Genomic DNA, 120914 nt, shown 5'->3' on the forward strand with positions numbered 1-120914 from the left:
ATGCTGAGGGACACAAGTCTCATCACAAAACTGTGAGTACAAAACAGCCACCAGACAGATTGGACTTCATAACATCAAGTGAAATTGATTTTTTTTTTTTTGTAAGAGTCTGTGATGAAAAGCCAGTTGTGTCACTTCAGTTCCTTAGAACACAAGAACTATTACAATTAAGAAAAATACCATTTCATTTTAAATAACATTAAAAAAGTGAGCTGTTACACTAACAGTTGGATTTCTCTTACCATTTAAAGTAGTTAACACTTTTATCACGATCTAAATCTTTCATTTAATATAATTCTCAGTGCAAAATGACACGTTGGTTCATTTGAAGAGAAAAGTTTCTGGTGTCTCCTTCAAAAAACTGCTTTCCTGCTGTGTGTGAAATATACCCAGATGCCTTTGTCAGCACTTGTCGTCTTGTCTTTCTTAAGCTGTCCTGTCAATGCTTAAGATAATGGATCAGTTTGTGTCTTTTACATCCTTCAAATAGAATATTTCCTTGGGGAGATGGTCCTACATTAGCGCTCTGAGATGCTTCATTTGCTTTGTCTCCACTTCCATTCCCAGATGTTCCCAGAGTGAGCTTCTCCCCAGCGTCTCCTGATCAGTCTAGAAGACACTATTTTCACAGATGGTCTGCAGACATTGTGATGTCATTCTGAAATATGATGTCACTCGATACCATGGCAACACAAGTTTACAGACATGTCACATTGGCAGCTGAAAGAAGATTTACACATTAATATTCCCTTGACTCTTGGAACGTCATATGAACTGTTGTTTTACAATATATAGAGTGAGGATGGACCAAATAAAGCAGAAGAATCTCTTTCTAGCGGCTTAACATTGAGAAAGACATCATGCGTATTAGATGTATAACATATTTAAACCCTTTGACCTGTATCATGAACCAGAAGTAGGACTGTAATTTTATAGTTTAGCCATCATTATAATAAATATTTGATTGCAGAATGCCAGGCGCATTTTAAAAATAAAATAAAATATTATATTCATGAGTACTTTCGAATTGTCACCAGCAAAATATCTGAACATCCTTAAAATGATATACTTAATTGAGAAGCAAAATGTATAAAAAATATTACAATTTAAGAGAGAATATCTTTAAGTACTGAGTTAAATATTTTTCCTATAATCCGTTTCTAAGTCTTTCTTGTTTTGAATATATATCAGTAAAACTAATTTTATGATATCTTTAAAACAAGAAAAACTATATGACGTTGGGTTTAATATCTTATACAATATCTTATCTTATAATATCTTATACAATTCTGCTTGTCAACTGCTTGTCTGCTGAAAATAGATTTTTAGCAGAGAGCCTTGTAATAAATCAATAAATCGTGAAATTCGATCATACAGTGATTCCAAAATATTTTCTGACCTGTTGTTTTACAATATAGCATGAAGATTAACAAAATAAAATGATACCTAATCTAGATGACATGTCTTGTGAATGTTCTGTTGAGATATATTAGATGTAATATGAGGTACTGACCTCTGACCTGTATTAGCCTGCATCTCAGGAGCATTAATGTGTGTGTAAGGAGGAACCCATGTGTACAAAGGCAACAAAAACATGTTTAAAGGCACCATTGGAATGAAGTGCGAGTTACCAACTGAACAAACACGTCTCCAAGCATAAATGAGCACAATAACACTAGAACCGAGTTGTGTACAGCTCTGAAAAAGGGGCTTGTAGAAGAAAATGATCCAACTGCGTGAGAGGATACATCATTTTGTCTTGGTCTCATCACCAGCAACAAATGCACACACAAACAAGTAGACAATCAACGTCTATACAGTCTATACACGGTGCCCTCTAGACGCAGGTCCCTCTTCCTTCACGTCCTGAGAATAACGCTCAGTCTCGACCTTGAGAAACATCACAACGTTCTAAAAACGTGCCTCCAGCAAACGTTTCCTGGGTTCATCCAGCATTCCTCATGCTTCTGAGTAAGATTTCTGTGCACTGAGCTTTTCTTTCTTCAGTTTGACTCCGTCCACCAGCTCAAAGTTGTAGTTCTCCAGAGCAGAGAGGTTCCTGTTTGTATTGTGAGTGCACGCGCAGTAAAACAGCACCCCGCACACGGCACCCAGCAGGACTCCCACGGCGCTCATCACGATGATGGTGATCAGGATGGGGTCTAAACTCTTCAGCATGGAGCCACGTCCAAAACTCCACAAGGTGTTGCCAGCCCCCTCACAGCTCACTATTGAGAGTCAAGAGACAGAAACAGAAAATACAGATTAAGAAAATACATATGTTTTTTTAGTATAGAGTAGTGCAATAAATAATAAAATTTGGTCTTATTATAAAACTTTCCCAATAAAAATGTGGGTCTTACCGATCTCATAGACTTCATCTTCATCACCTTCTGTATTATCTGGGTCTGAAACATAAACACAATCAAACAAGGAGATGAACATTCTTCAAAATATCTTCTTCCACAGAAGAAAGAAATACTCAGAGATTTGGATCAGCATGAACAACAGCTTTTGTTTTTGGATAGACTATCTCTTTAAGATCACTGAGAAGTGGGTAGTCACTGTTGTGCTTGATTATTATTATCATTCAGTTATTAATATAAGGGATGGGGGTGTTTGATGATGTGCAAAATACCCCAGAGGCATATTAATGAAAGTTACGGATTGGTGAGAGAATCTGCCAATAAAAGTACTAAAATAGGAAAGAGGAAGAGCTTAAAGGGGGTGTGGCTAAACATACCCTTGCACTCTTCAGGATCCACTTCATCCAGGATCTTTATATCATCCAGTGAGATGTAACCAGATCCTGTATGATTCACTTGAGCCTCGATGATCACCTACCATGCACACACAGAAAAAGAGTTAGTATCATGTTGTAAAGGGATGTTCTGTCCATAAATTGGGCAACAGTACCTGATAAGGAGTTTTGGCACTGGGAATCAGAACTCTTCCTTCCCTCCATCTGCTTTTCATCTGGCCGTTCACAGAGTGGATCAGAACCTCACTGTCCTCTCTCTCCTCCTCCTTCACCTCTATCTTTTGCTTGATGTTCAGAGTTCCTGTGTGTTTCTCAGTGAAATGGTACCAGAAAGACATGCACAGGTTTGAATCCGGGGCCGAGACCGGCAAACTGGTCAGTCTTGCCACCCTTCCTTGTCTCGCCAGTTCTTCATCCGGCTCCGTTTCAGTTTCTCTCTCCATCTCTATCTGTGTGTTCGTGTTAGAAGCTGCGTAAATGAAGTTGTGAGGCAACCCTGAAACAGAAGAGAACAGCCATCAGGTTGTGAATGCATAAATGCATCTGTTGGACTTCCTCTTCTTGCAATCATTTTATCGCAATAATCTTTAACCTCAAATTAGTTCTGATCTATTAAAAGTGCATTTAGGAATTTATTAATCTATATTTAATTTTAGTGTGATGGACAAGCCAATTATACGTACCTGTGTGGTCCAGATTAGGCAGTTTGTGATCAGCGTATTTGCTGTTGTTATTTATATGCCATTCGGCTCCTTCACCTCCATCTTGGCTCCATCCACAGTAGGAGGGGTTATCAGCCCAGCCAAAGTCACAGGAAAACCAGATATATGCTAAACAGGAACACAAACAACTTCCATTCAACCCCACTAAAGATGCTTAAGTAAGCTACAGTTAATGCAGTATGGTACTGAACACCCTCTGTGCTTCCTGGACTGCCGGTAGCTTATTAGTCAAAGCTTTGGGCAGGTGTTCAAAAGATTGTAGGTTTAAACCCATAAGGGGAGTGAAGTGCATTGAGCAAGCCTGTATCTGCAAATAGTTACTGCAGCGAAATCTGCTAAATCACCAATAACCAGTGTCCAACAGCACAGCACTGTATCTAGATATCACATTCTCCAGTAAATCATGATCTAGGTAGTTTTTAGGAAATGTGAACTTTTTACATCCGATGTGTTTCTGTGGTGTTATAAACAGCTAAGCATCCTTAAAACAAGACACATTTAACAGAGAAGTAAAATTCAGAGATTTCAGAAAATATCTCTTGAACTGAGAAGAGAATTGAATTAAATATTTTTCTCTTGATTTTCTCTTATTGGCAATTTATTTATTTTACTACAATAAGTAGAAATCTGTATAACAAAATCTATTGTTATAAGTTTATGCTTACAAAAGAAACCAAGTAAACCTTGTGATCTTATAGAGAAAGGCAGATTTTAGAAACCATGATCCTTTCACAACTGACATTTTTCTGTGGTGTTGATGTTTTACATTTTTTTTTTTTGTGGGAATTTTCTTTTTAGGCATGCATTTATGCTGTTTTGCAAGTTACAAAGTGTCCTTAGTCATGTTGAAGGTGACAGTCAGAAGTAACAGACTATGTGCAGTGTTTGAATCTTTGAGTAAGGCTTCTGTAAAGTTCAACAGCAGGAGATTTCATCATGCAATTATGCAGCATAACACTTGGTGGCAGTGGTGGCAAATTGTTATTTCCACTAATTGGCTATTTTGTGTGTATGTAGCTTCTCACCAGGTACTAGGCCTGCTTCCAATTCCAGAATCGGCTCTGCAACTGCAGTTTCTATGGAAATCAAAATGCAGAATGTGCTATTAAAGCTAAAGAGTTAATGAAATACAGAGTAGTTGAATTCCATTCGCATGTTCTATATGTTTATTTGGTTCATGTTGAGTCACTCTGTGTCATTCACTAAATGTAGGAACTGAAACTACGTGCAAAAATTACATACCGTGGATGGCCTTATAATCATGTTAATCTTGCACAAAGACATTTCATCTTAAACATCTTAAACATATTTCATCATGTACAGTAAGAAGCTGCATTACAGCTTGAACTCCGAGGTTTCTCTGTATAACAACAAAGATGTGGATTTGTGTAGCTGGCTAATGAGCTCTCTGATCATGCTGTGAATTAGCTGGACAATTTTTATGAGAAGTTCCCCTGTGCATTTAAATATGAAATAATCTAAACAATAATTAGTGAATGAGGCCCATTGTCTTCATTCTACAATGTGTTTGAAATGATAAACATGTATTTGTGTTCTTGTGTAAACTGATAGGTCACAGTCTATGTCTTTGTTTGTGTGTAACCTACAGGTCGTAGAATGTTGCTGTTTTGCTAAGCGTATACGTAACCTGCTGGGTCGTAGTTAGTCTGTATCTGCCATCTGGGTGTTTGTATTTGTAACCTTTTGGGTCATAGTCTGTCTCTGTGTGGATGTATGTGAGATTTTGCTTTCCTTGTGGGGACTTAAATGTCCCGCAGAGATAGTTAAACCTGAAATTACCAACATTATTGGGACCTCCCAACAGTCCCTATTATGTAAACATCATAATAAAGAGAGTAAATAATGTCTTAATTAAAATCTAAAAATACAATAAGGTTTCTCTAAGGAGCTGAGATAGTGTTATGGTTTAGCCAACATAATTATCTCATAGATGTTGTGTGTGTGTGTGTGTGTGTGTGTCTAACCTGTTGTGTCATAGTCTGTCATTGCTTCACTATGGCAGTTGCCATGATCATCACAACTCTCTACTGTCATTGGAATAAAGGTGGTTGTTGGTATACTGCCTGGAGCACTAGTGACACTAGCTACTGTAGTTTCCATGGAGGTGGTGAGGGGAAGAGGCGTTGTGGGCACTGAAAAGAGATGTTTAGACAATTATTTAAGGTAAAGGAAGCTTTCACAAATTATACACCATTTAAACATGTTAAAACCATTTAAACATGTCATGTTAATTTGGAATAGATAGCCTGAGGATGAGATTCCTCTGATCTCTGTGATTGGTTGGTTTGGTTGTCACTCACCTTGCAGGTCACATCCTAAAACCTCCAGCCTTAACCCCATGCCCTCAGGAGTGCTACGCTCAGGGTAGATACGCAGGAAACGCATCAGCACTGGATCAAAGGTACATACTTCTGGTGTGTCATGGTTCTGATTACCCATAAACACCTGAATGTGTGAAAAAATAACATTTTGTGTCTGTCTGCTTAAACAAATGAAACAAATTGCATTTCATACACATCAAGAATAATAACTATGAAGATAACTATGACGATAACTATAATGTTTACTATTATTAGTGTCCACACAAATAGACGATTATGTTAAATATGCAATGCAGGCATGTTCTCCCGCTGCTTTAAAAGCTAGAGGTGGATTCTGACCGGCTCTTAATGTTTTTATTCTTCATAAGCTGGAAAAATCTGTGCTGAAAGTGATTCCAGTGATATGATTTTTCTGTGTTATTATTGTTACAGCTGTCTGGATTTCCCAATTCTTGTACATTATTGTTATGGTTTTCTTTATAGTTATCATTGTGGGTGTGAACAACCCTTAACTATAACAATAACTAGTAGTTTCAGCATTTTACTAATCATTCCAATTCTACAAAAATAGTGAAGTCCAGATCAAAGCAATAAGGTTAATGACAGAAAAACAATATCGTTGGAATCACTTTCAGAACAATTTTTCCCAGCTGATGAATAGTAAAAACACTGACAATCAGTCAGAATCCACCAGACTTTAAAGAGCTTGAGCATTTAAAGGGGTCATATGACATTGCTAAAAAGAACATTATTTTGTGTGTTTGGGGTAATGCAATGTGTTTATGTGGTTTAAGGTAAAAAAAAACATTATTTTCCACACACTGTACATACTGGTTCTCTATGCCCTGCCTTTCTAAAATGCGTTGATTTTTACAAGGCTCATCTTTCTGAAAAGTGAGGTGTGCTCTGATTGGCCAGCTATCCAGGTTGTTGTGATTGGCTGAATGCCTCAAGCGTGTGACTGAAATGTTACGCCCCTTAACATACTGTGTGTCCAGGCGCGAAGAGACAAAATCAATAAAACCCATTATAAACGAGGCATTTGTTGCATCCAGTGGGGACATAATTAATGATTATAATGACTTATACTTTATTTTTACATGTTGCGTTTCGCGCTGCGTAAACATAAAACCATGTCTCCATTTGTGATCGGAGTATTGACAAACAATAAGCTCCAACAGTTACTCTATTCTGTAACTTCTCCTTTGAAAGGCCAAACAAAGTATCTTCGCTTCCACAATGAAACACACAGCATCTCCACAACATGGTGCTGGCAGCAACAGTGAGAATAAAAGTTATTTTGGATGGGTTAAATGCAGAGCACGAATTCAGAGTATGGGTCACTATACTTGGCTGTATGTAACGTTGCTTTCGAACATTTGGGCGACATTATCCAAATCTTCCCACATCGTGATGTAGACATGTGAGGACATGTTAGAATGAGCTGTTTTAGGTAGGAGTGGTTAACTCTTAACTTTTATAAAGAATATCTCTTTGGATTTGAGACTTTAGTCTTTGCAACTTTACAGATCTTCTTCATGCACCAAGAGCTTGTAACACTCCAAAGAGAAAGGAAAATTTTTAATCGTATCATATGACACCTTTACAGTGGGGTACAACATAAATGCAGTGAGTGGTTGTAATAAACAGAATGTTATTGTCCATTGGTGTGGGTGTTAATATAATTACAGTTATCATTCTCTGGCTTTTACTCATGCAATACCTTCACTTTGTTGCTGTTCTTCTCTAGTATGTGGCTCCAGTCCGTTCCATTCGTGCTATATGTAACTCTGAAGCGTTTGATGAAAATATTCACATCTCTGTATTTCCCTCCCTGCAGGATGAGACCCGTTACCATCCTTCGGGACCCCAGATCCAGCTCCAGTGACTGGTTCTTCCCGAGATTCTGCGGGTGAGCAACAACCCAGCCCGTTCGGCCGGTTAGGAGCCGGGCCTGTTCTGGGAGCCAGCCCCTCTCTGCCGATGGCCACACTGTGATCTGAGAGTCCGAAATCTGACCCGAAATCATCCCTAGCATACTGGAGCATGCAGCGTCTGAGAGAAGAAGAGAGCATATGAGCATATGAACTATTTTAATGAAAGGAGCACCAATATTCTGAGCCACAGGAAACAGACATACAGGCAACTTCTACCTGTTAGAAATGGTGAGAATTTATTAAAAAACACACACACATGCGGATGGGACCTCTTGATGTCAGTATTACTGCAGGTGTCAGTGAATAGAGAGGGGAGTCATTCTCTAATGATCTCACACAGAGTGAGCGAATCTGGGGAAATTGAAAGTGACTATAAGTCCTGCTGGGATTTCATAGTGACTTCATGGCTGAATCTCACCACAGAAACCCTCTGCTGTAAGTGTGTGTGTGATGAGATACCTGATATTTTACATCCGTACACCTCGAAACGCATGCAGATACCCTGTTCCCAGCTCTGAGGTCGTATCCGTAGATAACGGGTGAGGGTGGGTTTGGGCAGCCTGGCACGGACCTCATCTGTGGGATTTTGATTTCCTTGAAACACCTGAGAAAAAGAGAGGTGACACATGTAACACTTTTCCCTCTCCTTTTACTTTCCAGTGTTCAACTTAAATTTTTTCGGCATGACTATTTTACACACAGTTGCCAAACCATCTACATAAATAACAAAACAAAACAGGAAAATGTAGGAAATAGTAATCGAAGTGATAATAATAAATATAAAAAAAAATAAAATAAAAAAAAAAGCATAAATAAAAATGCAATCAAAAACAAAGCAAAACAAAAAAGAATAAGAAGTATCCTATGCTCACGAAAGCTGCATTAAATTAAATTTTAATATATCTTAACGTGTAATTTATTTGTGTGATGCAAAACTACATGTTTAACATCGTCACATGATCCTTCCGAAATCATTCTATTATGCTGATTTGATGTTCAAGAAATGTATTCCTTTTATTATTGATGTTGAACTCAGTTGTGCCGTGTAATATTTTTGTGCAAACCACATTTATATATTAATTCAGATTTATTTGAAATAAAATCTTGTTACATTATAATGTCTGTACTTCGATTTTAATCAGTTTAATGCATTCTTGCTGAATTAAAAGTATTAAAAGACTGACACCAAAATGTTTTACATAAGAGTATATAAAATAAAATAAAAAAATCGTATCAAATCAAAGACATTAAAAATACATTATATTAATATTACAATAATGATAAAAATGTAAATACTCGCCATCTGTTTTGTTTTGTCTTTCAGGGTAATCCAGTCCTCTCCGTTTGAGCTCACACTGATCTTGTATGTTCTGACATAGTAAGCTTTTTTTGTTTCCTTTGAAATGGCACCTTGTGTTCCTATGGCCGTCACATATCGCAGGAAACCCAAGTCCACCTGTGAGAGACAGACAGAGATTGTTAAAATAGGGCTGTTACTCTCTGGTGAGTGTTTTTGTGCGGACTCTTCACTTTGTGTGTTGGGGCATTTGTCATGTAACTGCTAGTTAATCACACTGCACTGATTCACTGTTAGTATGATCTATGATGTGTTCACTGCATAGCAGCAGTGCACTGCAGTGTCTGGACAGGAGGGGATAAAAGCTTAACATCATATACCATAGTAAAACATGTTCCTGGATCAACGTCCTTGTTCCTCATGGAACAACATTCCTAAAATCCCAACCAAGCAGCATTTTAGGTTTAAGACTGGGACTCTCTCTGCTTTTGGAGGGTATGTTAAGGGTTAAAGCTATGACAGAGTGATATGACAGACAAATGAATTTTGATCCAGGAACATGTGCTACTTGGAATAATAAATATTGCACAAATACACACACTAAGCAAAACACAGCACAATCTATGTGAATATGGTTTAGTTACAGCAAATAAATTGCTGGAAGAAAAATACGAACCAGTAATAAAAAATGAGCTTCCCATTGTAAAACTATGACTTCAGCTTCACATCTTGAACAAATTAACACAATTATCAAATGTATACAATTTGACTAGACTTGGCAGCCATTTGTTCATAATATTAACCACTTCATTACTTAATCTCTTTTTAATTTATTTCAAAAAGTTTAGGTCAGTATTTCTAATCTCATTCCAAGTGTGTGAAACGTAACCTTCTGCCTTTATGTATATATTGACAATCAATTTCCTCTGTCGTAATCTGAATAATTTACAACAATAACTGGCCATTGGAGCTATACACATACTTAAAATATTCAAAGCATCATCTATCATGGTCTTATATTGTGTTTCAACTTCCGAGAATCTTCATTTCCTTCCTTCTTCAAGTATTACATGAAGTCTGTTCTAAGGGTCTAGAGACCTCCAATAACCTTATAGTAACAATGACCACATCAAATTAAAACATGGTCAAAGATCCATGTCAGAATGACAAATTATATAGTCATGGATCAATTCCTGCATTAAATCTAGCATGACAGTTATTGTCTGTATCTCAAGTGTGTGCGTGGCTCTCGAGATAAAATAAACTCAATTGACGCAACAGAAGTGTGCATAAATAGCCTATTGAGAGAGAGTGTTTGGCTCAATGAAGCATTCTTGGCACAAAAGTTCACATCTCTCTCCCACTGGTTTCCACCCAAGTCTCAGTGAGCAGATGTACCAAAACCACACTGCTCCCCTTCCCTTTCTCTCTCTCTCTCTGGACAGGAAGGTATTATGAGGCTAATTGCTTTTCAATATTGTGCCGTTTCAGAAGTGGCTGAGCTGCCAACTGGAGCCAGCCACAGCTAACAAGATCAACAAGTGTTAACAATGAAGGAACAATGGCAGGACAGAAGAAGAGCCACTCAAATGCCAGGATCTAAAGACAAACATGGACACTTTTTGTAGAAAACAGGATATTGGTGGGTGTGTGAGAGAAAGAGAAATAGCGAACTGGGAAGAGGCATAAGGAAAGATGAAGACGGTATTCTACTGACCCTCATGCCGCTTTGCTTTCTTGGGATAGTCTCCAGACTGAGGCAAAAAGACAAGACATGGTGTGATTCAAAAGTGCCCCGGGACATGGATCACTTGTTCAAAGGCAGGAATATGAAGAATTTAGACCGGGAAGACAGATGGTATGAGAGAGGAAAGAAGAAGGCCATCTAAGTGGAAATGGAGCAGTCATCTCAAAAAGCTTTGACATTGCTTTCCAGACAGTTTTGCTCAGTTTACACATTCGTTCTGCTTCTCACCAAAGGGGGAATAACCCCAAAAACAATTCACCATTCTTATGAGATCTGGCTGAGTGGTAAGGTTAAAAGTACAGTTTACCCAAACATTCATATTCTGCCATTTCATTCATTCAAAACTTTTTCAGTTAAATGCCAATGTCTAGGTTTCCTTTCCTTACAATGAAAGTGTGCTATAAGGTACTAAAACGTATTATAAATGTAGTTTATATTCATTATATGTGCTAGTACCAGTATCAGTATATTCATCTCACTTCTGCTACTAAAAAGAAATCTGTGCTAGAACCTCACAATCTGTTTTGAAGGAATCGCTCTGTCTGTGTCAGAATGAAATGTGTTGTCCAGATGTGTGTCTGGATTGTCAGAAACTGTCTACAGTCACTGCTCTTTCAGAGAGGAAACCCTTCCTGCATGTACTGCTGTGAAAATGACAACATGCCAGTCACATTCTTTGTAGAAACAAAGAGCCAGGAAAAACCCTTTCCTTCTGTGTGTGTATGAGTGTGTCTGACTAAAGTGGTTTTGCAGATTTTAAATCCATCCCATAAATGTCTACAAATTGGACATCAAATCATAGCAAGATATGTGATATTAAATCATACTTTTATTATTTTATAAATATAATTGAATACATTTTTTATTATTTATACCTGGTCAGTAAGAATTAGTTTAGAAAGAAATTACTCCTAAAACTTTTTATTCAGGAAGGACACATTAAATGGATCAAAAGTGACAATAAAGATGTTCCTATTTGAAATAAACGCTATTCTTTTGAACATTCAGCAAATAACAGAATTGTATTTCTTTTTTTTTTTTTTATCACGGTTTCCATAAAAATAGTGTTTTCAACATTGATGATAAATAAAAAATCAGCATATTAGAATGATTTCTGAAGGAACATGTGACTCTGAATACTGGAGTAATGATGCTGAAAATGCAGCTTTGCCATCACAGGAGTAAATTACATCTTGAATATGTTACAATAAAAAAAAAAGTCATTTTAAATTGTTATAAAATTTGTTTAAAAAAAATCATACCAATGCCACACTGAAGTGAAGTGACATACAGCCAAGTATGGTGACCCATACTCAGAATTCGTGCTCTGCATTTAACCCATCCAAAGTGTCACACACACAGCAGTGAACACACACACACTGTGAACACACACTCGAAGCAGTGGGCAGCCATTTATGCTGCGGCCCCCGGGGAGCAGTTGGGGGTCCGGTGCCTTGCTCAAGAGCACTTCAGTCGTGGTATTGCCGGCCCATACTCAAACCCACAAGCTTAGGGTTAGGAGTCAATCTCTCAAACCATGAGGCCACGACCCATTATCCAATTTGTACATGTAGTGGACATGGAAGTTTGAGTCTGACCTGTGATGTTCTATCCCATCTCTCCATCTCTCTTTCATAATTCTATGATACAACTGTGTACTGTCCAAGTCCAAAATAAATAGCAGGGGCGTACTATCATTTTCAGGTTATAATGACTTTACAAGTGTAAAGGTCATGTCTTTTCTGGTAAGTTGTTCCCAATTAAATCTTTCCCAATTAAATTAGAGAATGTGTGTGTGTGTTTGTACCTGTATCCACTCCCGAGCAGAATCCTCTGACGGCGTCCAACCGTTTTCAGGGAAATTCAGTCTGGAGCGCAGTGGAGACCAGCTGGGATTATACTGTGATGATGCAGATATTCTGTCTTCTGTGATCTCACCACTTTCCATCCCTAAAGGAGACATGCACTCACCTACACACACACACACACACACACACACACACACACACACACACACACACACACACACACACACACACACACACAAATAAACTGTAATGTCATGTTTTTTGAAGTAATATCTGTCAGACCCATAAATCATCCTTTGGTGAATCTGATACTGTCAGAAGTTTTAGGTTTGGTAAATATAATTTCTTTATGTCTGTCTAAGTGCGTTTGAGTGTGTATGTGTGAGAAAGAAATAGAGTCTGATCTGCTCTCTTCTCACCACATGATTTTAATATAAGTCTTTCATGTTTGGCCACAGATGTAGTGACCCATGTGACCCTTCTGCCCTGTGTAGCAGGGCGATGAAGATGAATTATAAACAGACAGCCTCACTGCACTTTATTACACTGTACTGAAAGCACACACATACACAGTTTTGTGAAGTGAATCTGAGCTGGGATCATGGGTGTTCCTTCGGTGCCATCAAGCACATTATTGCTAACAATCTTAGTTAGTGTGTGATTCTCTGAAAACTTGATAGATGGTTTTAATAAAAGTCCCAGATTGGTTGAGCTGAGAGTGCAGAAATATCAACAGCATCATTTTCATTCTCACCTTCACATATATAAATCATCATAAAATTTGAAAAAACTTGTCACTTGATTTTTTTAAATGAATATTACTTAATTCTATCCTGCCATGAAAAATGTAAATTATTATTATAATTTTTTTTTAAACAAAAAAGAGTTTTACACAACATGGCAACATTACTGAACTGTTATTTAAACTTCTGGCTCCATTTCTCACAGAGCTAAAGACGATTTTCCTTTTAACTGAGATCTTGCACTCCCAAACCTGGAGGACGATCAAGTGCTTGAGTTTAAAGATGAAGATAAATCTGGTCTATGTTTCCCAAAAGCATTGTAAGCAGCAAATTCACAATGCATATGCTTTATTATTTTACTAGTAAATAAGTCATAACAGAGGTCACTTATAGAAGCCTTAAAAAAAATATGTCTTGACAAACATAATGGATTGACAAGTTATAAAGTCTCACACTAACCTTGGTGTGGCTGAGATGAGTCTGAGCTGGTTCGGATGCTGTAATTGGCTGAAAAGCCCTCTTTGGTGATGGCGTTGTCTGTGTGGATGCTGAGAGAGAGAATACCGGTGTACGAGATCACACGACCTGGATGTCTGGAACCACAGTATCGACCGATATGAGGACCCACTGAAAGAGAGAGAAATGAGATTTGAGCAATTTAGTTCACAATTCAATCAAAAACACAATATTTCATCATGCAGAGCAATCCTAATAATTATAAGAGTCGTAATGTTTGAGATTTGTGTGTGTGTCTTGGGTTGTTCTGTTCTTTAAAAAAAAAAAGCCTTTCCTCCAGATCTAAGACTTTTCAAACTTCCTGCTTCTCTCAGCATGAAGTCTGAAAGTCAGCACTGTTTTTATCCTTAAGTTCCTCTATTTTGTTTCGTCTCTACCTGTAGGATATCCGTCCCATATCTCCAGATAGTCAAATCTGCAGACAGCCCCCACAGGTGCGGTTGTGTCCGGTTCCATATCAAAGCTCTGGAAGTCCAAAACGATCTCTGCCATCTTGGGTGCAACGATGATGAAGGTGCACTCCAGGTTGTTTGGATACTTATCAGGGAAACCAGGGGTTTGAATCACTCCGTGTGGTTCTGTGAAGTTTCTGGAACATTCAGTACCTGCACAGAATGCAAAAGAACGAGTTGCATAAAAGCATGTTTTTAAAGCATCTATGAACAGTATATATCAAAGAATTACAAAGTAACGTGCACGCTCGAATAGTATTTTGAGAGAATGAAAAGAGATTAAAACATTAAAATAGAATTAATATCTTGATTAAAAGACATTAATTTTGTTAGTGTGTGTGCATGTGCAATATAAGATCTTTGACTGTGTCTGTGTGTTTTCTGGTACCTGTGCGGTGTATTTCATAGCGGATGCTGAATCCCGCTCCACTGCTTTCATAGTCGGTGGTGAATTTGATGAGTAAAGAGTTTCCACTAGAGATAATCGGAGATGGAGCGATTTTGCCACAGAACCTCCCAGGAGAGAAAGCGTTCTCATCCACACCATCAAACACCTGTACAAAATCATACCTACACACACACACACACACACACACAAACATCATTGAAATGACTGTGTTTATGTGTATTGTAATACATTTATCAGTGAGTTATTTTAAAAAGTGTTGTTTTCAGTTCAGTTATGGATAATATAATATAATATAATATAATATAATATAATATAATATAATATAATATAATATAATATAATATAATATAATATAATATAATATAATATAATATAATATAATATAATATAATATAATATAATATAATATGAAAAATACTTTGAAAAATATTTGTTACAGTGTTTAATGCATTCATAATGCCTTATAATAAACCTTATAATCAGTTGTATGTTCTTATCAGTAAATGTAATCCACTGTTTTAATGTGCATAAATCTAAATATACATAAATAATACACTATTCTATCTATGTTAATGCATTTAAAGACTATAATGTAATCATTGTTGTTATTTTTATTTAATTATTTTATAATCCGGATGTTCTTAATGTCACCATGAATACATATTATAATAATGTATTATGAATACCTTTGAAATACTTTTAAAATGCATTAAATTGACATGTTTCATAGAAAGTATAACTGGAAACTTTGAAACCTCCTCCCCCTGGTTTCATCCTAGAGTAACTTTTGCGTGACTCATTTAGATTTATTTTTATGACTCCTACAGCATCAGCTCCAACAAAACCCCCCGAGACATGAGGCATTTCTGGCTGACCTGACACGGGTTTTACACACAACAGCCCCTCTGAGTACACTCGTGCTCTCTTGCTCTCCTGTAACCCAAGACACTGACGGTCAGTGTGACCTCTGACCTCTCACCATGACGCGACTCTCTGTTGGAGCCGAAGCGTGCTTCCTGCCATTCACGTAGATCGCTTCCAACCTGGACTCGACTTAAACTGATGATCTGGGTAATTTAATGAATCATAAACTATATAACAGGAAACCTGGCAGAAAAAGATGTCCCAACTTGTAATTCATTTAAATTCTTCTAATCTTAAAGGGATAATTCACCCAACAATTACATCTTGTCATCTTTTACTCACCCTCAATCTGTTCCAAATCTGTATAGGTTTCTTTCTTAAGTTAAGCACATAAAATATATATTTTGAAGAATTTGGGCAACCGATCAGTTGCTGGTAGCCACTGACTTCCATAGACTTCCATAGTCCATTTGGGTTTAAAACAAAGTAAGTTTATGCATGTTTCTAATGAACTGAATGAGAGTTCTGTGCTGCAGTGTGTTTTTTATGCAGTGATTACAACAGACTCTTTCAACAGAGAGAGAAACTCAGAAACACAATGTCTGTGATTTTGGATTGAAAAATATACTGCTATTGAGCAAGACACACAGGAGGATGTGAAAGCTGCTGATATAGTGACTTATTGAGAGTAAAATAAGCCAACAATGAAACTGTCAGGGTTCTGTTCTGGAGGTTTGCAGCTGATTCAGTCCCTACAGAAATGAGAATGTATCAAAGAGAAAGGAAAATGATAACGTGTGAGTGTCTGATTATGTTTTACAATAAATCCCTGAAAGATAGAGGCAGAAAATAATAAGAAATAAATCATAACTCATAACAATAGTTCATAACACTAAACTATTAAAATCATGACAATAGAATGGTGACTGCTGCTTGGGTGTTGTGGCTGATAAATTGGTGGTTTCTATGCAGTTGCTAGAATATTCTGAGTATTTTTTTTAGCATGTTGCTAAACAGTTGAACAGTGTTCTGTGTGGTTTTAGCTCGTTGCTACAATTTTTGGTGTTCCGAGTGTTTTTAACACATTGCCATGTGGTAGCTGGAGGTTTTTAACATGCGTTTACTAGGATGGCATCGTTCATATCCATTAATTAGTGCAAAGTTAGGAAAAAATGTAATACTTAAGAGTTAGTAGTTTGTTCAAATCTCTAACACTATGTATGAGTAATAGTAATAGTGATGCTTGCCTTAGCAATAATAATATGTGTGTGTGTGTGTGTGTGTAAGAGAGTGTGTTCGGGAAGGCTGTTAAGAAGGCGCAGAGAGAGAAACAGAGTGTCATTAATGATTTATATGCAGAGAATTATTAAAGCATTCCCACACAACAAAGCCACTGATGATGAACATTATTTCTACTCTGTAAGTTTGTGTGTAGAGGGACTGAGAGGAATCAATCCTCATGAATCCTGCAGCAAACTACTTGTGTTTTCTCTCCTGGAACACACATCACAAAACTGAAATGGAAAACTGCATTTCTGTCTCTACATGATATATGAAGGTTAGAGATTATGTGTGTGTATGTGTGTGTGTGTGTGTGTTGTGGCACAGGAACACATGTGACTGATTTCACACTAATTACATTACTGACTGGGGCCAGAGGCATTTGCTGGACCGACAATTCAGATAAGACAAAGAATGTATTAGAAACACACACACTGACCTTCTAAGTTACTAAATAAAACTAGAATACAACTACTACTGTAAACAAACCAGGCAGGCTGAGCTAAATAAATGCTTACATTAGAAAAAAAAATAAAAAGTATAACAGCAACACACTCCTGAACTCAATACTAAAATATCTGATCTCTTTGCATGTCTATTGTGTCCTTTTTAATTAACATGATACTATATTGTTCAGCTTTTGTGTCCAGAGAGAACCTATGAAGCTTTTTCAACGAGAACTTGGATGCAATATTCTGTAGTTTAATGCTGCATTCATGCCATGTTGGAATTACCATAATTACAAGATGACAACTTGGAGATTCTACTTGGAGCTGTTCACATCCTCAGACTCAGACATAATTTGTTTCCATGGCAACGCTCATAACACCAAAATTGATCCATGTGCAGGTTTGTTGTTGAATGACAGCAAAATAATTAAACACCACTTTTATTCACCATTATAAGAATAAAGAAAGCGTACCAGGTAACACTGGCTATAATAAAATGGTATATCAAATATGAATATGTAGTGTTATCTATCTACATTTAACAGCAGAAGCCGCTAGCGTTTTTGTTATCACAACCATCATGTCTGAATTACAGCTTGTAATTAAAAGTTCAATGAAGACGTGAATGGTTTTCATTACACAAAAACTCACGCAGCATCTGAAAGCTGTTACCAGCTCTGCTCTGTTATATAATATGTTGAAATAAAAGGCTGTTAGATTGTCTGATATGTTTGTTCTCTGCAGTGCAGCACAGGAAGGAATGAATACAGTGTTTGTGGTGGTCTCCTGGGCTTTTCCGCAGGGTTTGTTTAATAATGTTCTCTATAAACTCTGCAAGTTTTGCCACAGCTAAAAAACTGATGTCCAGTCCAAGAACAATACAGCAGGATCTGGTCCATGTTAAAGTGAAGTTCTGATTAACCTTCCTGTTCTTCGATGCACATTCATGGGTGTCTGTCCAAAACACACCAAACATTCCACAGTATTTCAAACAGTCACACACTTCTGTTGGCATCTGGCTTCAGCATTTTGAGACGGAACATTTAAGCCCAGTGAATGAATGGATGGGAAAGGAATGGAAACTCCTTGGAATTCTGGGAGAAAATAAATTAATACCATTGCTGCCTCTGAGTTACTGTTTCACACCCAGCTCAGTGTGAGAATGGATGTTTTGAATAGTTTTGACTAATTATACATCAGTATATCCGTCCAAATTGCAGTCAGAGATGAGTGTCTGTCTCTATGGTAGTTTTTGTATTTGTATTTAAGCTTTTCAAAGACCTCTGTTACAAGCTTGATAAACATCTGCAGCTGGAATCCTAATTTAAATCCAAAGCAAACACATCAAATGTGATTGAAAATGTGGTTTATTTCTGACGTGCTACACAATTAGTCGTTTAAACCCAACACCAAACTCAATGAACTTCAGAGTTTATGTTACGGTTGATTCGACAGATGATTCAGACTGACTCATCATTACAGAATTCTTAGGTTCTTGTCTTTTAGTTTTTTTTTTTTGGAGGGGGGGGGGGTCTTTTCTTAAATAAGAAATTACTGTTTATATATTATTTACCATATACTGTATACTTAATGTTAATTGTGATCTCATTACATATTTAGATTTGCAGTAAGCTTTCAATGAGCATCTTTGAAATAAAACATGGTTATTTTTAATTTATTAAAAATTAAAATTAAATGTAATTTAAATTACAATTGTTAAAAAAAAATGTCTAAAGGAGATTTTATTTACTCACCCTCATGTTGTTCCAAACCTGGCTGTGTGACTTTCTTGTGTGCAACACAAAAGAAGATATTTTGAAATATGTCTCAATATTTTTTGTCCCAACACTGAAATTCAGTGGTCCAAATATGTTTTAGATGCCAATGACTTTATTTGTGTAAACAAAAAAAGTTAAAACATTCCTCAAAATATATTCTTTCCACAAAAGAAAGTCATACAGGTTTGAAATGACATGGGGGCAAACACTCTTTAAAATCTTGCAGCCTGATCAAATAAGTGACGAAGGCAGTTCTGGTTCATTTGTCACACTGGATACAGAAATTTTTTTGAGTGGATATAAAAGAAGTTGAGTGCATTGCACTGTAGGATACAGTATTCACACCATTGTGCTCTGATTGTATTGTACAGTTCAGAAAAAAGATGTACTGTGTCAGTCTGATACAGTGACTAGTCACACAAAAATATCCATACAGGTTTCATATATATGTATAGTCTACTGCACACTTCAGAAATAGTATGTGTAGCATGGTAGCATGCCATTCTAAACAATAGCCTTCTTTTACATCTCTATCTCCCTCACACATACACAGACTATAGAAGATGGATTGAAAGAGAAAATGGATATAAAAGGATGGTCATGGTCTGTCTGTTGCTCTTTCAACCCCCCTCATGGGTCCACAGCAGGACATTCAGCATAACGGACCTTTCATTGGTCCCCAGGCACTGAAATCCAACCCAATACACATCTGTGTGACTGACAGCTGCTGATTTACACCCCTATTTACGAGCTGTTTAAAATGACAGAGAGACTCGTCAAATCCATCTCATTTATGAGATTTAGTCCACACAAAGCCTGGTGAGTGTTCGCGTGCTGATGCTGTTAACTAAACCACTGAAATGAGCCGCAAGGCAATAACAAGCTCTGCCTCAAACCTCACTATCATTTAATGTCAGTGTCTCCCAGCCTCCTCATTAACAAAGCAATCAGCTTGATTACTCGTGTGATACTGGAAGCCTCACCAAACTGATGAAGATTAAACCATACACAGTGTTCTATGCACCTTTCACACTTTTTCTATTTTGACCCCTTACATTCTTGAGATTTCCCTATTGGGAAAACCATCCCCCTTGTTTTTTCCTCAGGAAAAACATCTCTCTCAGTGATAAAGGCAGATCCATTATCATTGCCCGGGACGTTTGTTATTAAACAGATCTAGTTCAACACATAAATCTAAAGCCATAAATATTAAATATTTCATTTTCAACCAACAGGTGGCACACCTCAAGATCTGAGCGCCAAATTAATCATATCTGAAACCAGGTAGGTTTTCTGTGATACCAGAGACAGTATTAATACAAAAGAAACCTTGGAGAATATGGCGACACTAGGAAAAGATTGGTTTTCTTAATGAAAATCAATTGCCCAATCCGGTCTTTCCCAATTCAAGTTAACAGAAGCTGTACATACAAACAGACTCGTTCCAGTGCGGACTTTGGTGATATCAGTCGTTTCTGATGCCCTGGTTTCCTACATGACAGTAATGTTGGTTAGACTTACTTGCATTCCCGGCTTTCTAGATCAAAATGCGGGTTAAAGTTGATGAGGATCTTCTGCTGTGGATCAGGTGCCTGGATCAGCCAGCTGCACTGCTGGTTCACCGGGTATGCAGACGGGTAACCGGGAGAGGTCACATAGCCGGCGCTGGAAATCGTGATTTTCCCACCGCAGGGAATTTCTAAAAACCAGAGTGGCACAGTTACCATTTTAACAACTGAAACTCGGGGTGTTATACTTAGATATTAGTCATAGTTTCCTCAAATTACATACTAGTAGATAACTACAGATAACTGGTGACATATTGCACAAATGTAACTTGACACACAGCGCGCTCTGATCTCACACGCTGTTCAAACAAATCAGAGGATCGATTATGCAACTGGAAATCGATCAATGTATCTGAGCTGAACACAACATGCCGTGGACTAAGAGGGGTCACTGTATGGGTGTGGAGACGTGGTGGGCAGATGCCACTGTGTCTGGGTGTTTGAGTCTGATAACACACACGCAGCTCTCGCGAACACACACACACACACACGCACACACACAAGGTGCATCTATGGTCATTCGATGCCACAAAATGAATACTCTTATCTACTTGTTTTACACAAATTATCTAATTTATAAAAATTATAAGATGTATACGCTACACAAATAACTAAAGTAATGAAAATAAAAACACAAATTAAGTTAAAATTCAAAATCAAATAAATGAATAAATAAGAAATACAAAAAATGCCTAGGCTAATGTCTAAATTAATTGCTTTTATTCAAATAAATAGTATTATTAATATTACTTAATCAACCTGACCAAGTTTAAGCCAACAAAATGTTAAGGACCAGATCAAATAGGTCCTTATGTTAACAAAATTTTAACTTTTTGCCTTGTGGAAACAGTGGTGTAAACTTATTTACAGCATTAAATGATAACGAATGATCTCTATCAGACACGGTTTCTGTTTACCTCCTGAAACAGCAGCCACGCAGGTGAGCATCGATAACAAACGACAGTAATAACCACGACAGCTCTCGGGTGCGCAGAGAAACCGTGCCGAAACAACACAACGCGCCACAATAACCAACTCACCCGTTAGAGCGCGAGCCACGGACAATCCCGTCAGAGTCACACAGAGCAAACACCAGTACATCCTCAAAGAAATCTGTTCCGTTATATCCTCAGGATTTCGTGTATGAATAATTTTTGAATCCACGCGGTTGTTTGGAAGCTGGAGAGAGATCCTGTCACGCAGATCTGGGAACCGCTGTCTCCTGTTCCATATCGCGAAAAAGAAAACTCACAGGTTTGAAAAGAGGGAGATTCTTGCACAGTCAGTCAGCGCTTTAAAATTTCATAATCCAATTTTGGAGCAGCTTGACAGCGCGTCCAAGGCTCGTTGACAGCGGGCTGTGGGCGCTTCAGCGGGCGCGCCGTCGGGCACTCCCTTCAAAGACTGATTTCCGTCCTCTCTGTCGTGCGTTAACGGGCACCGTTGGGTATATGTAGCAGGTTCTCTCTGGTGTGAAAGTGTCAGCATCCGATCTGAAGACTGGGGGTGTCAAAACTCTCGCAGCACTGTTTGCTCTCGTTCCTCCTCCTTGAGTGAGAATGGGCAGGACTGGAAACGAGCAAACCCTCTAACCCCTTCCAGGCTGAGACGCGCGGTCTCTCCGCCAACCAGACACGGAGACAGTGAGCCAAACCAAAGGGACTGTGCGCTCCTCTGCGTGGGAGCGCAGTACTCAAACAAGATCCTCAAAGCAGGGCGCGAATTAAGAGGGGTTTTGGAGGGGGAGGGGGTTGGCACCCCCTAACTATCGCTTGAAGCCCTACAAATAAATAAAAAAGATTGAAAACATTCCTAACACTTATGTACTTATTAAACGTGTTCATAATATGGATATAGCCTATATAATAATGTTTTATTTCTTTATTAATTTCTTTTGTATTTTTGTTGTAAGACTCGTTGCGCATAAATGTGTTTCTGCACATGTCAATAAGAGCGCGCCAACTCCAGGAATCTGTTTCTCTGGCTGAGACACAGTGACATAAAAATGTGTAGCACGTAGTCAGATTCAAGCTCAGAGCGCACCGGAGCAGCCAGCGCTGCAATGATCATCCACTGGGACAGAGAGAAGAGAGAGAGAAGGAGAAAGAGGGAGGGGGACAAACTTTGTTCAGTGCAGTCTGCTCACAGAGGTATATTAAAGAGTTCAGAGTGACACTGACCATCATCTCCAGTAGCATTCAAAGGAATAATTAATTCAATAATGAAAGTTTGGTCTCTGTGAAGTGAATTTCTAATGCCATTCCAAACTCATTTGACTTTTTTATTATGTGTAACGCAAAAATGAAATGTAGCTATAGAAGAATTTTTGCTCTTTTCAAAAATAGTGTTATATTCCAGTCATGTTGTGACACATCAGTGATGCCACCGTTCTTGCAACTCGCATGAGTTGTGAAGTTTTGCCAAACATCTGCTTTTGTGCTCCTCAGAAAAAGATAATGGGCTGGGTTTGGAACAGGGACGTAAATTTCAAAATGTCTAATTGTTGGAGTGGGGTGGGGTGTGGAGGGTATTGGGCAATAAAAATAAAATGTCTCAAGAGCAATTTTTGAAGGGGACACAAATAACACATCTCAAATTTTACTTGTAAGGATATGTATACACAGAGGAAAGCCTTACTACTATTAGTGCAGCAGGGAGACAGTGCCATATTAGACGATGTCAAGCTGTGGTGGTCGCGCCGTGACAGTGCTCGTGTCCGTTGTAGTAATTTATTATCCGTCACAGTGGTGCCAAGTCCGTGGTTTTCCCGTGGAATTGGGCTACTTTATCACTGTTGATCAATGTATCTTACAACAATTGGGCGGGTTTTGTTGTGTGAAACCTGGCAACCCTTTCCGTCAAGCAGGTAACATTATTATTGCCAACATAGCGGACTCATCGAAAAATACATTGGCATCATCAGTATTAAAGAGAAAATACCCACTTCCTCCGATGTTTAAGTGAATGAAATAGGCTTGCCAGGTTTACTTTTTTGGAGTTTCACAGCTATTGACTTTGTTCTCTCTCACCGGATTTGTGTGTGCAGGTGTGAAGCTGGCATTTGGACCAAAGCACTGTGAGGCAAGGGAGGGGGAGACTCAAAATGCTTCTTAACTTAAAACGCATTTTTGTCCCGTTTGCTTTGCTTTACTACTTACACAATTATTTTAAGTATAAATCATTGTTATTTACAATACACAGCACGGTTTTTAATAATATTTTTATGGGGGCAACTATAAGTTTGGGGGGAAGGTTCTGTCCCCACCGTCCCCCCGAGATTTCCGCCTGCTCTGGAATAACATTTTGGGTGAGAAAATGATGACAGAATTTTCTTTCACTTATTACACAGTGGTAGACACTGATTGCTAGCTATAGGTGATAATTAATCAAATAATTTTCTGTGCACTTAATAAAAGACATGCTTCCGAAGTAAAGGTGCAAATGCAATTAATCAAGTTAAGAAATGTTCAATTTCTACAAATCTAAAGAAGCATCTACATCTTGGGTGGCCAGAGGGTTAAAACTGAAATATATTTATCTTTGCATTGGGTGAACTACTCTTTAAATATAAAGGTTCCAAAAAGTGATTTCCATTTTGGTTGCCTCCAAAATCTTTTAGTGAATAGTTCTTAAAAGAACCAAATAATCCTTTGTGCTATAAAAGTTTCATAGAGGTTAAAGGCTCTTCATGGAACCAGAGATGCCAAAAAGATCCTTTATTTTAAGAGTGTAAAAGTAAAAGTAGCTGGTATTTTAAATGCTCATGCTTCTATTTTACATAGACACATTTCCATGCATGCTGTGCATCTGTCATGGTGATAAACATTTACTGATAACACAGAGCTGGTCAGATAACACCAACAATGCTTACTGATTCAAATAAGCTTTTGACAAAGAGATAAACAGTTGTCACACACAACACACACACACACACACACACACACACACACACACACACACACACACACACACACACACACACACACACACACACACACACACACACACACACACACACACACACACACACACACACACACACACACACACACACAATATTGTTACATTTTCCAGGACAATTTCCAGCAGCTGGTGAGGCTTTAGCATAAGGCTAAAGACTGTTGACATGAATCTGCAGCTTACAGTGCTCTCTGACTTCGTCCGTATGCTTCGGATGGGCTTCTCAATCAGACATTGAGTGAGTGTTAGCCAGAAGAGTTGAAATCCTCCAACACACAGTGTGTTAATCTGCTCACAAACACTCACTCTCTGTCTGTCTCTCTCTTCTCCAGTCTGTTTTGTGATGCCACTCTCAACAGCGCAGAGATGTCTGCTATCCTGAGTGAGAAAGACAGAATGAAAGAGGGAGAAAGACATAGAGATTTAGAGTTAGCCTGCCCAGATATGAGTTTCTGACAAACCTGATATATTAAAGTCACGCTGCTGAAAAAACAAAGCACAGTTTAATATCCTGACAGTTTTTTCATGCATGGCTGAATCTGATGAGAACACGTCTGGGTCACATTTGACCCCATAATAAAGCAAGAATCATATTTTGCATAATGAAAGAAGCCTATTAATTAATTTATTTAGCATTGTGACATTTCACGACAAGAAATTCTCATTATTCTCTATGTTGATTCAAATGACTACAATACAAATGATTTATCATTTAGATCAAAGACAATACTAGAAATACTAAGGTGTTTAAATAGTACAGAATAAAATATTAAAGAATGTATTAGTATTTTTGCAGAAAAGCAATGAATATGAGGAGACAGGTAAATAATGTCACAATGCAAACAATTGTAATAATACTTTTTATTTATTCATTTTGATTTTTGGCTGAAATACACTGTAAAGGGTGTGTGTCACATAATCTCAAATGGTAACATCTAAATGAACTGGTTTTGTTAAAAAAGAAAAAAAAAAGAAAAAGAAAAGATTAAATCAACCCAAATGCAGTGAGTAACACTCGGGCTTCCCAAACTGGGATTCCTGTGTTGATAAAATTATTAATTCAATAATAAAATGAAATAAATTAATAAATAATACATTTAAAATAAAACAATCAAGATATGACACTTACTAAAACAATCTGAAAAATTGTATTGGTTTACCTTTAAATCATGTGACCATTAACCAACATCAGAGAACCATAACCATGCAAATATGTTGTTTAATAAATTTAAAATTCAGAGGATACATCAAGTAAATATTTAAGGTAAAAGGGGCTTGGCTGATGAAAAAGTTTGGGAATCCCTAATATAGTACAGTGCTATAAACAATACAAGTTCTTCAAAGCATCTTCACTGTAATAAGAAAATAAGAGAATTAATGTTGCAATGTTCCTTAATTATGAAATAAATATAATTTCAGCTGTAAAGTAGCTCTAAAAAGACAATAGTGTCATTATTCAGCTCAATTTAGTTCAATGTTGATTCATTCTCACTTTTGCAAAGTTCATTAGTTATGAACAAATTAATTTCAACTATAAAGCTTTACAAAAGACAAAGTCAGTTCAGATGCACAAGCCACTTTTTAAAAGGAGATTCACTTGCATAACTGGCAAACCATTTAGAACTAAACCAGCAGTTATGCATATACTTTCTGCCTTTCTTTCAATACCTTTCTCACTCTATCTGGCTTTCTCCCCATTGTCTCATTCCTTTCCCATTTTACATCCCCTCCCCAATCATTCATACATGCTTAGAGGCTGTTCTGTTATTCTTTCCTATAGTCTGTCATTATACAAGAAAGCTCTCCACAGCTACAGGAAGTCTGCTCAGCGGACGGAGCTGATTGGCTATCGGTCAGAATCACAGAGCGGACCCGACATCTACTGGGACCAAAATCCAAAACTAGATCATTTACATACAGTTTGACCTTCCACACAGTCCTGTGTGTGTATGAGTGAGTGTTACACACTGGTTTCATGAAGCTATTTATCATTCTTTCATGCAGAAAGAGGGAGACTAGGGCGGAGGGGGTTGGACATGTTGCCGCTCTGTTGCTTCAGGCCATTGTGCATGTGGAGAAATTTCTGAAATTACATCATATATCACACAGCGAGCACACATAGTCATACACACATAGAGCACGCGCACAGACACTTTTGATAGATGGCAGATACGGAAAGATACTGCACAGTTCTCTGAAGAGAAAAACATTCATTTTCTATTTAGAACTTTTATTTGAGTGACTCTTTGTGCTTTGAAAAACCCCCACAGATATTCCATATGCTGAATCTAACATCTGTGGCTCAAACTGCTCTAGAATCATAAAAATGACTTGAGATAAAAGCTTGACCCTGGACCCATTTAATTCATTATTGAGTAGCTATAGCTTTAACGTTATAAAGCCTACTGAATTATATTTGATGCTTGATACAGGTCTCTGAATTACCAACTTGTTCAAAAGATTGCTGAACAAACTGTGGTACACAATATACTACATGCCTTCTGCCATCAGATTGATAGCTTATACTTTTTAGCTATTAAAATGCCTTTTAGTATTATTCTAAAATGTTCACCTTTAGGTCGTGGTCCACATGTCTTTTCGCAGTGAAATCTTTAATGACTTTTTATATTGTTATTTATTTAAAAAATCATATTAAAATGTAAGTTTGAAATATGAATCAACAGGATTTTGAAGAACAATTGTATTGCATTGCATTTGTCCTCCATAATAAAGACTGCAGAGATTTCATCATGAAGCTAAGCATATAAATGTAATCTTACTAAGACATATAATTGAACTATAAATTGTGACAACTGATATTTATATTCATTTTATGTAAGTAGAATTTTTTAATGAAAACAGAATTTTATGCATGTTCATCTTACCAAATAGCATATTTTTGTACAGTTTGGGTCTCTGAATAAAAGTGTTGTTTTTTTCCCTCAAATATGAGTTCCATATTCTCACTATATAATACTACAGTATATGAAACATTAAATTCCGATTTATCAAATATAATGCAAAATTTAAAACACATGCAAACTTTTTTTTTTTAATTCATCAAAATTTCAATCAACTGTTCCATTAGGAAAAAATATATATTTCATGTCAGGAATAAGAGTATCTTCATCTGTTGTTTAGAAATAACCATATTTAAACATTATTTGTTCACATCATATAACAGTTTGTTAATGACTGCAAAACCCTGAAGATTTCTGAATGACAACTTTTGGGAAACCACGATTTTGCCAAACAGGATGTGTCTGACCCAAAATTCCTAACTTCCCGTAAAATCTGAAGGAAATAATAGGTTGATGAGTTGTTCAAGACCCACTTCTAGTGCTAACCCTAAAATCTGATTGACATTCAAGCACATGAATATATCTAAATACTACATAAAAACTTTCATTTTCAAAGGATCAAGAAAAACTAATTTATTTTAATTATAATATGATCCCATTATGTTTCTTAATCATCAATCTCCATCACCAAACATTTTTTTGAATAGGTAACAATTTAGAATAGTGAACACTTGTTCACTATTAACTACGATTTTTCCCTCAATAAATTCCTAATTTGCCATTTATTAATAGTTAGTAGAGTAGTTGTTAAGTAGTTTAGGTATTGGGTAGGATTAGGGGTGTAGAAGAAGGTCATGTAGAACAAGTTTATTATTTAATATAATTTGTTCATTAATATGTGCTTAATTAATACTAATGAATGGCTAAAATTCTAGTAATATGCATGCTAATAAGCAACTAGTTAAGAGACCCTGAAATAAAGTGTTACCAAAACATTTAGATCCTCCAACAACCTGATAATTTTTTTACATCAAGCTTTTTTTATAATTTTTTTTAAATGTAGTTTCAATGTCAGAAATATAAAAATGTCATGAGAGAATATCATCAATATTTCTCAGAGGATATGAAGCATGCGGAGTGACCATCCCCCACAGCACTTTCACCAGAGTTATCTCCACTCTACTGCAGTAATATCACCTCAATCCACACAGAAATCTCTTCAAATGTCAAATAAATGCCACAATTTAAAACTTATGTGTCACCCAACTGATGTGCATGATCTGGATTTATATCTGGATGCCTTTAAATGCTCTACCTCAGAAAAAAAGAAAAATCAGGTCATTCAGTAAAGCAAAGAGAAATGCACAGGGACATAATGTGCGAGAGAGATCTAGTCTTCTATGATCTATGTGACAGCTATCATAGCATGTCAATATATCAATGAAGATGTGAATGCGGATGTCCCCAAACGGTCTGAAAAAGAATGATGAACACATTTACATATACACTTTCCAGTTTTTTTTCTCTCTTTCTATGTTTTACACTCACACATTCACACACAAACAATGCTGCAACAGCATTAAATAAGCTGAGCATGCTGGGATTTTTTTTGTTCACCACATTCATGGAAGAATGCATGAGAAGACTTTCATTAAAGGCTTTTATACATCAAGGGTTTTTAGCTGAAGGGTTGTTTTCTGAACACACACACACACACACACACACACACAGGTGACATCTATGCATGCCTTCTGCGCTAAAGCTAACATTTACACATTTTTATAATCTTATCACATATCACATGTCTTTGCATTCATCAAACAAACAAAGTCTTGATAAACAACCAAATACATCCATCAATTTATCCGTCCTATCTTTCTTGGAAGCAATATCAAACAAAAGCCAGTGTAACCACGGAAACCTCAGGGTTTCACTCTGTGCCCTGAGAAAACTGCCTCTGCTCTCCAAACATCTGCTGGTGCAGACACTGATACAGATACTGATGAAGTGAGGGATTCTTTACATGGGGTTTGTTCTGTGTGACGTATTTTTGTAGAACACAAAATAGATTGTTACATGTTCTGAAGAAAAAAAACATTTTTATTTATATATATATATATATACATACAATATAAAAAGGCCAAACGTTGGCATAGATATTAAATATATATTAAGGTAATGGCACTATTTACAACATATTTTTAGCATGTTTTAGAATTAATGCATCATTTTTGAATGAATAGTTTTTAAAATGAATGAATGACTGCATAATTTTGAGTGAGTGAATGAATGAATATTTTTTGAATGAATGAATGAATGAATGAATGAATGAATGAATGAATCAATCAATCAATCAATCAATCAATCAATCAATCAATCAATCAATCAATCAATCAATCAATGACATTTGTGCAGCCATTTGCTATGTACAGTATTTACCATAACAATGCTAGAGTGATAAATGTGGTTGTCAATGCATACTTTGTGGTTGCTAATGTGTTCTGAGCAATTGCTAGGGCAAAGGTGGTTGCCTACTGGTCCAATAGTGCCCTAGTATACCTAGATATGACCTGGGTCCCTCTTTCAATGTAAATGAATGGCATTTCATTCATGTCTAAAGCTGACACAGTGTGTGACTAGTTACGCACCAAAGTTTTTAGAATTACATGTTTGATCAAATCTCAAACCTTAGTGTAAGCCATAGTGCAAGTGGAGCTTGTTAGTAACTTAAAAATACTGTAATTGTTGCTAAATCTCTCACTGGAGAGGCTGTCAAGGAGTTTTTCTGTCCCAGTATCCCAATTCACCACATAAATAAATTATCACACTGAGTTGAGTTTCATTTGTCTCCATTAAACAATGACTCACAAACCTGGAGACAAATATAATGCATTGCACAACCCTGCTAGCAAAAAACAGCCCTGGATATTGCGTCACATCTGAAGCAACTCATAGGGGTTGTGCTTGCATGCTAATGGAGGATGTTTCTATGATTTGCACACACATCAAACACCTTGAACTGTTTGGTTTCGTCATTTGGTTACAGCGATAGATTTGGATGGGGGGGTCAGCTGTTCCACTAGTCAGGCATCTCATCAATAATAATGTGATTAACATCCTTGAAGACTTTATAGCAATCTGGTGTTCAAGATTGGCTGCACCCACATTACTTGCCAATGTCCAAATTAAACCTACTGTACGTCAGAAGGTTAAAATGATCAATTTATCCTGTCAATGAATGGCTGAAACATACTTAACGAAAGCTAATATGAAGAATGCTCTCATAATCTTGATGATTTCATTTCCTTTGTTGACGTGATTATATGGTAATCACAGTGATTTCTTAATTGTTTATGGTATACTGGGACAATGAACAATAAGCAAAGTCCAAATCAACATGCATAAATTGTGTATGAGAAAATCAGAGTGAATGATCAAGATGTCATGGTTCCAGCGAACAAAAGGCTTATTAGCATGGTCATGTCCTCTGGAGAGAGGCAGAAAGAGAGAGAAAGAGAGAGACAGAGAGAGGGAGGGAGGAACCTGTGGGAATACTGTCTTTTCTCAGAGGGCTCTGTCTTGATGCAACATCCTGACATACCCACCGTCCCAAAACCCCAACCCCCCAGCTGCCAAACAGTGGACTTCAAACCAGCACAGCAACTCTTCTAAAAAATAAAGCTTTACACTAACAGACTTCTAATCATCATTAATCAATATATTCATGGTGTTCAGTGTTCATTAAATCCTCAAAGATCTGGTAATTATTTACCATTTACTTTTTGTCTTTTATTCTTTTAGTAATTAACACTTGACTGTAATTGCAATTAAACTACATTGGACTCACTCAATTTTCACTAAATCCTTTAAGCTGCTAATATCAGTCTAACTCAAATAGCATCTTTGAATGTTCTTAATGCTAGCAGCTTGTTGTGTTTATGCATTGCACTAGCAAATCTTTATACAGTTATGCACTCAGCTCACTAAGACACTGTATAAAACAAAAGAGAGAGAGAAAGAGAGAGTAAGTGAGAATGAGAGAGAGAGAGCTATCTGTGATCTTTGCAGCTTACTTTAGTAATTACCGTGAATTTCTGGTATAAAGTTTCACACATTGCTTATTAATGTACAGAGGTCAAATCTGTGTGCGTGAAAGTGAGGGAGAGAGTGATATTATATATGTGTGTGTGTGCACTGTGTTTTATGCTAATGCAAGAGATGGATGTGCAGTGCAGGTAGCAACCTCCCTTGGGTACTACCCTTAAAACTGTGTGTGTTTGAGAAAGGTAGAGTAGAGTATGTTATCTCTGCATATATTCAAGGAAGAGTGTGGGAAAATGGTGTTAGTGTGTTGTCTTTGCTGACTTTGTGCTTCTGTTCCTCACCATACACAATTAAGGACACACTGAGCCTCGCCATACACAAAACTCTGCAAAAAAACAAAAAACAAAAAAAAAATCTATATATTAAATAGCAGAATACTGTGAACACAAATTCACAAAAAATACCAAAAAGTACAATAGTCTTACTAATAGAGTTTATTTTAGAAATGTACTATGGTATTACAAAACACTAAAAGTCAAGTACTATGGTATTTATATGGTACTCCAGTGTACTACACAGTGAACCTAAATAAGAAATAAATAAGAATGAACTTCAGAGCCGCAGAATCATTAGTATTCGAATAATATAACACCTTCATTAATGTATAATATTATTTTGTTTCCAGTCATGCAGAGAAATCTGGTTATAGCATTAATTGTTAATCCATTTAGCTCGTTAAAATGCAGTTTAATTAACGATATAATCAGTGGAGCAGGGCACCAAAGTCTGATGTTATTAAGCTTCTTAATTCTGTCGTCTCATTAAGATAACGTGTTGTTTTTAATCTAATTACAAAGCAGACTGAAGTCATCATTAAAAACAGGCACACACTAGAGTGAGAGAACCTGTTCTTGAGTCTGTCATTTGGCCGACTTCAGTTGTTGTTGCACGCAAAGCTCTCAACAAATGTTTGTGCGTTCAGGCTGATAAGGTAATTGTCACATACCTGGACTCATTTTGTGTGTTTTTGCCCCTGTGACCCAGTTTCTGTCTTCCGTGTTCGGTTTGATTAGTTCCCAGGTGTGTCTATTCTATTTCCCCATGTGTTCCATGTCCTGGTTAATTTAGTCATGCCATCCACCTGTGTTTTCCCAATTATCGTTTGTACTTAAGCCTTGTCCTTTCTGTTCTTTTTTGTCGGGTCTACTCGTTACTAGTTGCTTGTCCACTTGTCACTTGTCACTTGTTACCTGTTACTTGCCACTTGCCACTTGCCACCTGTTATTTGCTTCTTACCTTGCCTAAGTTTGATTTAATAAATCCTTGTTTCGTTTATCCCTCGGCTCCGTGTTCCTTCCAGCAGCGTAAGCCGTGACAGAAGACCCGACCTAAAAAGTTAAAAACTGCGTGTTTTCCCTCCAATTTGTTTTCCGTTTTTTCACTGTCTTTTTCTTTCCGTAGTGTGTCATGGATCCCCTCTATCGCCCCGAATACCTCCTCCTCCTGCTGGAGCAGGAGGGACTGTCTCTCGAGGACCATACCAGACGGTTTCTCTTCCTAGCTAATGCCACCAGCTACCCAGACCACGCGCTCTGCACCTTTTATCACGCCAGCCTGAACTCCAGGTGCAGAGCGTTGTCGCCCGAAGATGGTCCTCGGGAGGATTTCGCCGCCTTCATAGAGTGGAATCTGGTGAGAAATGGGTCACCTCTCACGGTCGGCCCAATGGAGGATCTCGCCAGGTCCACTCTGGACCCAGAGCCCAGCCTACAATCTCCCCACGGTACGAGGCATAAGCCTGAGCCCACCGATGACGGAGAGCCAGAGAGCAACCCGTCAGACCAGGTGCGAGAGCCGGCGACACTGTCCACCACGAGGGAGCAAAATGTGGAGCGCCAAATGGGTCAAAATGAGGGGGTTTCCATTTCACCTATGCCAGACCCTCTGTTAAGCCCAGGAAGGGCTCCTGTTCCCCCGTTAAGCCCAAGACGGGCTCCTGATCCTCCTGTAAGCCCAGGACGGGCTCCTGATCCTCTGTTAAGCCCAGGAAGGGCTCCTGTTCCCCCGTTAAGCCCAGGACGGGCTCCTGTTCCCCCGTTAAGCCCAGGACGGGCTCCTGATCCTCCTTTAAGCCCAGGACGGGCTCCTGATCCTCCTGTAAGCCCAGGACGGGCTCCTGATCCTCCTGTAAGCCCAGGATGGGCTCCTGATCCTCTGTTAAGCCCAGGACGGGCTACTGGTCTTCCGTTAAGCCCAGGACGGGCTCCTGTCAGGCTCCTTCATCCCCTCGGCTACACCTCAGTCCTCGGTCACTCTGGCCTCACCGCGGCCTTCCGGATCCACATCGCCGCGTCAGTCACCAGAGCCATCAGTTCCGCCTAGGACCTCCGGCTCCTCCCCGTCACCCTGGCTCTTCGGCTCTCCGTCTCCGCCTCGGGCTCCTCCTCCACTTGCTCCGTTGCCGTGGGTCGAGTCCCTGGAGTCGGTGACCATTCCTCCTCCATGGCTCCTTCCACCGTCGGCCCCACCTTGGGCCGTTATGGCTGTGGCCTGGGTCCTGCTGGGTACCTCCTGCTTCAGATCCTTCCTGTCTCCTCCCTGGCTCCTCCCTCCGTCATCTCCTCCCTGGCTCCTTCCTCTGTGGTCCCTGTCTGCTGGCCTCCCTTTGTTGTTTCTACGGTGCGAGGACGCACCTACCGGGAGGGGGGAGTACTGTCACATACCTGGACTCATTTTGTGTGTTTTTGCCCCTGTGACCCAGTTTCTGTCTTCCGTGTTCGGTTTGATTAGTTCCCAGGTGTGTCTATTCTATTTCCCCATGTGTTCCATGTCCCGGTTAATTTAGTCATGCCATCCACCTGTTTTTTCCCAATTATCGTTTGTACTTAAGCCTTGTCCTTTCTGTTCTGTTTTGTCGGGTCTACTCGTTACTAGTTGCTTGTCCATTTGTTACTTGTCACTTGTTACCTGTTACTTGCCACTTGCCACCTGTTATTTGCTTCTTACCTTGCCTAAGTTTGATTTAATAAATCATTGTTTCGTTTATCCCTTGGCTCCGTGTTCCTTCCAGCAGCGTAAGCCGTGACAGTAATTGAGACATCAGTGTGTTTTGCAGCTTAAAAAAAAGATGGTCACTGTGATTTTAATGCTGAACACAAAATGATTTCAGCAGCACAGATTTTCTTACCACCTCGTCAGCAAGCGAGTGATGTCATGCAACAAAAAGCCCATTATAATTCATGAAGTGGACTACACGGTATTTCTCATTCCATTTTGTTCTATTTTTACAACATTTGCATTGGCTGTGTTCATTATGAAAATTATCAAACACACATTTTTACTGCTAGGAAATATACATTCATCATTAACTATACACCAACATGTGATGCCTAACTCAATATGAGTGACTCAATTTTGTATTTTTTTTTGAAAGTAGATCCTTTTTTTTTGGGGAGGATTTCCTTGTAATTACCATATTTAGTAAATAGTTTACTGCTAAAAATAATAATGACAGCACAAGTTTTGTTATTTACTAAAACTGAAACTAAAACTAGCAAAAAGTAAATAAATTTGCCTAAAATACCTAAAAAATTTAAATATAAATATTAGACATATAATTCAACGAACAAACAAAACCGAAATAAAATATGTTCAATATGAATAACTAAAATTGAAAATGAATTAAAGATGGATGGATGGATGGATGGATGGATGGATGGATAGATAGATATAAAAATAGTATGCTAGCATATAACAGACAAGGACTTTTAGCCTGAAGTAAAGCCACAAAACTTTAAAGCCACAAAAAGTTTTGATTTCATGGGTTTTTTAAAGAGTTTCAAATCCTATTTGGGCTCCATTTGTGGAAAGTGCCAACCGCAGATGCACTAGAGAGAAAGGCAGGAAAGAAAGAGAGGCAAGAGAGAAATCGCTCATTTGTCCCATCATTCATTTCAGTTCGATGACTGGATGCCGTACAGAGCTGATGTTTCTCTCAGGTAACTAAGACCAGCTGCTTCTTCTCAATTTAGCCTCAAGCTTTCTGTGACAAAGGGACACCATACCTGCCAAACAAGCTTTTAATTCAGTTCCCTTCTGGAGGCAGAAGAAATGTCAGGAAAAGAGAGAGAGAGAGAAAGAAAGATTCCTCTCTGTATGAGGGGGAATCATTTCATTTACCACATCCAGACACCCTGCAGAGACCGGAAGCCGTCGGGCAGTTTCGTGTTATTTGTGTGTAATGTGTATGTGTGGTGAGTATGTAGGTGGCGAGTTCTATATTGGACACTTCTGAGCCTCAAATCCAGAAGTTCTCACAGGCTGTGCTAAATCTGTCTGCTAAATAACACTGAACACAATCAGCCCAAGAACCAGAAGCAGGATCATCCCCACAAGTGAAGATACATGACTGTCCCAGGATCTGTTCCTCTTAACACCAAAAAAAGAACAACATTATAGCAGAGAGCATAATGCTGTTCTGGAATCAATAGTTAGCACATAAATAATTACTGAGTGGCTTGCTGGTGATTTGTGCAGGTTTTGATACACTGGAAGGGTGGAAGATGGTGCCATTATGTTGCAGTTATGTTGTGGGAAGGTTATAGAGGAGATTGGGGCTAGTGTTGAAACCGACTGGAAATATTTATGTTAAATTAAAAAAAGTGAAGAAAACTGAACTTAGATTAATATAATTGTTTGAGCTCCAAACTAACTGAAATAGAATTAAAAAAAGATATATGGTATATTATAGGTAAGACTTAGTTAGTTAATGGATTAGCTATGGCAAATTACTAAACATAAAATAAATACCAAATAAAACAAAACTAGAAAGCCAAAAAACTTAAATTACTGTGTTTATAATTGGGGGAACACTTATAACCACAATAAACACAGACCACAATGAGCAATTATAGAGTTAAGATTAACTAAACTGAAAATACTAAAAAAATAAAAAATAAAACAAAAAACCTTGAAAATGATATTTAGAACTTGATTTTGTTTTTACAAATATATTCATATAGCTAATGCTTTAATTTTAGTAGCCCTAAAATAGCATAAATAAAAACAAAATATAATGAAACTATAAAAAAATTAAATAAAAATTAACTTAAACTAAAAATGATAACTGAATATGAAACAAAAATATATATATAAAAAAAACTAAAAACTAAATAGCAAACACTTTTTTGAAATATGATACAATAATATGCTAACAGAATAGTTTGGAGGATATAATTTACTAAATAATAATAATAATAATCACATAATGATGTTAACCAACATATATTATCACAACTAAAAAAAGCTCTTCTGATTCAAAGCTCCTGTGACATCCTCCTTGTAAAATAGCCATTTAGACCCAAACCAGTGTCTTAACAAAGCTCCTAGTCTACAGGAAGTGATTGGACCCCATTTCCTGTCCTGTTACTGAGATAACATTGTATCCAGCAAAGCACTTCCTGTCTCTCTCCCTCTATGTGTGTCCCCGAAGCGCCATCTTAAGAACAAACTAAAAATAATCCACAGATGCTTTGTTCATCGGCTGTGCTTCTCGAAGAGGTGATGTCAGACCAGCAATTAGTTCAGCACAATGGGATAAATATAGCTGGGTGTCGAAGGCAAAACTCTCATGAACAGCAGTGGTCCTGCTGTGGAGGGCTTCCCCTTCTGTCCGAGCATGAAAAATCCATAAGACAAATGAAGGAACGGGAGAAAGATTAAAAGGACTTTAGAGAGAGAGGTAAATGCTCTTTCTCTCTTTCATGCGACATCCTAGCCTTGCTGGAATCGTCTTTAAGTGGACGTGAAGGCCTCTTAATGAGCCGTGCCGACCGTTTACCATCGTTAACCTAGTTAAAGCACGTCACACAGATGTGTTAGAGAAAACTTCAGGAAACAAATCAACTGTGGTCTGATTGGTTGAGTGGATCAAATACAGTGGGGTCAAACATCAAAGTGCTTTTTTTCTTGTTATTACAAATTCAATTGGGAAAAGTGAATCTAAAAATTAACAGAAATTTCAGAATGTTTTATTATTGAGCAGTTCTCCCTTTAACATACATACAGTCATCTTTTCAATGTGGCCTCAGACTTTGGAGTGCTCTGTACCTCTCAGAGCTAAATGATCATATAGAGATAACATTTTGATGTGTGAGCATGTGAAAGGTTTGTATTTGGCTCATGCATCTTGTCTGTCTATATTAAGCATCGTTTTCTTCCACCCAAGCATCATTTATCCTCTGCCACAGCAATATAACCGCATATATGTGGAGAAACTAGTCTGTCATTTTTCATGGTACAAGGCACAATAATCACTCACACTAATGTTTTTGTATGTACACACAGTCACGCACAAAATAGGCTGTGCTGCGTCGAATCGATTTTAGTCAGAAATGTGGTTTTACGATTTGCGTGTGTCCTTAAATAGCTCAGTGGGAAATAAGTGACAAGACAAATAAAGAAGTTGCATATTGCTGTTTTTAAATCAAATTAGAAGAGCACATGCCTTTGGTCTGTGACCGCACAGAATATTATTTTTGATGTTTCACATATTCTGACATTACTGACTGGATGGAAAAAAAGAGTGACTATGAAGGTCAAAAGGAAAGTTTAAGATGGATTCCTATTCTTATTCGAGACACACAGAAAATTCTCTGAGGATATGACATTGAAAAGAAAGAGGGACACAAGAAGGGAGGGAGAGAGGCAGAGAAAGAAAGACGAACTGATTGACTGACTCACTGTGTGGTTTGGTATTGCTTTGACTTGCTTCTGAGTTCTGACTGCACTTAAATACAGCCTAAAGCTAAAGAAACACAAGGGAGCGTGTGTCTGCGTGTGTCTTTATCTAATTTTCTTTGGTTTTCTCTACATTGTCATGTGGCAAAAGACACAAGCTATCATTTATCCTCTGAAACAATGCAACAGATGGTTTATTGAAGCATCTGATGTGTCAGCCTGCTTCAGTAGAATACTACTTTAATTTCCCATCTGATTCCCGTTTTGGAGGTCAGAGATAATGAACCTGGAGATTTGTGCAGTCTGTGGTTATCATTAACAAGGTGTAAGTCACAGCAATTAACCCAGCCTGCAATGTCTCTAAACAAGCAGCTAATTTTAAACGACAACTAAAGTGAAAATCCTTCGGCTAGATCGTTCTTGCAAAGCAAATGTCATTTCAGCCAGAATCGATGTGTTTCCTGCTAGTTGCCATAGAAACCTCCTTCTGCCAGACTGGAGCTTGGTCATTTGGAAAAGTCGGAGTGAAATAACTGAAGGTGAATAATTAAAGTGGATGAGTGTGTTGACAGTGCAAATGAGCAAAAGGGCTCTATGTAAAAATGAGCTTTAAAAAATTAAGGAAATTATATTTTAACATTTACGAAAATAATATGGAAATGCTCCCTTTGTCTCCTCTTTTTTCCTCTTCCTTAAACTGAATTACAAACTAAATAAATACATCTATCTATCTATCTATCTATCTATCTATCTATCTATCTATCTATCTATCTATCTATCTATCTATCAATCTTTCTATCTATCTATCTATCTATCTATCTATCTATCTATCTATCTATCTATCTATCTATCTATCTATCTATCTATCTATCTATCTATCGCATATTCATTCCAACAATAAAAGTCATGATAAAATGGAAGTGGCAATAGATCTTTTCTTCTGCACTGATGCATGTCTAAGTTAAATATTGGGTTTATGATATTTTGATAAAAAAATTACTGGGTATTTTTTTTTGTTTTTTTTTTTACATGTAACATGAAACATGCATTTTTCACAAAAATATAATTAACATTTCGAAAATAGATGAGGTAAATTGTAATTTCTTGACAAACAAGACATACTTTAGGTGTTTAGTAGTTATATAAATTGTGTATGAATTCAGTTTAATTAAATTATTCTTTCTTTAGTCTCATTGCACTGAAAGGAAGGATAATCAAATGTTAATTTTTTTATTATTACTGTTCATTTGTTTTTACAAGAGTCATATGATGCGATTTTTTAATCTTCAAATTAAAAGCTGTTTGTGAAAAGATAAGATCTATAAAGTTGCAAAGACTAAAGTCTCGAACCCAAAGAGATATTCTTTATAGAAGTTAAGACTCAACAACGCTCATTTAAACACGCCCCACATGTCTACATCACTGTGTGGGAAGATTTGCATAACACCGCCCAAATGTTCACGCAAAGAAAGAAGCGTAACTTTTATTCTTGCTTTAGTATTGTTGCTGCCGGCGACATGCTGTGAAGACGCTGTGTGTTTCATTGTGAAAGTGAAGCTACTTTGTTTAGCCTTCTAAAAGAGGATACAACTAGAAATCAGTGGTTAAGTTGTATTTAAAACACTGTTCCAGAACACTTCAACCCAAATATTCTACACATAAAAAGACAGTATAAGTCATTATAATCAGTAATTATGTCCCCACTGGATGCAACAAATGTCTCGTTTGTAATGGGTTTTATTGGTTTTGTCTCATCGCGGCAGGACATGGCATCACAGTACGGTAAGAAGCATAATATTTTAGACACACACTTGAGGTATTTGGGTCATAGAGGAGCAACAATAATGTACAGTATGTGGAAAATAATGTGTTTTTTTAACCTTAAATTTCATTACACCAAATAATGTTATTTTTTAGCAACGTCATATGACCCCTTTAATGTTACTATATTACTGACAGTTCACTTGTTTTCAAAAACGTACATTTGTTAGGTTTTTACTGTGATATTCACTCAAATATGAATTTAGACAGTCACAAAAATGCCTCAAACCTAAAAACTTTAAAGAGCCATAAATCCAAAAACACCAACCCATAAGCACAACGCTTTTAAAACAAAAAGACCTCTGACTCCCATAATAATCTATAAATGTCCAAACATGTTCCTGTCAGTTCCAAACAGAGGACATAAGAGCTCTCCTTTAGTGTTGAACAAGGTTCAGCTGTTAATTTATCTACTTGTGAGCTGGTAGCATGTTTACGAACTCTCTCGCACTCTTTCTATCATACAATGACCTCTTTGCTCACAGCAGTGGGAAATAAAATGTTTACAGCATGTGGAGAGCTTCATCTAACAGCTGATAAACAGCACTACACATGCACACACACAACACCTTTCAGACAGATCATCAGCTCTAGGCAGCAATAAACACGGTTGAGAGTCTCTCAGTCGAGTGTTTAAATAATGATGAGGATGAAGGAAAGAAAAGCCAGGACTCAGGGTGTTGCAATATGCTGGCATGTCCGTTAGAATTAACATGAACTTTTTATTTCTTTTCTGTGGGTCACAAGTTAACTGACAATAGACAGGCATTTAAATCATTGGATCACGTGATACACTATGAAGATAAAATTATGCCATAATGAATTGCAAGCGCAAGGTAAAATTTGTGAAAGTGTAAATAAGATTGCAAGCGTAAATCAAATTTGCATGCGCAAGATAAGATTTGTAAAGGTGTAAGTCGACTTTCAAGTGTAAGAAAAAAATATTTGCAGCATTTTAGTGTTATTCGTAAGTGTAATTCATGTATTGTGAAACTGCAGCTTCATGCTAACGCAAAATAATAAGGATCTGCATTCTTCTGACTTCCATTTTTCCGCGTGTACACTTTTGGCACTGTTTCAGCGCACAGATGCGGCCAAAAGTACTGCAGGTCTGTGAACATCAATTTGCAAGCGAAAGCAACAGAGTCAAGAACTGCAAAACAGATTAATTGCGTAAAATCAAACTTTGTTTAAAAAATAAACTGCTGCAAACGTCTAAATTACTTGTTGGGTGCGTAGGATAAACGCTCCCGAAATAACCTGGTTTGCACAGTTCGTCTTTCTGCGCTTACAGTTTTGGCACGATTCTATCACTGACTTAGCTTTGCAAGCGTGAAAGAGGAGGGCGGGTCCACCTTCTTCATGTAGCCAATCAAATGAGCTTCTTGCTGACTCTCGATTTACTCTTATCTGATTGGTTCAATTATCGCGCCAGTCACCAGAAGAGAAACAAACTCCTTCGTGAGTGACTTTCTGACTTGGCTCAGCATCTTCCTCGCCGCCGTTATGGTACTTTTAACGCACACACAAATATATAATAATAAACAATTGTTGTAGGCCTATATTAAAATAATTTATAAGTTGTGTAGGCTACTATTAAGCCGACTCCCGCCTCCCGTGTGTTAATACTGCATACTATGACATTCTCGGTGTTAAGAAAAACAGATTCGGCTGGTTTGGCATTTTCATTGAAAGGATGTATATGTTAAGCATCAGCTCAAAGGTCTAAGCATATTATATGGTGTATATCATATAATCTGCTTAGAGCTTTGAGCTGATATCCAAATCTATAATTTAAACACAGTGTGTGTCCATTGCTCATTTATTCTCAATACGGTCCTCTGACAAAACTATTCTTGGTCGCCCAAGCTTGCCAGATTCAAAATCTAGAATGTTGTACACGTGATTGTCGTTGATCTCACCAATCACCTGCACAACCTCTCTAAGTCCATTCATTACAGCATGTAGAAATCCTGCATCCTCCTGGCTTGAAACTGCACTTAAAAAAACTAGCTCCTGTGAACAGGTAAACTCCAAAAAATCTAAATCAACTGGTGGCCGATTAAGCAGATGGGTCAGTCGTGTGTGAAGTCTATCCATCACAGCATTCATTAGTAGTTCCTACGATTTAGACAGCAGTATAACAATTAGCAACATGCACATTATAGATTTGCTATAAAATGTATTAATTATATAGTTTAGCATCAGCTCAAAGCAGATACCATTTAATATGCTTAGACCTTTGAGCTGATGCCTAACATATACATAATTTTGAGCTGATGCTTAACATATAGACCTACATCCTTTCAATGAAAATGCCAAACCAGCCGAATCTGTTTTTCTTAACACCGAGAATGTCATAGTATGCAGTATTAACACACGGGAGGCGGGAGTCGGCTTAATAGTAGCCTACACAACTTATAAATTATTTTAATATAGGCCTACAACAATTGTTTATTATTATATATTTGTGTGTGCGTTAAAAGTACCATAACGGCGGCGAGGAAGATGCTGAGCCAAGTCAGAAAGTCACTCACGAAGGAGTTTGTTTCTCTTCTGGTGACTGGCGCGATAATTGAACCAATCAGATAAGAGTAAATCGAGAGTCAGCAAGAAGCTCATTTGATTGGCTACATGAAGAAGGTGGACCCGCCCTCCTCTTTCACGCTTGCAAAGCTAAGTCAGTGATAGAATCGTGCCAAAACTGTAAGCGCAGAAAGACGAACTGTGCAAACCAGGTTATTTCGGGAGCGTTTATCCTACGCACCCAACAAGTAATTTAGACGTTTGCAGCAGTTTATTTTTTAAACAAAGTTTGATTTTACGCAATTAATCTGTTTTGCAGTTCTTGACTCTGTTGCTTTCGCTTGCAAATTGATGTTCACAGACCTGCAGTACTTTTGGCCGCATCTGTGCGCTGAAACAGTGCCAAAAGTGTACACGCGGAAAAATGGAAGTCAGAAGAATGCAGATCCTTATTATTTTGCGTTAGCATGAAGCTGCAGTTTCACAATACATGAATTACACTTACGAATAACACTAAAATGCTGCAAATATTTTTTTCTTACACTTGAAAGTCGACTTACACCTTTACAAATCTTATCTTGCGCATGCAAATTTGATTTACGCTTGCAATCTTATTTACACTTTCACAAATTTTACCTTGCGCTTGCAATTCATTATGGCATAATTTTATCTTCATAATACACCCAATCACATCCAAACCACCAGAGAATTGTTCTTAAAGACAGATCTGATTGCAGCAGCTGGTTCATATGAGAAAAACAGTAGTTACTAACCTACTAAAAAAGTATTTTCCATGCTGATTCTTGCTGGTTTGGGCTGGGATGTTGGGATGTTGATCCAGGAATATGTTGTACTTGGTGAAATCACGCTCGCCTAGGTTTAGGGGTAGGGATTGGGTTAAGTCAATATTTTTGGACAATAATGTTGATCCGACTTGGCAAAATTATGGTGAATCCAGTATTTGGTAATAATATAGCATAATAAGGAATTTATAAGCACTTTTTGTAGGCTGGTCATTTTTGACTGATAAACTCCACAAATTTTACATTTTTGGGAAGCTGTTATATCCTATGTGAGTAATGTCAAAATGACTGGAAAACACTTTTTATTTTTTTTATGGCAAACCAGCATCCATAACACAACATGTGGTCATTTCAACAGGGTTTACATTTTGTCACTTACCCAGAGCACACATTCGTTTACAAGCATGTTTCCCCCTGGAGCAACGTGAGGTTAAGTTTCTTGATCTAGAGAGCAACGCTAATATGTTTAATCTCTAATTCATGAATCACTCCTCAACTCATTTCTAATCATCATTAGCCCAGACCAGTATTTCTTCCCAACAATGATCTAAAAAAAGCCTTTCTAATCCAATTTAAATTGGCCAAAGCACGGTCCAAAGTACCTTTCACCAACTGCCAAAATTTAGTAAAAGTTGGCTTTTGCGAGTAAAAAATATGCCAGTTGGCCAGTTACTTTATTAGAAACTGCAACATAATACATAGTTTATGCTGAACTGTAAGAATAATAGTCAGAATCTTGCTGATGTAAGTAACATGAGCAATAAAAAAAAAAAAACGACATACAGTACTATAGAAAACACCTGCTATAAATTGTCTTATAATTACTTTAACCTCAAAGATTTATCAGAAGTCTATCAGTGGCATGTTTCCCCCAGTGAAAGTGACAAATCTCCATGACTAACACTTTTTTATTTCACCCCCAAATTTGAGAACTCTTGTTTACTCACTCATGTCTTTTCAAACCATATGACTTGCTTTCTTCCAGAAAATACAAAAAGAGAAACTTTAAAGACTATTTTCCATGCTCTTATTTGCCATGCACTTTAAATAAAAGGTCACAAGCTTCCAAATGTACCATATAAGCGTCATTAACAGAATTACATTTAAGTTAGTTTGGAACTAAATTCATTACATCTTCCCTAGTCTGGTGTGTTTATGAAAAAAGTGAGTAGTACAAATAATAGTACAAATAATTTATTTTAGTCTTATCTTTTAAATGAATCATTGATTTGGTTCACAAAACAAATTAGACTCATCTAGTTTTTGAGTTCAAGGCTTCAACTCAATGTAAATACTGTAACAGATGTAACAGAATAATCTAATGACAAATACACAATCCATTTTTAGTGGATGTAAACCCCACAATAGACACCACAAAATAATTTTACATCATTATTCAGGACTGTAACCCTGACTATTCACAGTTTAGTGGCCTGCTGCTGACTTCTTTTGTTAGCGCTGATGCTAGCACAGATGTTAATCAACCTGACAGGTTTCATCACTAGTCTGCATGCTTATCAGTCAAAAACATATCCATCCTTTGAGTATGCGAGACAGAGAGCGAGAGACATGGACATCCAGTGAGATAGTGTGTCAAAGTTAGTTTGAATATTAGCATTCAGCGTGCGACAATGTGTTTGTATCTGTGTGCCACTGGAGAAGCTCAGTCTAACAGCCTTTTTCCCTAAGGCAGGACTCTTACAACATGGATAATAATAGAATTATTCACAAAGATGTAATTTAAAATGTTTTATCACCTCACAGCCAAACAGGCTCCTTTCCCTGCAAGCTTAAAGAAACATTCTAGTTTTGTGCTACCAAATGTGTCGTATCAAGTCCTGAATATTGATAGACAGAAATAAGAAAAAGCCCTTGAGATATACCAGATTAAATCGGCGACATTCTTCATGCTGTGCACATTTGCATGCGTTTTCAAACCTCAAGTGCGTCTCTTGGGCAAAATCAGCTATTTGTGAGAATATGCTATGTTCTCTGTAACTGCTTGAGAGACGTAAACCTGTCATTCCTGGCCCCTAAGTGTCTCTTGTGTGAAAAGAAAAATAACTGTGCAGTCAAGTGGTTAATGTGGGCAACACTTTGCTCTCCTTTTTCAGTGTTTTTTCTTTCTTATAGCCTGCACTACCATTTAGAAGTTTGGGGTTGATATTAAGATTTGTTGGTTTTAATACTCACCAAGAATGCATCTATTTGCTCAAAAATACAAAAACTGTAATATTGTAAAATGTAAATAAATTTAAATGTAAAATAACCATTTTCTACATTGTTATATTTTACAATGTAATTTATTCCTGCAATGACAAAAATAAATTTTCTGCATCATTAATCCAGGTCTTTCTTTGACTTGTATAACTAGCATAAATATAAAAAAAAATTTAAAACAAGATTTACTTGAAAAGCAGCACTGCCCAAGATATATTTCGAATATTTTGTCTTAGTGCACTGGCAGTTTAATTTATATTTACAAAACATGAAAAATCCTGCCAGAGCAATACATGGATTAAAAAAAACTCATTCACTCAAAAAATTACAAAACTCATGTAATTAAAGATACTGTACATTTTATGTAGCGTTGCTCCTCACGTAAATGTATTTTGTATGTATTTTCAGGCCTGTCCTGGTATAAACACATCTACTAAATGCACTGCATGTGGTCATTGATTGTAGAGAAACAGATTTACTGAAATTAGCAAAGTTTGCTAAACAGACCAACGTGACAGCAGCTGGTAGTGCATGAGTGTGTGAGTTATGACTCTTGTCTTGTGTCTCTGTCCGTGGTCACGATCAAAGCCACTTTCATTACTCCTCTCAGGCAGAGTGAAGCAGTCCCATTGCTAACATGATGTAATTCCAGTTAAGACTGACATTTGAATGTGACCTTTTAGTTTAAGCACAGGGACTGACCTTTGGATCCACATGCAAAGAACTGTGTGGCCTCCGACATATTTCGGAGTTTATAGAGGTAATACATCACGTTAGAGAAACCTCTTACGACAGCTACACACATGTGAACACATACCACATACAAAAAGATGTAGTCTCCGTTTAGGCTGAACCTGTTCCAATACAATAGTGAGAAAGAGGGGAAAAAGTGAAAAGGAAAGAGAAAGGAAGCTTTATGTATATGATATATCTCCGGAGATTGTAACAGGTGCTAACTTCACAGCAGAAAAGTGCCAGATGATTTCTGTCTGATGTGTCCGTATGTAGGCAGGATGGTCACTTAAGCTCAGGGATTTTCTTTCTTCTGAGGCAGATGTTCAGATTATAGTTTTCATGGTCTGAATGTATGTGTGTGAAACTACTGTGCAATATATTACAGCCAGTTAGCATGTTTATTTGGTACGTAGTGCTGAAGAAACAGAAGCCAACAAATGGACAAAATATGCTGCTCTTTGCGGTCTAGACCTTGCCATGTTATCATAACATATGACATGGTCTATGTTCCTGATACTAATGTTGGGACCAAATATTCATAAAGAAATCGGAAATCATTTGGTGTTCAAGAAACATTTCTTATTATCAGCCATGTTGAAACATTTGTGCTGTTTAATATTTTTGTGAAATCAATGATAAATTTCAGCATTCTCTGATAAACAGAAAATTCAAAAGAACAGCATTTATTTGAAATTAAAATCTTTTGTAACATTATAAATGTCTTTACTGTCACTTTTAGTCAGTTTAATACATCCTTGCTGAATAAAAGTATTATTATTATTATTATTATTTATGCTATCGACCTTTAAGCTTTGAATGGTAGTGTATATAATAGGATGAGAAATTTTTCGCCTTTTTACCTTCACTAATTCAATTCTAATTGTCCCTGTGGTGTGAAAATACTGCATAAAAATTGAAAATGCTGCTTAAAATAATTTTGAATGGAACAAAGCATGTCTCACTGCAGGACACTTCAACCTTTGACCTGAATTACAGCTTTACTTGCAGGTTACCGTGTAAGAGTTTAGACAAATTTCACTGATTGAAACAGTGAAGCAGATTTCTGAGTTCTTCGTGTGAACACACATAACTAAAGATCCAAAGTTTGTGTTTTTAACAGTCTATGAAGAATATCCGTGTCATGATCTGGCCAGCTGGCAGGTCTCTCCTCCAGACTGTTAGTGACACACAAAGCTGTCATGTGTAACTGGTGACACAGTTCTCCAGGCATGAACAATGACAGGTCATCTGTGTAAAACACAGCAGTCGGCACTCAGCATAAACAAACCTGTTATCAGCAGCCTGGGCTTTTAGCATAGCAAAAGATTTAAAAAAATCTATTGCCATTTGCTATTCATACATTTACCCTGAGGTGGAATATTCTCTATGCTCCGATCCTGGATTCGTTTTCCATCACTCCATGGACAGAAAAACTGATCCCTGATCAGAGACAAAACAAGACTTAAACCCAACAAAATCTATGTCATGATCCTAAAGCATTTCCTGCATCATATGATTTACTCTGACAGACATCTGCAATTAGGACAAATCCCTGCTGGTGGGGAGAAAGAGATGGTGTCCCTAAAATGGGTTGTTCATTTGTTCTGAAAAACATAAAGCTGAATACAAATACTAAAAAGTAAATAACCACAAGATTGTGCATTAAAAGGATTGTAAAATAAATAGGCGTATAAACTTTTAAAAAAGGGGAGACAATGCTTACCACATATTTTGTTGCAGATGTCTTAGACATCATGTTTTATTGGCACAAAATCATCTGGTCACATTGCAGAAGCGTGCCAAACTACACAGACACCAACATAAACAGGTTGCATGACATCCCCTGATGACCATGAAGAAAATAACCAAGGAAAAAAAATTACAATACAGACTACATTAAATGATATATATATATATATATATATATATATATATAGAGAGAGAGAGAGAGAGAGAGAGAGAGAGAGAGAGAGATCCTGGATATATATGGACAGCTTTTTTTTTTACACTTTAGCGGTCAGTCATCGTATACAAATATCTGAATGCCACAGTTGTCCAATCAGAATCATGTATTCTAGCTAGTGGCATATTAAAATTATGTATTAAGAGTCTGGATTTTAGAGATTTGTACTTCTTATGTGCACCTCCATGTGTCTGCCCCCTTCCCCCATCTCATAAATGGTTTTCTGAGCAAAGCTGAAATTGGAAATCTAATAAGAGCACTTTTCATTGACAACTGCTGACTGAGGACTGAAGCAATTGGCTGCGTTACAGCTGTGAGAGTCAATCTCTTCAAGTGGACTGAATGGCCACTGAGAGTCTTCGACAATACCACGCTGACAGAGAGACTATTTTAGCGTGGAGCGAGAGAGTGAGGCGTGCAGTAGTGAGATGATTGTCTCTGAGATGATGTGGACGTGTTCATTAACCTCGAAAATCTCTCTTTGCTTCCCACAATAGCAGGACCATTCTTTCACCGGCTGTGGCATGAGAAGGATGGCGTGATAAATGAAGGGCAGAGATAAACAGAAGGACTGCGCTGCTCTGACACGATGAATGAAGCTGCAATGTGTCCAGTCGGGAGCTGAAAACAAGATGCATCTTCATTAAATCTGTAGTATGACAAACACAGGGACAAAAGGGGAATAAATGTCAATGAATGTTGATTTGAGAATGTAGGTCACTCGTTCTCTCTTTTCTCTCACTGCATTGTCCTCTGAACTATACAATTTCTTTGCTTCTTTCTCCCTTTTGATCCGCTCACATGATAAACACACACCCCTCAGATCTCCGGAGGAAATGACAGGAGTTGAATACTGAGTTAATCTTCAATGTCACGTTACAAAAGAATAGATAGATGTTCAAATTTAAAGGATCTAAATGGACTCTATGTACGTACTATAAATAAAAGTCTGACATTTTTATATGGCTGTTGGGTAAATCCAGTTTGCCCCTCTACAAACTGATGCCAATGTCAAAGCTCAGAAAGAAGCATGTGACAAGTGAGGAAACAAAGAGCCACAGTTTTGAATGTGTAACTGATTATTTCAATACAAAATTGCAGATTTCAAAGTTGTTATAACATTAAGGGGGAAAAAAGAAACCAAGGAATTAGATAAAAAGCTTTAACTTAATGTTAAATGAAATGTTGCATTTCATTTAAGTGCTGCAAATAAAATACAGTAAGTGTAAATTTAAGTACTAAAAATGGCTAAAACTGAAAAAAAAAATAATATATATATATATATATATATATATATATATATATATATTGTAACAGTCATTTAAAAAATACAAAAAAGACATGAACGCACACACTAAAAATATAAAAGAATATATATATATATATATATATATAATACTACTGAATAATACTGTTTAATATTGACAATCTTTACCTCCATTAATCTGTGTTTCTGTATGTGAACTAACCATCAAGCCACTGATCCAGGGACTGCTAAATGTGAACCCACTGGCAGAACAGTTGCCTTTGCATCTCTTGAAATTGCTCTCTAAACTGCATTTGCTCCTGTGCACACTACTTTGTCTCCGAGATGAGCCTGTCAGCCTCTCTTGCAGTGAGTGTGTGCATGATCTGCCCCAGGGTCAGAGTAAGCCCTTTTTCTTTTATGAATTTTAAACCTCAAAATCATCTCAAAAACATATTTTATGCTGAAACGCACACTAAACCTCTCTGCCCCCTCTCAAAATCTCATAAATACTTAAAAGAACTGGAAAAAAAATGAAAGTCAGGAACGTCTGAATATTGCTTTTGGGTGCCAGCGAGAAATATTCACTGTGTATTATGTTATTGTTTGTGTGAAAGAGAAAGCACAAGAAGAAGAAAATAAAAAATGTGAGAAAAAAAGAATGTGTGTGTTCGTGTGTGTAATTAGCACATCTGTTGCTAGGGTCCAGGTGAGTGGCACCTTCAAACATCTGGAAGGACTGCATCCATCTGCTCCAGTCCAGCGCTCTCTGCCTCTTTCTTTCAATCTCCATCTTTATCTTTTCATTATTATCCTTCTAGCTCCTAAAAATCTGAATTAACCAACACATTTTTAAAAATGAAAAAGTAGTCATTTCAGTAGCTATAGAAATTTTATGGAATTGTCTGGGAAATGCACACTGGACAGATCAGTAAGTTTTTTCAAAACATCCAAAGCACTTTATTCATAGAACTGAATGAAATCACAGGCAGCGGAGCAGAGGATATTACAGAGATGGGAGATGAATGGTGAGATACTGGCTCCAGGAGTTCTGGTGGTTATGGCAGAAGATTCTGAGAAAGCATCAGATTTCTTGCACCTTCCGTTCCATCTGCTTGTTAGACTGAGGGTGGTATCCAGAAGTCAAGTCAAATTATTTGTATGGCATTTTATACAGTATTGATTTGTCAAACAGCAAAATATATTGTCAACAATGAATGAAGACAATAGTAAAGACTAATATTTTCCAGCTTAAGTCACTTCATTGCTGATTCAGTGATGTAATCATCCAGTTCAGGTCTCTTCTAATAGTGTCTGTGCAAAGTGCCCTCAACTAAGCAAGCCAAAGGCAACAGTGGCCAGATGAAACCAGCATGGCGTGGAACCCAGAAGACAGACTTATGGTCACATCTAGGAGCTTCATGAGAGCTTTCCACACCCTGGAGACAAACTGAAAGACATGATGTCTTCGGGATGACTACATTGGTAACCGAGAACTGTTAGCCATTAAATTACTGGCACATTAAGGCACTGATTTGAGGGAGATTGTCGTTTATTCACAGTATGGACTGCAGTAAGAACCTTCAATACCTCCGTGATGCCAAACACCTCAACCCTCGGCATAGGGCTTTATTTTTTTTTACGATTCGATTTCAAGATCGCATACCATCCAGGTTGTGTAATAGCTTGTCTTTGGAGGAGGAACCAGTCTAAAGATATCAGACCCCAGAGGAAGGCAGATGATTAATGGACAGTGTAGACGTAGCTCTCACACACACGTAAACACAAAGTGTACGGCAAACAGTAGAGCATCCCCTTTCTTTATTTTACAAGAGTTTTGTACAGTCCAAACCGCTGCTGTGTTTCTAAACAACACTAATTTCTGAACAGCGTATAAACAACACACAAAGACAGACACAAAGGCAGAAACAAAAATCGAAAAACCCTGTACAGAGTCCTGTAAACAAACTAACACAATAAAGAAAGAAAGTCGGACATGAATCCACTGGAAACTCCATATCTCTACCCGCTCATGGCCTCGGACCTTTTAGAACAGCATAATGAGACGCTTGCTAGGATTCACACATAAATAAAAGAATCTGTCAAAGGCGCCACATATTTAACGCTTCTTCATTAAATTTGTTCCAATCTGGAAATCTGACATTTAAAAAGGTGCAAAAGAGGTTTTGTTCATTTGAAAAGGTTAAAAAAAAAGAGGCAAATGTACAAAAACAGGGCAAGATCACACGCTAATTTCCATATGGAGGAACAAAGACGACAATACAATCTGAAATGTCTTGATTGTTTAGTCGTGTCGTACTGAGGCTCTTTTCATGTTATCATCTTGATATCCTCTTTTTCTCTCTCTCTCTCACACACACACACCAAATGCACCCAACCATCTGTGCCTGGGCAGTAGAGTGTGTTGCGCACCATGTGTCCCACTGTTATGTGTCAAACGAGCATCGACTGGCTCATATGGCACAACCCCAGCGCACGTACACACACGCACACACAGAGCAGTGGCCTAGCCTCTAATACTCCAGTCTCTGAGTGTCTCAGCTCAACGGGAGCTCTTGATTCAAAGCCCAGAACTTTCAGAGACTCAAAGTTTGAGATCTCAAAACGCATCAGTGTCGGGCAGATTCTCTATCTTGGCAGCTGTTAGGGGCGGGGCTTCAGTGACACTTCCAGTAATGGCTACAAGAGAATGTGAGTAGCTGAAGACTTTCTACAATAATGATCAATAAAGTCCATCAATCTATCCATCTATTTAAAGAACGGTGTTTCCAATGGAATTCTAACATACTGTGTATACTATTCTAATATATATATATATATATATATATATATATATATATATATATATATATATATATATATATATATATATATATATATATAGTACAGACCAAAAGTTTGGAAACATTACTATTCTTTGTTTTTGAAAGAAGTTTCTTCTGTTCATCAAGCCTGCATTTATTCGATCAAAAATACAGAAAAAAATGTAATAATGTGATATATTATTGCAATTTAAAATAATTGTTTTTAAATTTATTATAGTTTAAATTATCATTTATTTCTGTGATGCAAAGCTGAATTTTTAGGATCATTAACACATGAACCTTTAGAAATCATTCTAATATGATGATTCATTATCAAAGTTGGAAACAGTTCTGCTGCTTAATATTTTTTCAGAACATGTGATACTTTTTTTAGGATACTTTGATGAATAAAAAAAAATAAAAAAAGAAGCTATGTTTTTAAAATATAAATATTTTGTAATAACAATATAGACTACTGGTCAGTAATTTGGGGTAATTGTTTTTAAATAAAATCAATACTTTTATTCAGCAAGGATGTGTTAAATTGATAAAGTGATAGTTAAGAAAATATATTATTAGAATATATATTATTAGAAATGTTTTTTTATTTTGAATAAATGCAGTTCTTTTTAACCTTTTATTCATCAAATATATTAGACAGCAGAACTGTTTCCAACACTCATAATAAATCAGAATATTAGAATGATTTCTAAATGATCATGTGATAGACTGGATGTTACATGTGACACTGAAGGCTGGAGTAATGATGCTGAAAATTCAGCTTTGCATCACAGGAAAAAATTATTTTTTTATTATAAGTACATTCAAGTAGAAAACTATTATTTTAAGTTGTAATAATATTTCACAATATTACAGTTTTTTCTGTATTTTTGATCAAATAAATGCAGCCTTGATGAGCAGAAGAAACTTCTTTCAAAAACAATAAAAATAGTAATGTTTCCAAATTTTTGGTCTGTACTGTATATGCATGCGTGGGTGTGTGTGTATCGATCTATCTATATACATACAATACTTATTTTTTTAAATTAATGTCACTATTTCAAGTTCATACTCTCTTTCTTTCTCTTTTATTATATACATTTACTAATTATTTTTAAGCTCAAACCCTACATGTGTACAATCACACATGGGGGAAAAATAATGATATACTTAAAAGTTATTTTATATATTTTTACATATTTCATGGATGAAGACAGATGAAGTGGCGGTAGTATGGTATTCCAGACACAGCCTCTCTCTGTGTGTGTGTGCGCATTTATGTATGTTTAAGGGAGAAGGCAAGACAATCTTTTTGTGTGAACTTTCACATTGCTGTGGTCTGTCAATACAGGGGCAGCTGGTGTGTGTGATGAAAAATTCAGTGCGGGTCATCTGGGAGACAGGAAGTCACACACACACACACACCAGACACCTGGCAGGCAGCAGTGGGTCGTGGGTTGTGTCTGTGTGTGAAAAAGCTCTAAAAATTTAATGAGGAGCATCAATTAATGACCTGTTATCTGTTACCCCATTTCCTGTCTCTCTTCTATTCCCATGAGTCCTTCACTCTGACTGTGTGTTTTGTACCTAGATTTGTTGAGTTCTTTAAACATCCTTTCTTTGACAACATCCAGTGGTATCGCTAGGTATGCTGGGCCACCTGTACTCAGTCCCACCTTTTCCTCTACTAACAAAATCAAATACGAGTTTAACTGATACATTTTACCTGTTTAAGAATTCATCTGATAAATCTTAGTAAAAAAAAAAAAAGCTCTGTTTCACAAAACTTCATCAAAACATGTGCAAAGCAGGAAAACTGCTCATTTAGATCAAGTTCTACATTGTTTTTACAGAGGAACAGGCCAGCGTCAGGCTGATTGTCAGAGCTTGAAGGTCCTTACAGCCAATCAAGATACTTCTTGCCTCTGGACACACCAATGAGCTGTCAGATGGGGCCGGACCAATGTGACCTCATAAAGAAAAGGCACTTGAAGAGTGTCTGCACTAATGGCACACAAACAATTGTTAGTATTTGTGAGCAATTCGACTTTCAAAAATTGAAGAAAGTGTCATCCTTTTTTCTTATGACAAAAATGGGCGCATTTTCTCAGGTGTGTGTATGCGGCTGAGTCGGGCAACCTGGGAAGGGGAAAGTGGGACGTCCTGTCTGTGGCGCCCTTTGGAATCCTGGGATTCGTAGTCCAACCGCATTGATGGGCCTCTTCCTTTCATTTCCTGCTCCCTGCGTCTCTGTTCTTGTCGCAGGAGCTCCTGGGCCTCCAGGAGGACACGTGCATTGTAGCCGCCACCCACAGAGGAACCACCAGCTCCTGGGGGAGCAGAGAGGCCATTCCTGCAGCCAGGACGAGGAACGGTCCGCGGGACGGAACGAGATCCCTGGTAGCTGGAGTAACGGCCACTGTCTTTGGCTGCCTGGAAACCATCTCCACCTGGACACATTCTCTCCCACTCCCTCTCTGAGGCTGGGGTGGGTGTCTTACGAGGGTGGCTACACACAGGGAGAAATTAGCAAGTGAGATGTTGTGTATGCACATGAAATTAATACTTTAGACACTATGACTTTTTATTTCAGTTATTGTAGTTATTGTAGTACTTCATCACGTACCGTGGCAGAGAGCTGTACTGTCTCTGAGCATGTGTGAAAGCATCTCTGGCTTCCTGTCTCTGTAACTGCACCTCCACAGACACGGAGTGTCGGCCAGATGATGTCTGTGAGCTGCAGTTGGACTGTAACACAAGCGGGAGTTATCAACATGTCCATTTAAAACAAACAGGTAAAAGTTCAGTAGAGATTGAGTTGTGGAAAGATTATTAAGAAGGAATAGAAACAAACACTCAAGCTAAGCACTTACCAGGTTTTAGAGGTGATTTTGTGTACAGGTCTGTGACATTTGTGCAGAAATGTGCGTTTGAATGGGACATTATTACCAGTCCTATGACCTTTGGCGCATTACTGCTGTTAATGAAACCATTAGAGTGGATTATAACTGATAAAATATTCATGGAGTTATTTATTACTCTTCATAAAATTACTGCTACATTATGGCCCTCAATAATTATGATAAAAATTAGTACTCATTATTTAAATGACCACATCATTAAAAAGCTAAGCAGTTATTTCAGCAACTATTTATCTTTAAAAAATTAAATGACAATAATTTCCAAAAGCACAATGTGCAAATGAAAACAAAAATTTAAGTATAGGTAAATATCTGAATAACTAAGTAAGTAAATATATATTTTTAATCTCCTGTGGTTCTGGTTTTATTCCTCTAAGATCCAGTGTTTTTCTGTGCATTCAAGGTTTATGTTCATCAATTTATATGATTCTTGGGAATCAAGCCCATGACCTTGGCATTGCTAGTGGCATGCTTTACCAGTTCTCTAACATACATTATGGACACAAAGGTGAGACTGGAATGAGGACACACACATAGCAGATGAGATAAGTGTTAGATAAATGTTAGCTGGATGTTAGGTGAATGCTAGATAAACATTAAGTGAATATTAGTTCATTTATGGTGAGTGGGATTTGTGGTGATAATGTAATGAAGCACTTCTCCATGTAATTCATTAAGAAATCACACACATTCACACTTGGTTGGCACAGAACATAAGGGTGTAATTATAAACAATAAAAGACTTAATTTAAATTTAACGCCACCTCTCACTCTCTCTCTCTCTCTCTCTCTCACACACACACACACACACACACACACACACAGACACACACACACACGCTGACTGCTTTGTTCTGTACTGCAGTAAATTGCTCATGACCCATAAGAATCCATTTCTTTTATGGCAACATCTACATTGAGTTCCCTGCTCTCGTCACACTCAGTCAAACAGATGAATATTGTCCCAGGCATGCTCAATCAAGAGCCGATTCACACAGAGATTTCCATTAACTCTAATGAAGGAGAACAGCATGCTGGGTTTGATTGACAGAGCTTGCCTGCCATGTTGCCGTGGAGACAGAGGAGTTGAAGGTTGAAGGATGTGTGGAGCTGGGTCATTTAGCCCAGTTCATTAACACATACGCACACTTCACTGCCTAAAACAACATCAGTGTCACAGGAATGTACCATTTGTTTGCTAAACAGATTATGGCATTAAAGGTCTGATATGAATTCATTAACTGTATGAGATTTATAACAGCTGATGATGTTAACACTGGCACACATGCACTCTGGAAATTTTTCCATTTATTCTCACCTGTCATTTCTCTGTAAGAAACATTCCATGAAGAAATGATGGACGTGTTTGAAACACACCTGAATTGGATTTAATTCAGCTACAGGAACATAACTGACTCATTAAAGCATACCACCCATTTCTATTCCATTGGCTGTTGTTTTACAAAAAAGGTTTTTAGGCATATTTAAAAAAAAAAAAGGCTTATGTAATCATGGGGGTTTTTAAAAACTGGGAAAAAAATAGGGGATGAAAAGGGGGAAGGAAAAGGACATTTAAGATGTTATTTAATACAGTTACATAATCACTACCATTACAAAGAGAAGCAGCAAAAATAATTCCATACATTAAAGTTGAGTAAATGAAAAATGTTAAAAGCGAAATTTACATTAAGGAAAATACACATAATACTGCGTGTAACAGTTCAAAGAAACTCTCTTCAAGGAAAGGTTATTGCAAATCAATAACGTAAAAAAAATCCACACAGAAGTGTTTCTGAAATGATCTTTAGATGCAACTCATTCCTGACTTAAAGGGATAGTTTACCCAAAAATTAATATTCCACCATCATTTACTCAATTGTTTCAAACCTGTATTACTTTATTTCTTCTGTGGAACAAAAGAGAAATTATCTTAGGAATGCTTGAACTAGGATAGGGGAACTTGAATATGGTCCACAACAAATTATTTTTGTTGTACAGAGAAAAAAAAAGCTAAGTCATACATGTTGGAAACAACATGAGTAACTCATGAAAGAATTTTTGGAACTATCCCTTTATTATGACTTTCTGCTCCATTTTATAGGCATAGAGGTTTAAATTTAGCTAAATCCAGATCATCACGTTAAGTTCACACTCAATCCAGATTCTATTGATCTGGATTTTTATTTGTTATGTTAATAATAAACAATTTCAGTCTAAAAACATAGATTTTTATTCTCAGACACACACACACACACACACACTCTTCCATCTTGCAGACATACATTTAGCCAGTCACAGTTCTTGCCTTAATTCATGATCTGCTGAAGTCATGACAGCGGTGATATGGCTGAACAGATGAATGGATGGGTGAACAGTCCGGATGGATGAACACATGGTGATGTTAGCATTGTTAGCTCATAATGTCAGTGTCAGAGGTGACATGCTCCTGCATGCAGTGATCTCAGGTTAGCAGTTAGTATTAGCCCAGGCCTGGAGGTCGTATATCTAACCGTTCCAGTCCTTGGACTTAGTCTTATTCTTCCTGGAAGCTCCCAGACACCATGGGGTGTACGTCCAGTGATCATGGGTGCACATACTCAGCTCACACACTCACCCAGTGCTGCTCCAAGCTGTAGGCACGGTGGCGATCATCTGGCTCCGTCTCTTCCTGTCTGACGTGCTGGAACTCCTGGCGTAAGCGCTGGATTCGGTCGTGGTTGCTGAGTGTCAGCCTGTCAGGAACAGGAGGAAGAGGGCACATGATGACACATTAGAACATTACATCATAATCCCTTTTATCCTATGCTCCCTGGAACAGGTGTTGGAAGTGTGACCCGGTCTAAAAGGTCATCTAGTTACGCTCCACTACCTTTAAGAGAACAAAGGTCAAGGTGTCACACACGGTGCACAGATGGTCCAGATGCCTACATGGACAACAAACATGGTCTCTCTAGGCTACTATGCTCCACAAGATCAGATCAGGAAAGCCTGCAGCGGAATTTACCAGACACGGACAAGTGGCAGCTTACATTACAGTATAGATGTGTGTGCGTATGTTTGGATGTGAGAACAAGACCGATTTCCAATTATGAAAATTTAATATTAACATGTTATTGAAATTTTGAAGTAGAAAGGCTAAAATAACATTTTCTTATTAAATGTACAGCAATAGTTTTTGTTTTATTTACAACTCCATGTTTTATCTTCTATATTGGTATATCTTCTATATACTGTATATATATGAGAAATATCACGAGCAGCAGTGGGATATGGCTGTATGTCGGCATGGCTCTGATTCGTCCATAGGCATGTGGCCGTGAGTGCCGTAGTTAATCACAGCATGCCAATATACAGCCCTATCGCACTGCTACAAGTGTGATATTGCATTTATACAACAGTTATAAATAACAACAGTGTGTCTTTAAAAACCCTCTTTTGTGCAAACTACTACTGTCCACCACAGATTCAAATCTCAGTATAAGTTTAACAACTGAGTCCAAGTCTCCGTTACTAATTCAAAAATGTAACTTTAGAGCTACAACCCGAATTCCGGAAAAGTTGGGACGTTTTTTAAATTTTAATAAAATGAAAACTAAAGGAATTTCAAATCACATGAGCCAATATTTTATTCACAATAGAACATAGATAACGTAGCAAATGTTTAAACTGAGAAATTTTACACTTTTATCCACTTAATTAGCTCATTTAAAATTTAATGCCTGCTACAGGTCTCAAAAAAGTTGGCAAGGGGGCAACAAATGGCTAAAAAAGCAAGCAGTTTTGAAAAGATTCAGCTGGGAGAACATCTAGTGATTAATTAAGTTAATTGATATCAGCTCTGTAACATGATTAGCTATAAAAGCTTTGTCTTAGAGAAGCAGTCTCTCAGAAGTAAAGATTGGCAGAGGCTCTCCAATCTTTGAATGACTGCGTAAAAAAATTGTGGAAAACTTTAAAAACAATGTTCCTCAACGTCAAATTGCAAAGGCTTTGCAAATCTCATCATCTACAGTGCATAACATCATCAAAAGATTCAGAGAAACTGGAGAAATCTCTGTGCGTAAGGGACAAGGCCGGAGACCTTTATTGGATGCCCGTGGTCTTCGGGCTCTCAGACGACACTGCATCACTCATCGGCATGATTGTGTCAATGACATTACTAAATGGGCCCAGGAATATTTTCAGAAACCACTGTCGGTAAACACAATCCGCCGTGCCATCAGCAGATGCCAACTAAAGCTCTATCATGCAAAAAGGAAGCCATATGTGAACATGGTCCAGAAGCGCCGTCGTGTCCTGTGGGCCAAGGCTCATTTAAAATGGACTATTTCAAAGTGGAATAGTGTTTTATGGTCAGACGAGTCCAAATTTGACATTCTTGTTGGAAATCTCGGACGCCGTGTCCTCCGGGCTAAAGAGGAGGGAGACCTTCCAGCATGTTATCAGTGTTCAGTTCAAAAGCCAGCATCTCTGATGGTATGGGGGTGCATAAGTGCATACGGTATGGGCAGCTTGCATGTTTTGGAAGGCTCTGTGAATGCTGAAAGGTATATAAAGGTTTTAGAGCAACATATGCTTCCCTCCAAACAACGTCTATTTCAGGGAAGGCCTTGTTTATTTCAGCAGGACAATGCAAAACCACATACTGCAGCTATAACAACAGCATGGCTTCGTCGTAGAAGAGTCCGGGTGCTAACCTGGCCTGACTGCAGTCCAGATCTTTCACCTATAGAGAACATTTGGCGCATCATTAAACCAAAAATACGTCAAAGACGACCACGAACTCTTCAGCAGCTGGAAATCTATATAAGGCAAGAATGGGACCAAATTCCAACAGCAAAACTCCAGCAACTCATAGCCTCAATGCCCAGACGTCTTCAAACTGTTTTGAAAAGAAAAGGAGATGCTACACCATGGTAAACATGCCCCGTCCCAACTATTTTGAGACCTGTAGCAGAAATCAAAATTGAAATGAGCTCATTTTGTGCATAAAATTGTAAACTTTCTCAGTTTAAACATTTGCTATGTTATCTATGTTCTATTGTGAATAAAATATTGGCTCATGTGATTTACTGTATCGCTACATGATACTGTATCATGTAGCGTATTATAAGAGAGACAGGCTGAGCTAGTGTGATTACCTGCATCTGATACAGCATTCATTTTTCAGCTCGATCTCATATTCACAATAAAACATTAGTTTGAATGTCCACTGAGGAAAGCGATAGCTTTAATCTGTTAAGGGTGTTAACTTTAACTTAACAAATCTATTAACTTTGGAACAAATAATAAATTAATGAGATCAAAGACTGCCTGTTAGATTTACCCAAAACAAATTATATCTCATTTTTAATCCCCATAGAGACATCAGAGCCAGCTGCAAGTTCCAGAAGATCTGGCTGAGATGAGGCTGTTCTCAGCAGGTTCATGAGCGCTGAACGTCTGCTAACGTCCTGGAGCTCAGATCTCCGAAAACGTGGAAGCAAATGCTAAAACGATTGGAGTTCTGTTATCACTAGAATATCACACTCCTCTTAGCAATCAGATTTAAGTACCAGAAAGAACTGTTGCATAATATGTATAAACATGTGTATGTATACACACACACACACACACACACACACACACACACACACACACACGTAGATGGATACACAGACAGATAAATCTTTAACTACGCTGTCGAAGTAACAATCAGTCCATGTCACTTTTTTTAATGAATGATACTTTTCGTACATGTAGTATTTCCTTAATTTCAAAAAAGAACAAGACTTGCCGTTCAATGCATGAGGTTGATTTAGTGTTTGCTTTGACAGATATTTTGGACAAATTAATCATTTTAGTGAAGGATTCATTTGACTGATACAAACAAGTTGTAACCTGAGTGCCTTTTAGTCCAATTTCTTACAACTGGTTTGTAAGAGTCAGACTATACTAGTCACGTTATATAGTTGTTTTTGAATCCAGCAATGCTATTGCTTAACATTATTTCACAGCACCCAGGTCTTTGTATCACATTTCAGACTGCAAACTCCCAACAGAAATATAATTTCTCACATTTGCCATGGCGGTGCAGATTCAGCAGCAGCGCCACTGACACATACACATAAAAATACATAGGTCAAACATTCGCTCTAAAACCACAAATAAACTTTTTCACTTGGCATTGAAGCACTTAGACCTTATCTAAAACATACAGCAATCAATACATACTCATCAAAAATACACAAATACATCAACACCATGGAGCCATTTAATCCAATAAGAGAATCAATGAAGAACTGCTGTAATGTTTCCGGAAAGGCTATAAAGAATAACCTTGCAACATCTAAATGCATTACAATGCCCAGATGAACAAAGAAAGCCAGTGTGAGTGTGCGTCTACATGCTGACACGGCTGTAAGATTACCTGTGTGAAATTACATTTCCATTGTCAGCTGCATTGACTTAAACACATTTGTTCTGTTTTTTCATTTCTTTTACCAGGGCGAGTGCACACATATATATGGTATAAGCCGGACAGGATGTCCCTCTGACCCCACTATGAGATTACTTTTTTCATTGCCAACAGCTGGAGCCATTTAAAACTCCGTTACTCACAGATCAGACTGAGAGACTCACTGGAATTACACAGACATTCACTCATGACACAGAGGAGCTTATTTAGCAGTCATCTTTGAATAGAAAAGTTTGTGTGTGACCTGTTAAGGACGTTACTCTACAAACCTAAAAGACAACACTCAACAGTCCATTCAATACTTTAAATCTGGCAGATGACTATAAAATAATTATAAAAGCTAGGCACAAAGCCAGAAAATCGAATCAATTATAAAAAATGCAACATTCCTCATGTGTGTCTGAACATATAACTAGTTTCTTTACTTCTGTGCGAGACGTAAATATTACCATAATACATGATCTATTTCTGAACTCGAGGGCAAACAGCTTTTATAGTAGAAATAGTATGTGTGTTCTGAATGATTGCAGTGTATATCTGTGTGAACGCATGATGAAATGCTTAAAATTTTTAGAAATGTATAAAAAGTCGACAAAATTAAAGCCAGAAATAACTTTGGCGACGCTTTCAAAAGGTAAAGAATTATTCATATATTATTTATGCAGAAAATGCATAAAGCTCTCTTTTTAGGAGCTCTTATGATTTGAGTTAGTCGATGTTCATCATGATTAGCTTATATTTAAAGGCATTTTAGATGTTAAGGTAAAGGTGTATGAGATTCTAAAGTAGAATAACAAAATGGACCCTCTTAAAGGGATATTCGACCCAAAACTCATGTCATTCCAAACCTGTATGACTTTGTCTCCTGCAGAACACAAAAGAAGATATTTTGAAGAACGCTGGGAACCAAACGACACTGGATCTATTGTATGGACAAAAACAGAGACATTTCTCAACTATCTTCTTTTGTGTTCTACTGAAGAAAGTCATGCAGGTGTGGAACAACATTAGGGTGAGCAAATGATAAAATTTTCATTTAGGATGGAGAATCCCTTTAAAGATAAGCACTTTCAACAGCGTTCCACATTCTCCTGGCATTTTCATCTAACAGCTGTGAGCTCAAAGCACCAGAATCAGGTCAAAATAATCAATACACAACCAACCATGGATGAAAATGACAACACAATAATAACTTGTCTCTTTTATTACTTTAAATGATCAGAAAAAAGAGAGTTGGGAGTGAGAAGGGATGAAACCAGATCCATTTAAAATGACTTTTCACAGGTACACACACATGCTTTTGAAAAACACACAGTTAAAGTGGGCACTTCACCCTATTATTTTTCTCCAGCCTCATTTAGAGTTCTTCCTCTCACAGCCTCATCTAGCTTTCACTTTCTCTCACGGCCTTATTTAGAAATCACCCTCTCACAGTCTCATACTGCATTCATCCTTTCTCAGCCTCATTCAACATTCATCCTCTCACAGCCTCATTTATAAGTCACCCTCTCACAGCCTCATACTGCATTCATCCTTTCTCAGCCTCATTCAACATTAATCCCCTCACAGCCTCATTAAGAATCACCCTCTCACAGCCTCATACTGCATTCATCCTTTCTCAGCCTCATTCAACATTCATCCTCTCACAGCCTCATTTATAAGTCACCCTCTCACAGCCTCATACTGCATTCATCCTTTCTCAGCCTCATTCAACATTCATCCTCTCACAGCCTCATTTATAAGTCACCCTCTCACAGCCTCATACTGCATTCATCCTTTCTCAGCCTCATTCAACATTCATCCCCTCACAGCCTCATTAAGAATCACCCTCTCACAGCCTCATACTGCATTCATCCTTTCTCAGCCTCATTCAACATTCATCCCCTCACAGCCTCATTAAGAATCACCCTCTCACAGCCTCATACTGCATTCATCCTTTCTCAGCCTCATTCAACATTCATCCCCTCACAGCCTCATTAAGAATCACCCTCTCACAGCCTCATACTGCATTCATCCTTTCTCAGCCTCATTCAACATTCATCCTCTCACAGCCTCATTTATAAGTCACCCTCTCACAGCCTCATACTGCATTCATCCTTTCTCAGCCTCATTCAACATTCATCCCCTCACAGCCTCATTAAGAATCACCCGCTCACAGCCTCATACTGCATTCATCCTTTCTCAGCCTCATTCAACATTCATCCTCTCACAGCCTCATTAAGAATCACCCGCTCACAGCCTCATACTGCATTCATCCTTTCTCAGCCTCATTCAACATTCATCCTCACAGCCTCATTAAGAATCACCTTCCCACAGCCTCATACTGCATTCATCCTTTCTCAGCCTCATTCAACATTCATCCTCTCACAGCCTCATTAAGGTGGGAAGTCGTGGCCTAATGGTTAGAGAGTCGGACTCCCAATCGAAAGGTTGTGGGTTCGAGTCCCGGGCCGGCAGGAATTGTGGGTGGGGGGAGTGCATGTACAGTTCTCTCTCCACCTTCAATTCCACGACTTAGGTGCCCTTGAGCAAGGCATCGAACCCCCAACTGCTCCCCGGGCGCCGCAGCATAAATGGCTGCCCACTGCTCCGGGTGTGTGCTCACAGTGTGTGTGTGTGTGTGTTCACTGCTCTGTGTGTGTGCATTTCGGATGGGTTAAATGCAGAGCACAAATTTTGAGTATGGGTCACCATACTTGGCTGAATGTCACTTCACTCACTCACTCACTCACTCATTAAGAATCACCCGCTCACAGCCTCATACTGCATTCATCCTTTCTCAGCCTCATTCAACATTCATCCTCTCACAGCCTCATTAAGAAACACCCGCTCACAGCCTCATACTGCATTCATCCTTTCTCAGCCTCATTCAACATTCATCCTCTCACAGCTTCATTAAGAATCACCCTCTCACAGCCTCATACTGCATTCATCCTTTCTCAGCCTCATCCAACATTCATCCTCTCACAGCCTCATTAAGAATCACCTTCTCACAGCCTCATTAAGAATCACCTTCTCACAGCCTCATACTGCATTCATCCTTTCACAGCCTCATCTAGCATTCGCCCGGTGCATAGAGGGAGAAGTCTGATTATAATGACTGTTATGATCTGCAGGAGTCATTACTGAAATGGCTCAACTACGGGATGCAAAGTCTCTGCATACAGTCACACAGCAAAGCTTTTAAAACCACTGATACACAAAAATATAGATACAAGCAGAAAAATCCTTTCTCTTTGACAGATCTCTTTATAAAAGGAATGAATGTTCGGCCCGATAATGCAGCATCTAATATCAATATGTAAACAGCTTCTAGCTTGTGAAAGGAGATTTGGAAACATATGGTCTCATCACGGGTCATAATTTGTTCTGAGAGCAGTGTGCATGTGATGTCAGGAATTGTGATAAAATTGGTTTTAATGTACTTTAAAAGACCTCAAATCGCCATTAGAGCATATAAGAATCACTATCACCGTGGTAACCATGTCTTCCTGTTGGACAGACCACATTATTTTGGGCAGTTCAGTGCTTGCTATAAGTGCACAAATGGAAAGATTTCACAAATGCTGCTGTGCACTCAACACCTTGTGAGGAAGATAAACATGAAAGTATAAAAACTAAAATAACCATATCAGTAATGATCTATATCATCATTGTTTGATTAGGCTGATATTTGAAGATTAAACGTCTTGTTTTTTCCTAATTTGTAACAGTACACTTTTTTATACCAGGTTAAAGGTTATTGGCTATATCATAAATATTACATGAAAATATGTCAAATTTGGTCAATATTCAGGGTCATTTTAAAATGTGGATATAGGTAACAACAAAGCATATTATAAAATCCTACCACAAATTAATTTCAATATAAAAAAATATTTAAAAAATCAGCACAAATGACTCAAATATAAAAACTGTATTGTGACATATATACACATGCATACATACATACATACATACGCATATAAACATATATACACATACATACACATAAATATACATATATACACATAAATATACACACACACACACACAGACACACACACACACACACACACACACACACACACACCCAGTTACCCTGATATTAAAATTTGATATTCTTACACAAACATATATTGGTACTGTCATGTGTGTCACATTGTATGCTGTCCACTTCTAAACCCTTGTTAAGGTTTTCTGCAATTAACAGCTGGCAGGTCTCTCTAAAAACTCTGACATGAGTTAAACAATATATGCAAACAAATACTGTATGGGAATAATGCAACTGATACACACTTAAAGAAGAAAGTCGTGACACTTGCCAAGTATGGTAATCCATACTCAGAATTGGTGCTCTGCATTTAACCCATCCAAGTGCACACACAAAGCAGTGAGAAGTGAACACACACCCAGAGCAGTGGGCAGCTATAGATCCAGCACCCAGGTAGCACCTGGGGGTTCAGTGCCTTGCTCAAGGGCACTTCAGCCATGGGTATTGAGGGTGGAAGAGAGCGCTGTTCATTCACTCCCTCCCACCTACAACTCCTGCCAGCGCAGAGACTCAAACCTGCAACCTTCGGGTTACCAAGTCCAAGTCTCTAACCATTAGGCCACAGCTGCACAAACACAAACTGATACACATCTCAGTGAAACCTGATGTATTTTTGCTCACTGGAAATTGAGAACAGGCATAAAGTCCTGCCAGCTAACAGTTCTCCTGAGTGATGTGTCCGAGGAAAAAAAATAAAATAAATTTGCCGCCAAGCCTGTGGTAAAAAAAATTCTACAATGCGCGCTCACACACACACACACAGACACACACACGGTGTGATACTTTAACATTTAACATGGACTGTTTGATTCAAGCAGCTTTTACATTATAAAATAAATATACAAGACATGTATACTGTTACAAAACATTTTTTTAAAAAGAAAAAAGCTTCTTACTTGGCCTCCCTTACATTTAAACATGCAAGTTGTATTTCAGTACAGACAGCTTCCATTAACCATTGTTAAGTCATTAACTCTTGGTAACGTCAGAGATGTCAATGCTTTAATTGTGGTTCTACACAGTACTGCACTCTGAAATCCCACCACTTCTTTTTAATAAGGAATTTAACTCGGCATTTGCCTTTCAGAGAGACGAGTTACCCCACCTAAAGGGGATCCATGTTCGTTGACACAGTAGGAAAACATCTTTAAAGGGGTTCGAAGGTTATAATGAGTATCTGTTTAAATGATGGTTTTGTTGTTATGTCAGATGTGCAGGTAATTTGAAACATACGGGAGCATAAACTCTTCAGGCAGTGTGTGAGGAAAGGCTCTTGTGGCCCACTGAGCCTTGAGTTTAAGTCACATCAAAGAATGACCTCACATAAATACACACACACACAGAGGTGCAGTTTAGGCTTGTGTGGGATCGGTCTTGTAAACGGCTCAAAAGGTCTTTGCACACTCACACACAGCGTCACAGGGACCTGTATGTGTGCGGATAAAGTTATGATTGATTTCAGCCCTGTCAGAGGCAGTGGGGTTCAGCTCCCATGAGACACTGGGAGGCAAAGTGGCAGTCAGACTTCACCTTTGAAGACAGAAGAATGTTTACGTGTGTGTTTCTGATCTGTGTATTGCTGGAACACTTGCAGGAATCGCTCACTTTAAGTCCAACCAGTAAGTAAATCAAAAACAGGTTCAGGATGAGTATGCATCTTCGAGCATGTCTGTTTATTAAAACCACAGACAGCAAAAAAAAAAATGTAAATATGCAGACTCTAGACTGTTGGAAACAATCAAAGAAACAATAAACCACAGGACATTCACCACAACAAACAGCATGAAACCCACAAACCCACAGATACCATTTTTTTATCCACACATAAACCTAGAAAATGCTAATGGTCAAAAGTTAGTAATAATTAAGATGTTTTTCTATGTTTTTGAAAGAAGTCCCTTATGCTCACTAAGGCTGCATTCATTTGATAATAATGTTTAAAGAATACAGCAATATTGTGAATTATGTTTACAATTCAAATAAATTCTATTTTAATAGGTTTTATAATGTAATATATTCTTGCAATGGCAAAGCTGAATTTCCATTGGCCATTACTCTTGTCTTCAGTGTCACATGATCCTTTAGAAATCATTCTAATATGATTTGCATTTTAAAAACGTACAAAGGCATACTGCCGTAGTGTGTTTCTGTAAGTGTAATATCCTTTGAGCCATGCTGTTTTGTATGTGTTAGACCCCCAAGTGACATAAATCAGTGCATCTTTCCTCAACAAGCTGCACAATTTGAAGAATCATTCATGTTTGTAGTACAAACGTCGTGGTTGCCTTAAAATGTAATAATTACTATGAGAAATAATGATGCCAATGGCAGTAAAAAGGAGGACTGCTTCTAAAAAAAAAAACCCTGACTAGAAAATGTTATTTTATTTGAAAGAATTTAATGATTATAACCGAAAATTCCCTGCACTGAAATACTCTCACATTAGTATAAATACTTTTATGTCCTCTGGGTGACAATACAAGCTATAGGAGCAAGAGAGGTGAAATTTCAGCAAATACGTCCATCAACGCTTCTTCCTGAAGTGTCTGAGAGACTGAGAGAAAGCAGAGAAAATATAGCTGCCCTGTTCTCACCCTGACTGGCCAAAAGTCAGCAGGAAACCCCCAGACCATGGAACTATCAAGTATACAATGCTCAATCGACACACACACGTATATACAAACAGAAGGGAATTCTCAACTGCCTGATCATTTCCTATTGACATGCTCTCCAAAGGCCTCATATTTTGTGTATTAGCATGGCTTTGACTGCTCTTCGTAGATACCACCTTCTCGCACAGCACAACTGTTTGATTAAGTACAATGCCTGCACATTACTGGTCATAACTAAATTAAGCACTTTAAGGGTTGTTAATGCATTAGGAATCAACAACTAACAACAGCCTACTTTTTTTATAAATTAATTAATGAAAGTTTATGTTAATTCCTACATACAGTACAAGACATTTTTTACATTTAAAAAGTTTTTGAAACTATAATATTGTAAAGTACTAGTAAATAGTATATTGCTACCTAGATTAATGATACCTAATTCATTAAATGACTCATTAGCTGCTAACAAATTTATTTCAGTTTTACCAAGTAACAACCCCTTTTTTTTCCGAAAAGCACAATATGGCAACCCTAAAACACAGAAACAAAAACTTTTACCCACAGAAAGTCATACATACAAATTGACAATGTAGCATATTCCATTCCATTTCCATGGTTACAGTCAGGCATAAGTGGGCAGATGTGTGTGGTGTAGTTGCCAGGGTTACACCACTGTGCATTGTGGGTAAGAGCTTTCATTAATGTGACCAAAAGATAAGGCTAATGGACTGGCGGTTTACGGGCAAGGAGTGTGTGTGCATACTGCTGTGTACTGACTTCTAATAGTATTAATCCTGTGCATTTAAGGGAGTCAGTATTTATTGATTTCTCATTACTTCGGCTAACACAATCATGTGTGAGGTGTGTGTGTGTGTGTGTGTGTGTGTGTGTGTCAGATCGATAGCACCAGAGTGATTCCCCATTCCGATCATTAGACCTGCTTTGCCAATCAGTGTCTTGATATTTTAAGTGAGTTTTAAATACAGAAACATTTATATGTCTGATTCATCAAAGTAAACTTCAATTTCGTCAACATAAGGCCAATTTAAGAAGTCTAAACTCTAAGCGAGACAAACAAAGAGGCAAAGTGAATACAGGAATAAAAAAAGTATTATTGAAGCTTTGTTGTAAACATCTATAATTTTGAATAAGGACTGGTCGACTTCAACAGAGCTTGGAGTTAGTATGTTGCTAAATTAATGGCACTGTAGTCTAAATGAGTGTTCACACTGACAGCAATTTGAATTTGGATATGAGATTTACAGAAATCCAAGAAAGTTCAAAAGTTAAATTTGAAATAAACTGAATTGGCAACTGAATTTATCTTCTTTATTATAGCATAAAGACAAGTGTAACAGATTATAGGGAAAAAATGATTCTATGTAGTAACTTAATTTTACAATGTTGGTCTTTTACGTGTTTAAATTGACTAAAAAATTGGAGAAGTACAGAGAGAAGTCTATTTTGCACTGGATAATTCATGAGGTGAATCATTTGCATTAAAACCAACAAGTGGATTTGCAAAATAAATACATCTTATTTTTCACTATGACTTTAATGGCATCTCTGGGTAATAAAGTTCTTCCCACAATGATCTATAAATCGGCAAGGCCCATAAAATTTGCAACTTTAACGTTTCTCTTGACAAGAGTTCATTTTTCTTGGTAATGACTTAATAGGGCTACATTAATTTATTAGATTTTTTCCTAATCATTTTAATTTCACTTCCTTGAAGTTAAATTCAAATGAAGTGTAGTTCCTGTTTACCAAATTATCTCAAATTCAGAAATCAGACTGAAGTTTAAAAAAAGCACTCTCAATTCACCTCTAAAAGGGACATTAAGTTCCTGAAACATTAAACCATGGTTCTAATCTGGTTGATGCAGGTTTGAGTCCAATCTGCAAAATGTACTGATCCTAAACTATCGTTCACCAATAACCATTCTCTAGTTTCTAATAAAGAGATAAAAGTCATCAAACCTTCTCTTACTAACTCGGCAAAACTCGCAAACATGGCACGCAGAAACATTAACATTGTGAATTAGATTTTGATCCATATTTTTCAGAACTGAATGATTTTACTGAGCATTCTGGGATTGTCTTCCACTTTAAGTATATACCTGTATGCAACGCTGCTTTAAATTTAGGCCAAAATTAGACATATTGGAAAGCAGCATAATACCTAAAAGAAGGTAGCTTTACAGGGTTTGGAACAGGGCTAATGTCTTCACAGGAAAGACTGAGAAGGTATGTTGGTATGAATACTCTAATTGGCTCTCTGTGCTTCCTGTAACTACAGCAGTCGGCCTGGTAGTAACACCTCGCACACGTCTCTGTACCTTTCCACAGGTCAGTCAGGTCATGTGCTGTGAACAGACCTACAGAAAACACAGTTAACGATCACACACAGGCTGAAGAAACTCCTACCAAGTGTTTATGATAAAATCAGCTCATATTTATATTCAAGTCATGATTATGAGTTACAACATTCGAATATAAACTCCCAATGACTCATTCATCTGAGTGACATGTTCTACAGCAGCCATTAACAACACAGACAGTGAGATAATAATTCCAAGCTAATGCACAAGCACATGCAGAGCTCACAGAATGACTGAGCGCAAGCGTCGGCAACAGAACCTATTAAATCTAACATGTAGTTGTGCGCGCAGGGGACAGTTTTAATGTCACACTGGAGTCACTCCTTCTCTCTGAAATATGTAGTCGCCTACTACCAGTGAAACTGCAGCTGAACGTGGTTTAACAAAAAGCGAATACTGCAAAAAAAAAAAGGTTACCTTACTGCATTTTGTAATGAAATAAGAAATAAGACTATCTTTAACTACACACTGTTAACTGAATCAGTCCATATGATTTCTGTGATCATCAAAATGCACATGATAGCTAGAGTGAGCTGCCTGCATTCCCACATCAATAAATACTATAATAATTTATAGTAAATACTAGTATTTTTGAATCATAGTAAAGTGTATTATACTGTATATATTGTATTTACAACACTCTGTTAATGAATGCTACAGCATACTGAACTGATAAACTGTAATACATACTGTAGTATACTTTAGTCAGTGTTTACTAAAGTAAACTGTAGTGTATTGTAGTGTAAACTGTATAATATACCCTACAGTTGTAAAAAAAAAAAAATTGAATGCTGTGGTTATATTACCACAGCAAGTATAGAATTTCCACAGCAAATTAATACAAGTACTTTACTATAGTATGGTTCAAAAACACTATAATATTTACTATAAATTACCATAGTATTTTTTAATGTGGGTTGTGACAAAGTCAATGAAAAAAAAGATCAAAGATGGTGGACAAAGTCGCAGAAATACCAATTTTAAATATTCTAATTTCATTCAACACCAAAGGCAGAGATGAAAGGCTAAATTCAATTAGAAAAGTACTATTTTAACAGACATCTACAAGATGTCTGATAAAGATCGTTTCATCTGGAAAACATCTTCTGATAGACATATTTAAGAATCTTAATTTTCAGACATTTTCTAAAGGTCCATTTGACATCTAATAGGAAAACGTCTTATAGACTTATTGCAGATGACCAAACACTCTAAAAAAAAAATTTGTCTCGCAGATGTAAATGCAGATGTCAAATAGACAAATCCTTGATGTAAGTGTGCTATGTTGGATGCTTTTAGCATGCTAACGCAAAACTCACCTAGAATCTTTTGTGAACAATATGTGGAGTGCTATTTCTATGATTTCTAATCTAACTTCCCAAATCGGAGATGTGCTATTTCCGTTAACTACAACTAAAACTATGAAAAAGTTTTCACTAATTGAAATAAATAAATCATACTTTTTACATTTGAAATGACTGAAAAGAGTTTAAAATGGAGTACTACAACAACTGAAACAGAAATACAAATAAATTGAATATAAATAGAACCATTACGATCACAACATTAATAAATACTATAATAGCATATAAATAACAATGCTTAGTAGGCAGCTGCCTGGATAGACAGCAGACATCTAGGCAACTCACTAGGTTTTGGTCGCTACTAATTCTTCCACACGTTCAAACCAGGTGTGTTTCATAAATTTGCAAATGGTCGAACCTGACACCATAGAATAAGGAAGAGGAGAAGAAACTACACACTTGATTCTTATTTTTAGAATGCATACATACAGTACACAGAGAAAGCAGCCTACTTAAAGGGAAACTGTCTCCTGAAAGAAAAAGAGGAAAAAAAGACAGGGAGAGGAGAGGCGCGTCCCCAACAGAAGAACAATGTTCTGTCAGAAAAGTAGGTCATCTTGTTGAGGGGTCAGAGAAAGGGCATCCACTCAATTCAGCAGAACTCTTCAATTCACACACACATATAAACAGTTAGCGAAACATCATTCATTGCACATGCAGCAGACACGCAGGTGAATTCACTCATAGATAAACAGCAAACTGTATCGAGAGCATTGCACTCTAGAGAAGAAAAACTCCAAACCCTGTCAGAGCTGTGGCACGGTGATTCACGTACCAAATAATTCATTAAGTCATGGTACAAAAGTGGCTGTACCGATCACACCTTTCTCCAATAATCTTTTTTTTAATTTCTAATAAAATGATTTAAGTCAACAAACCCAATCCTATTCCAGAAACACTGCAAAGTATCTCTCTTTGGCCATGTCTACACCTGGCATTAACATCCATTTGAACCTTTAAAAAAAACACTCCTCAGCTGATGTTTATATGCTGATATATTGCTGATTAAATTTATATTTGTGAGAAATAATTTGGAGATAGTAACCAGGAAGACAAAAAATAGCACTTTGCTACCAGGTGTAAACAGGGCCACAGACGTCCTTTAGCAATTGCTTTCTAATAAAAGCCACAAAGACAGCCACAGAAGCAATTAGAGGCACAGTGGTGATCGAGGAGGTCTGGGAATGTGATAACTTTTTTGGGTCACCATGACTCAGTTCTGAACTTTTGACTTCTATTTGACATCACTTCTCCAGCGAGTAAAAGTTAAGCATACGAAGCAGAGAAGATCTGAAACCATATGTCACATTACACAAAATACACAATCTGATGTCTCAGTGGAACATTCAGCTTTTAACAGATGGTTATTATCCACTAATGTCTGTTTATCGCTATACTCAGTTTGTCGTGTGCATGTGTGGCCTCATTATTAATAATCAGAAGCTGTGACCGATTAAATCGATTAGATAATATTGCAAATACTCGATTTAGTTACAATAAGAGAGGCCCTGAGAGAAAGATTTCTTCTGTTTGTGTCAATTGTCACTGTTAATCTACACAATATTTTAATTAATAACAGACACACAAGCACACAGATGGAGTTTTGCAAGAGAGATGATTCTTTCTTTTGTGTTCCACAGAAGAATACAAGTTTGGAGGGTAATAAATGATGACAGCATATTCATTTTTGGCTGAAGTATTCCTTTAAATGAGCATTCATTGAATAGCCAGAACAAGAAAGAAAGGGAGAGAGGAAGACATTAGAGTAATTCTCTAAACATAAAAAAGGGTTATGGAGCTCTATATTGGGTTGATTGTATTTTGATCCATTCATCATTAGAGAATAACTAGGCCCAAATGACAGATTGTTCAACCACCAGCACTGCAGGGCTTCATTAACGTCACCCCACTGCTGTTCATTTATAAACATTAGACCACAATCAGACACAAACTCTCAGTTGCTGAAACCACAGACCACCAGCTAACACAAAAACTCTGACCCCTCAGTGGATCTTTCCAAAACAAACCATGTGTGCAGTGTGTGGATGAGCCACAGGGTCTGAAAATCAGATGTGTTATGATAATGGATAAATAACTTCTAATATAAATCTGAAAGACGTGTATAGCATCAAAAGTTTTTGTTGTTGTCGTTGCTCTTTTGACCTAAGATTTTAATGTACTATAACATTCGCAATACAAGCTCCACCCAGAGCAATATTCAAACTTAGGCCTGCTTCACAGTAGAGTTTCAGTCTATGTTTGCCCCAGAAACACACTGAAAGTGCATGATAAACCAATTTAGCTAACACTTTCTGTTCTCTATTCTGTAATGTTATTCAGAACCTTAGAATTAATTTTGGCACATGCTCAATTATAGAAATATTTTTACTAGTGCTGGGCAACAATAAAAAAAATTCTTTTACGTGATTAATCACATTGATTATTCACAATAAAAACATTTTTTTTAATCAAGACAACACTTGATGGGCGGGGAGAGACTGGTGTGTGCGGGATGCGGGAGAATAATTAGGGTTAAAACAATATATTGTGAGAGGGCCATGTGTTACCGCGTCCCATTCGACTCAAAATAATAAACCACAAAGTTAACAAAACAATGAACTCCACTGTGTTGAGCGAGAACACTTCTCTGCTGTTTTCACATGCTATCGGAAACTTCATATTTCCAACTTAAAAGTCATGATTGTGGACAGTAGTTTGTGAATGTTGATGCTAAATAATTTGATAGGGAGCATCCCCACCTGTGATGCATGATTTGTCTGTATGTGTATTCAGAGCCAGTGAGCAATGGATAATAATAAAAAACTGCATTAACGTGCAGTAAAATAATTGTTGGCTTTAATCAGTTAATGCATTAACGCGATAACAACATGTTAGCTTGCCCAGCCCTAATTTTTAATCAAAAAGGTCTGCGAGTTTATTTCTGACACTTTGTTTTTTCTTAATCCATGCTTTTTTTCCATGCAGCGTGCCAGGGAATGCTGATAATGAGCTTAAACTTGTGTGTGTATGCATGTGTGTGTGAGCTCTCAGCATGAATGCTGTGGGATTAGTCAGATGTTTACCCTCTGCGTGCATTTGGCTGCTTTAATTGGCCTTTGCAATGTTCATTCTTTAAAAATTTCCTACAGGGCTCATAGTCAACTCAGCAAGAGTGTGCACACACACACACACACACACACACACACACACACACACACACACACACACACACACACACACACACACACACACACACACACACACACACACAGACACACACACACACACACACACACACAGACACAACTAAAGTTTGTCAGGAGGAAGGAGGAATGTTGATGACACAGGGGCTCCATCGCTGCAGTGGGAGACCAAAGACACGGACAGCAATCTGATAGTCATCAGATCCGATGTGAACAGGAAGGGCTCAGATATCTCTCATAACGACAAAGAAAAAAAACATGCAGAAACGGTGCGTGTGTGCACGTTGTTGCTCTCTGACTCAAATCTAAGCAGTCAATTTAATAAAACCTGAGAGAATCAAATCCCAGCTCAGAGAGGAGGGGTCATGAGTGGAAATGAATAAGAGAGATTGAGTTTAATTCATTTAAACTACCTGTCTCTCTTTCTCTTGCTCTCTCACACACGCACACACACACATCTCTTTTTTTCTCTCTGATCTACTACATTTCTCTGATCCTTCCATTAACAAAGAAATACTCTGAGTAATTCAAGAAAAAAAAACATATCAACAGACCACAAGAACACCGATTAAACAGATTACAGGCTCAAAGATCACAAACACACACACATTCTAACAAAGCCACAGCTAGCCTGGTGGGTGGACAGAGACCCCGGAGAGAGAGATATTTATAACTGAACTCACAACCTCAGACATCAGCCACACTCACGGTTTTATTAACCGTTTTTAGATTTATTTAATTCTACTATGTTTTATTGCACATTATTATTATTTTGTATCTTTTTGTCACTATGCATATACTGACACTTTTAAACATATGCATATATTCCTAAATAAATATAAATTTTTGTGCATAATGAAGCATTGGGAATTTTGTATGTGTGTGCATGCATGGTGTATAAATAAATAAATAAATATATATATATATATATATATATATATATATATATATATATATATGCACACACATATATAAAGAGAGAGAGAGAAACCATTCCTGTGCACAATCATCTCTCCCAAGACTCCTTACTTCACATCTTAATATCATCATTATACCTCAGCTCGCCTTGAACTGGGTTTGTGTTTGTTTGTGTGTGTGTATAAGCCCTTTTTATCAGGCTTCAAAAAGTAGTTCTGCTGACTGAACAGATATATTATACAGATATATACTTAGACGTTCTGCACTGAAGGATTTTAACCATACTGCAGCTGACAGCCAGAATGCTAGAACACTCTGATTTCTAGGTCAGATACTGTGTGTGTCTGTGTGTATAAGTGTGTGCCCTGCTAAAGCAGTGACATTGTAAAAATGACTCTATTATTGTTGGATTTCCACTATAACCTCTTTCACAACTGATGTCAGGAATTGTTCTGAGCGTTCAGAGTCTAACTGATGCCTCTAGATTGCTCATGTTCTGGACCCAACGGTGCATTTCAAGTGTTTACACAATACAAGTTTAGACAAGAAAAAGGACTTGGACTTCAACTTGCCAAAATATGTTTTGTGAATGTGTCCACTTTAATTTGGGGACAAGTAAAAATGAGAATAAGAAAAAAACTTGACTAGTAAAAAATCTTTTAAAGTGGTCATATGATGCTTTTTTAAAGATGATCAATTTGTGTATTTGGTGTAACAGAATATGTTGACATGCTTTGTTTAAAAAAAATATTATTTTTCAAATACTGTACATCATTGTAGGTCCTCTATGCCCCGTGTCTCTCAAACGTGTAGTTTTCTTCAAAATCCCTCCTTCCCACAAGCGCAGTCTGCTCTGATTGGCCAACTGACACCCATTTCCTTTTCCCTGAGGATTCTTGCAGGAAGTGGCCTTCCGGTCTCTCTCTGCCCGTGTTTGTTTCAGTCTCAAGAAAATATGCAACTCTGACACAGCCCAAACAAAACATTCTCACAAACTGGGTTTTATGAAATACCACGAGAATGCTTTCAATACTTCATACAACTCAAGGAGAGTGTTTAGAAGACCATTTTGACTTCAAAATTGAAGGTTAACTCATTAATAGCTCAGAAGGTGGAAGGACTATGGTATTTAGAAACAATTGCGGTTACATTAAATACCTGTCTGATGTAGAGGGGTGTCCGTTGTGGGCGTTCTGTTTATGTGTGTATGGTGAGTCTGGAGGCGTGTGGATCCGATGGTACCCGCTGTGTTCCAGCGAGCCGATGCCAGCGTACGAGGGCTCCTCAGGAGGAAGTGAGGTCAGGGTGGACCGACTGAAGTCCTGGATCTCAGCATAGTCTCTCTCTCTGGCCTGGCGCTGACGAATCTCTCGCGTTTTAGCCTGGATCCTACATAGACACAAGTATAAAAAAAAAAGAATGACAAAGCACACAAAGATGAAGAAAAAGATACACAAGTTAAAAAACCTCAGAAAAACAAATAATAATGGACAGATCAGGATGAACAAAATATTAAAATTAAGAAAAGTCTTGATGTCTGGCATGGAAAACATGATTCATTCCAGGATAATTTATTGAAGATCAGTTTAGTTTAATTTGGTACTTAATTCCGGAGCTTATTCACAAAGGACCTAAAAAACATACTCAAACACCTTTCTAACCCCCATCAAAAGCAAGATGATAAATGAGTGTATACGAGAGAGAGAGAGAGAGAGAGAGAGAGAGAGAGAGAGAGAGAGAGAGAAATAGAGATTAAGAAAGAGTGGGGATTTCTCAGCAGGGTCTCACAGGAAAGAAGGGAAAATGGGAAGGGGTTTACATGGCATTATTAATAAAACAACATGAACAAACACACACCTGCAGGTGAACATTCACATGATGAACTTAAATTGACTTAAACATATTAGGATTTAGTTAAATGATTAGCATGCAAACACGCACAAAATATAAAAGGATCGTTATGCTTTAACAAAACAATGATGACACAAACAACAGGACTGAAACGATCACTTAAGAAGAAGGGTTAAGGAAGTGCGTACGGCTGGCAGGTAAAGTGTCAGGAAATGCCTCTGATTAGAGGCTGATGACAGTTAAGATTAGCTATGACTCTGTATGTGTGTGTGTACCTCTCTTGTTCTTGTCTCATTCTGCGCGTCTCTTCCTCTGATGCATGAGTTTCCTCTGCCTTCCACTTTGGACCATCCATACGCTCGTCCTTACGGTACTTCCCAAACCTTCAACACACACACGTCACAAGATGATGTTGTGTGTGACAACACATTCTTCCCAATGAACTGTTTCAACAATGGTAGAAAAACTCAAAAACAATAAAAAAATTAATATTTTTTGGGGGAAATTGCACTCAAAAGCTACTTGGTTCAAAACACAAGTCACGTGTCCCTTTCATTTGGATGGGCATCATGCTTCTGAAAAAAACTCTTAAACCTGTCGCCTCTAATTAAACCAACATTAAAGATCTTAATCCATCTATTCTAATTCATTTAACAAACTAATCAATGTTTTGCAACTCTGCAAAGCGGTGAGCGTGAAAAGTCTTCTTTTATTTGCAAATCTTTGTTTTATCAAGCATATAAATTAATTTATATTCCGCTGACGTGCGAGGATTGAAGTTTACTGTGCAAGAAAGCTGAATGGAGTTTCAATACCTTTGTATGCCTATGAGTTCTGATTTTCGGCGGAGCTCATTAATATGTAGCAGGTATCTTTGGTTCAGTGAGGCAGATGACAGCCATTAAAACACTCCACTGCCCCAGAAGTGGACTAAAATATTTGACGTTTTCAAAAATGACTTATCTATTGCTGACAGATTTAAAAACATTCAAATGAGCTGCGTTCTTGCTTTCTCTCCCCTCCAGTCTTCTCGTATTTCTCTAAACTTCATGGAAACTCGAACTTTTCCTCCGTGTCTTGGATGTGATTGTCCATTCTGCCTAGAGCTCAGGAACATTCTGTCACTCCACAGAGCACACAACCTCACAGCCTATCAATATTAATGATTCGATTTCAATCCCATTCGTTTTTTATATTAGTACAGGAAGTCCAAAAACTAGTGAGATGCACTGTTGTCTACTGTTTATATACCTGTACACTACACTAATTCAAAAGATTGGGAACAGAACACAAAAAAAAAAAACAATATACCGGTAATATAATTTTTTCAAAGTTTTGGCTTAAAGCATTAAGCTTGTCAAGGAAACTACAGTCCATATCTAGAAACCAGAATAATAAAGAAACTCGGTGCAACACACCCTAGCAACACACCAGAAAACACCCAGAACACCTTTGCAACAGCACAGCACCAGCCCTGCAACCAACCACCTTAGCAATGCATTAGCAAGATTTGCATATGCAAAGACCACTCAATTTTCTTCACTCACATCTTTCGTCTATTTTGTGTTCTGCCTATTGCTGGCAAGTCTTTGAGTCGGGAACATGCCTATGATGCGTCGGTGGGCAGCTCACTTGGCCCTTTTATTCCTTTGTTGGATTTTGAGGTAATTAAGGACATGAAGAAAAAGTGCTCTGGGCTCATCTGCGCTCTTATCTTCATTATTCTTAGTCTCTTTAATCTGACACAAAAAGCTGTTCAGATCTGCTTTTAATTACCTGAACATCTCTCCAAGACCCTTGAGCATTCCTTTCTTTGTTTTACCCTTCTCTTTATCTGGCTTCTTTTTGTCCTTCCCCCCTTTTTCTTTCTTCTTGTCGTTTTGAGGCTGACTGCCATTGATAAGCTGTTGCTCGGTGACGGGAAGCGGAGTGAGATCAGCTACCGTGGAAACGGAATCCCGCCCTGATCGAGAGCTTCCTTCAGTGTCCTCCTCCACTACAGGAAGAAAAGAAAAACAAGGGGAATGCTGTTATTATCAGTCATAATCAACAAAATTAATACCAATTAATCAAATTGAGTCAATATCTCAACATTTGCCAAATTTGAGTTTAAATTGATTAAACCAGGAGCGGCCATACATGTGTCCATGCACTCCTCTTCATCCTCATTTGCTGCTGGCCTGTCGTACGATTTGTCAATCGCTGCTCGGAAGCTCTCGTTGCAGCCCCGCCCCCGTATGATGCGTGGGCGTGGCCGGTGAAAAGGCATGTCGCCGTTGAGAGTCACCTCAGCGACGGCAGTCTGTAAACTTTCCAGAGAGCTGGACTTCTTTAGGCCGAGAGACGGGCCAACATCATGTGAGGAAGAGCCTGAAGAAGAGTTCGCTAGTTAAACCACAATCAACTAGTTATGCGTGCAGTCTGTCAGCCACAAATCTCAACCGTAACCCTGATAAAAGCTGCTATATTTATCTGAACATTATGTGTGTGTGTGTGTGTGTGTGTGTGCACGCACATGAGCTGCTATCGTATGCAGTCAGCCATGAAGGCGTGAAGATGCGTTTCTGTATTATGTGATGAAGATAAATGAATGTAAGTGGAAGCCAGGAAAGATTGCATTTATTTATCTTAATCAAAAGTAAAGTACTGCCTTATTGAAACCCGTCTAACCTCCCATGCTATTTTTAAATATAATAAAGTTGTGTGCTTATAATAACGCAATATTACAATAAAATGGATTTTCAGAACAAAATGCTTTACAAATACCTGTTCAACCTCATTGGCAATAATATACAAAAATAGAAAAATAAATGTAAAGAAAATATGTATATATGTAAAGGTGAAAATAAAGTATGGGGTCAGTAAGATTTTTTTTAAATAAATGAATACTTCATTAATCAAGGATGCATTTAATTGATTAAAAGTGACAGTATAGACATTTCTAATGTTACAAAAGTTTCTATTTCAAATAAAATGCTATTCTTTGAACTTTTTATTCATTGAAGAATCCTGAAAGCAAAGACATCAAGACATTGATAATAATAAGAAAAGTTTCTCAAGCACCATTAGAATGCTTTCAAAGCATATTAGAATGACTACAGAAGAATCACGTGACACTAAAAACTGGAGTTATGGCTGCTGAAAACTTCAATTGCCGCCACAGGAATACATTATATTTTAAAACAGAAAAAAAAGTTATTTTAAAATGTAATGACATTTCATATTATAAATTTTTTGGTTAACAAAAATGAAGCCTTTATGAGCAAAATAGACTTCCTTCAAAAACATCTATATTTATTTACATAAATATCAATAAAATACAAGTGATTTCTGGATCACTACATTGGCTAAACTGCAGAGTATGAATGCTGTAATCTGTTTTTATAGGTGCTGAAATGTGCTGTTTATCAGAGTGGTGATAAACAGGCCTAGGAAAATAAACAACGGTGATACGGTAGGGAAAAAATTATCTCAACATAGAAGAAAACAGGCAATTATTAATAATCCTGCAGTGTGGAATAGAAGTGAGTGTGTGTGCAGGAACAGAAGTGCAGGAGTTGTCATGCTTACCTGGGTGGTTTTCTGTGTAGTGTGTGAGGTTAATCTCATCAGCCACTGTGTGAAGGGCACACAGACATACACATACATTGACAGGACGGTTAGTATGGACATTCAACATGCAGCAAGCAACCAGGCATGATTCACCATCAACAACCAGACGACAGAAACAATCATTCAGTGCTCATTAACAAAACGGTGTGTTTCCACAGTGATTCTGCTGATTCAGAGTTCTCACTTTTCCACTGAGACCATGCAGGAGCCCAAACCTTCATACCCTCTAACTTGCTGACTCAAAAGCAGGAATCACTCACATCAGAAATCAAAATTTTAAAAATTTAATTGAAACAAAGTTTTTAAAACAACAATTCAAGCTAGATATCTAGATAGTGTTAACTATATCTAGAAAAATTACCTACAAAAAACAATCAGCAGTGATCTAGAAACCTAAATTTTAAACTGAAGTCAAATTAGAAAACTGTCAAATTAAATAATATACAAAGAAGTGGTGAAGGCCCACGAGAAAAAAAAAAACTCAAAAACAAACACATTGTTGTTTGAGTCAGTGGAAAGATGGAAGGTTCTGCAGGATCCCTTGTCTGCACTCTGGCACCATTTCAGTGGTAAAGCAATAAGTGAGGAACATCCAGCAGAATTGCATGAGTGGAAACAGTGTTCAGATTAGAAAGCACATGCACAAGGGAGACCAGTGCAGACTTAGTGACGGTGGAGTGGTGAATGCTGATAACCAGAATGAGAGGCATTCTGAGAAGTGCTCTTATAAAGAGAGGAAAGTAACTTGAGCAATGAATTTGATTTCGAGGTGGGAATTTATTTTTTGCGACTGACCTTTACAGCATCTAGGCCCAAGTACTGTGTTTGGGACTGATCTTTAGAGTATTTAGGTCCAATTACTTTGTTTGAGATAGACCTTTAGAGTATCCGAGTCATATGCTTCGACTTTATATTTAGAGTAATTAAACCAATTTAAGGGATTTTAAGATTGACCTTTGGAGTATTTAGGTCAAATTAATGTGTTTGGGACTGATCTTTAGAGTGATTTGGTCCAAGCACAGTGTTTGGAACTGATGTTTACAGCATCTTAGTCCAAGCACTGTAATAAAGGCTGGCCTTTAAAGTATTATAGATTCAGCCACAGTGAATGGGACTGACCTTAAGAGTATCTAGGTCCAACTATTGTGTTTACTCTGCTCTTAATTTTTAAGACTGACCTTTAGAGTAACTAGGTCTAACTAAGTGTTTTGGGTCGATGTTTACAATATTTAAGACCAAGCACTGTGCTTCAAGTTGATCTTTAGAGTATACAGGTTTAAGTACTGTGTTTCAAATTGATCTTTAGAGTGTAAAGGACCAAGCAAGTGTATCTTTAGACTATCTATGTCTAAGTACTGTAAATTGAATGGATGTTCACAGTATCCAAGACCAAGCACTGTGTTTCCGTTGATCTTTAGAGTATCTAGGACCAATCACTGCATTTAGGATTAATCTTTAGAGTACCTAGGTCCATGCTCTTGGACTTGCGGGTCTTGATGATATCGAGTTGGCTTGCGTCTCCATACTGCTTGGTGCGTTTTTCAGACATGCTTTGCCTGCCAAAGCCTTCCCTCTGAAACGCCCCCTCATCATTAGCAATGGAAGAGCTGAGGGAAGGACAGAGAAAGAGAGAGAGATTAAATCACAGCACAGTGTCCAGCCCCTGGCCCTGTTCTAATAACTGAAGCTCCTTTGACAAACAAATAAAAGGCCATGGACTCAATAACAGCAGGAAGATCGTCAGAAGAGTCTGAGAGTTGAAGTTTGAAATAGAAACAAAGACAATAGATACTACAACAAATGAATTACAAAACTTTCTAAACTGTCCACTTTTATTTACCTGTCGGGAAGTTCTTGGTCCCAGGGTGGCGGCGGCGGAGTCTCCACAGCAAAACCCATGTCTTCGTGAGAACTGGATGACGATTGGTCAGACAGCTGGGCGGGGAGAACATGTGGCCCGTCGTCTTCAATAATGACTGTGTCATCCTGAGGCATGTTGACCGTCGGAGAGAGCTGATAATGATCTACAATGAGATAAGAGCAGGAAGGGGTGTTGCTTTTTCTATATCATCTTGTGCAAACAAATTTGGCCCTTTTTAAAGTAAATACTGAGAGACATTATGTGGTTTATAGATAAATAGTGCAGTTAGCTTGTTTGTGTTTTTCTCAGTTCAAAAAATTCCCACCCTAGACTAAAATAAAGCCCATGAGAAACACTTTTGTTTTTTCCAGTACATACTTCAATAAGTGAAATCGCGTGGGATGTAAATGATCACAAAATGCACTATGGTTGGGAACAAAGTGCTTTTCAAAGAAATACTGGTACCAAATGATTCTCTTCACGCTCTTTAGCTCATTAATGGTTCGTGAGTATCTTTTTCCATTAAACACTGTAATCTTATTCATTTTCCCAATAGAGATTTTAAGAAGGTTTCATTAATAAGCCATGATACAATCCATAACATTACAAATTTGGATTTGAAGGGAAAAAGACAAAGATACAAGAGTGTGTACTTTACGGATTTAATAAGGGAAAGAGCTATATTTTTGTATGGAAAATTATGAAAAAATTAAAAAAACAATATGGGCACTATAAAGTTCTTTTGGCACAATTTGAGTGTAACTGATAGGTGGAGATTTCTTTACAGAATCATGGGTAATGTAGTTTTCCCATTAGGAATTCCATTGTTAAATGTGATTGTTTAAATGTGATGTGTTTAATGTGGGCTGATAGCTTTAACAAAAGAATATACCATTGATTAACAAACTCATAGCTTACCTATGGAGAAAATTAATTTTATTTCTACTTCCAGACAGACTAATGCATTCTAGGTCTCTCTACCACGCAAATACCTAAAAAGCTAATTTCTTAATAAACAATTCAATTCCTCAAAGCATCTGAAGATGAGACATTAGCCTGCTGTATGTTCATAGAGAACCTCACTCAAGCAAATCCAAATCCAATCAGCACACAACAAACAACATTACCCCACTAGTAACACATTTGCTGAGGCGAGTTTGAAAACAGGTCTTTAAATTTATGGACACAGTCACATTCTGATCAGAGCAAGTTTGTATCTCTCTACAAGAGTGAGAGCGAGCAACTGAAAGCCTGTCTGTGTTAGTGTAAATGGATGGCATGGTATGAGGATGACTCTACATATATTGAGTAAATGGAAAAGCATATGCACGTCTGTGTATGACACCCTGCTACTGTCATACCCCATGAGTGGATTCGGTTGTTGACAGGGAGGATAACAGCTCCGGCTGGGCTCTCTCTCTCACACAGAGAGCTCTCAGTGAACCTCCACGGCTCTGCATCTGTTTGTCCAGGGTAACGCTCATATGTTTTGTGTTAGACCACATGTTTCTTACACACCGCAGCCCAGAGATGCCAATTCTACTTCTGAAACCTGATGCTGCATTCAAAAGTGATTGTAGAGAGCACCTGGTGATGGTTAACTTGCAAAATAATGCAAATAATTACCTGCTTAAAAAAAAAAAACACTCCGAAACCCAATGTGTTTTAGCTGATCTGAAGGACATATACATGCCTACATATGTCATTTTAAAGAAATGATACATTTATCTATAAACATTACATAAAAACATTAATTTATTTTAATATATTCTTATATAACAAATATATATTGAAATAGAAATATAAAATATGCAAAAATACTTTGATTTATTAAGCACAACATTTAATATTTATATATACTTCTCTAAATTTAGCTATGCATATGATCTATCAAAAAGAAAAGAGGATTTGGGGCTTGTTTCATCCGGTCAAGCTGGAAGACCAGCTTTAACTGGCTAAAACCAGCAAACCAGCTAAGGCTATCACAGAGATTACAAATGTAGACCTTTAAGTATGTTGCTGACTCACTCATTTTATGATGACTTGTGTTGGCATGTGGCCTCAGGTTGTCATCAAGCCCCTCGATTCCGTACAGCGAGTGTGAGATCCGTCGCTCGTGGTCATCAGGAGACGGGCTCAGGGTCCGCTCTAACCCTCGGGGACTGCATCGGCTCTCCCCCTGAAAGAAACCAGAACAACAAGAGGAACATCATCATTCAAATCACACACATCTAAATTTACCTTCCAAGATTTAACTGGCTATTATTTCAACTCTGGTTTCAGTGGGCTCTGTCTCGTTCAAATGAAGACACTGAACACGAAGTATAATGGGAAAATCTTGGGCAGTTATGATCCTTGTGCAGCTTTTAAATTGTGTCTGTTTTTAAAATCAAGGCAAGACTAGAGGTACTAAAATGATTCATGACAAAATATGACCATGATGTAGCAAGTTCTATATTCTGAAGCACATCAAGTTAAAAAAATATACACATATTTAGATGTTTTTTTAATGCAACCGCCCATTTCTTTTCAACCCAAAATACTAATGAGCTATTACTCACTTACATAACTAATACATGAAGCACTATTTAGACTTTCACATCAACAATGATCAAAGCTTTCAGACTCTCCTCAGCTTGATTCTTCTCTCTTTACCTCAAGGCGTTTGTTGATTCGTCTTGCCACGATCAGCTGAATCATCCCTCGCTTGTTGCCCTCCGTTGACATGGACTTGCGCAGTGTTTCCATGGCGTCCTGGTTTGTCTTCCCTAACAACGACTCCCCGTTGACTGCGATTAGCTGATCGTTGACTCGCAGCCTTCCATCCTACGCCAGAGAATGAGGTTATTAAGAAGATTCAAGACATTCAATATGTACACTATGCTACTAATAACAAAACTATAAGACAATGACCGCTAACAAGTCAATCATTCATATAATAATGTTATAAATATGAATCATTACAAAGACTACCATTCACATTTTGGGGTAAGATTTTTCTTTTAAAGAATACAAAATGTTTGTGTGTATACATTTCTAACCTTGCATGCTGCTCCTCCATTGATAATAGACTTGACGAAGATGCCCAGGTCAGCATGGCTCTCCTTTGACCTATTACCCTTGACACTGACTCCTAAACCCGCCGAGCCAGAATCACTCAGAGGCACTTCCAATGTCAGGAACTCACGTGTCCCGTCTGGTGTTAAGACCAACTCCTCATCTTCTACCTTCTACAGAGACAGAGACATAGAGAGACATTACAACTGCATAGAAATTAAGAAAACTCGGTCATCTTTGCATTTACATTTTTCATCTTCTTAATCAAACTGAGACAGAAAATTGGGGAACAATGACAGCTAGGAGAGAGAGATTTATGGAAAAAAATAAATATCTTCTTGTTAATACACTATCATGGTTTGTGCACACTACAAATCAGCCATTCAGAGTCTATTTAAAGATATTTACTCACCCTTAAGTCATTCCAAACCCATATGACTTTCTATCCTTCATGGAACACAAAAGGAGCAATTCTCAGAAAGCCTCAACTGAAAAGAGTCACCAGTGCAATTCTTCAAAATCATCTTTATGTGTTCAACAAAAGAAACAAAGTCATACAGGTTCGGAATGACAAGAGGGTAAGTAAATCAAAATTCACTTTTAAGTGAGTTTTCTCTTTAAAAGATGACAGAATAGCTCATTTCTCATATCTTGCAGTCAGTAATAGACTCTAAACACTATGAATCTCTGCCATAGAAGTTTAAAATTCAAGTCACTCTCTCGTCCATTACTATTTCCCTGACACACAAAGCTGCCATTTTCACCTGCTTTTGAAGGAACTTCCGCACATGTAAATGAGGCGGGGAGGTTAGCTTTCATGAGAAATGATGCCCGCCAAACCTCTGCTCTCCGATTCAGACACACAGATAATAAACCCATTACATCTGCAGCTCTTCTGACCTCTCCAGTGGCTCCCTCGTGTTAGTGCGTGAGTGTTTGTGTGGGAAAGAGAGACTAAGAGAGATGAGACAGCTTTAACAACCATCTACTGAGTGACTGCTCTATAAAGTCTATCTTTATTGAGCTTTAATCACCTTCACTTTATGTAACAACTTCCGAAACACACACAAACACACACTTGTGTTCAGAAGGAAATGGGTGGCTTTCATTTAGTTCTCTCCTGCACTCTGCACTGCCACTGTTGGAGCAGATCTTATCAGACTTGAGAGGTTTTAATGCACAAACAGCGGCGAGAGACAAAGCGGGAAACAGACAAAAAGAAGAGAGAGACGGGATTGGCTCACAATGACCTTTCACACTCTCAGTGTTTCTAAAGCGCAACAGCTGCTGCTCTATACAGACCAAATGTTCGAAGACAAGACCTGCAAGTCGCATCAAGTCAAAACAACTACATAACTCAAATCACAGTGATTAGATTTACAGTAATAATCACAAACAGATGATTATGAAATAATAATGACTAATTTACTGGGAAAATCACAGCAACATAAAGCTTATACAGCACAAAGACAGAAAAAGATACGGATTGTGATACAGAGAGAGTGAGTCAGATAAATTAATCATTTATAATCCATAAATGACTGAAAATGAAATCATTTACTCAACCACATCATCTCAAAGTACTGGATCAGGATCATTAAAGAACTTCAGAGACTCATGCGCATATTTTGCATGACAACAATGGTTAACAGTTCTTCTCATGAACAGATGTAGAGAAAGTATGAGCGGCTCTGAGGGTGTGTGTGCAGTTCTTACCCATTCTCGTGTGTTCTGCATTGCTGGTTCTGTGTTCTAAAGAGAGTGAGGAAGGAGAGGACTAATGGTAATACTGCGAATGGAAACAAACATGCACACAGTGCAACCAAAGATGGTTCTTATGATCACTCAAACTGGGTTTAATATATTAGTTCAATTATTTTTTTGCCCTTAATATGAATTTGAAAATTGACCCAATTTACCTGAATTGACCCTTCTCAAACTAAGGTAAAACAATGATGTTTTTAAAACACCAGTAAAAATAAATACAATGAAAATGGTTTTAAAAAAAGCTAGCTGAAATAAACAAATAAATATAGTCCTCTTTATGGAGCTCTCAGTGAAATGCAAATAGTGTGAAGTGCGAACCTTGACTCAAATACACCAGATGATGAGACTTTAAGTGTCAGAGAGGCTGTGCGATATAGGGACAGTTTTATGAAGACATTAGCAGGAGGACTTCACACCTCAACACTCTCTCACATATATATACACACACACACACACACACACACACACACACACACACACACACACACACACACACACACACACACACACAGTTCCTTACCATCTCTCTGGGTAGAAAGGACTCTTCCTGTCTCATTACCAGAAGACTCACAGTCCCACCCATAGGCGTCGCCCTCAGCAGAGAAACCACCTCCTCCTGACCATGCCCATTAAGATCCACCCCATTGACCTGTGCCAACCACAAAATCACTCATTGTGTCTATATTTAGATTTTATTAATTTATAATGGTTTCATCATTAAAAAATATAATAAAAATGTATTTATTTCCTTTTTACCTCTAGCAATCTATCCCCTGCTTTCAGTCTCCCATCCTGTATGGCAGCTCCTCTTGGCAGAATGTTCTTCACATAAATAGGGGCGGAGCCTCCAAGAGGGACGTCCCTTGATGTGATGCTGAACCCCAGACCTTCAGGCCCTGACAGACACAGAGAGAACACAGTAAAAGACAGAGCTAAGGATATATACACCTATCCATTTCAACCTGAGAAACAAGTTGTTGTATGATTAAAACCCTGTGTAGCTCTTTTTGGCAATTCCCTGATTTAATGCCGCATTACACGTGCCTGCTGGTATGATGCTGGTAATGCCACGATGGGGAAAAAACATAATATAAAATAAAAAATGTTAATACATTAAATTAATAATTACATGTAAAATAACTAGGTGTCTACTTTCATATGTCAATTGCTTGTTAAATGATCAATGATTCACATCGTGTAACCCAAACAACACATTGAGGTCACAATTTAAAACTAAATAAAAAACTGATTTCTGATTTCTAAAAAAAAAAGAAAGAAATTAATTTAACAATTAAATTCCTTCATTTGTAAAGTGGTTGACAGAGCGAGAACAATTTAGATGCAAAAATGCTAAATAATTTTTTAAAAACGTATTACATTATATTGTCAAAATATTATGTTTGGAGAACATTAAACGCAGCTTTTGTTATTAAAGTATCACCTCTATTATATTATATTATATTAAGTGCCTCTTTGAATCTGTACTGTTCTACAACATAATATTCACAGTCAGATACATAATGAAATTAAAGTACATTTGAAAGGACTGCAGTTTAAACGCATTGATTTAGCTCTCTAGTTTTTATCCCACACAGTTTTGAGTCTGCTTTCTGTGTCAGATCTCTCTCTGTTTGCATGTGAGTAACATCGGAAGCTTGCAGCTTAGAGAACCATCAGGCTACAGCTTGTTGATGGAGACTACAGGACTGGAACAGAAGTCACCTGGACTACAGGGGTCTGAAAGGCAACACAAGGTCATGACCTATCAACCCAAAAGGCTGGGCTTAAACCTTCTGAGGTACAGAAATTGGAGACTGTGTGAGAAGACATAAGAGATAAGAGATAAGAGCCCCTGAGCGTGTGAGAGAGACAGACAGTGAGAAAGAGAAAGTGTCTCCACAGGTTGAGTCCAATCACACTTTATAAAAAAAACACTGCAAGCTCTCCTGTGTGTGTTTGTGACTTGGGTCCAATGAAACACTGAGAGAATCAGACAGCCATATGGAAACACATCACACTGACACACAGCACTGCCTAGCAACGCTTCCTGCACCGCTGTTCCGTAACCCAGCTGCCACCCCGTGCACCCGCTGGGCCACCTGTCCACACACAGGTGCCAAGACTTGTGCCAACGGTTGTCAATCATTTCACATCTCACACCTTTACAGCAGGGAAACACACACACGCACACACACACACACACACACACAGAGAAAGGAGATGATGGCAGATAACAGAGCAACATTCTCCCAGTTGAATCAGCGTACAGCAGACTCTGCAGGATGGGAAATATGCTCAGAAATAGGCATCTGGACTCATTAGCACAGCCTTAATCATAAACACATTTTAACATAGCCACAACAAATATTAAATCATTTTAATAAAAACAACAAACAAACATAATTTAGTTATCAGGAGAGGAAGACTACAATAAAATTATATTCATAGTTTTAGTACAATGAATTACATTTAATTGTGTTAAAATTGTAATTCCCATTCAATCATTTTATTGTCAACAAAAATAATAAAATGTTTCAAATTCATCTTCATGAGCTTTTCTCAGCAAATATTAATATATGCGGTAATCAACCAGCATAACGAGAAGTTTATCATCAAGTGACAGCCACTTATTAATAATTTACAAAAAGCATTGGGACATTTTTACTGATACCTTTTCTAAGCTGGATTCCAAGTCTCCGCCCAACCTTCTTGGTAAAGCCAGTTGTGGGGGCGGGGCTTAATCCTCTTTGGGGAGAGGAGGTGTGACCTGATGGAGGTTTCCCTGATGAGCCAACAGGATGACGGATGGGAGAGCTGGTATCCAAATGGTTATTTGGTGGGTGTGGCATGTGCTGGGCCAATCGGTGAGCAGCGTGATCCAGGCCGACCGGGTCATTTGTGAGGGAGTCAGGGCTGAAACGTCCAGAAAGGTCGATGTTCACTCTGGGGTTGTGTTCATTATGGGATATCTGCTCATACTGGGATGTCATGGTGGTCGGTACCACATGAAACAAGATGACGGGAGAATGCATTGCCTGACGAAACATGTTCTGAGCTCTGAGAACATACAAAAACATACAAACATTTAGGTTTATGGATTAATACAATTACAATAAATTTTCTGCATTAAAACATTACATTTATTTTTTAAAATGGGGGGGGGGGGGTGGGGGGTTATCGCACTATCAGACACAAAGCAAAATAGAAAATATTAGAGGCTCACTTAATGTCAGAGAATATTTACATTTATGCATTTAGCAGACGCTTTTATCCAAAACGACTTACACTGCATTCAGGATAGTATGTGTGTTCCCTGGGAATCGAACCCATGACCTTTTGTGCTGCTAACGCAATGCTCTACCACTGAGCCACAGGAAAAGGAGATAAATGATAGGTGGAAGGATGAACAAATGGAAGGATGCACGCATGAATGAATTAATGGATGGACAGATGGATGAAAAGATAAACAAATGGATGACAACTGGATGAACGAATGGAAGAACAAATGGATGAAGGGATTAACAGCTTAATGAATGTATGGATGGACATCTGGATGTATGGATAAATGGGACTGATAGATGCACATTGATGGATGGATGAATATGGATTGACGGATGAATAAAAGGATGAAAGAATGGATGGGTAGATGGATGGAGAGATGGGTGGACAGATAGATGAACGAATGGATGGCTGAATGGATGTGTGGATGAACGTTAATGGATGGATGGATGAGGATTTATAGATGAAAGTAAATAATGGATAGATGGATGGATGGATGGATGAACATAAATGGGTGGCTGGATGAACGGATGGATGAACAAATGTTGATGGGACAGAATGGAAGGATGAACATATGGAAGAACAAATGAATGAGTGGAGTGACTGAATAGATGAGATGAAGAGTAAGGAGTTAATGGGACAACAAGCACTCTGTACACATCAGAGGTCAGAGGTCAAGTCTTACTGGTCAAATCGGACATTCCGCAGATCTCCATTGTTGATCCGAATGATGCAGTCATTTTCCTGAAACAAACCCTGGACGTCAGCCTTCCCTCCATGCTCCAAACGCTTCACCAGCAGACCCAATGTCCTGCAGCACACACATCTTGAGCAAAGTTTATGTTCAGTGGTTGAGTTTCCCAGGTTAAAAACTATATATTTTATTTAAATTTTGGTCCATTTATTGATTTGATAATGGAGTTTGGTGGATGTTACCTGCGGTCTCGTCCGCTGAAAGGCACAACATGGATACCGAGTGGACCTCCGTCATTGGACACTTCCACCAATTTCACAATATCACTGGAGGACAGAGGCAAAAAAAAAAGAGGAGAAACCATCAGAGAGAGTAAAGAAGCATGTAGTTCTGTGTAACTCCATCGCGGTGAAATCAAACAAAGCAGGATGGATTCAGAACATGCAAAGAGTCAGAATGTTGTGATGCTGTCACACAAAATACACCTTATGCATACATAGTTAAATGCTGTTCATGCATATATATAGACTCAAGTTACAAAATATGTCCTAAAATGTGAGCTTGCATTTTAGTCATGTTTGTCAAAGACTCACACTATAACACTCTAATTTTGGCATCAATCCCGATGCATCTCAAAAGTGTCAGACAGAACTGTGAAAGACTCGACCAAGATTATAGATGAAAGTTTATGGGAGATTATTCCTAAACATTTCAATCTGATCTCAGTGTTTAAGAAAAGAAAAGTAATTTTACAATAAAACTCAAAGTCAAAACGTTTCATTACCTGCAAATCAAACTGACAGCATGAAGGAGAGAATCGCATAAAATAAAAGATAATATCACCGCTGCTGCCAGTCAGAGCGTGTGTGTGTGTGTGTGTGTGTGTGTTTGTGTGTGTGTGTGAGAGAAAGAGAGAGAGCGACACTTACTAGAGCGATCTCACTCCCATGTGCTCTAAACATATATCCGCACGTCCCACTGGCTCTATCCTACCGTTCTCCTCCTCATCCTGCAACAAGAAGAAAACCGCTTAACTCACAATGCATTGCACTCCAACAAACCCTTCCAGAAATACTTTTGACATTGATTTAACATCACTAAATAACAAAAGAAACAATGCATACATGACATGAAAGGACCTGGGTGAGGACTTCTGCAGGGAGATCGGAGTTCTTTTTCTAAACAGTATGAAGGAATTCATTCTCCATTTGTACAGGAGATGTTTCACCTGATACACCACAGATCAGGTGAGATGTACACAAGAGCTCACGCTCACTACTGTGTCACTTGATTATTTGAGTAGCACCACAATGCCAGTGACACACACACATATATCTGGTTTACTATCCTTGTGGGGATTCTCCATGTACAAACCTTATTTATTGCCCTACACTGCCATGACACCACTTATATGTTCTCACATACACACTCTGTATGACTTTGAAAGTAGTTTTTATCTTATGTCACTATTTTGTTTCTAATACTGTTCTAATACTGTCATTGCATTAATCTGCAATTAAAAAAAGATACACACACACAACTCTAGGTCCATGCACCTGATGCATTATTCAGCTCAACGGAGCAGTGGTTGGAACAAAAAGGAAGAAAAATAAATAAATAAAAAGAAAATGATAAGAAAAAAAAGAAAGAAAAAGAAAGAGAAATGGCTTAAGAAAAAAAGCAGACCTAAAAAAGGAAAATCCAATACAAAAAGAATGAAGAAATAATTGAATAAAGAGAACTAGAAAAAAGAAAAAGAAAAATAAGAGTACAAGAAAAAGGGAAAAATACAAAAACAAAAAAAGAACTGAAAACAGAACTAAAAGAAAAAGGAACTATAAGGAAAGCATAACAGAAAAGGAAACAAAAAATGAACAGAAAAAGCTCTTTCTCTCAGTGTTTTTAGTTTTAAGTCTCTCCATCTCTCTCTATCTAGGGCAGTTGGTCAATCACTCTTTTCCTCTGTGACCAAGGGTTTTCAAAAGTGTAATACAGAGGAAAAACACAAAGGAAGGAAGTGAAGAAAATAGCTGTGATACACAACATACCCTTTACGGCAGACATAACCACCCCATCTTATATAACAGCTGTCTAATATGACAAAAGAGTGTGTGTTTGACAGCATAACTGTACGAGTCCAACACCGCTTGCCTTCTGACAACATCCAACACGCTTCGACTGATCAGAGACTGTTGCCAAGCCATTGTCCTGCTCGGATCTGATCCAAACCTTTCTCCCGGCAAAATGCATATTGCAGACAGTGATTGTTTTCCACGGTGACTGAGTAGCCAAGTATTTCTCTGGGATTCTCCTAAACTGAAATGACTAATAGCATAAGAACACAGATCCAAAACATTTTATTTTATTTTTTTAGTACCGTCTCCCTCACTGAAGCTGCACATTTATTTATGCTTTCATCAGCAAAGCCCGATGGGACAAATACATATTCACAGGTTAAAGACCTCGTCCTAATTCTGTCAACTATAAGTTTATGTTTGAGAGTTACTCCTGCTCTTATATCAGCGAGCCTCACTTCAATTTGCTGAGGTGTTGCTATGCATTACAAGAAATGGGGACAGAAGTAACAGAGAAAGCTTTAGTCTGTCAGCCACTTCCATTATTAATTGATGAAAGACAAACAGAACAACCTCTGAAAGAAGAGTGTGAGAATTACAGGAAAAAAATTGTATATTCATCTATCATTACTGAAGAGAAAAACTGATTACTGAGATACAACTGACCTACAGCAGCACCTACTGGAGAGAGACAGAGATAGAGAGAAAAAGAGAGAGAGATCTATATATAGTCTTATCTCATTAGCAGTCTAAAGCTGAGAGTGATTTATAATCGCTGTTTTACCTTTATGATTAATTACAGACACACACTCCCCTCCTCCACACAGACCCTGTCTCCCTGGATCCACTCTCTGATACACCACACATCTCTTCTCTCTACATACTGAATGCAACAGTGCTTGCACTATACTTCAGATAAAGAGAACACAATAACACAAATGCACATTTCTTTTAAACGGTACAATATTACAAGTCATGACATGTTTCTTTAATAAAGATTTTTTAAGTATGTGTATATATCCTGTTTTTTTTTGTTTTTTGTTTGTTTTGTTCTTATGCAAGATTTCTGTTAAAACAAACAGAAACAGACAGTCAAATGAAACTGTACATTTGTGATAAAAACACACTTGTGATCATCTCTGATTAACATGTGGAAATATTACCAATTTAAATAAAGTGGGGCGTGTGTTGTCCTGTCTCATGAATCAGTGTGCTGTTCCTTTAAGAAACATCCCTTTTACATTTCAAGTAAACAGCAACGCTTTGATCTGCTAAGACTGTGGTTTTGCTGTCAAGTCCAATATAGTTTTGTCTTTTAATAACAGCCTTTTTACAAAGATTGCATTACATCATGACATATTCATGAAGCAATCTGTGCTGAAATGTGTGCATTAACTTTTCAAAGAATTGGACATGATTAAGCTGTTCTTTCCTAACGCTGGGATCTTTCTGAAGGATATGGAGAGCAGCAGGCAGCAAACGCAGCCAGAAACTGCAGATTTTGATGCACTTTCACACATTTTACTGCTATTTTCGCTGGTGTTTAGCAATAATAGGATTTATCCAGCTTTCCACTGATTACCCAACCGTGATTGGCCTAGCCAAGTATCTTATGTCCGAGTGGGCATCGCATCACTGACATTAATTTTTTACTTATCCATCTAAAATCAAAAAAGTGTGGACATTCATTGATTAATTTTTACAGCCTGGTTTCAATGAAAGCTCTTTCTGTACTTGGCAGAAAGTTTTAAACCTGTTGATTTCTTAAGAAACATGACCCTTAACATTGGGGTTGCACAATTAATAGAAATAAAACCCAAATGGCTTAGTGGGAGTATCAAATGTTACAATATGGCTGCAATTTATTCATACTGACTTATAAATGATAAAAATGCTATGACTAGATCATTACAGTACAAACCTGTTCCTGTCGCTCCAGCCAGCGGTCCACCATGGGATGAGTGGCACTGAGTGAGGAACGGGCCTTCTCACGTTGAAACTCTTTCTGATTGGACCACTGCCCTGCATCACGAGGAAGACTACGATATGTGTCGACACCTCGGCCCTGAGGAGAGAAAAATTATATTCTTACAGCATTAACTTTCTGTTTATTGCCTACTTAGTACACTGTAAAATAATAATAATGATTCACATGTACATGGATGGTCAGATTACAATTTAATATACCATTAAAAAAAAGATTTTTGGTCTATGAGGACACTGTACTGATGGATAAGAAAAAGCTGTAAATCAAAGCCTCACACTACAAAGGAATAACCCAAGATGAAAGAGAGTGTGAGCGAGCGTGAAAGAGCGAGCAAAATCCATAACTCATTGTCTGGAGAGTTTTATGACTAGCATTGACATAAGCATTACCCTGCTAGAAGGAGAACAGATAAAGAAATGATGGTCACATAAGCAAACGCATTAAAAGAACTCACAGACGCACAGTAAATTTAACACAAACAGCAGCTTAACATTTTTTTGCCATCACAGGGTTTGTTTATAGAGCTCTTTCTCTCTGTGAGATGCTGGGTTGTGAACCCTGCAGAAAATGACAGTAAATATTCATAGAGATGTCATGAAGGGTGATGTGACCTCTTTCTCTAAAGATGACAGATTTATCGGATATGACATGAGAAATGGCACCAGCAGGAAGCCGATTGCCTCAAAACAGCAATACAGCATACAGCCACATTAATAGAGTGCAATAGTGTCAGCCCACTTTTACCATGGCATTGGTTTCGGAAGTATTTTTTCCATTCATTTTCCAAAGTCTTTGTCTAAAGAGTTATTAGACATGAATCAAACCAACTATAATGAGAATTACACCATTAACAAACTTTTATCTGAAGCAAATGAGTTTTTGAAAATCAGACAAGACTCCGTACTTAATGGCTTTAATGAGGGAAAATTACAATCCCATAAAATATACAAATGTTTTAAATTTAAAATAAAAAACAATGGAGAATAGTAAAAGTTATTAGTTTCAAGTTGATATATAGAAAGAACATTTTAAGTTTATTGGAAATATGCATATATATGCAAAAAAGAAGTGTATTGATACAGACTCAATTAAGAGATCTTTTGTTGCGATTTGTCATTGATTAATATAATGCAAATTGGTGTCTTTAACAAAAGCATAGCCATTGATTAACAACCCTGAACTCACAACAGGTCTGTCTAACATAGGTTTAAAAATGAATTCTGCCATTATTTACTAACCCTCATGTCCCTACAAACCTGCATGAATTTCTTCTCTGGAACATAAAAGAAGATAATTTGAAGAATGTTTCAAAACTGTTCGGTCAATAAGGTCCAAAATATGTACAATTAAGCACTTTCCCCCCCAAAATATCCTCATTTTAAGAATGAAAGTCATCGAGGTGAGTAAATGATGACAGAATTGTAATGTTACAGAGTGGTCAGTTATGTTCCTCCCCAATAAAGCTTTGGAGCTTCACAGCTGCTTCATACCTTCCTCTCCAGACTGTTGGTGCCGGAAGAGAAACGTGGTTTCAGGAAGCCAGCGGTTGTAGACCAGCGTGTGGGATTTTTTCTGGAAGGTTCTTCGGGTTGCGAACCAGGCTCAGAGAATGACATCGCTGTCAGGTTCAACAATGCCGGATCGCTACTGCGACGGACATGCAAAGGCATGTCTGTGAGAAATAGAGAGACCAGTGAGTGACACAAAAGGCCATTTCAACTTTTAAGGTCCTATACTACATTATGAGAGTTTCTTACTGGTTCGAAGCGTGGATGTGGTGACCTCTATCTCGCTGTGGGGCAGGTACGGCTGGAAGGCAGACAGTGGGGTGGATGTGGACGGCTCTCCAGAGAAGAGCTCCGGCGACTGTGTGCCTGTGGAGCTCGCGCTGGTGCCGTCACCTCCAACATGAGGCTCCTGTTCATCATACACTGCCACCAACTGCAAAGAGAAAACACAGAGAAAAAAGTCAGTAAGAAGGAGGGTGAAACAACTGTAGGATGGCCCTTCTGCTGATTTGTCACCAAAATAATTCTGTCTAGCTGGCTAACATGGATGAAGTTCGGTCAATATTGCAAAAATGGCATGTGAAATGTCATTGTTTTCCAGCCTGTCATAGGTATATCATTTCTAGTTTGTAGCAAAGTTCCTTTTTGTAAAGAAAAATATATAATTATAACAAACAAAAAATCAGGTTCAGTTTGGTACCAATAGTTAATAAATTCCTTATCACAATGAAGAACATTTTTTATTGTCTTAAACCGTTTAATCATATATGAATCAAATTTCATTTTTGTTAATGATATATATATCTATATAATAAGATATGAAAAAAAATTAATATATGCAGTGGAGGGGGGCATTTATAATATAAAACAGATTTCAAGTAATTTCTATTCATCAAATAATCTTGAAAAAAAAAACTTTCCACAAAAACATTAAGCAACACAACATTGATGAGAAGAAGAAATGTTTAATAATGACCAAATCCGCATATCAGAATGATTTCTGAAGGATCATGTGACACTGACAGCTGGAGTAATGATGCTGAAATTTCAACTTTGGCATCACGGCAATAAATGACATTTTAAAATGTATTACAATAGATATTAAAATTGAGAACTTTATCACTAGCCAAAATGCATATTGTAAGATCTGATTTGAAACGATTATTTGGGGACTCTTTGGTGTCATGAAGTTCAAACTGACCAATGCCAACAACCATAAAAGACAACAAAAATCATATACTTAAAGATTTTCACTTGATTACTCCTTAGAAAGACAGAAATTTGGTTATTTCGGAGTACGAGGAGTCATCTGAGTGAACATCTGGTCTCAATTATGTGTGTGTGTGTGTGTCAACATGAATGATAACGCTTGAGGCACAGGTTCAGTGGAAGGGTTAAAATGGTTGGACACACCCAGTGCATTTAAGGCTTGGACTTGACTGATGGAGGTCTGGACCAATCACAGGAGTGCTGCTGAAGGGTACATTACCCAGAATACGCAGGGATGAGTCTTTTTATGAGTGTGTTTTGCAATCCACAATCTTGAATGTGGGAAATCAGATACTGAAATGTGTGTGTGACCCTTCTGCATTTATTGAAGATGATTGCTAATGTCTGTAAGAAAATGAGTGGTGATGTCTGTTTTGTACATACTTTTTTAAGAAGAGTCGTCTGGATTATCTCAAACATGACTCTTCTGGAAACACACTCATGGGAATGGACATTTGCGCAACTATTTGAGGGTGTTTGTACATTACACGTTTAAAACTTTGCATTGTTAGAAATACATGAGTGAGGCTTTCAGCGTTTCACAGAAGATCTTCAGAGTCGCAGCCAGAGCTTCAGCTCTAATTGTTCAGAAAACACACACACACACACACACACACACACACACAGAAACCTATTAAGCGGTGACACATTTTCCCATGAGACAGATCTGCTCTTTGCATGTTTGAGGCTTAAACACTAAATCTGCTCTCTCACTCTTACACACACACACACACACACACACTTACACAATAAGCAGCACAGCTGTTTTCGTTGATTGTAAATAATTGATGATGATAATAATAATAAGAAATGTTTCTTGAGCACCAAATCAGCATATAAGAAAGATTTCTGAAAAATCACGTGACACTGAAGACAGGAATAATAATGTGGAAAAAGTAATTCGGCTTTAGAGTTATTTTAAACAGTAATAATATTCCACAATATTATGGTTTTACTGTATGTGATTAAATAAATGCACTACTTGTTGAGCAAAACACAAAAAACTAATTTGAACAGTAGTATATGTACACAAACATATTCACCTCTATGGGCTGAAATAGCCATCTTGGTAAACGCATTTTTATTGGTCACAAGAAATAGTTCACCTAACAAGAAATCATTTCATATGAGAACACTTACATGAGTATATGACTTTTTCCCCCACTACAGAAACAAAAGGAGACGAAGAAGAAATGTGTATGAAGATGAGAGGAATGTCTTTAGCTGGAGTGTATGCATGTGTGTGTTTCTTGCTGCTTCAAATAATCCAAACCTCAATGAACTTTAGCATTACAAATAACACTGCAGTGCTGTTATTCATAGGGTTGAGTAATTCTTTACTGGTTAACTAAACAAACATGACACCTCATGTATTACTGAAAATACACACACACACACACTATAGCATTACAGCTGAACGAGCACCAGCGCTCTTGAGAAATCCCTTCATGTGTTTCACAAAAACAAGAACTCACTGACCCAACAACAACAAATCACATCTTACAAACACACCTTCAGACACACTGGAGGTCAACAGAGGTTTGTGTGCTGACAGGAAGCTCCCAGGAGAACATTTGTATACTTCCTGTTAGCATATTAATTTCCTCTCTTTAAAAGGATATGATCTTTGAGCTTCACAAACTGTTGAACCCATCTTACTCAGAGACACACACACACACACACACACACGCTCTCTGCCCTATAGCCTCGTTTACACAAAACTGATCATATGAGCCTGAACCCGACCAAAGGAGACCACGGTTCATCTTCAAAAAGTTTCCACTGCTCCAGAGTCTGGTGGTGGGGTGACACTTGGCATTATACTTGCTGATGTGAGGCTTGCATGCAGCTGCTTGGCCATGAAGCTCCCGTTGCACAGTCTTTGTGTTGATATTATTGCCAGTGGAAGTTATGGAACTTCAGCTATGGAAACAGCAAAGCGTTGGCGGTTTTTTTGCACCATGCTCTGTGAATTTACATGGTCTTTCACTTTGTGGCTGTGTTGCTTCGGTTCCCCACCAAGACCCCATCCTTAAAGGTTTCATTGTTGAAGAATGGGCCTAACATCACCACTTAACCCACATAAAACCATTGTCACTGAAAGCAAACAGCCTCTCGTGACTCATTGCTTCAATCTCTCATGAGTCCTGCGCTGCTAATGGAAACGAGTTTGTGGTTGAGACGGCCACAGCAGTTTACAGCACTTCAATTATAACACATCTATGCAATGATTAACTGGTCACTGGCGACAGGGGAATCCTTGGTCACACGCTGCATGTTTTTACACGCAGGCTCAGATCATGAGGTCAGAACTGAACAGAACACTGCCTGCAGGACCAATTCACAGACGCCACAACTCACATACTTCCTCAAGCCGTGAGGAAATCATCCACACGTACACCGGCTGACCAGAAGCAGCACGTTTAGATGCTTTAACTGCTTCCTGTCCAGTAGAGGATGAAGGAAGTTATCACAGAAGGGGGTAGAGAGAAAAAAACAAAACATAAAAGAGCTTTGTGTTGCTCAATACCTGACAGAGGGCCAAAAACAAACAGTTTTGTGGTTCATTAAGACAAGCCATGGTGATAACAAAAAAGGGGTAGGAGAGAGAGAAAGAGAGAAGAGGTGATGCACGTCTTAAAAAAAAGAAAAGAAAAGAAAAAAATAAATAATCACAGCTGAGTCTCTGGCGCCCTCTACTGACCTCTAGCAGAACTGCAAAGTTTTTTTTTATTATTATTGTTGTTGTTTTTTTTTTTTTTTTTTTTTTTTTTTGTGGTGACCTAAAAGTTGGATTCTTACAAAAAAAAAATGTAGACTTGTTCTTCAATTTCACACAACACTGTTCAAAAGTTTGAGGTCGGTCAACTAACTTTTTTTGTTTTTTTTTGTTTTGTTTTTGAAAGAAGTCTCTCAAACTAACCAAAACTGCATTTATGATCAAAAACAGTATTTAAAATAATTGTAATATTTTAAAATGTAATTTATTCAAATTCCTTAGAAATTATTATTATTATTATTATTATTATCAAATATGAAAATGGTTGTGCTGTTAATATTTTTGTGTTTCTTTTTCAGGATTCTTTGAAGATTCTTGAGTTCTTTTCTGTCACTTTTGATCAATTTATGCATCAATGCTGAACAAGTATTGATAATAAAAAAAAGTAACTTCTGTGGGTAGTGAAATAAAAAAAACTTAAACTAATATAAGTTTTAATGACTCCAAAACATAAAGACATGAAGGAAAATAAAACGGAAATGATTGCAACTAGCTTGGGTTAAGTTTTGAATATATATATACACACACACACACACACATATACACATACATACATATATACCGGTTAACACATTAACTTACTAAGATACCTTAAAATACTAAAACTAAAATATAGAATGCAGAAGAAAAACTACATATAAAATACTAAAGCTAAAACATGTAAAACATATTTGAATTATATGGATTACATATTTAAATTAACACAAAACATATTTATATTATATGCATTAATTTACTAAAATACCATACAATACTTCAACTAAAATATAGAATATACACTATAAACTAAATCAATCTAAAAATAAAAGGCACTAAGCAAAAGCTAAGAAAAACTAAAGTAAAAAGAAGGACAAGTTAATTTAAAAAAAAAGTAAATTAAGAACACAAAACTATAATAACCCTGCTCTGAATGTGTGTGTTTGTGTGTGGGTGTGTTTGTGTGCCTGTATTTGTGTGGTGTTTACCACAGACAATTTCAAAACTGGTTATGGACTGTTAATATTAGACAGTTCACATTTGATCAGAGAATTTAAAATACATGTGTGAGTCTCTGTGCTCTTGTGTGATTGTAGGTTAAATGAGTCACACTAAACCACACTAAAGCAGTATTGTAGCACTTCCTGTTTGCAGATGGTGTTTCCTGTGACCACAGGTGCAGCCTGAGTCATTGAGTAAATCTGTGTGAGATACCAGGATGTAACGTAGACACTGGCTGATGGAAGGCATCATCTTTTTAAGGTAAAACTCGACACTATCAGCTAAAAATGTGTGAGCGTAACTCTGTGGTATGACCTCACACGCTCCCTCAGGCACAGATGTGAAGTGTCTTTTATTTCACACACAGAACTAAAATAACACGCACACACCCAGACACACCCACCACATCAAACACACAACTACATTCTAGCAAAGTGTGTGTGTGTGTGTGGTCTTGGTAAGCAGATATCATCTGTTCTGGGTCAGCAGCATGTTTCAAAGTGAAGAAGAGAGCGCACTGCCCGTGTTTGGCCAGTGGGGGGCAGAGTTTCCCTGCAGAAAACTAAAATCACTCATGGACATTTTAATCATTCATTCTTTTTGTTTTTTAAATGTTCACAACTGATTACTTTTAAGACTTTGAATGTACAATATTTCTCATTAGAGATGCACTAATATTAACATTCTGCTCAATACCAATAAGCCTGTAATTCTGTTATGGTCAATAACAGATCAGAATTCTATACAATTTTGTCATTTTTATTTTTAATGTGGGACTTGAGCCATACAAGTATAGAGACTATTATTAACATAAATAAAATTTTTCCAATAATAATATTAATAATACCACCACCACCAACAGCTACTTTTATTATTATTATTATTATTATTATTATTATTGTACACTATTTTGTCAAAAAAAAAAAAAAAAACGAAAGACTAAAAAAAAAACATATTACTGATATTATTAATAAGGGACCCCAGTCATGTAAGTGTAAGGTAAAGGAAATGTACAACAACACAAAAGTCTATTATTAATATAATAATAATAATAAATAATTGTTATTGGCATCACAACATTATAATTTACAATATGAAAATTTATATTAATTTTTTTTTTTTTTTAAGGATTACAGTTAAAAGTGTTTTTAAATTATTAATTAATTTTTAAAGATCAACTTTAAGAAAAAATTTAATTGTAAAAATATTAGAAATGATCATGAAAAATAAGTACCCAATGTCGAAAGATGTGATCAATTAAAATAATAATATTAATAATAATAATAATAAAAGATACTATACTATAGGTAGCTGTCTAATTGCTAGCTGAAGGCATTAGCAAATAATCTCAAATACCTCAAAAACAAACAAACAAAAGGGGGGGGGGGGGTAGAATTTTATTAATTTTCGGTTGGAACCTGAAACCTGTGGAGTTTCTGCAGCTATAGATTCCATACAGATCTACTGATGCCTAAGCAGAAGGAATCACTGGAGTTCTGAACTGTGTGTGCGTGTGTGTGTGTGTGTGCGTGTGTGTGTGTGTGTGTGTGTGTGCGTGTGTGTGTGTGTGTGTGTGTGTGCAAGTCCGTCCTCAAACTAGGTCACGGTTATTGGGAGACAACAGTCATCTGATACATGTAACTAAAATATATACGACTAAAGCAACACACAGGAGCACTGCCCGTTTTAGAAGAGAATGCTAGCAGTGTGTGAGTGTGTGTGTTTGAATGACAGAATGCATGTCTCACTCTGTCTTTGTCATCGGCCACATCACACAGAACATCATCCAGGTCAAGAATTCCTCCATCACCGTGTTCCAGCCGGTACACCTGAACCCAGTACTCTTCATCCTGAGAGAGAGAGAGAGAGAGAGAGAGAGAGAGAGAGAGAGAGACAGAGACAGAGACAACATGGTGAACTCCTATTTGACATTAAGCTTAAGCAAAAGCATTCTACCACAGCGGGACCTTAAACAAACACACACACACACATTTGCATTTGTGGTTTACGGAGACTCTCCATAGATGCAATGGTTTTTATACTGTACAAACAAAATGTATTTTCTATTACCTAAACCAACCCCTTGCAGGAAACTACTGACAATTTTTTTTTTGTATGTCTTCTAAGCCTTTTGTTTTACGGGGACACAGGAACTGACCTCATAAACCATGTTTATGTTGTAGTACCCATGTCATTATAAACATTTGTGTCCTCAAAAACCATATATACCAGCACACACACACACACACACACACACACACAGACTCAGGACATTCTAATCAATGAGGAAGAGCACACACACATAATGAGTGTTTAACTAATCAGGATAATGCACCTGAATCTAGACCATCACCCAGACAGAACTACATGCATATTCCGGACAGGGGTCTGTATAAAAAATAAATCAATAAGTAACAAGAATAAATAATCATCACAGTAATAATGCACTATATAAAATTATCGTGTAATTGTATATAGTATCTTACAGAAATAATAATGTTTAATATTCAATAAGTAATATTTAATATATTTTACAGAAATAATAATATTAAAACAATTACTACTACTACTACTACTACTACTACTACTACTAATATCAATTAATAATTATTATACCCAAACCATATATCTGTAGGAACTACCAGAACATTAGAAACTATTATTAATAGAATTATAATCCTTCAATAATAAATGTTTAATATACAACAATTAAGCCATATATATATTATAGAAATAATAATATTATAATGCTACTACTACTAGCAATCAAAATAATAATAATTACTATGATTATTATTATTATTAACTATTATTATATAAAATATTACTTATTTGTTTCTTATTAAGCATGATTATTGTGCAAATTATACGAATCAAAACTAAAATTGAAAAGTTTAAGTTAAAAATGAATACAGTAAATTTAAAACAGTTACATTTATACATATCAATAAACTATCATTTACTGGACAAAACATCTTTGTAATGCTGGAATCATAAACATCTTTATATTAAGAATTTGATATTAACATCTGCTTGACCTCAAAGCATATAGACATGAACTAGCCACAGAACCCCCAAATATGTTTTTATGAGGTCCTTCAGCTGACAACTGCATAGCATAAACTGTACAGGTGCTATGTGCCAAAGTTTAGGTTTGGAAAACCTGCATTCAACTCAAATCACTCAAAACAGTCTACATTGAATAGGTAATTGCTTGATTTTGCCATGATGTCACAATAAACCACAGTAATGAACCAATCAGCACTGACTCTACCTGCTTAGGCCAGCCCTTTTCCTCCCAGAGTCTCTTCTGCAAAGAGAAGTGATGGTCCACATCTCTAACCATCACATCACAAAAGAAACCAGACCAGGTTAAAGTCCCTTTCTGTCTCCTCTTCATTCCTTTCTTCCTCTCAGTTCAGAAACAAATATTCCTAAACGAGGATGCGTTCAGTAACGTGAGAAGTTCACTCTCAGAAAGCCCCGTGTGTGTAAGCTGAGAGGAATTTGCGGTCAAAGACAAGTGAGCGTATTTGATACAAGAGCCCATGTCTTATTAAGCAGCACGAGGAGCAGAGACATGTACACAGCCACCAGATATTCAAACTTACTTTACACTGCTATCATAACTGGGTGCATATGTGTGTGATGTTTATTAATGTTTGGTAATGTAATCCCTCATTTATTATGCTAATAAAGCTTCTTAAAATCTCCTGACAGAGAATGCGCATGTCCACTAACTAAAACACGCAGTCCAACAAGGGAACATCAGTCTCCCCAACAGAGAGGAAAGTGTTTTCATGAGAAAGAGTCTTTATGAAGCCTCTCTTTCTGCAGCATACAGGAAATAGGAGTCATTTTGCAGTGCTAACTCACACACACTCACGTTCAGCTTAATGAGTGTTTACTCTAAAGAGGCGTGCGGGCATCTGAAATTTCAAAATGTGACAAACAGCAGTAAGGAAAGTGTTCTTACCATTGTTTGCTACATTCTGAAACATGAAAAGCGCATGTTTTTCACAGGCTGGTTCAGAATGTTTGCAATGAGTTGTCATGACAACATATGATACGATATACAGGTGATGGTCATATAATTCGAAAATCATCAAAATGTTGATTTATCTCACTAATCCCATTCAAAAAGTGGAACTTGTATATTATATTCATTCATTACACACAGACTGATATATTTCAAATGTCTATTTCTTTTAATTTTGATGATTGTAACTGACAAATAAGGAAAATCCCATATTCAGTATCTCAAAAAATTAGAATATTGTGAAAAGGTTCAATATTGAAGACACCTGGAGACTCAGCTAATTAACTCAAACCACCTGCAAAGGCCTTTAAATGGTCTCTCAGTCTAGTTCTGTAGGCTACACAATCATGGGGAAGACTGCTGACTTGACAGCTGTCCAAAGACGAACATTGACACCTTGCACAAGGAGGGCAAGACACAAAAGTTCATTGCAAAAGAGGCTGGCTGTTCATAGAGCTCTGTGTCCAAGCACATTAATAGAGAGGCGAAGGGAAGGAATAGATGTGGTAAAAAAAAAAAATAGTGTTCAAGCAATAGGGATAACCGCGCCCTGGAGAGGATTGTGAAACAAAACCCATTCAAAAATGTGGGGGAGATTCACAAAGAGTGGACTGCAGCTGGAATCAGTGCTTCAAGAACCACTACACACAGACGCATGCAAGACATGGGTTTCAGCTGTCGCATTACTTGTGTGAAGCCACGCTTGAACACCAGACAGCGTCAGAAGCATCTCGCTTCAAAAAGGACTGGGCTGCTGCTGGTCCACAGTTAATGTTCTCTGATGAAAGTAAATTTAGCATTTCCTTTGGAAATCATGGTCCCAGAGTCTGGAGGAAGAAAGGAGAGGCACACAATCCACGTTGCTTGAGGTCCAGTGTAAAGTTTTCACAGTCAGTGATGGTTCGGGGTTCCATGTCATCTGCTGGTGTTGGTCCACTGTGTTTTCTGAGGTCCAAGGTCAACACAGCCATATACCAGGAAGTTTTAGAGCACTTCATGCTTTCTGCTGCTGACCAACTTTATGGAGATGCAGATTTCATTGTCCAGCAGGACTTGGCACCTGCACACAGTGCCAAAGCTACCAGTACCTGGTTTAAGGACCATGGTATCCCTGTTCTTAATTGGCCAGCAAACTCTTAATTGTGCCACAGACTGATCGACTCCATGCCACGCCTCATTGCTGCAGTAATTCAGGCAAAAGGAGCCCCAACTAAGTATTGAGGGCTGTACATACTCATACTTTTCATATTCATACTTTTCAGTTGGCCAAGATTTCTAATAATCCTTTCTTTGTATTGGTCTTAAGTAATATTGAGGCAGCTATGGCCTAATGGTTAGAGAGTTGGACTTGTAACCTGAAGGTCGCAGGTTGAGTCTCGGTGCTGGCAGGAGTTGTAGGTGGGAGGGAGTGAATGAAAAGCGCTTTGATGGGTTAAATGCAGAGCACCAATTCAGTGTTACCATACTTGGCAAATGTCACGACTTTCATATTCTAATTTTCTGAGATACTGAATTTGGGATTTTCCTTAGTTGTCAGTTATAATCATCAAAAATTAAAGAAACATTTGAAATATATCAGTCTGTGTGTAATTAATGAATATAGCATACAAGTTTCACTTAAAGAATGGAATTAGTGAAATAAATAAAAAATTTTATGATATTCTAATTATATGACCAGCACCTGTATATATCCAGGAACATACACCGTAATCGTCTATAAACTACAACTCTGTGAGAAGTACATGCTTCCATTCAATTCCATTTAATGAAGAACATTCAATTCAAGAAAGGATCAAGTTTTACAAGAGATTCATTCAAACTGGAGATTTGAATAAAAAAAAATTACATTTTTTGTGTCATAATACATTCTCCTAATACAATTTATTGTTCATTGACTACTACAAGTATGCAATTCCTGGATTGATCTCGACAAAAATTGTAAACATCGAGCCTCTTAAGCCCCTTTCACACTGCACGTCGGACCCGGCATATTGCCGGAACATTGCCGGGTCGCCTTCTGTGTGAAAGCAACCACGTCCCGGGATTTGATTCCGGCATTGAACCCGGGTTGGGAACCTAGTAACATTGCCGGGTTCAACCCGGGACGAGCGCTGTGTAAACAAAAGCCAGATCTAATGGCGTGTCGAAGTGATGACGCACGTTATCACGCGACTCTTTTACCGGTTGTTTTGAAGGAAGATCAACGTTCGCGACGAAAAAATATGTGCAAACTGTAATGAAGCAGATATCAGTTAGTTCCTCATTTTCCACGCTGACGCCGAGATCGTTTGCTTGCTTCAGTGAAAGTATAACGTGCCTAACGTTTTCGACTCGTACATTACACGTCACGCCCTGATGTCACGTGTCATTACGGGATCTTTATGGGTTGTGTGTAAAAGCACGCACATATCCCGGGTAATCACTGGCAGTGTGAAAGTGCAAAATCTAGCGACCCAGGAACAATTGCCAGAACACTTTACCTGTGTATTTGCCGGAATGGCAGTGTGAAAGGGGCTTTAGACGCCATGAATACATTTAGAGAGACGGCTAAGATCGGTCAATCTCCTTACAGCTCAACAAATAGCGAGAGTTTGGGGCGTGGCTACTGTAGCAGGCTGAGCCAGACAGTTTTTAGCCAGTGTGGGAACATGGTTGATGCAATACATGGGAAAATACATTCAGATTCAATTACAGAAATGCAAGCCAAAATACACAGAGACAGACAACAAACACTTTTATAAGATGAAGGAATTTTATTAAATGTTTGTCCTTAAATTGAGACACCAAAATTGAGTTTCTTCTTAAGTAAGCTACAATCATGCTTTTGCCACACGTTAGCTCTTTACGGTCAAACCCAAGATAAAAAAGTAAAATATTGTAATAATAAAAATTAATTAAAAAAAAAAGTAATTAATTCCAACTTCACAACAAGGCTTAAAACACCCTTAAAATCCCACCACTAATATATCTGAACCTTTGCTGCACTCTCCTTTAATAAGCGTATCTGTACACAAGCACAGAAGAGCAAATCCCTGTAGCACAGCTGCACACTTACATAACACACACACAATGCTGTGTGATGTTTTCAGATTTCTGCATTTTCTTTCATTCTGTCTTTCTGTGTGTCCACTGTCCAGCATTTCAGAACAGACGATACTGAACCATAAACTCCCCCTCTATCTGATCCCATGACACAAGCACACACACACACACAGTCAAACTCATTTCACTGAAACTCAATTAAGTCACATCCATTAATGGCTCGTCTAAGAGTTAAAAATAGAATAGCACTCATCTGTCATCAGCTGGATCAGCAGGGAGAAGGACAGACTCCCAAAATCCAAGTTAACCTCATAAAACCAGTCATAGGTTTAGCACAAGAAATACCAGCGCAGTGATTATTTACTCATCTTCAGGTTGATCAAAACACGTGTGACTTTTTCTCATGGAACACAAAATGTCATTTTTTTAAGAATATCCAATTTAATTAACTTAAGTTAATGAGGACTGGGGCTGTCAAGCTTCAAAAAGGACTCAAAGTACCATAAAAGTATTTAAAAAGTAGCTTATAGAATATGAATTGCGTGTTATATTTACATTTTTATAAATAGAGTTTATGGCATATTTTACTCTTTTTAGATTATTACATTTTTTTCAAATGCAACTTTTTATCATGGACTTTTATATTTGAGACTGAAGACAAAGGAATGTTATGCAACCACAATTCTTGCCAATATTCATAAACTAATAAGGGGAAGTCGTGGCCTAGTAGACCTCCAACTGCCGCTGCAGCATAAATGGCTGCCCACTGCTCCGGGTGTGTGTTCACGGTGTGTGTGTGTTCACTGCTGTGTGTGTGCACTTTGGATTGGTTAAATGCAGAGCACGAATTCTGAATATGGGTCACCATACTTGGCTGTATTTCACTTTCACTAATAATTATTTCCATGTTCAGGCAGATAACTTATAAAACAATAAATCATTTTTACACAGTTTTGCAGAGTCATTTTTTTTAAGGTACTAAAAACTAAAAATACTTTAAATGCTTTACATGAATTTAGGCATCACAACATTATAAAGTACAGTTACAGTATGACATTGTAAAACCATCAAAAAGCAATTAAAGTGTAAAAACAGAGAAAATAAGACGCAGAATTAAAAATACAAGCCACCAAAAGGGTGCCAATGTATTGTGCATTCGACTTATATTGCATAAAAAATATACAGGATGAGAGCATTTAAATGTGATTTTAATGTGACCTTCATATAACAAAAATTAACTAATTAAAATCTGTTAGTTATAATAAAAACGAACACTTGGGTTGAGGAAACACCCATATATACACTGAATCCTGTATGTTTTTACACACACTCACAGCTGCTTATAGCAGAAAACTGCCATCTTTGAGTATTCCAGTGACATTATTGCTGATGTTTTAAATATCGTGACAGAGATCTTACAGACACAACCATATAAAGGCACAATCCCTACATCTCTCCCCCCCTCTCTCTCTCAAACTCACATAGCAGGAGATTCACACAAATGCAAAAACTGTGCTGCTAAAAGCAGTCGCCTGAGGAATAAGTCCTTCATGAGCTTCATGCAGCCTGAAATACCCCTCTGTGGATCTCATGCTATTCAGAATAGCTTGGCACCCCGATAAACAACTTGGACGGCACACTTTACCGACCCACAGACAAAGACACATTGTGTCATCTTGTAAGGGCAGGTTTTCTACCCTTTTGGGGATAACTTTTCTGGTTATCAGAATATGTACCTAAAAGAATAGTAAAACCTATCAAAACTAGCACAAATATTCATAAATGGACTAAATAAGGTTTCGTATCTACCAAAATGTGTTCCGGTGTTAGTGTACAATTTTAAAAGTAGTGCTACATGGTAAATGTGATGAAATTAAAAATGTAATCCCATATTTACACGATATATATATATATATATATATATATATATATATATATATAAATTGACAAGAATCATGATATTAATACAGTGCATCTTGAAAAACATGATAATAGAATTTTTTTTTTTTTGTAGTAATCATAATTATCTTATTGGAAGAAAGACAGATGTGAATGGGAAGTACCACAACAACATATTATAGGCTACTGTGTGCATAAAGTGTGATTTTATGACTTTATGATTTTATGACTTTTTATGATTTTATTTTTTAAGACAACAATGTTTTGTTTGTACACAAGAACATAGGCTATATACACAGTTGTGTGTCCTCTAAACAGAAGATGGAAGATCAGTCTGAAATTTACACCCAAACAGACACTTACTGGATGCTTGACAACTAACCAACTTAATCACATGAGCCTGTACAGCCCATCTTAATGTGTTACTGTCACTTTAAGAAGTACTGAACCATGACCTCACCCATGTATGTGACCCGCAGCAGTACACAGGCACAATAATCCTTTACAAAACCTCATAGAAATGTACAAAAAAATACAATTGTCTATATATGCACTTAATTCTCAATATGTGAGAAATACTCTTAAAGAAATCTAAACATTTTAAGAGTTTTCCAACATAGACTCTACCCTCAAAAATTCGAATTTTATTCCTTTTTACACAAATTATGATGACAGGAGCAGATTATTGATTAATAAAGACTTTTGGCGCAGATCCTTGCACAAAACTATGATTCAGCCTAAAAGCCCTGTTAATACAGTTTGACATTTGCATCGCATAACTAGCTCAATATGTATAGCTTTTTTGTGCTGGGTAGCTCACCTGATTCAGAATTACACTTGCAGCACTCAGTTTTGAGTCCAAGGAAAACAAGAGTCACGTTTAAAAAGCTGAAAGACTTGTAGAAGCAAGCTTAGACAGCATGGCCTCTTCAGCAAATGCATTTTTATTTCATGTTTGCTTTTAATAACACTATCGGTTAGGTTTAGGGTAGGGTTTAAAGATGGTACGTAGTTTTCAAGTACAACAGATCAAAAACTTTTAGCCCCACTCATCACAAATTTAATTTCTGAACTGACACGATATGTACAACAACCAACCTAATAAAATGCTGCCAGAATCATATTCATCAGTTTCAGATAACACTTTCAGCACCACTCACTCAACACTTGCAAAATGTACAAAAAGCAATGTAATATTTCACAAAAATGATGCCACAAGCACATTTTTCCATTGAGGTTTCTGAAAGGTTATCTGAGAGTTTTTCCAATGAAAGTTCAACAAGAGGCTTTGGGTCTCTGTAGGGAACTTACTAACAATGTCTTCCGAGAAATCCTCGATTACACCAACGGCTTCATTCCCTGTGGGCAAATCTAGGATTCAACAGAAATATGGGGACCCACCAATAAAATAGTGAAGCAGATCACTACTCAAGATTGCCTATGCCACAAAACACCACATACAGTCATTACATACACAACATTCAAACTGACAGATGTACAGGTTATGCTTTAACTAGTTTCTGCATTAATTAGTTTCTGTATTTCTTTAAAAAACAAAAACTATATACAAGCTTTATAGTAAGACAAAACCTCTGGTGGCCTGAAGCACAGTTCCTAGTTGCCAGGTTTGGGAATTACCTAGAATCCCATGATAATGATGCCTTTGTAAGTTACCTGTTATAGAGCTACACCAATTATAAAGATATATGATTTTTTTTTTTTTTTTTATTAGTAGCAATTCTTTGAACTGTACAACACTAATTGGCTAAGAAATATATATAACAATATTATATATATATATATATATATATATATATATATATATATATATATATATATATATATATATATATATATTCTTATAGAAACAATGCTTTTTATTTTAAATATAAAAATATACATCTTTGTACACTGTACATATTTATGATCCTGGGTATCAAATAAAACCCAATCGACAATCAACACAGAAACAACCATGATAGCTTTCCTCTTATTTTTTTAAGCAATCTTTATTGTACACATATCGGACACAGTGCCTCATTTTCAGGCTTCGCTTGTGTAACTCTTGTTCTATGTCAGTGTGACACCTGAGCCCTCCGTCTACTCAATTGCAACAAATCAGGAGTGATCAGCTGGGATAACTGAATCTCAAATGCAAAATCACACTAAATGTTCACTGGAGAAAGATATTATGGATAGAGGACTCTATTCATTTTGGCCAGAAGTGACAATTCAACGTTAAAACATCTTAATGAGGGATTTGCTCACTACTTTTGTCAAAATGTTATATATCTAAAATATCTAAATGTTAATTGATGGATTGGAGTCATGTGGATTCCTCTTGTGATGCTTTTATCAGATGTTTGGACTCTCATTCTGACGGCACCCATTCACTGCAGAATAGTGCATTGGTTATGCTAAATTTCTCCAAATCTGTTCCAATGAAGAAACAAAATTATCTACATCTTGGATGGACCAAAGGTGAATACATTTTCTGTTAATTGTCAAATTGAGATAAAATAATCCTTTAAAATTAAAAATTTATAGAGACTGATAATCCCAGACAACCGATCAGCTCTAAATTCAAGCCTCAGTCTCACAAAGAGAAGCTACAGTCTGATTAGCTAATGCAATGCGAGCAGAAAGAAAAAGGGTGAGTTGAATGTAGTTAAAGAGTAGCAGAGGTATTTGGGGAAAAGAGAAAAGCAAAGGGAACGTGTAACAATGTAACAGAACCAAGGACACCGCAGATCACAGACACATTCGCATAAACACATCCTTGTTTCACTGCCTGTTTTTCATCTCTCTCTCACACAGCCACTGTACTTTATTATTTACTTCCTGTGATATAAACTACAAATGGACATTAGCATATCAGCTACATCACAACAACACTCCACTTCCTTGTAATAAAGCAACATCAAAACAGCAACACTCTCTCAACTACACTCCAGTCCACACCATTACAATACCAGCTAAATCATTTCAACACACCACATCATCATACTGGCTTTTCCTCATAATAGCAGCACTCCAATACAGCATGAAATTAGCTAGTTATCATAATAGAGCTCCAAAATTCACAGCCAGGACTCAACATAACATCATTTGCTCACCAATGGTTCCTCTGCAGTGAATGGGTGTTATCAGAATGAGAACAAACATCTGATTAAAAACATCACAATAATTCACAAGTAATCCACAGTAATCTAATTAATATAAGAAAAATTGTCAATTTTCCATGCAGTTTATTTGACCCCATTATTTTTTGTGTCATGTAAAAATATACATTTGTGTATTTTAATTATTTTTTTTATAATGTACATGATTTTGTGGATAAAATTTACACAAATAAAATGTTTTATTTCTTTTTTAATTTATACATTATCATTTACAATTCTAAACAAATCATACCAGAAACTATTTTATAGAAATAATTATAAATAATTAGTAATTTTATTCAGTCCAACTATAAAAGATGGAAATTATCCAGCTATGATGTAAACTCAAGAAATAAATTAAACATATTTTTGCTGGAAAATGATATACATTATGATATACCTGCTTTCATTGACAAGGTTTAGCCTAAACCAGGATTAGGCCATAGTTAATTTAGGACATTTAATTAATTTTTATAAACATAAGCATTACTGGTGTGCATCTTAAGACAAAACAAAGGCACTGACATGTTTTAAGATCAGTTAGTGCAAGTTTCTTTCAGTTGAAACAGCTCAGATTTACTTTTTAGTCTAGGACTAGGCTTAAACCTTGTCTGTGAAACTGGGGGAAAGTGATCTATTGTTGTGTGAAACGGCCGGCTGCACCAGGTGAAGTTGATCTGTTGATTAGCAGGGCAGTCATACAAACTCAGTGTAGAGCACCAGCAGAATGCAGCACTGGAAAGTGAACACTAAAAAAACTTGCCTTTACTTGGACTGAAAAAAAAAAAAAAAAAAAAAACAACTCTTGTGCAGAATTAAGCTGCTTACAATCAGAGAAGTAGCAGCCGGTGAGCTTTCATACTTTTCTCTTGTATTAAATTAGACTCTTGTTTATTGCACATTTTATCATTCTTAGGGTGTATTTGGACATTATTGATTTTATTTTATTTGTCATTATTTCTACATTTAATTGGCTGAATTTTTTGTAATGATTGTATTTAGTCACACAGTTCATTTATTAGAAATATGGTATTTGCTGTAGGGCTTAATTTTAGCACTTTTATATTAGTTTTGGGTTGTGGATGAAGGTTATATATATATATATATATATATATATATATATATATATATATATATATATATATATATATATATATATATATATATATATATATATATATATATAATATGAATAAAAATAAAACGCAAATGTTTAAAATCATTAAATCATCAGCAGTGTATTTACTGTATAAATATTTGAATATCTGCTGAATACTTACATGGTCTTCATTATGGTAATTTAAAATCAAGCATTTAATTTTTGTGCGTGTTAAATTCTGTTTTGTATTTGATTGCATCCACGTGTTCTCTAAGTGGTGTTTGTATTTGTGTTTACAGGTTTTTCACCTGACTGATTGAATGAACACTGCTTCGAACTTTCAAAATAAAAAGGAGATCAAAATTGTGGTCAATGAGTGAACTCCAGGTGAATTCTTCTTGTAGTGAGCCAAGTGGGAGAGCTCTGCACACTGAGAACCTTGCAAAACAGTGAGGATTCACTAAACCTCTATCATTTCCAAACCATTCTAACTGATGCTTCTGATATGATCACAAACGTTTGCTATTTCAACAAAATCTGTTATAAAATAAAAATAAATTTGCAAAGCATGACAACACATGTACATTAACAAACTTAAGATGAACATAAGATAAGTAATGCTCAGTCCAGCTGACCCAAAACTGGTCAAATCTCACAGCAGGCCATTCTTAACTTTATTATAAAATCAGATTTGCTGACTCCATATGATTAAAAGGAACTCTATATCAACATGATAAAACTCTACATGATTATAATAACAACTGTCATCTTAGACACATACACTAACAGATGTTTTGTTTAAGAGCAAACAAAGTGGTTACAACTTTCATTTAACAATAAATCATCCACCACACACACACACACACACACACTCACAGATGGCCGGCACTGAGAACACAAACTGTTCTGATCATATGCTAAAAGATAAAATGATTTATTAATGTGAACAAACTTGCTTTTGTCTTCCTCACTCCTCCACTTCCCTCATATATATATATATATATATATCTCAAGCAAAAATCTCAAAGCCTCGGAACATTTAACTGTAAAAGCTGTGTACTGAACGCTATTAGTCTAATTGCTGATCCTGAATGCTGATTTCTCCCCGGTGCAAACCAGACTCTAAGGTATTCTGGGAGATCGGTTGGTGCAACGGTGGTCAAAACAGTAGCCCAAGCTATTATCATCTGTTTTTTTTTATTTTCATCTCATACTACATATATCTATGGACATCACTGGATGCAATTGCAATTATTTTTGGTGAGTTGGTGACTCATGCTGGTACACAGTTCGGACAAGTTTATGTTCAGAACCTGAACCAACCTGTCTATCAAACCTGTTTTTGCTTTGTAAAAGTATTATTATTGTTAATATAATATAACCTGTGAACAAAAGTTCAGACTTCATGGATTTGTGATGGGAAGACTCTCTGTAACTTAATTCAAGTCATTTGGTGTTGACTTAGGCCAGGTCTTAAAATGTAATAATATTTTCATGGACAAATTCCCTGTACATACAAATATGTATCATTTGATCATATTCCAAATTAAGAAACTATAAACTACATAAATTACATGCCACCCAAACATAATTCAGGAGCAACACAAATGATTAGTTCACCTGAGTCCTTCGTTCATTTGTCACGTGACAGATCATAGATTCAGAAACATGGATGGATCTGTCGGCAACAAACAGTAAAAGCCCACTCACGACAAGAATGTTGACCATAAAAATAACTATATTAGTGTTCACATTAACATACCATAATGTTCTGTTTGCTTAATCTCTTTAAAAGGTGGGTGAAATTCGATTGGCTGTCAATGTTTTTAAGTTGGGAAAAAAAAGATCTGAAAGTGATTCCTACAATATCATTCCTCACCCCCATGTCATCCAAGATGTCTTTTTGTCTTCAATCGCAAAGAAATGAATGGTGGCCATTTAAAGAAAATGACCAATCGTTTCACTAGAAAACACCCTTATTCCTCAGCTGGAGAGCCCTTAGAAGCTGCGTTTAAACTCCAATTTGGACCTAAAGCCCGTTGGCCACCATTTAAGTCCATTATATGGAGAAAAATCCCAGAATGTTTTCCTCATAAACGCTAATTTCTTTGCAACTGAAGAAAGAATTACATGAACATCTTGAATGATATTGGGGAGAGAGTAAATATTAGGATTTTTTTATTCTGTAAGTGAACTAATCTATTAATGTTATCAGGATATGCTTCTATGATATGATTTTACAGTTTTAAAGTTTTAAAGTTAAGTATGCCCTCAACAATGCTAATCAATAAAATCTTCAGAACTGACTGTGGGGCGGAGCTTGCGCTAAACTTGCATGGTAGCAGCAATGGAAGGTCGACCCGCTATATGTAGAAATCAAAACAGCATTTTCTAAAAGACGTACATGTCTAGAGTGTTACTATACTTCTTGAAGTCCTTAATTGTTTGTGTGTAAAAACGTTTTTTTCAAATGAGCAAAACAAGTATAGAGCGAACCTCCATATATACTGCTAGGGAATCGCACCGAAGGCTCGTGAACTGAACGCGCGGACAGTGAGCTCTCGCGCTGAACGGACAGCTTTGTTGATTCCGGGTTTTGCTCGTCGTTTTCTGTAAGTGTAGATGGACAGTCGATGGCTGTAACTCGAAAAACACGGTTTGTATGTGCCTAACGTGTAGAGGACATATCAATTATCACTGTTAGCCTAGCAGCAGCTCACTAAAACAAAGCGCAGCACTCACGTAACAGTTACACACAAAAGTGCAAGACATATTTTCATCACAAAAAGCATAAAAACGCTTCAGCTGCAGCAACCCGCCATGTCAACAAAAAGTTCATGTACGTGAGATTGCATTCTACCAAATGCTGTCATTTCTAACGGGTCCCAAAGTAGGGTAATAATAACGTTTCAAACGTGGAGGTAACTTCGCTCTCTCATATATTACTTCATTTGCCCCAATTCTAACTGGCTTCCACGGGTCTGCTGTAGACATGAACAAAGAAGATGGTCGTGCATATTAAAAGAGGATAAAACACACAACGCTTTATTTTCTGGATGAATAAAGCCGTTCTTTCCCTGAGTTATAATGTCCGGACGGTCCCAATCCCTTCCCCCGCACATTTACGCCGTCTATACAGCGCCATATTTGTAGCCATCAGCGGCGCAACAATGTTTCCAGAGCACAATCAGATGATACAGAGAAACAGCATCTCACCTTGGCGATCGCTCTCCTGTACCGCATCGCGGCCTGCTGGACGAGCGAGTGCACTTTTATGTTGCCATCTCCGCACGGAACCACGACCCGAGTTCTTCCAAAACACACAGTCACTTTCATAGCTCCAACTCTCCTTAGACCTTCCCGAATCCAAGGGAAACTCTGGATCAAAGGCTCCCGTGCTCTGATGTCCAGAGCATTAATAATCTTTGGTTCAGCACCTTGGCGCCTCTGTGTAAGTTACGATCGGTACCCGTTCCGTTTCATCGCGGCGGGTTGGCGGTGAATGACCACCTGTTTAGTGTTTGGGATCTTCGTACGGGAACCGCGCTGGGATCAGTCGGTTCAGGAGCAAAGAAAACGGGCTTCTTGTGCCCTCTGGCGGAGGTAAACGCCACTGACGCAACGCGTGCGCAATTGTACAAGTTTAGCTATACATGTGATCTTAAAGTCAAACTTATTTTACATTTACTGAAAGGTTCGTTTTTCATGTTTTTTTCATGTTCATGTTTTTTGGGTTACCAAATAAAGGGTTAGGTTAGTTGGGTTAGTTTAGGGGTCAAGGGTCATCACATTTATGATGCCACAAGTTACAAAACTGACTGAGACCTGACCTGGACTCAAAATAAAGCCTTGTGTCTGCATGGGGAAAATATGTTCTCCAAATATTGTGACTTGACCATGAAAGACTTGACAATAAATAAAATAAATAATAGTAACATGGAAAAATGGAAATTAATAAATGTAAAAATGAATATACATATTTAAAATGTAAAAATAAAAATGAAAACCTATTTAAAACAATGAATGGTTAAATCTCTTTAATTCATGTTTTAAAATATAGTGAAATACAACTATAAAAATAATAATTTTAAATGCACATTTTAAATTGCATTAAAAAATAACAATTTGCCAGTTGCTTTTCTTCATAACTGTTTTTTTTCTTCATTTTGTCAAATGCTTTACTTTATCCATCAGTTGAGTGGCATTGGACAGTTCACTTGTGGGTGCGACCAATCAACTCTCAACTCAGTTTTAAACCCCCCTTTCTAAAATAATTTATTTATTTACATTTTTATGTTTGAAGCATTCAGTTGACAGATTATTCCTTAATTTTATTTCATGTTCTTTTATATTTACTTTTTATGTCAATGTGTGATTTATTTAGCATGTGGGCATTAGCTTCCATACTTATGGCCAATTGTATGTACATGTAAGGCTAAATGTAGCGTCACATTTAGCTTTCTGCTTGTGTACTAAAATAGAAACATTGGGCAGTGAAACTGCACACGTACACCGAGGGACTGATGCAGATTAGTTCTGCCCAGTTGAGTGAAGCTTTAGTGGAACAGCTGTAGGATTACGTGCACATGCTTTGATCTAATGACCAGATGTTGGAGATCCATTACTGAAAAAAGGAGAGATCTCTTCTATCAACTTTCATGCCACAGTTAGTGAGTTGTCACTTCAGGGTCAGCTCTCTGTCGCTGTCTGCA

The 120914-nt window shown here is 37.3% G+C and overlaps 2 protein-coding genes across 3 annotated transcripts; both read right to left on the minus strand.

Annotated features, from left to right (window-relative positions):
* Window positions 1-1327: 1327 nt before the first annotated feature.
* LOC132154585 (neuropilin-1a-like) lies at window positions 1328-22414 on the minus strand. Its single transcript, XM_059563202.1, has 17 exons — window positions 21715-22414; window positions 20628-20805; window positions 14714-14895; window positions 14251-14478; window positions 13817-13984; window positions 12614-12777; window positions 9063-9218; window positions 8222-8366; window positions 7549-7880; window positions 5805-5949; window positions 5469-5636; window positions 4509-4559; window positions 3445-3591; window positions 2917-3257; window positions 2744-2840; window positions 2364-2408; window positions 1328-2228 (listed from the first exon to the last, which is right to left on the minus strand). Exons 1-17 carry the CDS (start codon window positions 21773-21775, stop codon window positions 1960-1962), a joined length of 2877 nt encoding a protein of 958 aa, XP_059419185.1. The 5' UTR covers window positions 21776-22414; the 3' UTR covers window positions 1328-1959.
* A 30988-nt stretch (window positions 22415-53402) lies between these two features.
* On the minus strand, window positions 53403-119789 carry LOC132154586 (partitioning defective 3 homolog). 2 transcript variants are annotated; one of them, XM_059563203.1, is made up of 25 exons: window positions 119419-119789; window positions 104711-104812; window positions 98186-98369; window positions 97919-98100; window positions 96363-96506; window positions 93296-93375; window positions 92609-92692; window positions 92358-92483; window positions 91065-91450; window positions 89150-89289; window positions 88914-89042; window positions 88343-88378; window positions 86611-86799; window positions 86225-86395; window positions 85598-85748; window positions 83549-83732; window positions 83173-83315; window positions 81667-81711; window positions 80236-80466; window positions 79873-80092; window positions 78372-78479; window positions 77404-77634; window positions 57892-58009; window positions 54983-55104; window positions 53403-54865 (listed from the first exon to the last, which is right to left on the minus strand). In XM_059563203.1, the coding sequence occupies exons 1-25, from the start codon at window positions 119536-119538 to the stop codon at window positions 54439-54441; spliced, it is 4053 nt and encodes a 1350-aa protein (XP_059419186.1). In that variant the 5' UTR covers window positions 119539-119789; the 3' UTR covers window positions 53403-54438. The 2 variants fall into 2 exon arrangements, with proteins under 2 accessions (XP_059419186.1, XP_059419187.1); XM_059563204.1 differs by lacking the exon at window positions 81667-81711 and having other exon boundaries at window positions 119419-119788.
* Between the last annotated feature and the right edge of the window lie 1125 nt (window positions 119790-120914).

Source organism: Carassius carassius, chromosome 12 (genome assembly GCF_963082965.1).
Source record: "Carassius carassius chromosome 12, fCarCar2.1, whole genome shotgun sequence".
Taxonomy (NCBI): domain Eukaryota; kingdom Metazoa; phylum Chordata; class Actinopteri; order Cypriniformes; family Cyprinidae; genus Carassius; species Carassius carassius.

What these genes read in the sequence shown, in the direction of transcription:
- LOC132154586 (XM_059563203.1), bottom strand. Translation starts at nt 119,538, where the DNA reads ATGAAAGTGACTGTGTGTTTTGGAAGAACTCGGGTCGTGGTTCCGTGC. An exon ending in CCTTTCTACCCAGAGAGATG is followed by an intron (nt 88,379 to 88,913) that starts GTAAGGAACTGT and finishes CACTCTCTTTAG; the next exon opens with AACACAGAACCAGCAATGCA. An exon ending in ATGGAGGAGCAGCATGCAAG is followed by an intron (nt 86,396 to 86,610) that starts GTTAGAAATGTA and finishes TCTCTGGCGTAG; the next exon opens with GATGGAAGGCTGCGAGTCAA.
- LOC132154585 (XM_059563202.1), bottom strand. Translation starts at nt 21,775, where the DNA reads ATGTACTGGTGTTTGCTCTGTGTGACTCTGACGGGATTGTCCGTGGCT. An exon ending in CTCATCTCAGCCACACCAAG is followed by an intron (nt 12,778 to 13,816) that starts GTTAGTGTGAGA and finishes GTGTGTGTGTAG; the next exon opens with GTGAGTGCATGTCTCCTTTA. An exon ending in GCCTAATCTGGACCACACAG is followed by an intron (nt 3,258 to 3,444) that starts GTACGTATAATT and finishes CTTCTGTTTCAG; the next exon opens with GGTTGCCTCACAACTTCATT.